General features: G+C 52.2%; 2 protein-coding genes and 3 long non-coding RNA genes across 7 annotated transcripts; 3 read left to right on the top strand and 2 right to left on the bottom strand.

The window, feature by feature from the left end:
- Nucleotides 1–2,343: 2,343 nt before the first annotated feature.
- On the bottom strand, nt 2,344–63,468 carry unc93b1 (unc-93 homolog B1, TLR signaling regulator). Of its 2 annotated transcripts, none has more exons than XM_073038908.1 (8): nt 63,303–63,468; nt 62,484–62,615; nt 38,067–38,205; nt 35,626–35,779; nt 21,779–21,940; nt 19,754–19,883; nt 9,615–9,708; nt 2,344–2,651 (listed from the first exon to the last, which is right to left on the bottom strand). In XM_073038908.1, the coding sequence occupies exons 2-8, from the start codon at nt 62,577–62,579 to the stop codon at nt 2,455–2,457; spliced, it is 972 nt and encodes a 323-aa protein (XP_072895009.1). In that variant the 5' UTR covers nt 62,580–62,615; nt 63,303–63,468; the 3' UTR covers nt 2,344–2,454. The 2 variants fall into 2 exon arrangements, with proteins under 2 accessions (XP_072895009.1, XP_072895010.1); XM_073038909.1 differs by having other exon boundaries at nt 2,351–2,651; nt 38,067–38,202; nt 63,303–63,467.
- Nucleotides 10,981–11,518, top strand: LOC140724456 (uncharacterized). The gene is made up of 3 exons (XR_012098139.1): nt 10,981–11,062; nt 11,309–11,390; nt 11,473–11,518. It is a non-coding gene; the product is annotated as an uncharacterized lncRNA (long non-coding RNA).
- On the top strand, nt 12,211–12,748 carry LOC140724457 (uncharacterized). The gene is made up of 3 exons (XR_012098140.1): nt 12,211–12,292; nt 12,539–12,620; nt 12,703–12,748. It is a non-coding gene; the product is annotated as an uncharacterized lncRNA (long non-coding RNA).
- Nucleotides 13,051–14,254, top strand: LOC140724455 (uncharacterized). Of its 2 annotated transcripts, XR_012098138.1 has the most exons (6): nt 13,051–13,112; nt 13,195–13,276; nt 13,441–13,522; nt 13,687–13,768; nt 13,933–14,014; nt 14,179–14,254. It is a non-coding gene; the product is annotated as an uncharacterized lncRNA (long non-coding RNA). The 2 variants fall into 2 exon arrangements; XR_012098137.1 differs by lacking the exon at nt 13,051–13,112 and having other exon boundaries at nt 13,142–13,276.
- A 24,419-nt stretch (nt 63,469–87,887) lies between the features above and the next one.
- LOC140724459 (uncharacterized) lies at nt 87,888–104,859 on the bottom strand. Its single transcript, XM_073038907.1, has 2 exons — nt 104,343–104,859; nt 87,888–88,742 (listed from the first exon to the last, which is right to left on the bottom strand). Exon 2 carries the CDS (start codon nt 88,729–88,731, stop codon nt 88,054–88,056), a length of 678 nt encoding a protein of 225 aa, XP_072895008.1. The 5' UTR covers nt 88,732–88,742; nt 104,343–104,859; the 3' UTR covers nt 87,888–88,053.
- Nucleotides 104,860–144,179: the final 39,320 nt, after the last annotated feature.

The raw sequence follows: 144,179 nt of genomic DNA on the forward strand, positions 1-144,179 counted from the left end.
GGATGTTGGTGGGGCTTATTTGGACTATTGTGTGCAGTTCAGGTCAGGGTTAGGGTTAGGGGACAGGTATGTCTGGGGTCTGGAAGTCCTGAGTTATCAGGAAAGATTGAACAGGTTAGGACTTCATTCCTTGGAAAGTAGAAGATTGCGAGGAGATCTGGTGGAGGAATTACCAGAACTATGCAGGGTATAGACGGGGTAATTAAGACACGACAGAATTACTGCAAGTTCAAGAGCCTCGATCGGCAGGCCCTGAAGGATAAGCTGTGGTACAAGTCATCCCAAGTCCTCCAAGCTCACAGGTTCGTAATCTCGGGGAGTGTGGCGGGTGGAAGTTACGTTCTCCAAGGTTACCCTCGGATCTCGATCCGCTGACGAAATGGGCCAAGGACCACTAGATGAAATGTGACGACTTCTTCTTCCCAGGGTCGGAGAGACAAGAACAAGAGGGCACAGGTTCAGGTGAGAGGGGGAAAGAGATTTAATAGGGGGACCTGAGGGGCAACCTTTCCACAGCCAATGGAACAGACTGTCCCTTCAGCTTACAACTTTGTGCCTGACCAATTGTCAGTCTGCAAACTTCAGCGACACAATGTGCATATCCTTCCATTCCCGCACGTTCATCTACCCCTCTAAACATCTCGAAGAAGGTCACTAATGTTCCTGCCTCCGTTACCACCCCAGGCAGCACACTCCAGGCAACCAACACTCCCTGTGTTAAAAGAGAACTCATCCCTCACATCTCCACTGAAATTACCTCAAACCCCACTCTGGTATTCGGCATTTCAACCCTGGGAAACAGATACTCTCTGTCCACTCTATCTATGCCTCTCATAATCCTGTAAACCTCTCTCAGATCTCCCCTCACTCCGGAGAAAACAACCCAAGAGTGTCCAGCCTCTCGTGAGAGCACATGCCCCCTAAACCGGGCAACACCCACTGCAGAAGTTCGCTGATGACACGGCCATAGTGGGGGTGTGTCAGGAATGGGACAGGAGAGGAGGAGTATAGGAAACTGATACAGGACTTTGTGATATGGTGCAACTCAAACTACCTGCGTCTCAATATCACCGAAGACCAAGGAGATGGTGGTGGACTTTAGGAGATCTAGGCCTCATATGGAGCCAGTGATCATTAATGGAGATGTGTGGAGCAGTTTAAGACCTACAAGTATCTGGGAGTACAGTTAGACGAGAAGCTTGACTGGACTGCCAACACAGATGCCTTGTGCAGGAAGGCACAGAGTCGAATGTACTTCCTAAGAAGGTTGGCATCATTCAATGTCTGTAGTGAGATGCTGAAGATGTTCTATAGGTCAGTTGTGGAGAGCGCCCCTCTTCTTTGTGGTGGCGTGTTGGGGAGGAAGCATTAAGAAGAGGGACGCCTCACGTCTTAATAAGCTGGTAAGGAAGGCGGGCTCTGTCGTGGGCAAAGTACTGGAGAGTTTAACATCGGTAGCTGAGCGAAGGGCGCTGAGTAGGCTACGGTCAATTATGGATAACTCTGAACATCCTCTACATAGCACCATCCAGAGACAGAGAAGCAGTTTCAGTGACAGGTTACTATCGATGCAATGCTCCTCAGACAGGATGAAGAGGTCAATACTCCCCAATGCCATTAGGCTTTACAATTCTACCGCCAGGACTTAAGAACTTTTTAAAGCTATTATTAATGCTTTTTGAGATAGTGATTAGATGCATATCATATTTTTACTGAGTTAAGTATTGTATGTAATTAGTTTTGCTACAACAAGTGTATGGGACATTGGAAAAAAAGTTGAATTTCCCCATGGGGATGAATAAAGTATCTATCTATCTATCTATCTATCTTCTGCCCCCTCTCCAAACCCTCAAACTCCTTCCCGCAGTGGGACGACCAGAACTGTGTGCGGTACTCCAGATGTGACCTGACCAGGTTTATAAAGTTATAACACAGCTTTCTGACTTTTCAACTTGATGTCTTGTTGATTAAAAGCAACCAAACACAGTCAGAGGATGGTCCGTCTGTGGAATGAGCTGCCGGAGGAAGTGGTCGAGGGCAGGTACATTAACGACACTCGGACAGGGACACGTATAGGAAAGTTTAGAGGGATACGGGTGGTCCGTCTGTGGAAGGAGCTGCCGGAGGAAGTGGGTCGAGGCAGGTACGTTAATGACACTCGGACAGGGACACGGATAGGAAAGGTTAGAGGGATACGGGTGGTCCGTCTGTGGAAGGAGCTGCCGGAGGAAGTGGTCGAGGCAGGTACGTTAATGACACTCGGACAGGGACACGGATAGGAAAGGTTTAGAGGGATACGGGTGGTCCGTTCTGTGGAAGGAGCTGCCGGAGGAAGTGGTCGAGGCAGGTACATTAATGACACTCGGACAGGGACACGGATAGGAAAGGTTGAGAGGGAAACGGGTGGTCAGTCTGTGGAAGGAGCTGCCGGAGGAAGTGGTCGAGGCAGGTACATCAACGACATTTAAACGACACTTGTACAGAGAGAGGGACAGGAATGGACAGAGAGAGAGAGGCGAGCTTTACCATTAGCATGGAGAGGAAGGCCACCCCCATTAACACACTCTCCATCTTGATCAGATTGATGCTCTGAGGAAGCTTTCGGAGGACGGTTCGATTCAGGCCCTCGATTGTACCCTTGGCGTCTGTGCCTGGGGGGGGGGGGGGGGGGGGGGGAGAAACATGAGGATCGTGAGTGGGTACTGTGTGTCACACTGATCTCTCCACGTCACAGAGCCATTCAGCCCATCTGAACCATTATTCCCCCCTAGCCCAATCGACCTGCACTGGACCACACACGTTCCATGGACCTATCTAGATGTGAAAATCAAACCTTCCCCTCCACCCTGTGTCTGAATGAGAGCAAAGCCTCACTTGGAGTGTACCAGCAGATCTGGGCCCCCAATCTAAGAAAGGATCTGCTACCATTGGAGAGAGTTCAAAGGAGGTTCACGGGAATGATTCCAGGATTGAAAGACTTGTCATGTGAGGAGCGTTCGATGGCTCTGGGGACTCTACTCACTGGAATTCAGAATAATGGGGGGGGGGGGGTCCCTCATTGAAACCTGTCGAATGGTAAAAGGCCTCGATAGAGTGGGATGTGGAGAGGATGTTTCCTACAGTGAGGGAGTCTAGGACCAGAGGACACAGATAGAGTGGATGTGGAGAGGATGTTTCCTATAGTGGGGGGAGTCTAGGACCAGAGGGACACAGATAGAGTGGAGTGTGAGGATGTTTCCTATAGTGGGGGAGTCTAGGACTAGAGGACACAGATAGAGTGGATGTGGAGAGGATGTTTCCTGTAGTGGGGGAGTCTAGGACCAGAGGACACAGATAGAGTGGATTGTGGAGAGAAAGTTTCCTATAGTGGGGGAGTCTAGGACCAGAGGACACAGATAGAGTGGATGTGGAGAGGATGTTTCCTATAGTGGGGGGTGTCTAGGACCAGAGGACACAGATAGAGTGGATGTGGAGAGGATGTTTCCTATAGTGGGGGAGTCTAGGACCAGAGGTCACAGTTAGAGTGGATGTGGAGAGGGTGTTTGCTATAGTGGGGGAGTCTAGGACCAGAGGACACAGATTGAGTGGATGTGGAGAGGATGTTTCCTGTAGTGGGGGAGTCTAGGACCAGAGGACACAGATAGAGTGGATGTGAGAGGATGTTTCCCTATAGTGGGGGAGTCTAGGACCAGAGGACACAGATAGAGTGGATGTGGAGAGGATGTTTCCTATAGTGGGGGAGTCTAGGACCAGAGGACACAGATAGAGTGGAAGTGGAGAGAATGTTTCCTATAGTGGGGGAGTCTAGGACCAGAGGACACAGATAGAGTGGATGTGGAGAGGATGTTTCCTATAGTGGGGGTGTCTAGGACCAGAGGACACAGATAGAGTGGATGTGGAGAGGATGTTTCCTATAGTGGGGGAGTCTAGGACCAGAGGTCACAGTTAGAGTGGATGTGGAGAGGGTGTTTGCTATAGTGGGGGAGTCTAGGACCAGAGGTCACAGATTGAGTGGATGTGGAGAGGATGTTTCCTGTAGTGGGGGAGTCCTAGGACCAGAGGACACAGATAGAGTGGATGTGGAGAGGATGTTTCCTATAGTGGGGGAGTCTCGGACAAGAGGACACAGATAGAGTGGATGTGGAGAGGATGTTTCCTGTAGTGGGGAGTCTAGGACCAGAGGACACAGATAGAGTGGATGTGGAGAGGATGTTTCCTACAGTGGGGGAGTCTAGGACCAGAGGACACAGATAGAGTGGATGTGGAGAGGATGTTTCCTGTAGTGGGGGAGTCTAGGACCAGAGGACACAGATAGAGTGGATGTGGAGAGGATGTTTCCTATAGTGGGGGAGCTCTAGGACCAGAGGACACAGATAGAGTGGATGTGGAGAGGATGTTTCCTATAGTGGGGGAGTCTAGGACCAGAGACACAGATAGAGTGGATGTGGAGAGAATTGTTTCCTATAGTGGGGGGAGTCTAGGACCAGAGGACACAGATAGAGTGGATGTGGAGAGGATGTTTCCTATAGTGGGGGTGTCTAGGACCAGAGGACACAGATAGAGTGGATGTGGAGAGGATGTTTCCTATAGTGGGGAGTCTAGGACCAGAGGTCACAGTTAGAGTGGATGTGGAGAGGGTGTTTGCTATAGTGGGGGAGTCTAGGACCAGAGGACAGCATTGAGTGGATGTGGAGAGGATGTTTCCTGTAGTGGGGGAGTCTAGGACCAGAGGACACAGATAGAGTGGATGTGGAGAGGAGTTTTCCTATAGTGGGGGAGTCTCGGACAAGAGGACACAGATAGAGTGGATGTGGAGAGGATGTTTCCTGTAGTGGGGAGTCTAGGACCAGAGGACACAGATAGAGTGGATGTGGAGAGGATGTTTCCTACAGTGGGGGAGTCTAGGACCAGAGGACACAGATAGAGTGGATGTGGAGAGGATGTTTCCTGTAGTGGGGGGAGTCTAGGACCAGAGGGACACAGATAGAGTGGATGTGGAGAGGATGTTTCCTATAGTGGGCGAGTCTAGGAACAGAGGACACAGATAGAGTTGATGTGGAGAGGATGTTTCCTATAGTGGGGGAGTCCTAGGACCAGAGGACCCAGATAGAGTGGTGTGGAGAGGATGTTTCCTATAGTGGGGGAGTCTAGGACCAAGGACACAGATAGAGTGGATGTGGAGAGGATATTTCCTATAGTGGGGGAGTCTAGGACCAGAGGACACAGATAGAGTGGATGTGGAGAGGATGTTTCCTACAGTGGGGGAGTCTAGGACCAGAGACACAGATAGAGTGGATGTGGAGAGGATGTTTCCTGTAGTGGGGAGTCTAGGACCAGAGGACACAGATAGAGTGGATGTGGAGAGGATGTTTCCTATAGTGGGCGAGTCTAGGACCAGAGGACACAGATAGAGTTGAGTGGAGAGGATGTTTCCTATAGTGGGGGAGTCTAGGACCAGAGGACACAGATAGAGTGGATGTGGAGAGGATGTTTCCTGTAGTGGGGAGTCTAGGACCAGAGGACACAGATAGAGTGGATGTGGAGAGGATATTTCCTATAGTGGGGGAGTCTAGGACCAGAGGACACAGATAGAGTGGATGTGGAGAGGATGTTTCCTACAGTGGGGGAGTCTAGGACAGAGGACACAGATAGAGTGGCAGTGGAGAGGATGTTTCCTGTAGTGGGGGAGTCTAGGACCAGAGGACACAGATAGAGTGGATGTGGAGAGGATGTTTCCTATAGTGGGCGAGTCTAGACCAGAGGACACAGATAGAGTTGATGTGGAGAGGATGTTTCCTATAGTGGGGGAGTCTAGGACCAGAGGACACAGATAGAGTGGATGTGGAGAGGATGTTTCCTATAGTGGGGGAGTCTAGGACCAGAGGACACAGATAGAGTGGGTGTGGAGAGGATGTTTCCTGTAGTGGGGGAGTCTCGGACCAGAGGATACAGATAGAGTGGATGTGGAGAGGATGTTTCCTGTAGTGGGGGAGTCTAGGACTTGAGGACACAGATAGAGTGCTCAGTCCTCCAGCGATGGCGGGATCTCCCTGTGGCCACACACTTCAATTCCACAGACCACTCCCACTCCAACATGTCTGTCCATGTCCTCCTCTACCGTCAAGATGAGGCCACACGCAGGTCGATGGAGCAATACCTTATCTCCTGCCTAGGTAGCCTCCTACCTGCCGCATGAACATCCAACTCACAGACCTCCGTTGATACCCCTGCCCCCCCCCTTACCCCATCCCTATCTATAATTTTAGTCTGTTTCTCTTTCTCTCTCTTTTCCCCCCTCACTATAATCTCCCCCCAGCCCTACCGTTCTTTCTCTTTTATTTTCCATAATTCTCCACCTTCCCCCTAGCCCATTTCCCTCCAGCCTATCACTTCCCAGCTCTCAACTTCATCCCTCCCCCCACTTCTTACCCCACCCCCCCCCCCCCCCCGACCATCCCATGTTACTTCACTCCTGATGAAGGGTTTCAGCCCGAAACGTCGTCACTACCTCCTCCCATAGATGCTGTCTGGCCTGCTGAGTTCTGCCAGCATTTTGCACTTTTATCTCATCAGACTGTCTGGGCTGCCTCATTTAACTGGTTTGGGCCGGTCAGGTTGTACAGACACAAATACACAAGGCTGGGGTGAAGTAATGTTGGCTGTAGCCCTCTACAATGACCAGGTGACTTGAGCCAGTGGGGTGGAGATCCAATGGTGCATTTGATGAGGAACCGTGTATACGACTCAGGGGCGATAACTCCAGCAGCCAGAGACCAGCCATCGCGGATAAGGAGCAACGTGGAGATCGGGAGCACGAGGAATGCCAGGCCAGCGTAGACTCCTTCCCTGGGTAATACCTTTCCTCTCCATGGAGGGTCAGGTTCGAGTGTGAACCCACGTTAACGGTCAGTAAACACAGATTCTCTGTGCCTCACCGGTCAATATTACAAGGGCTGATTGGTCAAGGCGTGCAGCGAGCCGGGGAGACTGTTGGCATGAAATGGCGGAGCAGACTCAATGGGCCAAATGGCCTCATTCTGCTCCTATAACTGATGGAATTATGGTTGAACGACTTCCCCCCCGCCCACCCCCAGTCCCGTTAGCAAGAACTAGAGGGTTTAAAACTAATTTGCAAGGGGGATGGGACCCGGAGCGATAGAGCAGTGAAAGAAGTGCATGGAGTAAAGCCAGATCTGACACATAGAGAGGCTTTGAGGAAAGAGAAGCCGAATAAAGGGTATAAAGGTAGTAAGGTAGAAGGGCTAAAGTGTGTGTACTTCAATGCATGAAGCATCAGGAACAAAGGTGATGAACTGAGAGCTTGGATACATACATGGAATTATGATGTAGTGGCCATTACGGAGACTTGGCTGGCACCAGGGCAGGAATGGATTCTCAATATTCCTGGATTTCAGTGCTTTAAAAGGGATAGGGGGGGTGGAAGGGGAGGATGGGTGACATTACTGGTCAGGGATACTATTACAGCTGCAGAAAGGGTGGATAATGTAACAGGATCCTCTTTTGAGTCAGTATGGGTGGAAGTCAGGAACAGGAAGGGAGCAGTTACTCTACTGGGGGTATTCTATAGGCCCCCTGGTAACAGCAGGGATACCCAGGAGCAGATTGGGAGGCAGATTTTGGAAAGGTGCAAAAATAACAGGGTTGTTATCATGGGTGACTTTAACTTCCCTAATATTGATTGGCACCTGATTAGTTCCAAGGGTTTAGATGGGGCAGAGTTTGTTAAGTGTGTCCAGGATGGATTCCTGTCACAGTATGTTGACAGGCTGACTAGGGGGAATGCCATACTAGATCTAGTATTAGGTAACGAACCGGGTCAGGTCACAGATCTCTCAGTGGGTGAGCATCTGGGGGACAGTGATCACTGCTCCCTGGCCTTTAGCATTATCATGGAAAAGGATAGAATCAGAGAGGACAGGAAAATTTTTAATTGGGGAAGGGCAAATTATGAGGCTATAAGGCTAGAACTTGCGGGTGTGAATTGGGATGATGTTTTTGCAGGGAAATGTACTATGAACATGTGGTCGATGTTTAAGGATCTTTTGCAGGATGCTAGGGATAAATTTGTCCCGGTGAGGAAGATAAAGAATGGTAGGGTGAAGGAACTATGGATGACAAGTGAAGTGGAAAATCTAGTCAGGTGGAAGAAGGCAGCATACATGAGGTTTAGGAAGCAAGGATCAGATGGGTCTATTGAGGAATATAGGGAAGCAAGAAAGCAGCTTAAGAAGGGGCTGAGAAGAGCAAGAAGGGAAAATGAGAAGCCCTTGGTGAGTAGGGTAAAGGAAAACCCCAAGGCATTCTTCAGTTATGTGAAGAACAAAAGGATGACAGGATTGAAGGTAGGACCGATTAGAAATAAAGGTGGGAACATATGCCTGGAGGCTGTGGAAGTGAGCGAGGTTCTCAATGAATACTTCTCTTCGGTATTCACCACTGAGAGGGAACTTGATGACAGTGAGGACAATATGAGTGAGGTTGATGTTCTGGAGCATGTTGATATTAAGGGAGAGGAGGTGTTGGAGTTGTTAAAATACATTAGGACTGATAAGTCCCCGGGGCCTGATGGAATATTCCCCAGGCTGCTCCACGAGGCAAGGGAAGAGATTGCTGAACCTCTGGCTAGGATCTTTATGTCCTCGTTGTCCATGGGAATGGTACCGGAGTATTGGAGGGAGGTGAATGTTGTCCCCTTGTTCAAAAAAGGTAGTAGGGATAGTCCGGGTGATTATAGACCAGTGAGCCTTACGTCAGTGGTGGGAAAGCTGTTGGAAAAGATTCTTAGAGACAGGATCTATGGGCATTTAACCATATAACAATTACAGCACGGAAACAGGCCATCTCGGCCCTTCTAGTCCGTGCCGAACGCTTACTCTCACCTAGAGAATCATGGTCTGATCAGGGACAGTCAGCATGGCTTTGTGAAGGGCAGATCGTGTCTAACAAGCCTGATAGAGTTCTTTGAGGAGGTGACCAGGCATAGAGATGAGGGTAGTGCAGTGGATGTGATCTACATGGATTTTAGTAAGGCATCTGACAAGGTTCCACACGGTAGGCTTATTCAGAAAGTCAGAAGGCATGGGATCCAGGGAAGTTTGGCCAGGTGGATTCAGAATAAACTTGCCTGCAGAAGGCAGAGGGTCATGGTGGAGGGAGTACATTCAGATTGGAGGGTTGTGACTAGTGGTGTCCCACAAGGATCTGTTCTGGGACCTCTACTTTTTGTGATATTTATTAACGACCTGGCTGCGGGGGTAGAAGGGTGGGTTGGCAAGTTTGCAGACGACACAAAGGTTGGTGGTGTTGTAGATAGTGTAGAGGATTGTCGAAGATTGCAGAGAGACATTGATAGGATGCAGAAGTGGGCTGAGAAGTGGCAGATGTTCAACCCGGAGAAGAGTGAAGTGGTACACTTCGGAAGGACAAACTCCAAGGCAGAGTACAAAGTAAACGGCAGGATACTTGTTAGTGTGGAGGAGCAGAGGGATCTGGGGGTACATGTCCACAGATCCCAGAAAGTTGCCTGACAGGTAGATAGGGTAGTTAAGAAAGTTTATGGGATGCCAGCTTTCTATGTTCGATGTTTAACTCACCACAGTGTTTCACGTTGAAGAGGGTGTGATCAGCTACGCAGAGGTAGTTATCCAGGAAGGCCGCCGTTGGCACCTCCGCAAAGATGAAGCTCATCTGAAACAAAGAACGGAGTGTGAGAGAGGCGTGCAGGGGCCAGAGGCAAGGGAACGAGGAGCAGTGACAGTATGAGGAAGAGTTGGAATACGAGGAGATGTGAGAGAACAACTTAAGATACAGGGACACAGTCCTCTGAAACAGGAGTCACAGGTAGATGGGGACCCTGAGGAGTGTTGTAGATCAGAGTGTTAGGGTTAATGTTAGGGTTAATTCAAGACTGCCATTACAGGTCAGGAGTGGCTCACGTAATATTAGGAGACCGGAATGCAAGGGAGGGGGGAAGCGAAACTGGGGACCCCGCTACACCGAAACTACCAGTGTCACGCGATTCAGTAAACAAAAGAAACAGGTAACTCGTGAGTGAATGGCATCGGGCCAATAAGATGGACACAAGTGCCCGATATTACCTAAAATGTACAACAAAGTTCGGCCTTACCAAATATGTGTAGCGGGGGGTTGTGCTGGGGGGAAAAGGGATATAAATAAGAGCAGATTGTAAGGGGAAGTCGGAACGCGCCTTCTCCAGCGACTCCGTCGATTCGCTGTGCCAGTTACGGATTCTGCAATAAACCCAAGTTTTGTAATATTCCGGTGTTGGTTGTCTCTCTTCCTAAACGAACACAGGGCAGAATTTCAAGCCCAACAAGAGGGACCTCGGGGTAGAGGGACACAGTTCTCTGAAAGTGGAGTCACAGGTAGACGGGGACCATGGGCAGTGTTGTCGATCAGAGGGACATCGGTGTACAGGGACACAGTTCTCTGAAAGTGGAGTCACAGGTAGACGGGGACCCTGGGGAGTGTTGTTGATCAGAGGGACCTCGGGGTACAGGGACACAGTTCTCTGAAAGTGGAGTCACAGGTAGACGGGGACCCTGGGGAGTGTTGTTGATCAGAGGGACCTCGGGGTAGAGGGACACAGTTCTCTGAAACTGGAGTCACAGGTAGACGGGGACCCTGGGGAGTGTTGTAGATCAGAGGGACCTCGGGGTACGGGGACACAGTTCTCTGAAACTGGAGTCACAGGTAGACGGGGACCCTGGGGAGTGTTGTAGATCAGAGGGACCTCGGGGTACAGGGACACAGTTCTCTGAAAGTGGAGTCACAGGTAGACGGGGATCCTGGGGAGTGTTGTAGATCAGAGGGATCTCGGGGTACAGGGACACAGTTCTCTGAAAGTGGAGTCTCAGGTAGACGGGGACCCTGGGGAGTGTTGTAGATCAGAGGGACCTCGGGGTACAGGGACACAGTTCTCTGAAACTGGAGTCACAGGTAGACGGGGACCCTGGGGAGTGTTGTAGATCAGAGGGACCTCGGGGTACAGGGACACAGTTCTCTGAAAGTGGAGTCACAGGTAGACGGGAACCATGGGGGGTGTTGTAGATCAGAGGGACCTCGGGGTAGAGGGACACAGTTCTCTGAAAGTGGAGTCACAGGTAGACGGGAACCATGGGGGGTGTTGTAGATCAGAGGGACCTCGGGGTAGAGGGACACAGTTCTCTGAAAGTGGAGTCACAGGTAGACGGGAACCATGGGGGGTGTTGTAGATCAGAGGGACCTCGGGGTAGAGGGACACAGTTCTCTGAAACTGGAGTCACAGGTAGACGGGGACCCTGGGGAGTGTTGTAGATCAGAGGGACCTCGGGGTACAGGGACACAGTTCTCTGAAAGTGGAGTCACAGGTAGACGGGGATCCTGGGGAGTGTTGTAGATCAGAGGGATCTCGGGGTACAGGGACACAGTTCTCTGAAAGTGGAGTCTCAGGTAGACGGGGACCCTGGGGAGTGTTGTAGATCAGAGGGACCTCGGGGTACAGGGACACAGTTCTCTGAAACTGGAGTCACAGGTAGACGGGGACCCTGGGGAGTGTTGTAGATCAGAGGGACCTCGGGGTACAGGGACACAGTTCTCTGAAAGTGGAGTCACAGGTAGACGGGAACCATGGGGGGTGTTGTAGATCAGAGGGACCTCGGGGTACAGGGACACAGTTCTCTGAAAGTGGAGTCACAGGTAGACGGGGACCCTGGGGAGTGTTGTTGATCAGAGGGACCTCGGGGTACAGGGACACAGTTCTCTGAAAGTGGAGTCACAGGTAGACGGGGACCCTGGGGAGTGTTGTTGATCAGAGGGACCTCGGGGTAGAGGGACACAGTTCTCTGAAACTGGAGTCACAGGTAGACGGGGACCCTGGGGAGTGTTGTAGATCAGAGGGACCTCGGGGTACGGGGACACAGTTCTCTGAAACTGGAGTCACAGGTAGACGGGGACCCTGGGGAGTGTTGTAGATCAGAGGGACCTCGGGGTACAGGGACACAGTTCTCTGAAAGTGGAGTCACAGGTAGACGGGGATCCTGGGGAGTGTTGTAGATCAGAGGGATCTCGGGGTACAGGGACACAGTTCTCTGAAAGTGGAGTCTCAGGTAGACGGGGACCCTGGGGAGTGTTGTAGATCAGAGGGACCTCGGGGTACAGGGACACAGTTCTCTGAAACTGGAGTCACAGGTAGACGGGGACCCTGGGGAGTGTTGTAGATCAGAGGGACCTCGGGGTACAGGGACACAGTTCTCTGAAAGTGGAGTCACAGGTAGACGGGAACCATGGGGGGTGTTGTAGATCAGAGGGACCTCGGGGTAGAGGGACACAGTTCTCTGAAAGTGGAGTCACAGGTAGACGGGAACCATGGGGGGTGTTGTAGATCAGAGGGACCTCGGGGTAGAGGGACACAGTTCTCTGAAAGTGGAGTCACAGGTAGACGGGAACCATGGGGGGTGTTGTAGATCAGAGGGACCTCGGGGTAGAGGGACACAGTTCTCTGAAACTGGAGTCACAGGTAGACGGGGACCCTGGGGAGTGTTGTAGATCAGAGGGACCTCGGGGTACAGGGACACAGTTCTCTGAAAGTGGAGTCACAGGTAGACGGGGATCCTGGGGAGTGTTGTAGATCAGAGGGATCTCGGGGTACAGGGACACAGTTCTCTGAAAGTGGAGTCTCAGGTAGACGGGGACCCTGGGGAGTGTTGTAGATCAGAGGGACCTCGGGGTACAGGGACACAGTTCTCTGAAACTGGAGTCACAGGTAGACGGGGACCCTGGGGAGTGTTGTAGATCAGAGGGACCTCGGGGTACAGGGACACAGTTCTCTGAAAGTGGAGTCACAGGTAGACGGGAACCATGGGGGGTGTTGTAGATCAGAGGGACCTCGGGGTAGAGGGACACAGTTCTCTGAAAGTGGAGTCACAGGTAGACGGGAACCATGGGGGGTGTTGTAGATCAGAGGGACCTCGGGGTAGAGGGACACAGTTCTCTGAAAGTGGAGTCACAGGTAGACGGGAACCATGGGGGGTGTTGTAGATCAGAGGGACCTCGGGGTAGAGGGACACAGTTCTCTGAAAGTGGAGTCACAGGTAGACGGGAACCATGGGGGGTGTTGTAGATCAGAGGGACCTCGGGGTACAGGGACACAGTTCTCTGAAAGTGGAGTCACAGGTAGACGGGGACCCTGGGGAGTGTTGTAGATCAGAGGGACCTCGGGGTAGAGGGACACAGTTCTCTGAAAGTGGAGTCACAGGTAGACGGGAACCATGGGGGGTGTTGTAGATCAGAGGGACCTCGGGGTACAGGGACACAGTTCTCTGAAAGTGGAGTCACAGGTAGACGGGAACCATGGGGGGTGTTGTAGATCAGAGGGACCTCAGGGTACAGGGACACAGTTCTCTGAAAGTGGAGTCACAGGTAGACGGGGACCCTGGGGAGTGTTGTAGATCAGAGGGACCTCGGGGTAGAGGGACACAGTTCTCTGAAAGTGGAGTCACAGGTAGACGGGAACCATGGGGGGTGTTGTAGATCAGAGGGACCTCGGGGTACAGGGACACAGTTCTCTGAAAGTGGAGTCACAGGTAGACGGGAACCATGGGGGGTGTTGTAGATCAGAGGGACCTCAGGGTACAGGGACACAGTTCTCTGAAAGTGGAGTCACAGGTAGACGGGGACCCTGGGGAGTGTTGTAGATCAGAGGGACCTCGGGGTAGAGGGACACAGTTCTCTGAAAGTGGAGTCACAGGTAGACGGGAACCATGGGGGGTGTTGTAGATCAGAGGGACCTCGGGGTACAGGGACACAGTTCTCTGAAAGTGGAGTCACAGGTAGACGGGAACCATGGGGGGTGTTGTAGATCAGAGGGACCTCAGGGTACAGGGACACAGTTCTCTGAAAGTGGAGTCACAGGTAGACGGGGACCCTGGGGAGTGTTGTAGATCAGAGGGACCTCGGGGTAGAGGGACACAGTTCTCTGAAAGTGGAGTCACAGGTAGACGGGAACCATGGGGGGTGTTGTAGATCAGAGGGACCTCGGGGTACAGGGACACAGTTCTCTGAAAGTGGAGTCACAGGTAGACGGGAACCATGGGGGGTGTTGTAGATCAGAGGGACCTCAGGGTACAGGGACACAGTTCTCTGAAAGTGGAGTCACAGGTAGACGGGGACCCTGGGGAGTGTTGTAGATCAGAGGGACCTCGGGGTAGAGGGACACAGTTCTCTGAAACTGGAGTCACAGGTAGACGGGAACCATGGGGGGTGTTGTAGATCAGAGGGACCTCGGGGTACAGGGACACAGTTCTCTGAAACTGGAGTCACAGGTAGACGGGAACCATGGGGGGTGTTGTAGATCAGAGGGACCTCGGGGTACAGGGACACAGTTCTCTGAAACTGGAGTCACAGGTAGACGGGGACCCTGGGGAGTGTTGTAGATCAGAGGGACCTCGGGGTACAGGGACACAGTTCTCTGAAAGTGGAGTCACAGGTAGACGGGGACCCTGGGGAGTGTTGTAGATCAGAGGGACCTCGGGGTACAGGGACACAGTTCTCTGAAAGTGGAGTCACAGGTAGACGGGGACCCTGGGGAGTGTTGTAGATCAGAGGGACCTCGGGGTAGAGGGACACAGTTCTCTGAAAGTGGAGTCACAGGTAGACGGGGACCCTGGGGAGTGTTGTAGGACAGAGGGACCTCGGGGTAGAGGGACACAGTTCTCTGAAAGTGGAGTCACAGGTAGACGGGGACCCTGGGGAGTGTTGTAGGACAGAGGGACCTCGGGGTAGAGGGACACAGTTCTCTGAAACTAGAGTCACAGGTAGACGGGGACCCTGGGGAGTGTTGTAGGACAGAGGGACCTCGGGGTAGAGGGACACAGTTCTCTGAAAGTGGAGTCACAGGTAGACGGGGACCCTGGGGAGTGTTGTAGATCAGAGGGACCTCGGGGTAGAGGGACACAGTTCTCTGAAAGTGGAGTCACAGGTAGACGGGGACCCTGGGGAGTGTTGTAGATCAGAGGGACCTCGGGGTACAGGGACACAGTTCTCTGAAAGTGGAGTCACAGGTAGACGGGGACCCTGGGGAGTGTTGTAGGACAGAGGGACCTTGGGGTAGAGGGACACAGTTCTCTGAAATGGGAGTCACAGGTAGATAGGACAGTGAGGAAGGTGTTTGTCACGCTGGCCTTCATCAGCCAGGGCATCGAGTACAGGAGTCGGGAGATCGCGTCACAGTTGTACGAGACGTCGGTGAGGCTGCACTTGTAGTACTGTGTTCGGTTTTGTTCGCCCTGCTGTGGGAAAGATGCCATCGAGCTGGAAAGAGTGCGGAGAGAGATTTACGAGGATGTCGTCGGGACTCGAGGGACTGAGTTACAGAGAGAGATCGGGCAGGTTGGGACTTTATTCCCTGGAGCGTAGGGGTGACCTGACAGAGGTGTGTAAAACCACGAGGGGCACAGATAGGGTGAATGTGCACACACTTTTCCCCTGGGTCAGGGAACCAAGAACCAGAGGGCACAAGAGAGGGGGAAAGAGATTTCATAGGGGACCCGCAGGGAAACTTCTTCACCCAGAGGGTGGTCCGTCTGTGGAAGGAGCTGCCGGAGGAAGTGGTCGAGGCAGGTACATTAACGACACTCGGACAGGGACACGGATAGGAAAGGTTTAGAGGGATACGGGTGGTCCGTCTGTGGAAGGAGCTGCCGGAGAAAGTGGTCGACAGGTACATTAACGACACTCGGACAGGGACACGGATAGGAAGGGTTTAGAGGGATACGGGTGGTCCGTCTGTGGAAGGAGCTGCCGGAGGAAGTGGTCGAGGCAGGTACATTAACAACACTCGGACAGGGACACGGATAGGAAAGGTTTAGAGGGATACGGGTGGTCCGTCTGTGGAAGGAGCTGCCGGAGGAAGTGGTCGAGGCAGGTACATTAATGACACTTGGACAGGGACACGGATAGGAAAGGTTTAGAGGGATACGGGTGGTCCGTCTGTGGAAGGAGCTGCTGGAGGAAGTGGTCGAGGCAGGTACATTAACGACACTTGGACAGGGACACGGATAGGAAAGGTTTAGAGGGATACGGGTGGTCCGTCTGTGGAAGGAGCTGCCGGAGAAAGTGGTCGACAGGTACATTAACGACACTCGGACAGGGACACGGATAGGAAGGGTTTAGAGGGATACGGGTGGTCCGTCTGTGGAAGGAGCTGCCGGAGGAAGTGGTCGAGGCAGGTACATTAACGACACTCGGACAGGGACACGGATAGGAAAGGTTTAGAGGAATACGGGTGGTCTGTCTGTGGAAGGAGCTGCCGGAGGAAGTGGTCAAGACAGGTACATTAGAACCATAGAACATTCCAGCACAGAAACAGGCCTTTTGGCCCTTCTTGGCTGTGCCGAACCATTTTTCTGCCTAGTCCCACTGACCTGCACCTGGCCCATATCCCTCCAAACCCCTCTCATCCATGTACCTGTCCAAATTTTTCTTAAATGTCAAAAGTGAGCCCACATTCACCACTTCATCTGGCAGCTCATTCCACACTCCCACCACTCTCTGTGTGAAGAAGCCCCCCCCCCAATGTTCCCTTTAAACTTTTCCCCCTTCACCCTTAACCCATGACCTCTGGTTTTTTTCCTCCCCTGGCCTCAGTGGAAAAGGCCTGCTTGCGTTCACTCTATCTATACCCATCATAATTTTATACACCTCTATCAAATGACCCCTCATTCTCCTACGCTCCGGGGAATAAAGTCCTAACCTATTCAACCTTTCTCTGTAACTCAGCTTCTCAAGTCCCGGCAACATCCTTGTAAACCTTCTCTGCACTCTTTCAACCTTATTAATATCCTTCTTGTAATTCGGTGACCAAAACTGCACAAAATACTCCAAATTCGGTCTCACCAATGTCTTATACAACCTCACCATTACATTCCAACTCTTATACTCAATACTTTGATTTATAAAGGCCAATGTACCAAAAGCTTTCTTTACAACCCTATCTACCTGTGATGCCACTTTTAAGGAATTATGTATCTGTACTCCCAGATCCCTCTGTTCTACTGCACTCCTCAGTGCCCTACCATTTACCTTGTAGGTTCTACCTTGGTTTGACCTTCCAAAGTGCAATACCTCACACTTGTCCGCATTAAACTCCATCTGCCATTTTTCAGCCCATTCCTCCAACTGGTCCAAACCCTCTGCAAGCTTTGAAAACCTTCCTCACTATCCACTACACCTCCAATCTTTGTATCATCAGCAAATTTGCTGATCCAATTTACCACATTATCATCCAGATCATTGATATGGATGACAAATAACAATGGACCCAGCACTGATCCCTGTGGCACACCACTAGTCACAGGCCTCCACTCAGAGAAGCAATCCTCCACTACCACTCTCTGGCTTCTCCCATTGAGCCAATGTCTAATCTAATTTACTACCTCTCCATGTATACCTAGCGACTGAATCTTCCTAACTAACCTCCCATGCGGGACCTTGTCAAAGGCCTTACTGAAGTCCATATAGACAACATCCACTGCCTTCCCTTCATCCACTTTCCTGGTAACTTCCTCGAAAAACTCTAATAGATTGGTTAAACATGACCTACCACGCACAAAGCCATGCTGACTGTTTCTAATAAGTCCCTGTCTATCCAAATACTTGTAGATCCTATCTCTTCGTATTCCTTCCAACAATGTCAAAATTACTGGCCTATAATTTCACGGCTTACTTTTTGAGCCTTTTTTAAACAACGGAACTACATGAGCTATCCTCCAATCCTCCAGCCCCTGACCCGTGGATATCGACATTTTAAATATTTTTGCCAGGGCCCCTGCAATTTCAACACTAGTCTCCCTCAAGGTCTGAGGGAATACCCTGTCAGGTCCTGGGGATTTATCTACTCTGATTTGCCTCAAGACAGCAATCACCTCCTCCTCTTTAATCTGTATAAGTTCCATGAGCTCCCTACTAGTTTGCCTTGTTTCCATAGACTCCATTCCAGTTTCTCTAGTAAATACAGATGCAAAATACCCATTTAATATCTCCCCCATTTCTTTTGGTTCCATACATAGCCGACCACTCTGATCTTCAAGGGGACCAATTTTATCCCTTACTATCCTTTTGCTCTTAACATACCTGTAGAAGCTCTTACGATTATCCTTCACACTGACTGCCAAAGCAACCTCATGTCTTCTTTTAGCCCTCCTGATTTCTTTCTTATTTTCTTAAATCTTTTTATACTCCTCAAGTATCTTATTTCCTCCCTGTTGCCTGTTATACATCTCTCTTCTTCTTTATCAGAGTTCCAATATCCCTCGAGAACCAAGGTTCATTATTCTTATTCGTTTTGCCTTTAACCCCGACAGGAACATACAAACTCTGCACTCTCAAAATTTCTCCTTTGAAGGCCTCCCACTTACCAATCACATCCTTGCCAGCGAACAACCTGTCCCAATCTACGCCTTTTAGATCCTTTCTCATTTCTTCTAATTTGGCCTTTTCCAGTTTAGAACTTTAACCCGAGGACCAGATCTATCTTTATCCATGATCAAGTTGAAACTAATGACATTATGATCACTGGAACCAAAGTATTCCCCAACATATACTTCCATCACCTGCACTAACTCATTTCCTAATAGGAGATCTAATATTGCATCCTCCCTAGTTGGTACATCTATATATTTAGAAAACTTTCCTGAACACATTTCACAAACTCTAACCCATCTAGACCTTTAACATTTTTGGAGTCCCAATCGATATGTGGAAAATTAAAATCCCCTACAATCACAACTGTCATTAATGACACTCAGACAGGGACACGGATAGGAAAGGTTTAGAGGGATACGGGTGGTCCGTCTGTGGAAGGAGCTGCCGGAGGAAGTGGTCGGGGCAGGTACATTAACGACACTCGGACAGGGACACGGATAGGAAAGGTTTAGAGGGATACGGGTGGTCCATCTGTGGAAGGAGCTGCCGGAGGAAGTGGTCGAGGCAGGTACATTAACGACACTCGGACAGGGACACGGATAGGAAAGGTTTAGAGGGATACGGGTGGTCCATCTGTGGAAGGAGCTGCCGGAGGAAGTGGTCGGGGCGGGTACATTAACGACACTCGGACAGGGACACAGATAGGAAAGGTTTAGAGGGATACGGGTGGTCCGTCTGTGGAACGAGCCCCCTGTCCCTCTCCAACACAGGGTGACTCGGAAGTGATGGGGAGCTGATTTCCTCTCCCTCTCTCTAACTCAAGATGGTTAACCTCAAAGGAGGTTCACGGAAATGATTCCAGGATTGAACGGTCTGTCACACAAAGAGTGTTCGATGGCTCTGGGCCTGTACTCACTGGAATTCAGAATAATGAGGGGGAGTGGGGGGGACCTCATTGAAACCTGTTGTTGAAAGAGTGGATATGGAGAGTCTAAGACCAGAGGACACAGCCTCAGAATAGAGGGGCGTCCTTTTAGATCGGAAATGAGGAGAAATTTCTTTAGCCAGAGGGTGGTGAATCTGTGGAATTTGTTGCCAAAGAAGGCTATGGAGGCAAAGTCTTCTTTGTATATTGAAGGCAGAGGTTGATAGATTCCCGATGGGTCAGGGCATGAAGGGATACGGGGAGAAGGCTGAGACTGGGGCTGAGAGGGAAACTGGATCATCACTCCCTCTCTCTCTCTCGACAGAGATGGAGAGAAGGTAACATCTCTCCCTCCCTCTCTCTCGCAGAACTTCGAACAAAACTTACGTTAAAGAAGAAATAGAAGATACACTGGAAAGTGATGATGTGCTTGTGACAAACTCCTTTGGGTGGTTTCTTCTGCTCCTGAACGTGTTCCTCCTTGTAGTTCAGATACTCGTAGTATTTCTGAGCCATTCTGCAGATATGAGCAAAAAATGTCCTGTCACACACTCCCGGGGTCACACCTCACCATCCCATCACACACACACACACACACACACACACACACACACACACACACACACACACACACACACACACACACACACACACACACACACACACACACACACACACACACACACACACACACACTCCCGGGGTCACACCTCAGCGTCCCATCAATCCCATCACACACACTCCCGGGGTCACACCTCACCATCCCATCACACACACACACACACACACTCCCGGGGTCACACCTCACCATCCCAACACACACACACACACACTCCCGGGGTCACACCTCACCATCCCAACACACACACACACACACTCCCGGGGTCACACCTCACCATCCCATCACACACACACACACACACACACTCCCGGGGTCACACCTCACCATCCCAACACACACACACACACACACTCCCGGGGTCACACCTCACCATCCCAACACACACACACACACACACACACTCCCGGGGTCACACCTCACCATCCCAACACACACACACACACACACACACACACACACTCCCGGGGTCACACCTCACCGTCCCAACACACACACACACACACACAAACTCCCGGGGTCACACCTCACCATCCCAACACACACACACACACACACACTCCCGGGGTCACACCTCACCGTCCAGACACACACACACACACAGACACACACACACACACACACTCACTCACTCACTCTCCCAAGGTCAGACACAGAGTGAATCTCCCTTCGCACCGTCCCATCACACACTCCCGGGGTCAGACACAGAGTGAATCTCCCTCCACACCGTCCCCTCACACACTCCCGGGGTCAGACACAGAGTGAATCTCCCTCCGCACCATCCCATCACACACTCCCGGGGTCAGACACAGAGTGAATCTCCCTCCGCACCGTCCCATCACACACTCCCGGGGTCAGACACAGAGTGAATCTCCCTCCGCACCGTCCCATCACACACTCCCGGGGTCAGACACAGAGTGAATCTCCCTCCGCACCGTCCCATCACACATTCCCGGGGTCAGACACAGAGTGAATCTCCCTCCGCACCGTCCCATCACACACTCCCGGGGTCAGACACAGAGTGAATCTCCCTCCTCACCGTCCCATCACACACTCCCGGGGTCAGACACAGAGTGAATCTCCCTCCACACCGTCCCATCACACTCTCCCGGGGTCAGACACAGAGTGAATCTCCCTCCACACCGTCCCATCACACACTCCCGGGGTCAGACACAGAGTGAATCTCCCTCCACACCGTCCCATCACACACTCTCGGGGTCAGACACAGAGTGAATCTCCCTCCTCACCGTCCCATCACACACTCCCGGGGTCAGACACAGAGTGAATCTCCCTCCACACCGTCCCGTCACACACTCCCGGGGTCAGACACAGAGTGAATCTCCCATCACACACTCCCGGGGTCAGACACAGAGTGAATCTCCCTCCTCACCGTCCCATCACTCACTCCCGGGGTCAGACACAGAGTGAATCTCCCTCCACAACGTCCCATCACACACTCCCGGGGTCAGACACAGAGTGAATCTCCCTCCACACCGTCCCGTCACACACTCCCGGGGTCAGACACAGAGTGAATCTCCCTCCACACCGTCCCGTCACACACTCCCGGGGTCAGACACAGAGTGAATCTCCCTCCACACTGTCCCGTCACACACTCCCAGGGTCAGACACAGGGTGAATCTCCCTCCACACCGTCCCATCACACACTCCCGGGGTCAGACACAGAGTGAATCTCCCTCCACATCGTCCCATCACACACTCCCAGGGTCAGACACAGAGTGAATCTCCCTCCACACCATCCCATCACACACTCCCGGGAATCAGTGAAGATGGACCTGGTGATGTAATTCCCCATGGCTGCCCAGAGTGGGACAATCGCAGCTCCGATGGCAATGGCGGACGGGACCAGGGTGTAGTAACGCTCCCAGTAGTTGGTGGATACGAAGAGAGAGTAGATCCCCATGGCCAGGAATATCATCCACTTTGTGCCCAGGAATCTGGGGAGGGGAGTGGCAGATGGGTGAGTGCGAGGGTGGGGGTGCGGGAGAGGATAACATTCCAATTCTCCCACTTATCTTCCAATCTACTCCCAGCCAGCCCAACCCACCCTGGTCCAAATATCATTCCAATACAAACCACCCTCAGCACAACACTATCCATCCCAACTTTACCCCATTCAATGACTCCTTCTCCACCCCAATTTAACACTGACCAACCCAACATCTCCACCACATCCTCTCCCACAGAAACATGTCCCAACCCAACACTGTCCATCCCAACTTTACCCCATTCAATGACTCCCCCTCCACCCCAATTCAACACTGACCAACCCAACATCTCCACCACATCCTCTCCCACAGAAACATGTCCCAACCCAACACTGTCCATCCCAACTTTACCCCATTCAATGACTCCCCCTCCACCCCAATTCAACACTGACCAACCCAACATCTCCACCACATCCTCTCCCACAGAAACATGTCCCAACCCAACACTGTCCATCCCAACTTTACCCCATTCAATGACTCCTCCTCCACCCCAATTCAACACTGACCAACCCAACATCTCCACCACATCCTCTCCCCTCTCCCACAGAAACATGTCCCAACCCAACATTGTCCATCCCAACTTTACCCCATTCAATGACTCCCCCTCCACCCCAATTCAACACTGACCAACCCAACATCTCCACCACATCCTCTCCCCTCTCCCACAGAAACATGTCCCAACCCAACACTGTCCATCCCAACTTTACCCCATTCAATGACTCCCCCTCCACCCCAATTCAAAACTGACCAACCCAACATCTCCACCACATCCTCTCCCCTCTTCCAAAGAAACATGTCCCAACCCAACATTGTCCATCCCAACTTTACCCCATTCAATGACTCCCCCTCCACCCCAATTCAACACTGACCAACCCAACATCTCCACCACATCCTCTCCCCTCTCCCACAGAAACATGTCCCAACCCAACATTGTCCATCCCAACTTTACCCCATTCAATGACTCCCCCTCCACCCCAATTCAACACTGACCAACCCAACATCTCCACCACATCCTCTCCCACAGAAACATGTCCCAACCCAACATTGTCCATCCCAACTTTACCCCATTCAATGACTCCCCCTCCACCCCAATTCAACACTGACCAACCCAACATCTCCACCACATCCTCTCCCCTCTCCCACAGAAACATGTCCCAACCCAACATTGTCCATCCCAACTTTACCCCATTCAATGACTCCTCCTCCACCCCAATTCAACACTGACCAACCCAACATCTCCACCACATCCTCTCCCACAGAAACATGTCCCAACCCAACACTGTCCATCCCAACTTTACCCCATTCAATGACTCCTCCTCCACCCCAATTCAACACTGACCAACCCAACATCTCCACCACATCCTCTCCCCTCTTCCACAGAAACATGTCCCAACCCAACACTGTCCATCCCAACTTTACCCCATTCAATGACTCCCCCTCCACCCCAATTCAAAACTGACCAACCCAACATCTCCACCACATCCTCTCCCCTCTTCCACAGAAACATGTCCCAACCCAACACTGTCCATCCCATAATGGGGGACAGGCAAACGGCCGATTAACTCAATAGTGTTTTGTATCATCTGTAGACACAAGCAGTGTGGTGGAAGTTCGAAAGTGCTGGGGGGGCAGAAGGTGCTGGGGTATTTGCAATTACTGAAGAAGGCACTGGGGTATTTGCTATTACTGGAGAAAGCACTGGGGTATTTGCTATTACTGAGGAGAAGGCGCTGGGGTATTTGCTATTACTGGGGAAAGCACTGGGGTATTTGCTATTACTGGAGAAGGCGCTGGGGTATTTGCTATTACTGGAGAAGGTGCTGGGGTATTTGCTATTACTGGAGAAAGCACTGGGGTATTTGCTATTACTGAGGAGAGGTGCTGGGGTATTTGCTATTACTGAGGAGAAGGTGCTGGGGTATTTGCTATTACTGAGGAGAAGGTGCTGGGGTATTTGCTATTACTGAGGAGAAGGTGCTGGGGTATTTGCTATTACTGAGGAGAAGGTGCTGGGGTATTTGCTATTACTGGAGAAGGCACTGGGGTATTTGCTATTACTGGAGAAGGTGCTGGGGTATTTGCTATTACTGGAGAAAGCACTGGGGTATTTGCTATTACTGAGGAGAAGGTGCTGGGGTATTTGCTATTACTGAGGAGAAGGCGCTGGGGTATTTGCTGTGACTGAGGAGGAGGTGCTGGGGTATTTGCTGTTACTGAGGAGAAGGTGCTGGGGTATTTGCTATTACTGAGGAGAAGGTGCTGGGGTATTTGCTGTTACTGAGGAGAAAGCGCTGGGGTATTTGCTATTACTGAGGAGAAGGTGCTGGGGTATTTGCTATTACTGAGGAGAAGGTGCTGGGGTATTTGCTGTGACTGAGGAGAAAGCGCTGGGGTATTTGCTATTACTGAGGAGAAGGCACTGGGGTATTTGCTGTTACTGAGGAGAAGGTTCTGGGGTATTTGCTATTACTGAGGAGAAGGTGCTGGGGTATTTGCTGTGACTGAGGAGGAGGTGCTGGGGTATTTGCTATTACTGAGGAGGTGCTGGGGTATTTGCTGTGACTGAGGAGAAGGTGCTGGGGTATTTGCTGTTACTGAGGAGAAGGTGCTGGGGTATTTGCTATTACTGAGGAGAAGGTGCTGGGGTATTTGCTATTACTGAGGAGAAGGTGCTGGGGTATTTGCTGTTACTGAGGAGGAGGTGCTGGGGTATTTGCTGTTACTGAGGAGGAGGTGCTGGGGTATTTGCTGTTACTGAGGAGGAGGTGCTGGGGTATTTGCTGTTACTGAGGAGGAGGTGCTGGGGTATTTGCTATTACTGAGGAGAAGGTGCTGGGGTATTTGCTATTACTGAGGAGAAGGCACTGGGGTATTTGCTGTGACTGAGGAGAAAGCGCTGGGGAATTTGCTGTGACTGAGGAGAAAGCGCTGGGGTATTTGCTATTACTGAGGAGAAGGCACTGGGGTATTTGCTGTTACTGAGGAGGTTCTGGGGTATTTGCTGTGACTGAGGAGAAAGCACTGGGGTATTTGCTATTACTGAGGTGAAGGCACTGGGGTATTTGCTGTGACTGAGGAGAAGGTGCTGGGGTATTTGCTGTGACTGAGGAGGAGGTGCTGGGGTATTTGCTATAACTGAGGAGGTGCTGGGGTATTTGCTGTTACTGAGGAGAAGGTGCTGGGGTATTTGCTGTGACTGAGGAGAAGGTGCTGGGGTATTTGCTGTGACTGAGGAGAAGGTGCTGGGGTATTTGCTGTGACTGAGGAGAAGGTTCTGGGGTATTTGCTATTACTGAGGAGAAGGTGCTGGGGTATTTGCTGTTACTGAGGAGGAGGTGCTGGGGTATTTGCTGTTACTGAGGAGAAGGTGCTGGGGTATTTGCTATTACTGAGGAGAAGGCGCTGGGGTATTTGCTGTGACTGAGGAGAAAGCGCTGGGGTATTTGCTATTACTGAGGAGAAGGCACTGGGGTATTTGCTGTTACTGATGAGAAGGTTCTGGGGTATTTGCTATTACTGAGGAGAAGGTGCTGGGGTATTTGCTGTGACTGAGGAGAAAGCGCTGGGGTATTTGCTATTACTGAGGAGAAGGCACTGGGGTATTTGCTGTTACTGATGAGAAGGTTCTGGGGTATTTGCTATTACTGAGGAGAAGGTGCTGGGGTATTTGCTGTGACTGAGGAGGAGGTGCTGGGGTATTTGCTATTACTGAGGAGGTGCTGGGGTATTTGCTGTGACTGAGGAGAAGGTGCTGGGGTATTTGCTGTGACTGAGGAGAAGGTGCTGGGGTATTTGCTGTTACTGAGGAGGTGCTGGGGTATTTGCTGTTACTGAGGAGGAGGTGCTGGGGTATTTGCTGTTACTGAGGAGAAGGTGCTGGGGTATTTGCTATTACTGAGGAGAAGGTGCTGGGGTATTTGCTGTGACTGAGGAGAAGGTGCTGGGGTATTTGCTGTTACTGAGGAGGAGGTGCTGGGGTATTTGCTGTTACTGAGGAGGAGGTGCTGGGGTATTTGCTGTTACTGAGGAGAAGGTGCTGGGGTATTTGCTGTTACTGAGGAGGAGGTGCTGGGGTATTTGCTGTTACTGAGGAGGAGGTGCTGGGGTATTTGCTATTACTGAGGAGAAGGTGCTGGGGTATTTGCTATTACTGAGGAGAAGGTGCTGGGGTATTTGCTATTACTGAGGAGAAGGCACTGGGGTATTTGCTGTGACTGAGGAGAAAGCGCTGGGGTATTTGCTGTGACTGAGGAGAAAGCGCTGGGGTATTTGCTATTACTGAGGAGAAGGCACTGGGGTATTTGCTGTTACTGAGGAGAAGGTTCTGGGGTATTTGCTGTGACTGAGGAAGAAGCGCTGGGGTATTTGCTATTACTGAGGTGAAGGCACTGGGGTATTTGCTGTGACTGAGGAGAAGGTGCTGGGGTATTTGCTGTGACTGAGGAGGAGGTGCTGGGGTATTTGCTATTACTGAGGAGGTGCTGGGGTATTTGCTGTTACTGAGGAGAAGGTGCTGGGGTATTTGCTGTGACTGAGGAGAAGGTGCTGGGGTATTTGCTGTGACTGAGGAGAAGGTTCTGGGGTATTTGCTATTACTGAGGAGAAGGTGCTGGGGTATTTGCTGTTACTGAGGAGGAGGTGCTGGGGTATTTGCTGTTACTGAGGAGGTGCTGGGGTATTTGCTGTTACTGAGGAGAAGGTTCTGGGGTATTTGCTATTACTGAGGAGAAGGTGCTGGGGTATTTGCTGTGACTGAGGAGAAGGTGCTGGGGTATTTGCTGTGACTGAGGAGAAGGTTCTGGGGTATTTGCTATTACTGAGGAGAAGGTGCTGGGGTATTTGCTGTTACTGAGGAGGAGGTGCTGGGGTATTTGCTGTTACTGAGGAGGTGCTGGGGTATTTGCTGTTACTGAGGAGAAGGTTCTGGGGTATTTGCTATTACTGAGGAGAAGGTGCTTGGGTATTTGCTGTGACTGAGGAGGAGGTGCTGGGGTATTTGCTATTACTGAGGAGGTGCTGGGGTATTTGCTGTGACTGAGGAGAAGGTGCTGGGGTATTTGCTGTTACTGAGGAGAAGGTGCTGGGGTATTTGCTGTTACTGAGGAGGTGCTGGGGTATTTGCTGTTACTGAGGAGGTGCTGGGGTATTTGCTGTTACTGAGGAGAAGGTGCTGGGGTATTTGCTATTACTGAGGAGAAGGTGCTGGGGTATTTGCTGTGACTGAGGAGGAGGTGCTGGGGTATTTGCTGTTACTGAGGAGGTGCTGGGGTATTTGCTGTTACTGAGGAGAAGGTGCTGGGGTATTTGCTGTTACTGAGGAGGAGGTGCTGGGGTATTTGCTGTGACTGAGGAGAAGGCACTGGGGTATTTGCTGTGACTGAGGAGAAGGAGCTGGGGTATTTGCTGTGACTGAGGAGGAGGTGCTGGGGTATTTGCTGTTACTGAGGAGGAGGTGCTGGGGTATTTGCTGTGACTGAGGAGAAGGCACTGGGGTATTTGCTGTGACTGAGGAGAAGGTGCTGGGGTATTTGCTGTGACTGAGGAGGAGGTGCTGGGGTATTTGCTATTACTGAGGAGGTGCTGGGGTATTTGCTGTTACTGAGGAGAAGGTGCTGGGGTATTTGCTGTGACTGAGGAGAAGGTGCTGGGGTATTTGCTGTGACTGAGGAGAAGGTTCTGGGGTATTTGCTATTACTGAGGAGAAGGTTCTGGGGTATTTGCTGTTACTGAGGAGGAGGTGCTGGGGTATTTGCTGTTACTGAGGAGGTGCTGGGGTATTTGCTGTTACTGAGGAGAAGGTTCTGGGGTATTTGCTATTACTGAGGAGAAGGTGCTGGGGTATTTGCTGTGACTGAGGAGAAGGTGCTGGGGTATTTGCTGTGACTGAGGAGAAGGTTCTGGGGTATTTGCTATTACTGAGGAGAAGGTGCTGGGGTATTTGCTGTTACTGAGGAGGAGGTGCTGGGGTATTTGCTGTTACTGAGGAGGTGCTGGGGTATTTGCTGTTACTGAGGAGAAGGTTCTGGGGTATTTGCTATTACTGAGGAGAAGGTGCTTGGGTATTTGCTGTGACTGAGGAGGAGGTGCTGGGGTATTTGCTATTACTGAGGAGGTGCTGGGGTATTTGCTGTGACTGAGGAGAAGGTGCTGGGGTATTTGCTGTTACTGAGGAGAAGGTGCTGGGGTATTTGCTGTTACTGAGGAGGTGCTGGGGTATTTGCTGTTACTGAGGAGGTGCTGGGGTATTTGCTGTTACTGAGGAGAAGGTGCTGGGGTATTTGCTATTACTGAGGAGAAGGTGCTGGGGTATTTGCTGTGACTGAGGAGGAGGTGCTGGGGTATTTGCTGTTACTGAGGAGGAGGTGCTGGGGTATTTGCTGTTACTGAGGAGGAGGTGCTGGGGTATTTGCTGTGACTGAGGAGAAGGTGCTGGGGTATTTGCTGTTACTGAGGAGAAGGTGCTGGGGTATTTGCTATTACTGAGGAGAAGGTGCTGGGGTATTTGCTGTTACTGAGGAGGAGGTGCTGGGGTATTTGCTGTTACTGAGGAGGAGGTGCTGGGGTATTTGCTGTTACTGAGGAGAAGGTGCTGGGGTATTTGCTGTTACTGAGGAGGAGGTGCTGGGGTATTTGCTGTTACTGAGGAGGAGGTGCTGGGGTATTTGCTGTGACTGAGGAGAAGGTGCTGGGGTATTTGCTGTTACTGAGGAGGTGGTGCTGGGGTATTTGCTGTGACTGAGGAGAAGGTGCTGGGGTATTTGCTGTTACTGAGGAGAAGGTGCTGGGGTATTTGCTATTACTGAGGAGAAGGTGCTGGGGTATTTGCTGTTACTGAGGAGGAGGTGCTGGGGTATTTGCTGTTACTGAGGTGGAGGTGCTGGGGTATTTGCTGTTACTGAGGAGAAGGTGCTGGGGTATTTGCTATTACTGAGGAGAAGGCACTGGGGTATTTGCTGTGACTGAGGAGAAAGCGCTGGGGTATTTGCTGTGACTGAGGAGGAGGTGCTGGGGTATTTGCTGTTACTGAGGAGGAGGTGCTGGGGTATTTGCTGTTACTGAGGAGGAGGTGCTGGGGTATTTGCTGTGACTGAGGAGAAGGCACTGGGGTATTTGCTGTGACTGAGGAGAAGGTGCTGGGGTATTTGCTGTGACTGAGGAGGAGGTGCTGGGGTATTTTCTGTTACTGAGGAGGAGGTGCTGGGGTATTTGCTGTGACTGAGGAGAAGGCACTGGGGTATTTGCTGTGACTGAGGAGAAGGTGCTGGGGTATTTGCTGTGACTGAGGAGGAGGTGCTGGGGTATTTGCTATTACTGAGGAGGTGCTGGGGTATTTGCTGTTACTGAGGAGAAGGTGCTGGGGTATTTGCTGTGACTGAGGAGAAGGTGCTGGGGTATTTGCTGTGACTGAGGAGAAGGTTCTGGGGTATTTGCTATTACTGAGGAGAAGGTGCTGGGGTATTTGCTGTTACTGAGGAGGAGGTGCTGGGGTATTTGCTGTTACTGAGGAGGTGCTGGGGTATTTGCTGTTACTGAGGAGAAGGTTCTGGGGTATTTGCTATTACTGAGGAGAAGGTGCTGGGGTATTTGCTGTGACTGAGGAGAAGGTGCTGGGGTATTTGCTGTGACTGAGGAGAAGGTTCTGGGGTATTTGCTATTACTGAGGAGAAGGTGCTGGGGTATTTGCTGTTACTGAGGAGGAGGTGCTGGGGTATTTGCTGTTACTGAGGAGGTGCTGGGGTATTTGCTGTTACTGAGGAGAAGGTTCTGGGGTATTTGCTATTACTGAGGAGAAGGTGCTGGGGTATTTGCTGTTACTGAGGAGGAGGTGCTGGGGTATTTGCTATTACTGAGGAGGTGCTGGGGTATTTGCTGTGACTGAGGAGAAGGTGCTGGGGTATTTGCTGTTACTGAGGAGAAGGTGCTGGGGTATTTGCTGTTACTGAGGAGGTGCTGGGGTATTTGCTGTTACTGAGGAGGTGCTGGGGTATTTGCTGTTACTGAGGAGAAGGTGCTGGGGTATTTGCTATTACTGAGGAGAAGGTGCTGGGGTATTTGCTGTGACTGAGGAGGAGGTGCTGGGGTATTTGCTGTTACTGAGGAGGAGGTGCTGGGGTATTTGCTGTTACTGAGGAGGAGGTGCTGGGGTATTTGCTGTTACTGAGGAGAAGGTGCTGGGGTATTTGCTGTTACTGAGGAGGAGGTGCTGGGGTATTTGCTGTTACTGAGGAGGAGGTGCTGGGGTATTTGCTGTTACTGAGGAGAAGGTGCTGGGGTATTTGCTGTTACTGAGGAGGAGGTGCTGGGGTATTTGCTGTTACTGAGGAGGAGGTGCTGGGGTATTTGCTGTTACTGAGGAGGAGGTGCTGGGGTATTTGCTGTTACTGAGGAGAAGGTGCTGGGGTATTTGCTGTTACTGAGGAGGAGGTGCTGGGGTATTTGCTGTTACTGAGGAGGAGGTGCTGGGGTATTTGCTGTGACTGAGGAGAAGGTGCTGGGGTATTTGCTGTGACTGAGGAGAAGGTGCTGGGGTATTTGCTGAAAAGTCTGAAGTTAGATATGTCACCCGGACCAGATGGACCACAGCCCCAGTGATCTGAAAGAGGCGGCCAAAGTGTTTGAGGAGTTTGGTGATGAATTTCCTGGAATCGCTGGGTTCTGGCATGGAAATTTCAAATGTCCCTCCCCTCTCCAATACGAGACGGGGGCAGTAGACGGGAACTTGTAGGCCTGTCAGTCTGACCTCGGTGGTTGGGAAGGTGTGGGTTGGGGTATGAGACGGGGGCAGTAGACGGGAACTTGTAGGCCTGTCAGTCTGACCTTGGTGGTTGGGAAGGTGTGGGTTAGGGTTAGGGTATGAGACGGGGGCAGTAGACGGGAAGTTGTAGGCCTGTCAGTCTGACCTCGGTGGTTGGGAAGGTGTGGGTTAGGGTTAGGGTATGAGACGGGGGCAGTAGACGGGAAGTTGTAGGCCTGTCAGTCTGACCTCGGTGGTTGGGAAGGTGTGGGTTAGGGTTAGGGTATGAGACGGGGGCAGTAGACGGGAACTTGTAGGCCTGTCAGTCTGACCTCGGTGGTTGGGAAGGTGTGGGTTAGGGTTAGGGTATGAGACGGGGGCAGTAGACGGGAAGTTGTAGGCCTGTCAGTCTGACCTCGGTGGTTGGGAAGGTGTGGGTTAGGGTTTGGGTATGAGACGGGGGCAGTAGACGGGAACTTGTAGGCCTGTCAGTCTGACCTCGGTGGTTGGGAAGGTGTGGGTTAGGGTTAGGGTATGAGACGGGGGCAGTAGACGGGAACTTGCAGGCCTGTCAGTCTGACCTCGGTGGTTGGGAAGGTGTGGGTTAGGGTTAGGGTATGAGACGGGGGCAGTAGACGGGAAGTTGTAGGCCTGTCAGTCTGACCTCGGTGGTTGGGAAGGTGTGGGTTAGGGTTAGGGTATGAGACGGGGGCAGTAGACTGGAAGTTGTAGGCCTGTCAGTCTGACCTCGGTGGTTGGGAAGGTGTGGGTTAGGGTTAGGGTATGAGACGGGGGCAGTAGACGGGAAGTTGTAGGCCTGTCAGTCTGACCTCGGTGGTTGGGAAGGTGTGGGTTAGGGTTAGGGTATGAGACGGGGGCAGTAGACGGGAAGTTGTAGGCCTGTCAGTCTGACCTCGGTGGTTGGGAAGGTGTGGGTTAGGGTTAGGGTATGAGACGGGGGCAGTAGACGGGAAGTTGTAGGCCTGTCAGTCTGACCTCGGTGGTTGGGAAGGTGTTTGTTAGGGTTAGGGTATGAGACGGGGGCAGTAGACGGGAACTTGTAGGCCTGTCAGTCTGACCTCGGTGGTTGGGAAGGTGTGCGAGTCGATTGTTAAGGATGAGGTTCCGGTGCACTCGGATCCACGTGATAAAATAGGCCGAAGTCAGCACGGTTTCCTCAAGGGAAAATCTTCCCTGACAAACCGGTTGGGATTCTCTGAGGAAATAACGGGCAGGACAGGCGAAGGAGAATCGGTGGGTGTTGTGTACTTGGATTTTCAGAAGTCCTTCGACAAGTGGCCACTCGTCAGGCTGCTGAACAAGCTCGGAGCCCACGGCATTACAGGAAAGATCCCAGCGTGGATAAACCAGTGGCTGATCGGCAGGAGGCAAAGAGTGGGAATAAAGGAAGACTTGGCTGCCGGTGACTAGTGGAGTTCCACTGGGGTCCGTGTTGGGGCCGATTCTTCTTATGTTATATGTCAATGACCTGGGTGATGGAATTGCTGGTTTTGTGGCCAGGATAGGAGGAGGGTCAGGTAGTGTTGAGGAAGGACTTAGTTCAGGAGAGTGGAAGATGGGATACAGTGTCAGGGTCATCAGTTTGGTCGAAGGAATGACGATGTAGACAATTTGCTATTTGGCCTCATTTGAGTATTGTGAGCAGTTTCATGCTCCTTATCGAAGAAAGGGTTAGGGTTAGGGTTAGGATGTTTCCTGTAGTGGGGGAGTCTAGGACCAGAGGACACAGATAGAGTGGATGTGGAGAGGATGTTTCCTATAGTGGGGGAGTCTAGGACCAGAGGACACAGATAGAGTGGATGTGGAGAGGATGTTTCCTATAGTGGGGGAGTCTAGGAGCAGAGGACACAGATAGAGTGGATGTGGAGAGGATGTTTCCTATAGTGGGGGAGTCTAGGACCAGAGGACACAGATAGAGTGGATGTGGAGAGGGTGTTTCCTATAGTGGGGGAGTCTAGGACCAGAGGACACAGATAGAGTGGATGTGGAGAGGATGTTTCCTATAGTGGGGGAGTCTAGGACCAGAGGACACAGATAGAGTGGATGTGGAGAGGATGTTTCCTATAGTGGGGGAGTCTAGGACCGGAGGACACAGAGAGAGTGGATGTGGAGAGGATGTTTCCTGTAGTGGGGGAGTCCAGGACCAGAGGACACAGATAGAGTGGATGTGGAGAGGATGTTTCCTATAGTGGGGGAATCTAGGACCAGAGGACACAGAGAGAGTGGATGTGGAGAGGATGTTTCCTATAGTGGGGGAGTCTAGGACCAGAGGACACAGAGAGAGTGGATGTGGAGAGGATGTTTCCTGTAGTGGGGGAGTCTAGGACCAGAGGACACTGATAGAGTGGATGTGGAGAGGATGTTTCCTATAGTGGGGGAGTCTAGGACCAGAGGACACAGATAGAGTGGATGTGGAGAGGATGTTTCCTATAGTGGGGGAGTCTAGGACCAGAGGTGTAATACCCTGGGAAAGGTTTCACTGTGAACGTAATGGTGTTTCTGTGGAAACGGTGTTTGGGTTCTGGTTCGAGATAATGTTTGTTTTTGAATGTGAGCCGTCCAACCAGGGGAGTGTGTTTCCTTGTTGTGTGCCTGACACCAGGGTGATCCGGGTCTCTCGTTCGGTGGGAGATGGAGAGAGACGACGCTGGAGCAGGGCAAAGGCCCGACGGAGGGCGGAGGGATGGAAGGAGGATCGGTGCGGGAGGAACCGTGAGTTCCAACTTGTGCACGTTAGTCTGGTTCTTTAAAATGGGCCCTTTTCGTCCTGTTTTTCTTCCCTAATGAAGAATTATGAAGCTAAATTGTTTAATTGTACCCAGTGTACTGTCTGTTATTCCATGGTACTGATCTGTAACAGGGCGACACATCAGGCAGCCTGTTTCCGTGCTGTAATTGTTATATGGAACTCAGGGGGAAAGATTATTGAAGGGTTTTCTCTCGAGCGGCGGAAGGTGAGGGAAGAGGTATTATGAGATTACGTGAGGTAGAGCAGACAGTCATTACTTCTCCGGGGTGGAAATGTCTAATACCAGAGGGCATGTAATTAAGGTGAGAGGGGAAAGTTCAGGAGAGGTGAGTGGCAGTTTTGTTTTACACAGAGACCAGTGGGTGTCTGCATGTGCTGACAGGGGTCGATGGTGAAGGCAGATACGATGGAGGCTGGGTAAGACGAGGGAACACATACCGATCCTCACTGAGCGATCAGAAGTGGAGGGAGTGAGCAGCCTGTTTCTGTGCTGCAATTGTTATATGGGCGACACATCAGGCACCATCCACTCAAACAGGGGGTTTCAGGATGTGGACTCACATCTCAATCTCTCCCGTTTGGCAGGGCCAGAGATCGTCTTCCCTAGACCTACGTCGCAGGCAGAACCCGAGGGTTACAGAGGGCACAGCCTCAGAATAGGATGCAGATGAAGAGGAATTTCTTTCCCCCAGAGGTGGTCCTGTGTATTATTTATTGTAATGCCTGCACTGTTTTGGACACTTTATGCACTCCTGGGTAGGTCTGTGGTCCAGAGTAGTTGTTGTGTGTTTTTGTTTCTCTGTGTTGTTTTTAGTTCAGTCTAGTTTTTGTACTGTGTCGTGGTCCTGAAAAACGTTGTCTCGTTTTTACTGTGTACCGTACCAGCAGTTATGGTCAAAATGACAATAGAAGTGACTTGAGTTGATTTCTCCAGCCAGAGGGAGGTGAATTTCTACAATTCATTGCACACAGTTGGCTGTAGAAGCCAGGTCATTGGGCGTGTTTACGGCAGAGGTAGACAAATTCTTGGTTAGTCCGGGAGTGCAATTTTACAGGGAGAAGGCAGGAAACGGGGTTGAGAGGGAAATGGATCAGCCATGATGAAATGGCTGAACAGAGTCGATGAGCTGAATGGCTTAATTCTCTTCCTATCTCTTATGGTCCCAGCCTTACCCCATCCAAAAACCCCTTACCCATTCTCCCCACCCGTAGAAAAGCATTATATCCCAACTGAACCCCACCTGACCCAACACCCCACCCAATATGCTCTTCTCCATCACACCCAACCCAACCCTCCACACCCCAATGCAAAATAAACCAACCCAACACTATCCATCCTAACTTAACCCTACCCAAAGACCAATTCCCCACCCCTCCACATCCAATCCCCACCCCAACCCACCCCGAACCCAACCCAACACTATCCATCCTAACTTAACCCTACCCAAAAACCGATTCCCCACCCCTCCACATCCCATCCCCACCCCAACCCACCCCGAACCCAACCCCACCCATACATATATATTCCAGTGGAACTCCGCCCTTACACCAGCCAACTCCACCCTCCGCATCCCAACCCAACATCCCATCCCCACCCCAACCCACCCCAAACCCAACCCCACCCATACAAATATATTCCAGTGGAACTCCGCCCTTACACCAGCCAACTCCACCCTCTACATCCCAACCCAACATCCCATCCTCACCCCAACCCACCCCAAACCCAACCCCACCCATACAAATATATTCCAGTGGATCTCCACCCTTAACCCAGCCAACTCCACCCTCTACATCCCAACCCAACATCCCATCCTCACCCCAACCCACCCCAAACCCAACCCCACCCATACAAATATATTCCAGTGGATCTCCGCCCCACCCACCCCCATCCCAATCCAACATGGCCCAAACCAACATCTCTACCAAATCGCCAGCCAAGCCAAAATCCAACCATAGAAACATATCCCAAATGAACGCCAACCCAGTGCTGCCCGATCCCAGCCCGACCCCACCCCGTGAACCTTTCCCCAACACTGCCCATCCCAAAGCTAAGCCTGCACCACCCAACCATCCCCATCCGCCTGCACACCCTTGCCCAGCTGTCACTGGGAGGGTACCCAGCCCACCTACCTGATGAGGACGGGGGTGTAGAGCAGCGCCACGATGGGGGTGACATTGATCCCCATCAGCATCTTCCTGTCGATGTCCTGCAGACCCAGGTTGCCGTACTTGACCTCCCGGTACGTCTCGTCATAGTGCAGGATCAGCTGTATCTGCAGGAGCCCTGGGCGGGAGGACACACAACATGCGGTATGGGACACGGGGCGTACAGGGAGAGTTTACCTCCAGACTGTGTTTAGAGTGACCCCAGGGCCCAGACAGAGGACCTGCCCACGCTGGCACACACCCCGGCCCAGGGCACCTACCCAGGTAGATGGCGTAGATCAGCATGGTGCCCACACTGGCACACACCCCGGCCCAGGGTACCTACCCAGGTAGACGGCGTAGATCAGCATGGTAACCACACTGGCACACACCCCGACCCAGGGTACCTACCCAGGTAGACGGCGTAGATCAGCGTGGTACCCCCGCTGGCACACACCCCGGCCCAGGGTACCTACCCAGGTAGACGGCGTAGATCAGCATGGTACCCACACTGGCACACACCCCGGCCCAGGGCACCTACCCAGGTAGACGGCGTAGATCAGCGTGGTACCCCCGCTGGCACACACCCCGGCCCAGGGTACCTACCCAGGTAGACGGCGTAGATCAGCATGGTACCCACACTGGCACACACCCCGGCCCAGGGTACCTACCCAGGTAGAGGGCGTAGATCAGCGTGGTACCCACACTGGCACACACCCCGGCCCAGGGCACCTACCCAGGTAGACGGCGTAGATCAGCGTGGTACCCACACTGGCACACACCCCGGTCCAGGGCACCTACCCAGGTAGACGGCGTAGATCAGCATGGTACCCACACTGGCACACACCCCGACCCAGGGTACCTACCCAGGTAGACGGCGTAGATCAGCGTGGTACCCCCGCTGGCACACACCCCGGCCCAGGGTACCTACCCAGGTAGACGGCGTAGATCAGCATGGTACCCACACTGGCACACACCCCGGCCCAGGGCACCTACCCAGGTAGACGGCGTAGATCAGCGTGGTACCCCCGCTGGCACACACCCCGGCCCAGGGTACCTACCCAGGTAGACGGCGTAGATCAGCATGGTACCCACACTGGCACACACCCCGGCCCAGGGTACCTACCCAGGTAGAGGGCGTAGATCAGCGTGGTACCCACACTGGCACACACCCCGGCCCAGGGTACCTACCCAGGTAGATGGCGTAGATCAGCGTGGTACCCACACTGGCACACACCCTGGCCCAGGGCACCTACCCAGGTAGACGGCGTAGATCAGCGTGGTACCCACGCTGGCACACACCCCGGTCCAGGGCACCTACCCAGGTAGACGGCGTAGATCAGCGTGGTACCCACACTGGCACACACCCCGACCCAGGGCACCTACCCAGGTAGACGGCGTAGATCAGCATGGTACCCACGCTGGCACACACCCCAGCCCAGGGCACCTACCCAGGTAGACGGCGTAGATCAGCGTGGTACCCACACTGGCACACACCCCGACCCAGGGCACCTACCCAGGTAGACGGCCTAGATCAGCATGGTACCCACGCTGGCACACACCCCGACCCAGGGCACCTACCCAGGTAGACGGCATAGATCAGCATGGTACCCCCGCTGGCACACACCCCGGCCCAGGGTACCTACCCAGGTAGACGGCGTAGATCAGCGTGGTACGCACACAGGCACACACCCCAGCCCAGGGCACCTACCCAGGTAGACGGCCTAGATCAGCGTGGTACGCACACAGGCACACACCCCGGCCCAGGGCACCTACCCAGGTAGACGGCGTAGATCAGCATGGTACGCACACAGGCACACACCCCGACCCAGGGCACCTACCCAGGTAGACGGCGTAGATCAGCGTGGTACGCACACAGGCACACACCCCGACCCAGGGCACCTACCCAGGTAGACGGCGTAGATCAGCGTGGTACCCACACTGGCACACACCCCGGCCCAGGGCACCTACCCAGGTAGACGGCGTAGATCAGCATGGTACCCACACTGGCACACACCCCGGTCCAGGGCACCTACCCAGGTAGACGGCGTAGATCAGCGTGGTACGCACACAGGCACACACCCCGACCCAGGGCACCTACCCAGGTAGACGGCGTAGATCAGCGTGGTACCCACGCTGGCACACACCCCGGTCCAGGGCATCTACCCAGGTAGACGGCGTAGATCAGCGTGGTACCCACACTGGCACACACCCCGACCCAGGGCACCTACCCAGGTAGACGGCGTAGATCAGCATGGTACGCACGCTGGCACACACCCCGACCCAGGGCACCTACCCAGGTAGACGGCGTAGATCAGCATGGTACCCACGCTGGCACACACCCCGGTCCAGGGCACCTACCCAGGTAGACGGCGTAGATCAGCATGGTACCCACGCTGGCACACACCCCGACCCAGGGCACCTACCCAGGTAGACGGCGTAGATCAGCATGGTACCCACGCTGGCACACACCAGGTTCTTGATGACGAACAAACGCTTTCGGCGGAAGTACTTGCGCTCCTCCTCCTCCTCGTTGTAATCCTGACCCATGAAGTCATCGATCTGCTGGGACGGGGAACAGAGGGTCAGAGACAAGGACCTCAGCAGGTCAGCCCAGCGTCGGTGGAGGGAGAACGTTCCAGGCCGAGATCCTTCACCAGGACGGGAACGGAAGGGCAAGGGGAGAGTGTGCAAGCTGGCAGGTGACAGGTGAGACCAGGTGAGGGGGGAAGGAAGATGAATAGAGAAGGTGGAAGGTAAAAGTTTTGCTGAAACTGGAGAGGGTTCAAAGGAGCTTCACGGAAATGATTCCGGGATTGAAAGTCCTGACATTTGAAGAACGTTTGATGGTTTTGGACCTGTGTACTCTCCGGAATTTCAGAACAGTGAGGGGCAACGGCATTAAAACCTATCTAAAGGTGAAAGAGCTCGATAGAGTGGATGTGAAGAGGATGTTTCCTGTAGTGGGGGAGTCTAGGACCAGAGGACACAGATAGAGTGGATGTGGAGAGGATATTTCCTATAGTGGGGGAGTCTAGGACCAGAGGACACAGATAGAGTGGATGTGGAGAGGATGTTTTCTGTAGTGGGGGAGTCTAGGACCAGAGGACACAGATAGAGTGGATATGGAGAGGATGTTTCCTATAGTGGGGGAGTCTAGGACCAGAGGACACAGATAGAGTGGATGTGGAGAGGATGTTTCCTATAGTGGGGGAGTCTAGGACCAGAGGACACAGATAGAGTGGATGTGGGGAGGATGTTTCCTATAGTGGGGGAGTCTAGGACCAGAGGACACAGATAGAGTGGATGTGGAGAGGATGTTTCCTGTAGTGGGGGAGTCTAGGACCAGAGGACACAGATAGATTGGATGTGGAGAGGATGTTTCCTATAGTGGGGGAGTCTAGGACCAGAGGACACAGCCTCAGAATTGAGGGAGGTCCATTTAGAACAGAGATTAGGAGGAATTTCTTTAGCCAGAGAGAGGAGAATCTGTGGAATTCTTTGCCACAGGTAACTGTGGAGGTCAAGTCTTTATGTATATTGAAGCAGAGGTCGACAGATCCTTGACTGGCCAGGACATGGAGGGATACGGGGAGAAGGCAGGAGATTGGGGCTGAGAGGGAAATGGGTCAGCTGTGATGAAATGGTGGCGAAGACTTGATGGGCCAAATGGCCTAATTCTGCTCCGGTATCTCAAACAAGAGAAAATCCGCAGATGCTGGAAATCCAAGCAACGCACACAAAATGCTGGAGGAACTCGGCAGGCCAGGCAGCATCTGTGGGAAAAAGATGTTTCAGCCTGAAACATCGACTGTACTCTTTTACTAGGAGCTGAGTTCACCCAGCATTTTGTGCGTGCTGCTCAGTGACATTAAAACAGATTCTGATTCTGAACAAAAATACTTACTCAACATAGGAGATAGAAGAGCACAGCACAGGCCATTCAGCCCACAATGTTGTGCTGGACCGGCTAAAAATCAGATCGGAAAACACCCCAACACTAATCCCTCCTCCCCACACCAAGTCCATATCCAATCACCTTCCTCACATCCATGTGCCTCTCCAAACGTCTCCTAAAACCCCTGATGTGTTTGTCTCTACCACCACCACCACCACCAGGGAGTGTTTTCCAGGCATCCACCACTCCCAGAGTGAAAAAACTTACCCCTTCACATCCCCCTCTCACCTTCAGTGCCTGCCCTCTGGGATTAGACATTTCAACCCCGGGAAACAGATACTCCCCGTCCACTCTATCTATGCCTCTCATAATCCTGTAAACCTCTCTCAGATCTCCCCCCACTCCGGAGAAAACAACCCAAGAGTGTCCAGCCTCTCGTGAGAGCACATGCCCCCTAAACCGGGCAGCACCCACTCTTCTGCCCCCTCTCCAAACCCTCAAACTCCTTCCCGTAGAGGGGCGACCGGAACTGTCCACAATACTGCAGATGCGGCCTAAACAGATAAAATTACAACGAAACCTCCTGGCTTTTGAACTCACAGCCTCGACTAACAAAAGCGAGCATCCAGTAAGCCTCCTTATCGACCTGCCCAGCCACTTTCAAAGAGCTATGGACCCCAAGATCCCTCTGCTCAGCAGCTCTATTCAGGATCTTGCCCCTAACAGGGCACTGTCTCCTTGCATTTGCCCTGCTAGGGGGCAACACCTCACAGTTAAACTCCATCTGCCATTTCTCTGCCCACACCTGCAGCTGATCTACATCCTGACCCAATCTTTGCCACTCTTCTGCACTGTCCTCCCATCTTGGTGTCATTGGGCAAATTCACTGACCCGGCCATCTATCTGATCACTGAACACCAGAGGTCCCAACGCAGATCATCAAAGACGCGGCATTCACAAGGAAAAACGTCATTTAATCCTGAATGCTATTAAAATAAAACACAATTCAATTCTCGAAGCACAAAGTGGTCACGGTGCTGCTGTACTGAGGTTGTGCCGGTGGGTTCAGGAGCTGTAGAAGATGGCTACCGGGGGCGGGGGGGTGGGGGACATAGGACACGAGCCACGGAACATTCCAGCACAGAAACAGGCCTTTTGGCCCTTCTTGGCTGTGCCGAGCCATTTTTCTGCCGGGTCCCACTGACCTGCACCTGGCCCATATCCCTCCAAACCCCTCTCATCTATGTACCTGTCCAAATTTTTCTTAAATGTCAAAAGTGAGCCCACATTCACCACTTCATCTGGCAGCTCATTCCACACTCCCACCACTCTCTGTGTGAAGAAGCCCCCCCCCTAATGTTCCCTTTAAACTTTTCCCCCTTCACCCTTAACCCATGACCTCTGGTTTTTTCTCCCCTGGCCTCAGTGGAAAAAGCCTGCTTGCGTTCACTCTATCTGTGGACTCACTTTCAGGGACTCTTCAAGAACATTCCAGCACAGAAACAGGCCTTTCGGCCCTTCTTGGCTGTGCCGAGCCATTTTTCTGCCGGGTCCCACTGACCTGCACCTGGCCCATATCCCTCCAAACCCCTCTCATCCGTGTACCTGTCCAAATTTTTCTTAAATGTCAAAAGTGAGCCTGTCTGCCACATCGCCCACAAAACTGTTTCTTTCACTTCTTTGATGTCCTCGTTTTTACACAGAACATAGAAATCTACAGCACATTACAGGCCCTTCGGCCCACAATGTCGTGCTGGCCCTGTAACCTGCTCTAGAAACTGCCTAGAATTTCCCTGGCGTATAGTCCTCTATTTCTCTGAGCTCCACGCACCTATCTAAGAGGCTCTTAAAAGCCCCTGTCGTATCCCGTCTCCACCACCGCCGCTGGCAGTGTGTTCCATGCTCCCACTACTCTCTGGTGAAAAGCTTACTCCTGACGTCCCCTCAGTTCCTGTTTCCAAGCACCTTAAAACTAAATGGTGAAACCTCGTGTTCACCATTTCATCCCTGGGAAAAAGCCTCTGGCTATCCACACGATCAATGCCTCTCATCACCTTGTACACCTCTATCTTCATCACTCCAAAGGAGAAAAGGCCAAGTTCACTCGACCTATTCTCATAAGGTACACCCTCCAATCCCGGCAACATCCTTGTAAATCTCCTCTGCACTCTCTCTATAGTATCGACAACCTTCCTGGAGTGAGGTGACCAGAACTGAACACAAGTGGGGTCTAAGCAAGCTGTTATATACGAGGGGTTCGTGGCCTAAGGTAGAAAGAGTCAATTTTAGAAAACCCAGCACATTTATTTTTCAACATCGTCCCCTCCTGCATTTACACACTTAGTCCAGCGGTCGTGGAGCATACGGATCTTGGACCTTCAGAAAGTGTCCACACAGCTACGAGGGGTGATTGATAAGTTTGTGGCCTAAGGTAGAAGGAGATGTTGTACAGCTCTCGTTGCACATGCACGTATAGTTCCACTCTTTTGAGTGTTTATGCAGAAAGTTTGAAGTTAATACCTTAGGCCACGGACTTATCAATCACCCCTTGTAGCTGTAACATTACCTCATGGCTCTTGAACTCAATCCCATGGTTGATGAAGGCCAACACACCGGACGCCTTCTTAACAACTCTGTCAACCTGCGCAGCAGCTTTGAGTGTCCAGGATCCCTCTGATCCTCCACACTGCCGACAGTCTTACCATTTATACTATATTCTGCCATCATATTTGACCTACCAAAATGAACCACCTCACACTAATCTGGGTTGAACTCCATCTGCCACTTCTCAGCCCAGTTCTGCATCCTATCAATGTCCCGCTGTAACCTCTGACAACCCTCCACACTATCCACAACATCCCCACCTTGTGTCACCAACAAACTTACTAACCCACCCTTCTACTTCCTAATCCAGGTCATTTATAAAAATCACAAAGAGGAGGGGTCCCAGAACAGATCCCTGAGGCACTCCACTGGTCACCGACCTCCATGCAGAGTACGAACCATGTGATCTGTTGCTGTTCAACGCCTGTAATCTACAGTCCTACGGGGTGTTCTCGGGCCTTGCTGTCTCCAAGAGGGTTCGACATAGGAACAGTAAAGGAACAGTAGTTATAATGGGTGATTTCAATCTGCATATAGATTGGGTGAACCAAATTGGTAAGGGTGCTGAGAAAGAGGATTTCTTGGACTGTATGAGGGATGGTTTTCTGAACAAATTGGAGAGCAGGCCATTCTAGATTGTGTATTGAGCAATGAGGAAGGGTTAGTTAGCAATCTTGTCGTGTGAGGCCCCTTGGGTAAGAGTGACCATAATATGGTGGAATTCTTCATTAAGATGGAGAGTGACATAGTTAATTCAGAAACAAAAGTTCTGAACTTAAAGAAGGGTAACTTTGAAGGTATGAGACATGAATTAGCTAAGATAGACTGGCAAATGATACTTAAAGGATTGACGGTGGATATGCAATGGCAAGCATTTAAAGATCGCATGGATGAACTACATCAAGAATAAACCAGGGAAGGTAGTGCACCCGTGGCTGACAAGGGAAATTAGGGATAGTATCAAGTCCAAAGAAGAAACATACAAATTAGCCAGAAAAAGCGGCAAACCTGAGGACTGCGAGAAATTCAGAGACCAGCAGAGGAGGACAAAGAGCTTAATTAGGAAAGAGAAAAAAGATTATGAGAGAAAGCTGGCAGGGAACATAAAAACTGACTGTAAAAGCTTTTAGAGATATGTGAAAAGAAAAAGATTGGTCAAGACAAATGTAGGTCCCTTACAGTCAGAAACAGGTGAATTGATCATGGGGAACAAAGACATGGCAGACCAATTGAATAAATACTTTGGTTCTGTCTTCACTAAGGAGGACATAAATAATCTTCCGGAAATAGTAAGGGACCGAGGGTCTAGTAAGATGGAGGAACTGAGGGAAATACATGTTAGTAGGGAAGTGGTGTTAGGTAAATTGAAGGGATTAAAGGCAGATAAATCCCCAGGGCCAGATGGTCTGCATCCCAGAGTGCTTAAGGAAGTAGCACAAGAAATAGTGGTTGCATTAGTGATAATTTTTCAAAACTCCTCAGATTCTGGATTAGTTTCTGAGGATTGGAGGGTGGCTAATGTAACCCCACTTTTTAATAAAGGAGGGAGAGAGAAACCAGGGAATTATAGACCGGTTAGTCTGACATTGGTGGTGGGGAAAATGCTGGAGTTGGTTATCAAAGATGTGATAACAGCACATTTGGAAAATGGTGAAATCATCGGACAAAGTCAGCATGGATTTGTGAAAGGAAAATCATGTCTGATGAATCTTATAGAATTTTTTGAAGATGTAACTAGTAGAGTGGATAGGAGAGAGCCAGTGGATGTGGTATATTTGGATTTTCAAAAGGCTTTTGACAAGGTCCCACACAGGAGATTAGTGTGCAAACTTAAAGCACACGGTATTGGGGGTATGGTATTGATGTGGATAGAGAATTGGTTGGCAGACAGGAAGCAAAGAGTGGGAGTAAACGGGACCTTTTCAGAATGGCAGGCAGTGACTAGTGGGGTACCGCAAGGCTCAGTGCTGGGACCCCAGTTGTTTACAATATATATTAATGATTTAGACAAGGGAATTAAATGCAGCATCTCCAAGTTTGCGGATGACACGAAGCTGGGCGGCGGTGTTAGCTGTGAGGAGAATGCTAAGAGGATGCAGGGTGACTTGGATAGGTTAGGTGAGTGGGCAAGTTCATGGCAGATGCAATTTAATGTGGATAAATGTGAGGTTATCCACTTTGGTTGCAAGAACAGGAAAACAGATTATTATCTGAACGGCAGCCGATTAGGAAAAGGGGAGGTGCAACGAGACCTGGGTGTCATTGTACACCAGTCATTGAAGGTGGGCATGCAGGTACAGCAGGCGGTGAAAAAGGCAAATGGTATGTTGGCATTCATAGCAAAAGGATTTGAGTACTGGAGCAGGGAGGTTCTACTGCAGTTGTACAAGGCCTTGGTGAGACCGTACCTAGAGTATTGTGTGCAGTTTTGGTCCCCTAATCTGAGGAAATACATTCTTGCCATAGAGGGAGTACAAAGAAGGTTCACCAGATTGATTTCTGGGATGGCAGGACTTTCATATGAAGAAAGACTGGATCGACTAGGCTTATACTGACTGGAATTTAGAAGATTGAGGGGGGATCTTATTGAAACGTATAAAATTCTAAAGGGATTGGACAGGCTAGATGCAGGAAGATTGCTTCCGATGTTGGGGAAGTCCAGAACGAGGGGTCACAGTTTAAGGATAAAGGGGAAGCCTTTTAGGACCGAGATGAGGAAAAACTTCTTCACACAGAGAGTGGTGAATCTGTGGAATTCTCTGCCACAGGAAACAGTTGAAGCCGGTTCATTGGCTATACTTAAGAGGGCGTTAGATATGGCCCTTGTGGGTAAAGGGATTAGGGGGTATGGAGAGAAAGCAGGTCCAGGGTTCTGAGTTGGATGATCAGCCATGATCATACTGAATGGCGGTACAGGCTCGAAGGGCCGAATGGCCTACTCCTGCACCTATTTTCTATGTTTCTATGACATGTGGCGGGGAGGCCAGAAAAGCCAGGAGCCCATGTTTGACTCCATTTCTCACCGATCTTACCCATTAGATAGATAGCTATATGCTTCACTGATCCCAAAGGAAATGACAGTGTCACAGCAGCATTGCAAGTGCACAGACGCACAAATATTGGAAGAGAAGTCAGAAAGAATAAAAAATAAATGACCACAAACAGTCTAATGGGGGGGGGGTGGTCATCACTTCCCCGGCTACAGGTTGACTCATTATAGACCCTAATGGCCGAGGGTAGGAATGACCTCATGTCGCGGGTGTTTGTCTCAGTCTGTTACTGAAAGTGTTCCTCTGTTCAGCCAAGGTGTGGCATGCAGAGGGCGAGAAACATTGTCCAGAGTCGCCAGGGTTTTCCGGAGGGTCCAGTTTGACTCCTATAACGGAGCCGGCCTTTCCGATCGGTTCACTGAGCCCGTGTTGACCCACCGCACCGGAGACCGTACCGGCCACAACAGACCGGTAGGACGTGCGAAGGAGAGGCCTGCACACTCCGAGGGGGCTCAGTCTCCTCGGGAAGCAGAGGCGACTCTGGCCCTTCTTGTACACAGCCTGTGTGTTGGCGCTCCACTCCAGGCATACCCCAGGTACACGTAGGCCCTACAACCCTCTCACTGCAAGAGGGTTTCTGCGTATGAGGGTCTCTCTCTCTCGAGGGAAGGTCCTTGTGTCCAGTCTCTGTCTCTCTCCCGTCCCCCCCCCCCCCCCGATGCTCTCGAGGGATGTCCTTGTGATTTCTCTCTCTCTCTCTCTCTCTCTCTCTCTCTCGGGAAGGTCCTTGTGTCCAGTCTCTCTCTCTCTCTCTCTCCCGCCCCCCCCCCCCCGATGCTCTCGAGGGATGTCCTTGTGATTTCTCTCTCTCTCTCTCTCTCTCTCTCTCTCTCTCGAGGGAAGGTCCTTGTGTCCAGTCTCTCTCTCTCTCTCTCTCCCGCCCCCCCCCGATGCTCTCGAGGGATGTCCTTGTGATTTCTCTCTCTCTCTCTCTCCCCCCTCGATGCTGTCGGGGATGGTTCTGAAGCAAGGTTTAATTGATGCGGTTTGTAGATCGGATTCTAATTCACATTATGGTGCGTTCTGGTTTCTGCTCATACCTTTTCTGTTGCTGGTTTGAATCAGGGCAGCCTTGCTGAAATCCATGTACACTACATCCACTGCTCTTCCATCATCAATGTGTTTAGTCACATCCTCAAAAAATTCAATCAGGCTCAGCAGGCACGAGCTGCCCTTGACAAAGCCATGCTGACTACTCCTAATCATATTATACCTCTCCAAATGTTCATAAATCCTGCCTCTCAGGATCCTCTCCATCAATTACCAACCACTGAGCTAAGACTCACTGGTCTGTAATTCCCTGGGCTATCTCTACTCCCTTTCTTGAATGGTGGAACAACATCCACAACCCTCCAATCCTCGGGAACCTCTCCCGTCCCCATTGATGATGCAAAGATCATCGCCAGAGGCTCAGCATTCTCCTCCCTCGCCTCCCACAGTAGCCTGGGGTACATCCCATCCAGTCCTGGTGACTTATCCCACTTGATGCTTTCCAAAAGCTCCAGCACATCCTCTTTCTTAATATCTACATGCTCAAGCTTTTCAGTCTGCTGCAAGTCATCCCTACAATCACCAAGATCCTTTTCCATAGTGAATACTGAAAGATTCATTGTACCTCTGCTGTTTCCTGCTGTCCAATACACACTTTCCTACTGTCACACTTGATAGGTTCTATTCTTTCATGTCTTATCCTCTTGCTCTTCACATACTTGTAGAATTCCTAGGGGTTTTCCTTAATTCTGCCTGCCAAGGCCTTCTCATGGCCCCTTCTGGCTCTCCTAATCTCCTTCTTAAGCTCCTTCCTGTTAGCCTTATGATCTTCTAGATCTCTAACACTACCTCGCACTCTGAACCTTTTGTAAGCTTTTCTTTTTTTCTTGACTAGATTTATTACAGCCTTTGTACACCACGGTTCCTGTACCCTAATATAACTTACCTGTCTCATTGGAACGTAACTATGCAGAACTCCACACAAATATCCCCTGAACATTTGCCACATTTCTTCCATACTTTTCCCTGAGAACATCTGTTTCCAATTTAAGCTTCCAATCTCCTGCCTGATAGCCTCATAATTCCCCTTACTCCAATTAAACGCTTTTCTAACTTGTCTGTTCCTATCTCTCTCCTATGCTATTGTAAAGGAGATTGAATTATGATCAGGATCTCCAAAATGCTCTCCCACTGAGAGATCTGACACCTGACCAGGTTCATTTCCCAATAACAAATCAAGTACAGCATCTCCTCTTGTAGGCTTATCTACATACTGTGTCAAGAAACCTTCCTGAACACACCTAACAAACTCCATCCCATCTAAACCCCTCGCTCTAGGGAGATGCCAATCAATATTTGGGAAATTAAAATCTCCCTCTCCATGACAACAGTGTTATTATTACAGCTTTCCAGGATCTGTTTCCCTATCTGCTCCTCGACATCCCTGTTACCATTAGGCGGCCTATAAAAACACCCAGTAAAGTTATTGACCCCTTCCCCTTCCTAACCTCCACCCACAGAGACTCCGTAGTCAATCCCTCCACGGTGTCCACCTTTTCTTCAGCTGTGACACTATCTCTGATCAACAGTGCCACGTCCCCACCTCTTTTGCCTCCCTCCCTGTACTTTCTGAAACATCTAAAACCCGGCACTTGAAGTAACCAATCCTGTCCCTGAGCCATCCAAGTCTCTGTAATGGCCACCACATCATATCTCCGAGTACTGCTCATCCACTTTGTTCACAACACTCCTTGCGTTAAAATAGACGCTCCTCAGACCTTCGGTCTGAGCGCGACCCTTCTCTATCACCCAAGATACAGTTAGATAGATTTGTACAGAGTAAGGGGATTAAGGGTTCTGGGGAAAAGGCAGGTAGATGGAGCTGAGTTTACAGACAGATCAGCCATGACATTGAGTGGCGGGGCAGGCTCCACGGGCAAGATGGCCGACTCCGGCTCCTATTTCTTATGTTCCACCCTAGCTTTCTGGAAGGCCAAAAAGAAAGAAAATTACTGTGCTGTGGCCACCTCCAGAGCCATGGCTGGGATGGAAACACCAACGCACTTGAACGGAAAATCACACAAAAAGTAGTGGATACGGCCCAGTCCGTCACGGGTAAAGCCCTCCCCACCACTGATCACATCTACACGGAGCGTTGTCGCAGGAAAGCAGCGTCCATCATCAGGGACCCCCACCACCCAGGACATGCTCTCTTCTCACTACTGCCATCAGGAAGGAGGTACAGGAGCCTCAGGACCCACACTACCAGGTTCAGGGACAGTTATTACCCCTCAACCATCAGGAAGGAGGTACAGGAGCCTCAGGACCCACACCACCAGGTTCAGGGACAGTTATCACCCCTCAACCATCAGGAAGGAGGTACAGGAGCCTCAGGACCCACACCACCAGGTTCAGGGACAGTTATTACCCCTCAACCATCAGAAAGGAGGTACAGGAGCCTCAGGACCCACACCACCAGGTTCAGGGACAGTTATTACCCTCAACCATCAGGAAGGAGGTACAGGAGCCTCAGGACCCACACCACCAGGATCAGGGACAGTTATTACCCCTCAACCATCAGGAAGGAGGTACAGGAGCCTCAGGACCCACACCACCAGGTTCAGGAACAGTCATTACCCCTCAACCATCAGGAAAGAGGTACAGGAGCCTCAGGACCCACACCACCAGGATCAGGGACAGTCATTACCCCTCAACCATCAGGAAGGAGGTACAGGAGCCTCAGGACCCACACTACCAGGTTCAGGGACAGTTATTACCCCTCAACCATCAGGAAGGAGGTACAGGAGCCTCAGGACCCACACCACCAGGTTCAGGGACAGTTATCACCCCTCAACCATCAGGAAGGAGGTACAGGAGCCTCAGGACCCACACCACCAGGTTCAGGGACAGTTATTACCCCTCAACCATCAGAAAGGAGGTACAGGAGCCTCAGGACCCACACCACCAGGTTCAGGGACAGTTATTACCCTCAACCATCAGGAAGGAGGTACAGGAGCCTCAGGACCCACACCACCAGGATCAGGGACAGTTATTACCCCTCAACCATCAGAAAGGAGGTACAGGAGCCTCAGGACCCACACCACCAGGTTCAGGGACAGTTATTACCCTCATCCTTCAGGAAGGAGGTACAGGAGCCTCAGGACCCACACCACCAGGATCAGGGACAGTTATTACCCCTCAACCATCAGGAAGGAGGTACAGGAGCCTCAGGACCCACACCACCAGGTTCAGGAACAGTCATTACCCCTCAACCATCAGGAAAGAGGTACAGGAGCCTCAGGACCCACACCACCAGGTTCAGGGACAGTCATTACCCCTCAACCATCAGGAAGGAGGTACAGGAGCCTCAGGACCCACACCAACAGGTTCAGGGACAGTCATTACCCCTCAACCATCAGGAAGGAGGTACAGGAGCCTCAGGACCCACACCACCAGGCTCAGGGACAGTTATTACCCCTCAACCATCAGGAAGAAGGTACAGGAGCCTCAGGACCCACACCACCAGGTTCAGGGACAGTTATTACCCCTCAACCATCAGGCTCCTGAACCAGAGGGGATAACTTCACTCGCCCCATCAGAGAAAAGTTCCCACAACCTGTGGCCTCACATTCAAGGACTCTTCATCTCATGTTCTCAATAAATATTGCTTATTTATTTATTATTATTTTTTTCTTTTTGTATTTGCACAGTTTGTTGTCTTCTGCACTCTGGCTGAATGCCCAAGTTTGTCCGGTCTCTAATATATATTTAAAAAGTGAGGTAGTGTCCAAGGGTTCAATGTCCATTTAGGAATCGGACGGCAGAGGGGAAGGAGCTGTTCCTGAATCGTTGAGTGTGTGTCTTCAGGCTCCTGTACCTCCTCCCTGATGGTAACAGTGAGAAAGGGGCATGCCCTGGGTGCTGGAGGTCCTTAATAATGGACGCTGCCTTTCTGAGACACCGTTCCCTGAAGGTGTCCTGGGTACTTTGTAGGCTGGTACCCAAGATGGAGCTGACTAGATTTACAACCCTCTGCAGCTTCTTTCGGTCCTGTGCAGTAGCCCCTCCATACCAGACAGCGATGCAGCCTGTCAGAACGCTCTCCACGGTACATCTATAGAAGTTTTTGCATGTATTTGTTGGCATACCAAATCTCTTCAAACTCCTTATGAAGTATAGTCGCTGTCTCGCCTTCTTTATAACTGCACTGATACGTTGGGACCAGGTTAGATCCTCAAAGATCTTGACACCCAGGAACTTGAAAGTTCTCACTCTCTCCACTTCTGATCCCTCAGTGAGGATCGGTGTGTGTTCCCTCGTCTTACCCTTCCTGAAGTCCGCAGTCAGCTCTTTCATCTCACTGACGCTGAGTGCCAGGTTGTTGCTGTGACACCATTCCACTAGTTGGCATATCTATCTCACTCCTGTACGTCCTCTCGTCACCATCTGAGATTCTGCCAACAATGGTTGTATCGTCGGCAAATTTGTAGATGGTATCTGAGCTATGTCTAGCCACACAGTCGTGTGTATACAGGGAGTAGAGCAGTGGGCTGAGCACACACCCCTGAGATGCGCCAGTGTTGATCGTCAGTGAGGAGGATATGTTATCACCAATCCGCGCAGACTGTGGTCTTCCGGTTAGGGAATCAAGGATCCAACTACAGAGGGAGGTACAGAGGCCCAGGTTCTGCAACTTCTCAATCAGGATTGTGGGAATGATGGTATTAAATGCTGAGCTACAGTCGATGAACAGCATCCTGACGTAGGTGTTTGTGTTGTTCAGTTGGTCTAAGGCCGTGTGCAGAGCCATTGAGATTGTTTCTGCCGTTGATCTGTTGTGGCGATAGACAAATTGCAATGGGTCCAGGTCCTTGCTGAGGCAGGAGTTCAGTCTAGTCATGACCAATCTCTCAAAGCATTTCATCACTGTCGATGTGAGTGCTACTGAACAGAAATCATTAAGGCAACCCACATTATTCTTCTTAGACACTGGTATAATCGTTGCCTTTTTGAAGCAAGTGGGAACTTCTGCCCGTAGCAGTGAGAGGGTGAAAATGTCCTTGAATACTGGCTGGCATAGGTTTTCAGAGCCTCCATCGGGACCTTCTGCCTTGCGAGGGTTCACCTTCTTTAGAGACAGCCTAACATCGGCCTCTGAGACGGAGATCACAGGGTCATCAGGTGCAGCAGAGATCTTCACAGCTGCAGTCGTGTTCTCCCTTTCAAAGCGGGCACAGAAGGTGTCGAGTTTGTCTGGTGGTGAAGCATCGCTCCCATTCACGCTGTTGGGTTTCGCTTTGTGGGAAGTAATGTCCTGCAGACCCCACCAGAGCTGTTGTACATCCGATGTCGCCTCCAGCCTCGTTCAAAATTGTCTCTTCACCCTCTGCAGACCATTTTCTGGTACGGACCTGGTTCGCCAGACATGAATGCCACAGATCTAGCTTTCAGCAGACAACGTACCTCCTGGTTCATCCACAATATCTTTACAATATTACACAAACATTACTGAAATATTAAATACACTACTCTCCTCCCCACACACACACACACACACACAGACACACACACACAGACACACACACACACACACTCACACACACACACACACAGACACACAGAGACACACACACGCACACAGACACACACACACACACACACACACAGACACACACAAAAACACACAGACACAGACACACACTCACAGGACTGTAGTAATTTTATGTATTTGCACTGTACAGCTGCCACAAAAAAACCCAGATTTCATGACTATTGCCATTTCGTTGAAGATGGAGGCGCGCGTGGACGCAGCGGCCCCTCGGGGAGCGATAGGTGTATCTAGTGTCTGTTCTGTCTGTCCTAGACACATAACATACCATCGGAATATGCTCGTTAACATCAGGGCATACTATGTCGGAAAGACTGACCAGTTCTGGTGTGCCGTGGACAGTTTACGCCGCTACGGACCACTATCCGCGACCAAGCCGGCTGCTTCCCGAGGGAGGAGGAAGCAAAAGCGCTGTGAGGGAAGACAGAGGAGGGGTAAGAGGGCCGGCATCCATGCTAGGCTAAAAGCTAACCCCCCCAGGCCAGCGGTACCGTCCCTCCTGCTCTCAAACGTCCGCTCCATCGACAACAAGCTGGATGAGCTGCATCCGCTGAGAGAAACTCGCAAGGAGTTTAAAGACGGCTGTGTGTATGTCTTCACGGAATCCTGGCTCCTCGACAACATACCGGACGCGGCGATACAGCCAGAGGGAATGGCATCGTTTCGTGCGGACAGAGAGGCAGCTAGCTCCGGTAGGAGCCGAGGAGGGGGTCTGTGTATCTACATCAACAAAGACTGGTGTGCGAACACTACAGTAGCTGCTAAACACTGCTCACCGCTGGCTGGATTTCTCATTGTGAAATGCCGGCCGTCCTGTCTGCCGAGGGAATTCACCATCGTGCTGTTTACGTAGCTCCCAGTGCCAACGCTGAGTCTAATGCTAACGAGGCACTGGGAGGCCGACGTGAAGCCATCAGTGAGCTACTGGCTACACATCCTGACAGCTCTGTGGTGATTGCTGGGGACTTTAACCACACCAGCTTAAAGACTGTGTTCCCCAAATTCCTGCAATATGTGGATTTCAAAACCACGGCAGACAACACACTGGACTTGGTTTACACAAACACCCCACAGGCAGACAAAGCAGCCCCCCGCCCCCCCGTCTTGGCCACTCTGACCACATATATTCATTGTTAACGCCAGCATATAAACCACTGCTTAAACGTGTGAGAAGACAGATAAGGGTTTGGCCAAAAGGAGCAGCCTCAGCACTACAAGACTGTTTTTTCCACACAGACTGGGACATATTCAAAACAGCAGCCTCCTATGATGACCATACAGACATTGAGGAGTTTGTGGAGGCAGTAATCAGCTACAGAGCCAAATGTACGGAGGATGCCACTGTGATGAAAACCTGCACCACACGTGGTTATAAAATGGATGACAACAGAGGTGCGTTCACTACTGGAGGCCCGTGACACAGCCTACAGATCGGGGGACAGGAGTGATGAAAACCTTCACCGCATGTGGTTATAAAATGGATGACAACAGAGGTGCGTTCACTACTGAAGGCCCGTGACACAGCCGACAGATCGGGGGACAGGAGTGATGAAAACCTTCACCGCACGTGGTTATAAAATGGATGACAACAGAGGTGCGTTCACTACTGAAGGCCCGTGACACAGCCTACAGATCGGGGGACAGGAGTGATGAAAACCTTCACCGCACGTGGTTATAAAATGGATGACAACAGAGGTGCGTTCACTACTGAAGGCCCGTGACACAGCCTACAGATCGGGGGACAGGAGTGATGAAAACCTTCACCGCACGTGGTTATAAAATGGATGACAACAGAGGTGCGTTACCTACTGAAGGCCCGTGACACAGCCTACAGATCGGGGGACAGGAGTGATGGAAACCTTCACCGCATGTGGTTATAAAATGGATGACAACAGAGGTGCGTTCACTACTGGAGGCCCGTGACACAGCCTACAGATCGGGGGACAGGAGTGATGAAAACCTTCACCGCACGTGGTTATAAAATGGATGACAACAGAGGTGCGTTCACTACTGAAGGCCCGTGACACAGCCTACAGATCGGGGGACAGGAGTGATGAAAACCTTCACCGCACGTGGTTATAAAATGGATGACAACAGAGGTGCGTTCACTACTGAAGGCCCGTGACACAGCCTACAGATCGGGGGACAGGAGTGATGAAAACCTTCACCGCACGTGGTTATAAAATGGATGACAACAGAGGTGCGTTCACTACTGAAGGCCCGTGACACAGCCTACAGATCGGGGGACAGGAGTGATGAAAACCTTCACCGCACGTGGTTATAAAATGGATGACAACAGAGGTGCGTTCACTACTGGAGGCCTGTGACACAGCCTACAGATCGGGGGACAGGAGTGATGAAAACCTTCACCGCATGTGGTTATAAAATGGATGACAACAGAGGTGCGTTCACTACTGAAGGCCCGTGACACAGCCTACAGATCGGGGGACAGGAGTGATGAAAACCTTCACCGCACGTGGTTATAAAATGGATGACAACAGAGGTGCGTTCACTACTGGAGGCCTGTGACACAGCCTACAGATCGGGGGACAGGAGTGATGAAAACCTTCACCGCACGTGGTTATAAAATGGATGACAACAGAGGTGCGTTCACTACTGAAGGCCCGTGACACAGCCTACAGATCGGGGGACAGGAGTGATGAAAACCTTCACCGCACGTGGTTATAAAATGGATGACAACAGAGGTGCGTTCACTACTGGAGGCCTGTGACACAGCCTACAGATCGGGGGACAGGAGTGATGAAAACCTTCACCGCATGTGGTTATAAAATGGATGACAACAGAGGTGCGTTCACTACTGAAGGCCCGTGACACAGCCTACAGATCGGGGGACAGGAGTGATGAAAACCTGCACCGCACGTGGTTATAAAATGGATGACAACAGAGGTGCGTTCACTACTGAAGGCCCGTGACACAGCCTACAGATCGGGGGACAGGAGTGATGAAAACCTGCACCACACGTGGTTATAAAATGGATGACAACAGAGGTGCGTTCACTACTGAAGGCCCGTGACACAGCCTACAGATCGGGGGACAGGACTGATGAAAACCTTCACCGCACGTGGTTATAAAATGGATGACAACAGAGGTGCGTTACCTACTGAAGGCCCGTGACACAGCCTACAGATCGGGGGACAGGAGTGATGAAAACCTTCACCGCACGTGGTTATAAAATGGATGACAACAGAGGTGCGTTCACTACTGAAGGCCCGTGACACAGCCTACAGATCGGGGGACAGGAGTGATGAAAACCTTCACCGCACGTGGTTATAAAATGGATGACAACAGAGGTGCGTTCACTACTGAAGGCCCGTGACACAGCCTACAGATCGGGGGACAGGAGTGATGAAAACCTTCACCGCACGTGGTTATAAAATGGATGACAACAGAGGTGCGTTCACTACTGAAGGCCCGTGACACAGCCTACAGATCGGGGGACAGGAGTGATGAAAACCTTCACCGCACGTGGTTATAAAATGGATGACAACAGAGGTGCGTTACCTACTGAAGGCCCGTGACACAGCCTACAGATCGGGGGACAGGAGTGATGAAAACCTTCACCGCACGTGGTTATAAAATGGATGACAACAGAGGTGCGTTCACTACTGAAGGCCCGTGACACAGCCTACAGATCGGGGGACAGGAGTGATGAAAACCTGCACCGCACGTGGTTATAAAATGGATGACAACAGAGGTGCGTTCACTACTGGAGGCCCGTGACACAGCCTACAGATCGGGGGACAGGACTGATGAAAACCTTCACCGCACGTGGTTATAAAATGGATGACAACAGAGGTGCGTTACCTACTGAAGGCCCGTGACACAGCCTACAGATCGGGGGACAGGAGTGATGAAAACCTTCACCGCACGTGGTTATAAAATGGATGACAACAGAGGTGCGTTCACTACTGAAGGCCCGTGACACAGCCTACAGATCGGGGGACAGGAGTGATGGAAACCTTCACTGCACGTGGTTATAAAATGGATGACAACAGAGGTGCGTTCACTACTGGAGGCCCGTGACACAGCCTACAGATCGGGGGACAGGAGTACGCTTCGCTCAGCCAGGTCTGCACTTTCACTAGGGATCAGGAAAGCGAAAAGGGCCTCCGCGGGCAAAATACACGGACGCTTCTGTGACCCAGGTGACACCAGACGGATGTGGCAGGGAATTAAAGCTCTGACAGACTACAAGATCAGGCAGAAAACTGATGACAGCGACGTCTCTCTTCCTAACAGGCTTAACAATTTCTTTGCATACTTCGAAGCATCAAACACTACAGCAAGGGGGAGAGCCAGTCCCTTCTTACCATCTGACCAGCCGGCTCCGATCATTGATTCAGAGCACAGACGGAGGACCCTTGCCAGGGTCAACCCATGAAAAGCAAGACGTACCAACAACATCCCTCGATGTGTGCTCGAGGAATGTGCTGATATATTAGCAGATGTCCTGACAGACATTTTCAACATCTCCCATAGTCAAGCCATTGTCCCCAGATGCTTCAAAACCTCCACAATCATCCCTGTAGCAAAGAAATCAGTTGTAGCCTGTCTGAATGATTACCGTCCCGTTGCCCTGACCCCCATAGTGATGAAATGTTTTGAACGGCTTGTCAAGCCTCATATCACAGCCAGCCTCCCCTCATCGCTGGATCCTCTACAGTTTGCTTATCGTCCAAATCAGTCTACGGAGAACGCAATATCCACCACACTGCACACAGTCCTCTCTCACTTGGACAACAAAGACACTTATGCCAGAATCCTGTACATTGATTTCAGTTCAGCGTTCAATACCATCATCCCGCAGAGACTAGTGGAGAAACTGTCGCTCCTTGGCCTTAACACTGCCATGTGTCGCTGGATTCTGGATTTCTTGACAGAGAGACCACAGTCAGTCTGTGTTGGCAGAAACATCTCTGACTCCATCACACTGAGCACTGGATCCCCACAAGGCTGTGTGCTTAGCCCATTGCTGTTTACACTGCTAACACACGACTGTGCAGCCAGATTCAAGGAGAGCCTGATCATTAAATTTGCTGATGATACCACAGTGGTGGGGCTCATCAGCAAAAATGATGAAACAATGTACAGGGAGAAGGTCAAACACCTAGAGAGCTGGTGCAGTGACAACAACTTGATGCTTAATGTCACCACAACCAAGGAGATGATCGTCGATTTCACACGGTCTCAGCCTGAGCACACACCCCTCAGCATCAGCGGCTCCACAGTGGAGAGAGTGGAAAACATCAAGTTACTTGGGGTGCAGATCTCGGACAATCTCACCTGGTCCAGGAACACCACTGGGATTGTGAAACGGGCCCAGCAGAGATTGCACTTTCTGAGGAAACTTAAACAAGCATCACTCCCCACTAACATCTTAACCACATTCTACAGAGGAGTGGTTGAGAGTGTGCTGACCTTTTGCATCACAACCTGGTACTCCAGCTGCAGTGCTGCCGATACAGAAGCCTTGCAGGGGGTGGTTAGGGGAGCAGAGGAGGTTATTGGGGTCTCCCTGCCTTCTGTCCAAGACCTCTTTCAGAGTCGATGCCTCCGGAAGACACGGTACATCATTAAAGACCCCTCACACCCTCTCCATAAACTGTTTGTTCTTCTGCCATCAGGTAAACGTTACAGGAGCATCAAAACTAAAACCACAAGGCTACTGAACAGCTTCCTCCCACAGGCAGTCAGACTGCTAAATAGCTGCTCTACCTGACTCTGCTTTGGACACTTTTAACTTGCACTGGACACTTATAACTTGTTTTTAACTGACGTGTGGCTGTTGTGTTTACTATTTATTGCTGTGTTAATTATTTAGTGTTGCGTTTGTTATGTTATGATTGCACTGCTCCTGGGAAACGTTGTCTCATTCTGCCCTGCAGAGCTGATGTACGGTTAAAATGACAATAAAGTCTTTGAATCTTTGAATCTCAGTCAAAATGTAATCGGCAACTGGTTGTATTGAACGGAATTTGTTGGTGTTGCAATAAAAATTAGTGATAAAAAAATTGGCCTCTGCAATTTAGAATTTCTACCCTAGGACCACATCTAGTCCCTCGCGACGATAAACCTGATTCTGATATGGGTCTCTCCTGTGGACTGAGAGTGGGAATGGGGTAGGGAGAGGAGATTCGTGGTTGGGAAAAGGGGGAGTGGGAAGCACCAGAGAGACATTCTGTAATGATCGATAAGCCAATTGTTTGGAATCACAGAGTCACAGCTCAGAAACAGGCCCTTTGGCCCATCTAGCCCATGCCCAGTCAGTTAAGCCCATCGACCAGCACTGCGGCCATGATAGTCAATGCTACAGTCATCCACGTACCCGTCCAAATTTCGATTCACGGCTGAAACCGAGCTCGCGTTCACCACTTGTGCTGGCAGCTCGTCCCACACCCTCACCTCCCTCTGAGTGAAGACTTCTCCCCTCACGTTCCCCTTAAACCTCTCACCTTTCACCCTTAACCCCTGACCTCTGGTTGTTGTCCCACCCAGCCTCAGTGGAAAAAGCCTGCTTGCATTTACCCTACCGATACCCCTCATAATTTTGTATACCCTCTATCAAATCTCCTCTCAATCTTCTCCATTCCTGGGAATAAAGTCCTAACCTGTTCGATCTTTCCTGATAACTCAGACCCTCCAGACCCAGCAACATTTTCCCTGTACTCTTTCAACCTTTTGTTTCCATCTTCCCTGTAGGTCGGTGACCGAAACTGCTCACAATACTCCAGATTAGACCCCACCAACGTCTTCTACACAACCTCCCGTCTCCCGTACTCAACACTTCGATTTGTGAAGGCCAATGTGCCGAAAGCTTTCTTTACGACCCCGTCTACCCTTGACGCCACTTTCGATGGATCATGGACCTGTATTCCCAGATCCCTTCGTCCTGCCACACTCTGTTGGGATTCTCTGAGGAAATGACGGGCAGGACGGGCGAAGGAGAATCGGTGGGTGTTGTGAGCTTGGGTTTTCAGAAGTCCTTCGACAAGCGGCCACTCGTGAGGCTGCTGAACAAGCTCGGAGCCCACGGCATTACAGGAAAGATCCCAGCGTGGATAAACCAGTGGCTGATCGGCAGGAGGCAAAGAGTGGGAAGGAAGGAAGACTTGGCTGCCGGTGACTAGTGGAGTTCCACTGGGGCCCGTGTTGGGAGCGATTCTTTTACATTGTATGTCAATGATTTGGATGTCGGAGATGACGGACGTGAGGCAAAGATTGCAGATGGGTTAGGTGGGTGCGGGGCTGTTCAAGTTGCTTTTATTGTCATTTCGACCATAAACTGCTGGTGCAGTGCACAGTGAAAACGAGACGACGTTCCTTCAGGACCCTGGTGCTACATGAAACAACACAAAACTACACTAGGCTATGTGAGACAGCACAAGGCTACACTAGACTACGTAAAACAACACAAAACTACACTAGACTATGTGAGACAGCACAAGGCTACACTAGACTACGTAAAACAACACAAAACTACACTAGACTATGTGAGACAGCACAAGGCTACACTAGACTACGTAAAACAACATAAAAACTGCACTAGACTACAGACCTACACAGGACTACATAACGTGCACAAAACCGTGCAGGGCAGCACAATAATTAATAAACAAGACACTAGGCACAGTAGAGGACAAATTACAATGTCAGTCTAGACTCTGAGTATTGAGGAATCTGATAGCTTGGGGGAAGAAACTGTTACACAGTCTGGTCGTGAGAGCCCGAATGCTTCGGAGCCTTTTCCCAGATGGCAGGAGGGAGAAGAGATTGTATGAGGGGTGCGTGGGGTCCTTCATAATGCTGTTTGCTTTGCGGATGCAGCGTGTCGTGTAAACGTCCGTGATGGCGGGAGGAGAGACCCCGCTGATCTTCTCAGCTGACCTCACTATCCGCTGCAGGGTCTTGCGATCCGAGACGGTGTAATTTCCGAACCGGGCAGTGATGCAGCTGCTCAGGATGCTCTCAATACAACCCCTGTAGAATGTGATGAGGATGGGGGGTGGGAGATGGACTTTCCTCACCCTTCGCAGAAAGTGGAGAGGCTACAGAAGGAATCAGACAGATTAGGAGAATGGGTAAAGAAGTGGAATAGAGCGTCAGGAAGAGTAGGCAATTTTTTAAATGGTGCAAAGGGACTTGGGAGTCCGCGTGCATGATTCCAAAAGGTTCACTTGCAGGTGGCTAGGAAGGCAAAAGCAACAGTAGCATTTGTTTCGAGAGGCCAGGATGTAACGTCGAGACTTTATAAGGAGCTGGTGAGGCCTCGCTTGGAGTTTTGGGCCCCTTATCTCAGAAAGGATGTGCTGAAACCGGGGAGGGTTCAGAGCAAGTTCACGAAAATGATTCTGGGATTGAAAGGCTTGTTATGTAAAGCGCGTTTGGTAGCTCTGGAATTCAGAAGAATGCGGGGGGACCTCATTTAAAACTGTTGAATGTTGAAAGGCCTCGATAGAGTGGATGTGGAGAGGATGTTTCCTATAGTGGGGGAGTCTAGGACTAGAGGACACAGATAGAGTGGATGTGGAGAGGATGTTTCCTGTAGTGGGGGAGTCTCGGACCAGAGGACACAGATAGAGTGGATGTGGAGAGGATGTTTCCCGTAGTGGGGGAGTCTAGGACCAGAGGACACTGATAGAGTGGATGTGGAGAGTATGTTTCCTATAGTGGGGGAGTCTAGGACCAGAGGACACAGATAGAGTGGATGTGGAGAGAATGTTTCCTATAGTGGGGGAGTCTAGGACCAGAGGACACAGATAGAGTGGATGTGGAGAGGATGTTTCCTATAGTGGGGGAGTCTAGGACCAGAGGACACAGATAGAGTGGATGTGGAGAGGATGTTTCCTGTAGTGGGGGAGTCTAGGACCAGAGGACACAGATAGAGTGGATGTGGAGAGGATGTTTCCTGTAGTGGGGGAGTCTCGGACCAGAGGACATAGATAGAGTGGATGTGGAGAGGATGTTTCCTATAGTGGGGGAGTCTAGGACCAGAGGACACAGATAGAGTGGATGTGGAGAGGATGTTTCCTATAGTGGGGGAGTCTAGGACCAGAGGACACAGATAGAGTGGATGTGGAGAGGGTGTTTCCTATAGTGGGGGAGTCTAGGACCAGAGGACACAGATAGAGTGGATGTGGAGAGGATGTTTCCTGTAGTGGGGGAGTCTAGGACCACACAGATAGAGTGGATGTGGAGAGAATGTTTCCTGTCGTAAGGGAGTCTAGGACCAGAGGACACAGATAGAGTGGATGTGGAGAGGATGTTTCCTATAGTGGGGGAGTCTAGGACCAGAGGACACAGATAGAGTGGATGTGGAGAGGATGTTTCCTGTAGTGGGGGAGTCTAGGACCAGAGGACACAGATAGAGTGGATGTGGAGAGGATGTTTCCTATAGTGGGGGAGTCTAGGACCAGACAGCACAGATAGAGTGGATGTGGAGAGGATGTTTCCTATAGTGGGGGAGTCTAGGACCAGAGGACACAGATAGAGTGGATGTGGAGAGGATGTTTCCTGTAGTGGGGGAGTCTAGGACCAGAGGACACAGATAGAGTGGATGTGGAGAGGATGTTTCCTGTAGTGGGGGAGTCTAGGACCAGAGGACACAGATAGAGTGGATGTGGAGAGGATGTTTCCTGTAGTGGGGGAGTCTAGGACCAGAGGACACAGATAGAGTGGATGTGGAGAGGATGTTTCCTGTAGTGGGGGAGTCTAGGACCAGAGGACACAGATAGAGTGGATGTGGAGAGGATGTATCCTGTAGTGGGGGAGTCTAGGACCAGAGGACACAGATAGAGTGGATGTGGAGAGGATGTTTCCTGTAGTGGGGGAGTCTAGGACCAGAGGACACAGATAGAGTGGATGTGAAGAGGATGTTTCCTGTAGTGGGGGAGTCTAGGACCAGAGGACACAGGTAGAGTGGATGTAGAGAGGATGTTTCCTGTAGTGGGAGAGTCTAGGACCGGAGGACACAGCCTCAGAATTGAGGGAGGTCCATTTAGAACAGAGATTAGGAGGAATTTCTTTAGCCAGAGAGAGGAGAATCTGTGGAATTCTTTGCCACAGGTAACTGAGGCCAAGTCTTTATGTATATTGAAGCAGAGGTCGACAGATCCTTGACTGGCCAGGACATGGAGGGATACGGGGAGAAGGCAGGAGATTGGGGCTGAGAGGGAAAATGGACCAGCCATGATGAAATGGTGGCGAAGGCTTGACGGGCCAAATGGCCTAATTCTGCTCCGGTATCTTACGGTCACTACTGTCTTTTGTAACTCCAGAAACTAACTGAAATGAAACACAGGGAGCCTGATGTGTGCTTTGTTTTTACTTTAGTACCCGTGACGCACCCGTGACGTGGTACAACGTGGGCCGTTCATGTGCTTTTACACAGAACTCACAATGAATCAATAAACAACGAGCTCTTAACCAAACAATATATTTACAACATTACTCAAAGATTACAGAAATAATCAATACAAAACTCTGTCAAGGCCCAGGCTTAATCTACGGCCTACTGCCACCCGGCTGCCAGGTGAGGCCTAGGTTTCGAAGAGGCCTCTGCCAGGGCTCGACCTGTGACTCTTCCCCAGCCTCAGCAACAACCCCCTGACCAACAAAGCCAGGCTCCTGACCCTTGACACTCCGTCACTCCTCCTCCCTTCAATCACATCCATACCTGGGCATCGTCGTCGGGACAGAAGGTCGCTGGTCGCTCCCCAGCTGCCATCCCATTCTGGGGAATGTTATGATAACCATCTGCGTCAACCTCCATCGAAGGGGCAACGGTGGTTGGGGAGGGTCAACGGGACTGATGGGAGGCCAACAAGAAGTTCAAAGGTCAGAGACAAGACCCACAGTACCATGAAAACCAAAACCCTCTACACTCCTCCCTGTCTCTGTCACCCCTCCCTACCTTACTCCCCTCCCCTTCTTTGTCACCTCCTCCCTCCCCTACACCCCTCCCCCCTCTGTCACCCTCCTCCCTCCCCTACACCCCTCCCCCTCTGTCACCCCCATCCCTCCCCTACACCCCTCCCCATCTCCGTCACCCCCTCCCTCCCCTACACCCCTCCCCCCTCTGTCACCTCCTCCCTCCCCTACACCCCTCCCCCCTCTGTCACCCCCTCCCTCCCCTACACCCCTCCCCCCTCTGTCACCTCCTCCCTCCCCTACACCCCTCCCCCCTCTGTCACCCCCCTCCCTCCCCTACACCCCTCCCCATCTCCGTCACCCCCCTCCCTCCCCTACACCCCTCCCCATCTCCGTCACCCCCTCCCTCCCCTACACCCCTCTCCATCTCCGTCACCCCCTCCCTCCCCTACACCCCTCCCCGTCTCTCACCCCCTCTCTCCCCTACCCCCCACTCTCCCCGTCTCTCAACCCCTCTCTCCTACACCCCTCCCCGTCTCTCACCCCCCTCTCTCCTACCCCCACTCTCCCCGTCTCTCACCCCCTCTCTCCCCTACACACACACCCCAGTCCCAGCCCCACGTACCCACAGACAGACGGAGAGTGCGGCTGAGCCTGAGGTTTCGTGTCTGAGTCTCTCGGCTCGGCCTCTCCAGCCTGAAACTGCCCAGTTCCTCTTTCCCGAACTAAACTTCAGCACTTCCGCCTTGAAACTCTGCTCCCGTCCCTCCCTCTCTGTCTCTCCCTCCCTCCCTCTCTCTCTCTCGTCCCTCTCTCTCCCGTCCCTCCCTCTCTGTCACTCCCTCCCTCTCCCTCTCCCTCTCTGTCTCTCCCTCTCCCTCTCTCTCCCGTCCCTCCCTCTCTCCCTCCCCTGTCTGTCCCCTCTCTCTCCCGTCCCTCCCTCTCTGTCTCTCTCTCTCTCCCTCTCCCTCCCCTGTCTGTCCCTCTCTCTCCCGTCCCTCCCTCTCTGTCTCTCCCTCCCTCCCTCTCCCTCTCTGTCTCTCCCTCTCTCTCCCGTCCCTCCCTCTCTCTCTCTCGTCCCTCTCTCTCCCGTCCCTCCCTCTCTCTCCCCTGTCTGTCCCTCTCTGTCTCTCCTTCTCTCTCACCCCGTCCCTCTCTCTCTCTCTCCCTCTCTGTCTCTCCCTCCCCTGTCTGTCCCTCCCTCCCTCTCTGTCTTTCTCCTGTCCCTCCCTCTCTCTCTCCCCCCCCCTCTTTCCCGTCCCTCTCTCTCTCTCTCTCCCTCTCCCCCTCCCTCTCTCTCTTTAAAGGGACGGGAAGCCATCTACCCCCCCCCCCCCAGATGTCCCAGACAGACCGACCGACCGACCCGGGACATTCAATCAGCATTCCCGGTTTTACCCGAGCCTCCCCGCCTGTTCCCAGCCCCACACCGAAACAGGGGGCGGGCGGGGCAGACCAGGACCGGCCCCTCTGCCGGGGTCATAGGGGAGGCGCCGGGGTCGGGACCTTTGACCCCCCCCTCCCCGGCAGGGCGGTATTGGTTTCTCGTGGGTCAGTGCGGAAGGTGAGTGGGTTGAGGTAGGGAGTCGATCAGGGAGGTGGAGAGGGATTGAAAGAGAGGGGGAGGGTTAGGGTAGAAGGAAATCTGTTCAATCTTTGATTTCCTTCCCTCCTGCCTCCCCCTCTCCACCTCCCCCTCACTCTCCCGCCCTCTCTACCTCTCTCCTACATCTCCCACCCACTCTCTCTCCCTTTCTCCGCCACTCATCCCCCTCACTCCCCCTTCCCTCCCCTCTTTTTCCTCTCTCTCTCCCCTCCCCCTACTCTTCCACCCTCTCTCCCTCACCTCTCTCCATCTCCCTCTTCCTCTTCTCTCTCCCCATCTCACACCCTTCTTCCCTCTCGTTTTCTCTCCCCTCCCTCTCTCCTCTCTCACCCTCCCTCTCTCTACCATTCTCCCTGCCATTCTCAATCACTCCCTCCCTTTCTCTCTGATTTCCTTTCTTCATTCATCACTTTCCCTCCCCTCTGTCACCCTCCTCCACTCTCCCTCGCCCTACCCCGCAGTTGCCCCTCCTCGTGTATCACCCTCTCGGCCAGCTTCATATGTTCTATCGCCACACTACGCCCCGGATACGATGGGATACTTGCCCCGGTGAAGGGCAGGAGGCAAACAGGGCACATGACGAAGGGAAGACCAAACTCCGGGAAGCCCTCACTCCCGTTACAGGAGGGGTTTGGGGGGAATGGAGAGGGTACAGACGGGATTCACCAGGAACAAACTCCGGGAAGCCCTCACTCCCGTTACAGGAGGGGTTTGGGGGGGAATGGAGAGGGTACAGACGGGATTCACCAGGAACAAACTCCGGGAAGCCCTCACTCCCGTTACAGGAGGGTTTAGGGGGGAATGGAGAGGGTACAGACGGGATTCACCAGGAACAAACTCCGGGAAGCCCTCACTCCCGTTACAGGAGGGGTTTGGGGGGGAATGGAGAAGGTGCAGACGGGATTCACCAGGAACAAACTCCGGGAAGCCCTCACTCCCGTTACAGGAGGGTTTGGGGGGGAATGGAGAGGGTACAGACGGGATTCACCAGGACCAAACTCCGGGAAGCCCTCACTCCCGTTACAGGAGGGTTTGTGGGGGGGGGAATGGAGAGGGTGCAGACACGATTCACCAGGAACAAACTCCGGGAAGCCCTCACTCCCGTTACAGGAGGGGTTTGGGGGGAATGGAGAGGGTACAGACGGGATTCACCAGGAACAAACTCCGGGAAGCCCTCACTCCCGTTACAGGAGGGTTTGGGGGGATGGAGAGGGTACAGACGGGATTCACCAGGAACAAACTCCGGGAAGCCCTCACTCCCGTTACAGGAGGGTTTGGGGGGGGGGGAATGGAGAGGGTACAGACGGGATTCACCAGGAACAAACTCCGGGAAGCCCTCAGTCCCGTTACAGGAGGGTTTGGGGGGGGGAATGGAGAGGGTACAGACGGGATTCACCAGGAACAAACTCCGGGAAGCCCTCAGTCCCGTTACAGGAGGGTTTGGGGGGGAATGGAGAGGGTACAGACGGGATTCACCAGGAACAAACTCCGGGAAGCCCTCAGTCCCGTTACAGGAGGGTTTGGGGGGGGGAATGGAGAGGGTACAGACGGGATTCACCAGGAACAAACTCCGGGAAGCCCTCAGTCCCGTTACAGGAGGGTTTGGGGGGAATGGAGAGGGTACAGACGGGATTCACCAGGAACAAACTCTGGGAAGCCCTCACTCCCGTTACAGGAGGGTTTGGGGGGAATGGAGAGCGTGCAGACGGGATTCACCAGGAACAAACTCCGGGAAGCCCTCACTCCCGTTACAGGAGGGGTTTGGGGGGGATGGAGAGGGTGCAGACGGGATTCACCAGGAACAAACTCTGGGAAGCCCTCACTCCCGTTACAGGAGGGGTTTGGGGGGGAATGGAGAGGGTGCAGACGGGATTCACCAGGAACAAACTCCGGGAAGCCCTCACTCCCGTTACAGGAGGGGTTTGGGGGGAATGGAGAGGGTACAGACGGGATTCACCAGGAACAAACTCTGGGAAGCCCTCACTCCCGTTACAGGAGGGTTTGGGGGGGTTGGAGAGGGTGCAGACGGGATTCACCAGGAACAAACTCCGGGAAGCCCTCACTCCCGTTACAGGAGGGTTTGGGGGGGTTGGAGAGGGTGCAGACGGGATTCGAGAGTGCGAAGAGCTCGGACAAACTTGGGCTGTTTTCCCCGGAGAGTTGGAGGCTGAGGGGAGAGCTCATGGAGGTTTGGAACATCACAGGAGGTGTGGAGGGAGCAGACAGGGACGGGTTAGGACCTTATTCCCCAGAGCAAAGGAGAATGGGGGGGGGCGCGATTTGCTAGAGATATACAAAATACTGAGGGATAAAGAGAGGGTGGGTGGCAGGAGACTATTTCCTATGCAGATGGCTGAGTCTGCAATGAGAGGTCATGGATTAAGGGTGAAAGGTGAAATCTAACTCCGTCTCTAATGGGACAGGAACAGGGTGATGGGCCGATGGGTCTGTGTCTGTGTTGTTGTGTCTGTGACTGACTCTAATGGGCCAGAAACAGGGTGATGGGCCAATGGGTCGGTGTCTGTTATTGTGTCTGTGACTGACTCTAATGGGACAGAAACAGGGTGATGGGCCGATGGGTCTGCTCGTGTGCTAGACTGTCTGTGACCGACTCTAATGGGACAGGAACAGGGTGATGGGCTTATGGGTCTGTGTCTGTGACTGACTAATGGGACAGGAACAGGGTGATGGGCCGATGGGTCTGTGTTGTTGTGTCTGTGACTGACTCTAATGGGACAGAAACAGGGTGATGGGCCGATGGGCCGGTGTCTGTGGTTGTGTCTGTGACTGATTCTAATGGGACAGGAACAGGGTGATGGGCCGATGGGTCTGTGTCTGTGACTGACTGATGGGACAGGAACCTGTATTTGTAGTAAGCACAGGGTTGTGGTTGTGGGAGATTTTAATTTTCCACACATAGACTGGGAAGCCCATACTGTAAAAGGGATGGATGGTTTGGAGTTTGTAAAATGTGTGCAGGATAGTTTTTTGCAGCAATACATAGAGGTACCGACTAGAGATGTGGCAGTGTTGGATCTGCTGTTAGGGAATGAAATAGGTCAGGTGACGGAGGTATGTGTTGGGGAGCACTTCGGGTCCAGTGATCACAATGCCATTAGTTTCAATATAATTATGGAGAAGGATAGGACTGGACCCAGGGTTGAGATTTTTGATTGGAGAAAGGCTAACTTTGAGGAGATGCGAAAGTACTTAGAAGGAGTGGATTGGGACAATTTGTTTTATGGGAAGGATGTAATAGAGAAATGGAGGTCATTTAAAGGTGAAAATATAGGGTACAGAATCTTTATGTTCCTGTTAGGTTGAAAGGAAAGGTTAAAAGTTTGAGAGAGCCATGGTTTTCAAGGGATGTCGGAAACTTGGTTAGGAAAAAGAGAGATATCTACAGTAATATATAGGCAGCATGGAGTAAATGAGGTGCTCGAGGAATATAAAGAATCTAAGAAGACTCTTAAGAAAGAAATTAGAAAAGCTAAAAGAAGATACGAGGAAATCTGCAGATGCTGGAAATTCAAACAACAGGCACAAAATGCTGGTGGAACACGGCAAGCCAGGCAGCGTCTATAAGGAGAAGCACTGTCGACGTTTTGAGCCGAGACCCTTCGTCAGGACTGAAGACAAGAAGATACGAGGTTGCTTTGGCAAGTAAGGTGAAAGTAAATCCAAAGTGTTTCTACAGTTATATTAATAGCAAAAGGATAGTGAGGGATAAAATTGGTCCCTTAGAGAATCAGAGTGGACAGCTATGTGTGGAGCCGAAAGAGATGGGGGAGATTTTGAACAATTTATTTTCTTCGAAATTCACTAAGGAGAAGGATAATGAATTGTGTAAGGTAAGGGAAACAAGTAGGGAAGTTATGGAAACTATGACGATTAAAGAGGAGGAAGTACTGGCGCTTTCAAGGAATATAAAAGTGGATAAATCTCGGCATCCTGACAGGATATTCCCTAGGACCTTGAGGGAAGTTAGTGTAGAAATAGCAGGAGCTCTGACAGAAATATTTCAGATGTCATTAGAAACGGGGATGGTGCCGGAGGATTGGCGTATTGCTCATGTGGTTCCATTGTTTAAAAAGGGGTTCTAAGAGTAAACCTAGCAATTATAGGCCTGTCAGTTTGACGTCAGTGGTGGGTAAATTAATGGAAAGTATTCTTAGAGATGGTATATATAATTATCTGGATAGAGAGGGTCTGATTAGGAATAGTCAGCATGGATTTGTGCGTGGAAGGTCATGTTTGACAAATCTTATTGAATTTTTTGAAGCGGTTATGAGGAAAGTCGACGAGGGCAAAGCAGTGGATGTTGTCTATATGGACTTCAGTAAGGCCTTTGACAAGGTTCCGCACGGAAGGTTAGTTAGGAAGGTTCAATCGTTAGGTATTAATATTGAAGTAGTAAAATGGATTCAACAGTGGCTAGATGGGAGATGCCAGAGAGTAGTGGTGGATAACTGTTTGTCAGGTTGGAGGCCGGTGACTAGTGGTATGCCTCAGGGATCTGTACTGGGTCCAATGTTGTTTGTCATATACATTAATGATCTGGATGATGGGGTGGTAAACTGGATTAGTAAGTATGTAGATGATACTAAGGTAGGTGGCGTTGTGGATAACAAAGTTGGTTTTCAAAGCTTGCAGAGAGATTTAGGCCAGTTAGAAGAGTGGGCTGAAAGATGGCAGATGGAGTTTAATGCTGATAAGTGTGAGGTGCTACATTTTGGTAGGAATAATCCAAATAGGACATACATGGTAAATGGTCGGGCATTGAAGAATGTAGTAGAGCAGAGTGATCTAGGAATAATGGTGCATAGTTCCCTGAAGGGGGAATCTCATGTGGATAGGGTGGTGAAGAAAGCATTTGCTGGCCTTTATAAATCAGAGCATTGAGTATAGGAGTTGGGATGTAATGTTAAAATTGTACAAGGCATTGGTGAGGCCAAATTTGGAGTATTGTGTACAGTTCTGGTCACTGAATTATAGGAAAGATGTCAACAAAATAGAGAGAGTACAGAGGAGATTTACTAGAATGTTACCTGGGTTTCAGCACCTAAGTTACAGGGAAAGGTTGAACAAGTTAGGTCTTTATTCTTTGGAGCGTAGAAGGTTGAGGGGAGATTTGATAGAGGTATTTAAAATGATGAGGGGGATAGATAGAGTTGACGTGGATAGGCTTTTTCCATTGAGAGTAGGGGCGATTCAAACAAGAGGACATGAGTTGAGAGTTGGGGGGGAAAGTTTAAGGGTAACACGAGGGGGAATTTCTTTACTCAGAGAGTGGTAGCTGTGTGGAACGAGCTTCCAGTAGAAGTGGTAGAGGCAGGTTCGGTATTGTCATTTAAAGTAAAATTGGATAGGTATATGGACAGGAAAGGAATGGGCTGAGTGCGGGCCGGTGGGACTAGGTGAGAGTAAGCATTCGGCACAGACTAGAAGGACTGAGATGGCCTGTTTCCGTGCTGTAATTGTTATCTGGTTATATGTGGTTATAGGAACAGGGTGATGGGCCGATGGGTCTGTTTGTGTTGTGTCTGTGACTGACTCTCGTGGGACAGGAAGAGGGTGATGGGCCGATGGGTCTGTTTGTTAGAGTGTCTGTGACTCTAATGGGATAGGAACAGGGTGATGGGCCAATGGGTCGGTGTCTGTTTTGTTGTGTCTGTGACTGACTCTAATGGGATAGGAACAGGGTGATGGGCCGATGGGTCTGTTTGTGTTGTGTCTGTGACTGACTCTCATGGGACAGGAACAGGGTGATGGGCCGATGGGTCTGTTTGTGTTGTGTCTGTGACTGACTCTAATGGGACAGAAACAGGGTGATGGGCCGATGGGCCGGTGTCTGTGGTTGTGTCTGTGACTGATTCTAATGGGACAGGAACAGGGTGATGGGCCGATGGGTCTGTGTCTGTGACTGACTGATGGGACAGGAACCTGTATTTGTAGTAAGCACAGGGTTGTGGTTGTGGGAGATTTTAATTTTCCACACATAGACTGGGAAGCCCATACTGTAAAAGGGATGGATGGTTTGGAGTTTGTAAAATGTGTGCAGGATAGTTTTTTGCAGCAATACATAGAGGTACCGACTAGAGATGTGGCAGTGTTGGATCTGCTGTTAGGGAATGAAATAGGTCAGGTGACGGAGGTATGTGTTGGGGAGCACTTCGGGTCCAGTGATCACAATGCCATTAGTTTCAATATAATTATGGAGAAGGATAGGACTGGACCCAGGGTTGAGATTTTTGATTGGAGAAAGGCTAACTTTGAGGAGATGCGAAAGTACTTAGAAGGAGTGGATTGGGACAATTTGTTTTATGGGAAGGATGTAATAGAGAAATGGAGGTCATTTAAAGGTGAAAATATAGGGTACAGAATCTTTATGTTCCTGTTAGGTTGAAAGGAAAGGTTAAAAGTTTGAGAGAGCCATGGTTTTCAAGGGATGTCGGAAACTTGGTTAGGAAAAAGAGAGATATCTACAGTAATATATAGGCAGCATGGAGTAAATGAGGTGCTCGAGGAATATAAAGAATCTAAGAAGACTCTTAAGAAAGAAATTAGAAAAGCTAAAAGAAGATACGAGGAAATCTGCAGATGCTGGAAATTCAAACAACAGGCACAAAATGCTGGTGGAACACGGCAAGCCAGGCAGCGTCTATAAGGAGAAGCACTGTCGACGTTTTGGGCCGAGACCCTTCGTCAGGACTGAAGACAAGAAGATACGAGGTTGCTTTGGCAAGTAAGGTGAAAGTAAATCCAAAGTGTTTCTACAGTTATATTAATAGCAAAAGGATAGTGAGGGATAAAATTGGTCCCTTAGAGAATCAGAGTGGACAGCTATGTGTGGAGCCGAAAGAGATGGGGGAGATTTTGAACAATTTATTTTCTTCGAAATTCACTAAGGAGAAGGATAATGAATTGTGTAAGGTAAGGGAAACAAGTAGGGAAGTTATGGAAACTATGACGATTAAAGAGGAGGAAGTACTGGCGCTTTCAAGGAATATAAAAGTGGATAAATCTCGGCATCCTGACAGGATATTCCCTAGGACCTTGAGGGAAGTTAGTGTAGAAATAGCAGGAGCTCTGACAGAAATATTTCAGATGTCATTAGAAACGGGGATGGTGCCGGAGGATTGGCGTATTGCTCATGTGGTTCCATTGTTTAAAAAGGGTTCTAAGAGTAAACCTAGCAATTATAGGCCTGTCAGTTTGACGTCAGTGGTGGGTAAATTAATGGAAAGTATTCTTAGAGATGGTATATATAATTATCTGGATAGAGAGGGTCTGATTAGGAATAGTCAGCATGGATTTGTGCGTGGAAGGTCATGTTTGACAAATCTTATTGAATTTTTTGAAGCGGTTATGAGGAAAGTCGACGAGGGCAAAGCAGTGGATGTTGTCTATATGGACTTCAGTAAGGCCTTTGACAAGGTTCCGCACGGAAGGTTAGTTAGGAAGGTTCAATCGTTAGGTATTAATATTGAAGTAGTAAAATGGATTCAACAGTGGCTAGATGGGAGATGCCAGAGAGTAGTGGTGGATAACTGTTTGTCAGGTTGGAGGCCGGTGACTAGTGGTATGCCTCAGGGATCTGTACTGGGTCCAATGTTGTTTGTCATATACATTAATGATCTGGATGATGGGGTGGTAAACTGGATTAGTAAGTATGTAGATGATACTAAGGTAGGTGGCGTTGTGGATAACAAAGTTGGTTTTCAAAGCTTGCAGAGAGATTTAGGCCAGTTAGAAGAGTGGGCTGAAAGATGGCAGATGGAGTTTAATGCTGATAAGTGTGAGGTGCTACATTTTGGTAGGAATAATCCAAATAGGACATACATGGTAAATGGTCGGGCATTGAAGAATGTAGTAGAGCAGAGTGATCTAGGAATAATGGTGCATAGTTCCCTGAAGGGGGAATCTCATGTGGATAGGGTGGTGAAGAAAGCATTTGCTGGCCTTTATAAATCAGAGCATTGAGTATAGGAGTTGGGATGTAATGTTAAAATTGTACAAGGCATTGGTGAGGCCAAATTTGGAGTATTGTGTACAGTTCTGGTCACTGAATTATAGGAAAGATGTCAACAAAATAGAGAGAGTACAGAGGAGATTTACTAGAATGTTACCTGGGTTTCAGCACCTAAGTTACAGGGAAAGGTTGAACAAGTTAGGTCTTTATTCTTTGGAGCGTAGAAGGTTGAGGGGAGATTTGATAGAGGTATTTAAAATGATGAGGGGGATAGATAGAGTTGACGTGGATAGGCTTTTTCCATTGAGAGTAGGGGCGATTCAAACAAGAGGACATGAGTTGAGAGTTGGGGGGGAAAGTTTAAGGGTAACACGAGGGGGAATTTCTTTACTCAGAGAGTGGTAGCTGTGTGGAACGAGCTTCCAGTAGAAGTGGTAGAGGCAGGTTCGGTATTGTCATTTAAAGTAAAATTGGATAGGTATATGGACAGGAAAGGAATGGGCTGAGTGCGGGCCGGTGGGACTAGGTGAGAGTAAGCATTCGGCACAGACTAGAAGGACTGAGATGGCCTGTTTCCGTGCTGTAATTGTTATCTGGTTATATGTGGTTATAGGAACAGGGTGATGGGCCGATGGGTCTGTTTGTGTTGTGTCTGTGACTGACTCTCGTGGGACAGGAAGAGGGTGATGGGCCGATGGGTCTGTTTGTTAGAGTGTCTGTGACTCTAATGGGATAGGAACAGGGTGATGGGCCAATGGGTCGGTGTCTGTTTTGTTGTGTCTGTGACTGACTCTAATGGGATAGGAACAGGGTGATGGGCCGATGGGTCTGTTTGTGTTGTGTCTGTGACTGACTCTCATGGGACAGGAACAGGGTGATGGGCCGATGGGTCTGTTTGTGTTGTGTCTGTGACTGACTCTCATGGGACAGGAACAGGGTGATGGGCTGATGGGTCTGTTTGTTAGCGTGTCTGTGACTAATGGGACAGGAACAGGGTGATGGGCCGATGAGTCTGATTCTGTGACCGACTCTAATGGGACAGGAACAGGGTGATGGGCCGATGGGTCCGTGTCGTGTCTATGACTGACTATCAGGACAGGAACGTTGGGAAGAGGATGTGAAAGATGAGTTTATTTCTGGTGCATGAGAGCATCTGTTCTTGCTTGCAGACATCTGGGTTTTCAGTCGAGTTTAGAAAGGAAGTCAGAAGAATCTGCAGTTTGGGAGGGTGTGGGGTAGCTTCCTCTGTTTGCCCCTCTTACAGTCGAGTGTCGTCCTCATCTGGGGATCCAGGCTCCCTGAATGTGGCCCCAGGCCGATGGTGTGAGTGCCCAGCTCTGAAGGCAGGACGTCTCGCCAAGTCTGCACGAAGATCGAGCTGGAGGGCCTCTGGGAAATTCCGGAGACTTCACGGGGCTTTATCAGTTTTTCTGCGGCCTACCTCAGGGAGATCAAATCTTTTTCCCAGAGTCAGAGTTTTCGGAGTCATAGAGTCGATGAAAAGTACAGCACAGAAACAGGCCCATCAGCCCGTCTAGTCCGTGCTGACCCATTGAGACTGCCGACTCCCATCGACCTGCACCGGGACCACTGCCCTCCGCACCCCCCACCGTCCGTGTACCGATCCAAACTTGTCTCCAACGTTGGAATGGGGCTCGCGTTCCCCACTTGTACTGGCAGCTCCTCCCACACCCTCACCTCCCTCTGAGTGAAGACGTCTCCCCTCACGTTCCCCTTAAACCTCTCACCTTTCACCCTTAACCCCTGACCTCTGGTTGTTGTCCCACCCAACCTCTGGGTAAATGCAAGCAGGCTTTTTCCACGATCTATGCCCCTGTCTATAGGCAAGGAGAGCGTGTGCATGAAACCCTGGTTTTTGAGAGGTATTAATGGATAAAAGGAGGCGTTTGGCAGGCAGGAGCATATGAGATCCTTGTGGGGTGTAAGAAATGCAATTGAATGCTTGGAGGTAAATCAGGAGGTCTAAAAGAAGGTATGAGCCCCTGGCAGACAAAATGACGGTGAATCCTGAGAGATTCTACAGATATATTAAGAGCAGGAAGATCGACAGGGACAAAATTGGTCCTCTGGACGATCAGGATGGTAATCCACGCGTGGAGCAAAAAGGGATGGGGGAGATTTTCATCTCCCGCGCCATTGGCCTTTGGAACCGCCTGCTTTAGGAAGCTGGAGAACAAAGCCAGAGGGAAAGACTTTTAACAAGGTCGAAGGGCTCGCTCTAGGAAAGAACTGGAATTCGAGTGGAAGCAAGGTGAGAGAGCAGAAACCTGATTGGTCAGTCCTCGTCCAATCGGTAGGGACGGACGTCGGATGCCGTCGGACTGGACGTGCCCAGGCATCATCCCTGACGAAGATTGGCAGAGCTCCAATCTGCCAATCAAATTAGACAATAGACAATAGGTGCAGAAGTAGACCATTCGGCCCTTCGAGCCTGCACCGCCATTCTGAGATCATGGCTGATCATCTACTATCAATACCCGGTTCCTGCCTTGTCCCCGTATCCCTTGATTCCCCTATCCATAAGATACCTGTCTAGCTCCTTCTTGAAAGCATCCAGAGAATTGACCTCCACTACCTTACGAGGCAGTGCATTCCAGACCCCCACAACTCTCTGGGAGAAGAAGTTTTTCCTTAACTCTGTCCTAAATGACCTACCCCTTATTCTCAAACCATGCCCTCTGGTACTGGACTCTCCCAGCATCTGGAGCATATTTCCTGCCTCTATCTCATATATGTCAAACTCAAGGCCCGCGGGCCAAATGTGGCCCGCGGTGGAATTATCTTTGACCCACGAGATAATATCTAATTACTATTAAAGCTGGCCCCAGTAATCGAAGCGCCTATGGCGTATGATATGGCTAATGCTGAGTTTATTCAGGTACCAGGTTTTCAGGGTTTTTAGTGTTTATTCGGCAGTCTTCTTCATAAGAAACGGAATTTGTAAAGTGAAACACTTTGTAGTTATAGCAGAGACTGAGACACATGAGAGCAGGCTGAAAAAACGGAGGCAACGAAAGCTGCGTTCGCACGCGTCCGACTGATCCGGTGATCCGGCCCTCATGAAGCTGCATTTTGCTCAATCCGGCCCGTGACCTAAAATGAGTTTGACACCCCTGCTCTATCTTGTCCAATCCCTTAATAACCTTATATGATGCAATCAGATCCCCTCTCAATCTCCTTAATTCCAGCACGTACAAGCCCAGTCTCTCGAACCTCTCTGCGTAAGACAGTCCGGACATCCCAGGAATTAACCTCGTGAATCTATGCTGCACTTCCTCTACAGCCAGGATGTCCTTCCTTAACCCTGGAGACCAAAACTGTACACAATACTCCAGGTGTACAGATGACACGGCTTTGATCGGCCTTTTCTCTAGTGGCGATGAGACGGCCTGCAGAGGAGAGGGTGACACCCTGACACAGTGATGCCAGGAGAACAAATGTCCAAAAATCAAAAGAGCGGATTGTGGATTGGAGACAGGCTCGGCCCGGTGGGTCTGCGGTTGAGAGGGGTGAGTAGTTTCAAGTTCCTCGGTATACACATCACCGAAGACCTCACCTGGACTGTACACATCGGCTTTATGGCAAAAAAAAAGCACAACAGCATCTCTTCCACCCCAGGCGACTGAAGAAGTTCGGCGTGAGCCCCCAAGTCCTCGGGACCTTCTACCGGGGCGCCACTGCGAGCATCCTGACTGGGACGGGAACTCCACCGACCGTGATCGCTGGGCACTGCAGCGAGTGGTACGGACAGTCCCCTGCACATCTGTGGGCGTGAACCTCCCTCCATGGGGGACATCTACAGCAGCGGGTGCAGAAAGAAGATCATCGGGGTCACCGGTCACCCCCACCATAAACTGTTTCAGCTGATCCTGCCCGGCATACGGCACCGCAGTGTGAAAGCCAGGGCCGGCAGGCCACGGGACAGCTTCCTTCTACAAGCCATTATACTTATAAATTCACCTGTCTGTGATTGCAACCGCCCGAAGATCCTTACTCCCTCACGCTGTGGGATGGATGTAAGATTTAAATAAATACGTTCCGGCCCTTCTCAAAATGAATGCTGACATCGTCTTCCTCACCACCGAATCGATCTGCAGGTTAACCTTCAGGGAGTCCTGCGCACAGTCTCCCGAGCCCCTTTGCACCTCTGGTTTTGGAATACTCTCCACATTTAGAAAATAGGCCACGCCTTCACTCTTTCCACTTGACCTCCCGACACTGTACTCCATCGGCCATTCTCCTAATCTGTCAAAGTCCTTCTGCGGCCTCTCAACTTCCTCAAAACTGTCTTCCCGTCCTTCTGCCTTCGTATCGGCTGCAGACTTGGCCGGTTGCCATGGTCCCTATACAGAGGAGGAGGAGGTGTCTGTGGGCTTGAGGCAAATTAGAGTGAAAACATGCCAGGGCCTGACCCTATTCAGAAAATGCAGGAGCCTGGCGACCAGAGGATAGCCAGTGCTGTTCCGTTGTTTAAAAATAAATCTTTAACCATAAACCAGGATATTATAGGCTGGTGAGCCTGACGTCAGCACTGGCTGAGTTATTAGGAAGGTGCTCTAAGCATTTGGATAGGCAGCATGGCCTCGTGCATGGTAGGTCGTGTCTAACCAACCTTATAGAGTTTTTCCAGGAAGGTTGATGAAAGGCAAGGCAGTGGATGTTGTCTACATGGACTTTCTCTAGGTCCTGCGTGGAGGGTTGGTCAGGAGTGTTCAGTCGCTTGGCGTCCAGGATGATGTAGTCCAATAGACATTTGCTTCACAGGAGAAGCCAGTAGGTGGCTGACTCTTTGAGTGGAGGCCTGTGACTAGGCCTCTGACTATTAGTGAGTCACAGGGATCGGTGCTGGGTCCATTTTTATTTCTCATCTGGATGATGATGTGGTCAACTGGATCAGGAAATCTGCAGATGATACCAGGGTTCAGGACATAGTGGGCAGTGAGAAAGACTATCAAACCCCACACTGGATCTCGGCCAGCTGAGAAACTGGGCTGAAAAATATCAGGTGGAATTTAATACAGACGAGTGTGAGGTGTTGGACTTCAACAGGACCAGCCAGGGTGGGTCTCACACAGCAAACGGGAGGCACTGAGGAGTGTGGCAGGACAAAGGGATCTGGGAATACAGGTCCATGATCCATCGAAAGTGGCGTCACAGGTAGACGGGGTCGTAAAGAAAGCTTTCGGCACATTGGCCTTCACAAATCAAAGTGTTGAGTACGGGAGACGGGAGGTTATGTTGAAGATGTTGGTGGGGTCTAATCTGGAGTATTGTGAGCAGTTTTGGTCACCGACCTACAGGGAAGATGGAAACAAGGTTGAAAGAGGACAGAGAAAATTTACAAGGACGTTGCTGGGTCTGGAGGGCCTGAGTTATCAGGAAAGATCGAACAGGTTAGGACTTTATTCCCGGGAATGGAGAAGATTGAGAGGAGATTTGTTAAAGGAGATTGTGAGGGGTGCAGATCAGGTAAATGCAAGCAGGCTCTTTCCACTGAGACCACAACAAAAGGTGAAAGGTGAAATTGTACTGTACTGCTGACAAGTTTCATGACATATCAGCGATGGTAAACCTGATTATGATTCTGACAGTTATATTACACAATACTGGTGTAAACAAGGTTTGTAGATTAACAGGTGCAGTTGGGTGGTTGTACAGAGGGTGTTTCTATGCAAACGTACGTTTATAAAGGCCGTCATCCAATCTGGAGCAGGTCGGACAGCGTCATGGAAATGAATAAAGACCATATGAGCAGGTGACGAGATATAGGAGCAGACCGTGTGGCCCGTGGAGTCTCTTCCGCCATTTCGTCATCTAATGCATTCTCCCTCTCCACCCCAGTCTCCTGCCTTCTCCCCATATCCCTTCATACCCTGACCAAACAAGAATCTATCAAACTCTGCCTTCAAGATACCCAATGACTTTGCCTCCATAGCCTCCTGTGGCAACAAATTTCACCACTCTCTGGCGAAAGAAATTTCTCTATATCTCCATTGTAAAAGGACGTCCTTCTATTGTGAGTCTGTGTCCTCTGGTCCTAGACTCCCCCACTACAGGAAACATCCTCTCCACATCCACTCTATCTGTGTCCTCTGGTCCTAGACTCCCCCACTACAGGAAACATCCTCTCCACATCCACTCTATCTGTGTCCTCTGGTCCGAAACTCCCCCACTACAGGAAACACCCTCTCCACATCCACTCTATCTGTGTCCTCTGGTCCTAGACTCCTCCACTACAGGAAACATCCTCTCCACATCCACTCTATCTGTGTCCTCTGGTCCAAAACTCCCCCACTACAGGAAACACCCTCTCCACATCCACTCTATCTGTGTCCTCTGGTCCTAGACTCCCCCACTATAGGAAACATCCTCTCCACATCCACTCTATCTGTGTCCTCTGGTCCTAGACTCCTCCACTACAGGAAACATCCTCTCCACATCCACTCTATCTGTGTCCTCTGGTCCAAAACTCCCCCACTACAGGAAACACCCTCTCCACATCCACTCTATCTGTGTCCTCTGGTCCTAGACTCCCCCCACTATAGGAAACATCCTCTCCACATCCACTCTATCTGTGTCCTCTGGTCCTAGACTCCCCCACTATAGGAAACATCCTCTCCACATCCACTCTATCTGTGTCCTCTGGTCCTAGACTCCCTCACTACAGGAAACATCCTCTCCACATCCACTCTATCTGTGTCCTCTGGTCCTAGACTCCCTCACTACAGGAAACATCCTCTCCACATCCACTCTATCTGTGTCCTCTGGTCCTAGACTCCCTCACTATAGGAAACATCCTCTCCACATCCACTCTATCTGTGTCCTCTGGTCCTAGACTCCCCCACTATAGGAAACATCCTCTCCACATCCACTCTATCTGTGTCCTCTGGTCCTAGACTCCCCCACTATAGGAAACATCCTCTCCACATCCACTCTATCTGTGTCCTCTGGTCCTAGACTCCCCCACTATAGGAAACATCCTCTCCACATCCACTCTATCTGTGTCCTCTGGTCCTAGACTCCCCCACTACAGGAAACATCCTCTCCACATCCACTCTATCTGTGTCCTCTGGTCCTAGACTCCCCCACTATAGGAAACATCCTCTCCACATCCACTCTATCTGTGTCCTCTGGTCCTAGACTCCCCCACTATAGGAAACATCCTCTCCACATCCACTCTATCTGTGTCCTCTGGTCCTAGACTCCCCCACTATAGGAAACATCCTCTCCACATCCACTCTATCTGTGTCCTCTGGTCCTAGACTCCCCCACTATAGGAAACATCCTCTCCACATCCACTCTATCTGTGTCCTCTGGTCCTAGACTCCCCCACTATAGGAAGCATCCACTCTATCTGTGTCCTCTGGTCCTAGACTCCCCCACTATAGGAAACATCCTCTCCACATCCACTCTATCTGTGTCCTCTGGTCCTAGACTCCCCCACTATAGGAAACATCCTCTCCACATCCACTCTATCTGTGTCCTCTGGTCCTAGACTCCCCCACTATAGGAAGCATCCACTCTATCTGTGTCCTCTGGTCCTAGACTCCCCCACTATAGGAAACATCCTCTCCACATCCACTCTATCTGTGTCTCTGGTCCTAGACTCCCCCACTATAGGAAACATCCTCTCCACATCCACTCTATCTGTGGTCCCCCTGGTCCTAGACTCCCCCACTACAGGAAACATCCTCTCCACATCCACTCTATCTGTGTCCTCTGGTCCTAGACTCCCCCCACTACAGGAAACATCCTCTCCACGTCCACTCTATCTGTGTCCTCTGGTCCTAGACTCCCTCACTACAGGAAACATCCTCTCCACGTCCACTCTATCTGTGTCCTCTGGTCCTAGACTCCCTCACTACAGGAAACATCCTCTCCACGTCCACTCTATCGAGGCCTTCACCATTCAAAATGAGGTTCCCCCCACATTCTTCTGAATTCCAGTGAGTATGGGCCCAGAGCCATCGAACACTTTTCATATGATGGGACGTTCAATCCCTGAATCATTTTTGTGAACCTCCTCTGAACCCTCTCCAGTTTCAGCACATCCTTTCTCAGACGAGGGGCCCAAAGCTGCCGACGATGCTCCAGGCGAGACCTCACCAATGCTTTACAAAGCCTCGACATTGCATTAGTTTCCAGTCCTCTTGCTAACATCACATTTGCCTTCCTCACCAACGACTCAGCCTGAAGCTGAAAGAGCTGACGTTTCAGGCTGAGACCCTTCGTGGGGACTGAAGAAGGTGGGAGAGGGTGCCAGAACGCTGACAAATGAATCCTGGAGCTGAATAAGACTCGTCTGTTGGTTCGGAGTGGTCTGATGATGATGATGATGATGATAGATAGATAGATGGATGGATAGATACTTTATTCATCCCCATGGGGAAATTCAACTTTTTTTCCAATGTCCCATACACTTGTTGTAGCAAAACTAATAACATACAATACTTAACTCAGTAAAAAAATATGATATGCATCTAAATCACTATCTCAAAAAGCATTAATAATAGCTTTTAAAAAGTTCTTAAGTCCTGGCAGTTGAATTGTAAAGCCTAATGGCATTGGGGAGTATTGACCTCTTCATCCTGTCTGAGGATCAGTCTGATGGCCTGGTGGAAGAAGCTGTCCCGGAGCCTGTTGGTCCTGGCTTTTATGCTGCGGTACCGTTTCCCGGGTGGTAGCAGCTGGAACAGTTTGTGGTTGGGGTGACTCAGGTTCCCAATGATCCTTCGGGCCCTTTTTACACACCTGTCTCTGTAAATGTCCCGAATCGTGGGAAGTTCACACTACAGATGGGCTGGGCTGTCCGCACCACTCTCTGCAGAGTCCCGCGATTGAGGGAGGTACGGTTCCCGTACCAGGCAGTGATGCAGCCAGTCAGGATGCTCTCAATTGTGCCCCGGTAGAAAGTTCTCAGGATTTGGGGCCCGCACCAAACTTCTTCAACCGTCTGAGGTGAAAGAGGAACTGTTGTGTACAGCCAGTGTGTACAGACCACGTGATGTTTATGCCGAGCTGTTTCACCCTCTCAACCCCAGATCCATTGATGTCAGTAGGGGTTAGCCCGTCCCCATTCCTCCTGTGGATGTGTGGGGCAATACTTTTTCCTCAGAGAGAGGAGGGCGTCTGGAATGTGCTGCTGTGTGGAGGGATGGTGGTAGTGGAGAGGTTTAAGAGGCTTTTAGACAGACACGATTTAAACACCAGCAGACGGATTGAAAAAGTGTCAAGGCAAGAGGCAAAGGTTGGGCAAAGTTCACTGGGCTCTGCGCTGAACTGAGGCCGAGGCTGTGGCCTGCTCCGGAGTTTGTACGTGTCTGACATCTCTGTGATGATCACTGGGCTCTGCTCTGAACTGAGGCCGAGGCTGTGGCCTGCTCCGGAGTTTGTACGTGTCTGAGATCTCTGTGATGATCACTGGGCTCTGCGCTGAACTGAGGCCGAGGCTGTGGCCTGCTCCGGAGTTTGTATGTGTGTGACATCTCTGTGATGATCACTGGGCTCTGCTCTGAACTGAGGCCGAGGCTGTGGCCTGCTCCGGAGTTTGTACGTGTCTGACATCTCTGTGATGATCACTGGGCTCTGCGCTGAACTGAGGCCGAGGCTGTGGCCTGCTCCGGAGTTTGAACATGGCCATAGACTCACTTTTGTCTGAATGCTATTTGCTTACTTTCATTGTGTACATGTACTTGTCATCTCTCTTCCTCTGCACGTTGGGTCTTCGGAAATCTGTTTTTTAATGGGTTCTCCTGTGTTAGTTGTATAATGTATACAGATCAAGCAACCTTCCTTTGGAGCGTAGAAGGTTGAGGGGGGACTTGATAGAGGTATTTAAAATTATGAGGGGGATAGATAGAGTTGACGTGGATAGGCTTTTTCCATTGAGAGTATGGGAGATTCAAACAAGAGGGCATGAGTTGAGAGTTAGGGGGCAAAAGTTTAAGGGTAACACGAGGGGGAATTTCTTTACTCAGAGAGTGGTAGCTGTGTGGAACGAGCTTCCAGTAGAAGTGGTAGAGGCAGGTTCGGTATTGTCATTTAAAGTAAAATTGGATAGGTATATGGACAGGAAAGGAATGGAGGGTTATGGGCTGAGTGCGGGCCAGTGGGACTAGGCGAGAGTAAGCGTTCGGCACGACTAGAAGGGCTGAGATGGCCTGTTTCCGTGCTGTAATTGTTATCTGGTTATATATAATTCCAACACAGATTCCATCCAGGACAGTCCCTTTTGCCCACATCTGGCTCATATCCCTCTAAACCTTTCCTATCCGTGTCCCTGTCCGAGTGTCATTCATGTACCTGCCTCGACCACTCCCTTTGGCAGCTCCTTCCACAGACGGACCACCCGTATCCCTCTAAACCTTTCCTATCCCTGTCCCTGTCCGAGTGTCGTTAATGTACCTGCCTCGACCACTTCCTCCAGCAGCTCCTTCCACAGACGGACCACCCGTATCCCTCTAAACCTTTCCTATCCGTGTCCCTGTCCGAGTGTTGTTAATGTACCTGCCCCGACCACTTCCTCCGGCAGCTCCTTCCACAGACGGACCACCCGTATCCCTCTAAACCTTTCCTATCCGTGTCCCTGTCCGAGTGTCGTTAATGTACCTGCCCCGACCACTTCCTCCGGCAGCTCCTTCCACAGACGGCCCACCCGTATCCCTCTAAACCTTTCCTATCCGTGTCCCTGTCCGAGTGTTGTTAATGTACCTGCCTCGACCACTCCTCCGGCAGCTCCTTCCACAGACGGACCACCTGTACCCCTCTAAACCTTTCCTATCCGTGTCCCTGTCCGAGTGTTGTTAATGTACCTGCCCCGACCACTTCCTCCAGCAGCTCCTTCCACAGACGGAACACCTGTACCCCTCTAAACCTTTCCTATCCGTGTCCCTGTCCGAGTGTTGTTAATGTACCTGCCTCGACCACTTCCTCCGGCAGCTCCTTCCACAGACGGACCACCCGTATCCCTCTAAACCTTTCCTATCCGTGTCCCTGTCCGAGTGTTGTTAATGTACCTGCCTCGACCACTTCCTCCGGCAGCTCCTTCCACAGACGGACCACCTGTACCCCTCTAAACCTTTCCTATCCGTGTCCCTGTCCGAGTGTTGTTAATGTACCTGCCCCGACCACTTCCTCCAGCAGCTCCTTCCACAGACGGACCACCTGTACCCCTCTAAACCTTTCCTATCCGTGTCCCTGTCCGAGTGTTGTTAATGTACCTGCCTCGACCACTTCCTCCGGCAGCTCCTTCCACAGACGGACCACCCGTATCCCTCTAAACCTTTCCTATCCGTGTCCCTGTCCGAGTGTTGTTAATGTACCTGCCTCGACCACTTCCTCCGGCAGCTCCTTCCACAGACGGACCACCTGTACCCCTCTAAACCTTTCTTATCCGTGTCCCTGTCTGAGTGTTGTTAATGTACCTGCCCCGACCACTTCCTCCAGCAGCTCCTTCCACAGACGGACCACCCTCTGGGTGAAAAAGTTTCCCCTTGTGGTCCCCTTTTAAATCTCCTCCCCCTCTCACCTGTGCCCTCTGGGTCTTGATTCCCTGACCCTGGGGGGAAAAGAGTGTTCATTCACCCTGTCTGTGCCCCTCGTGGTTTTATACACCTCTGTATTCCAGGGAATAAAGTCCCAACCTGCCCAACGTATCTCTGTAACTCAGTCCCTCGAGTCCTGACGACATCCTCGTAAATCTCCCTCCACACTCTTTCCAGCTCGATGGCATCTTCCCACAGCAGGGCGACCAAAACCGAACACAGTACTACAAGTGCAGCCTCACCGACGTCTCGTACAACTGTGACGCGATCTCCCGACTCCTGTACTCGATGTCCTCAGTTAATTTTAGCAATTGAAAAGACACAATGTGTGGGGGAGTCCAGGGTAGGGTAGCAGAGATGGGGAGGGGTGTAGCGGAGGGAGGGGGGGTGGATGGAGATGAGGAGGTGTGTAGGGGAGGTAGGGGGTGACGGAGACGGGAAGGGGTGTACGGGAAAGAGGGGGTGATGGAGACGGGGAGGGGGTGTAGGGGAAGGAGGGGGTGACGGAGACGGGAAGGGGTGTAGGGGAGGGAGGGGGGTGACGGGGAGGGGTGTAGGGGATGACGGAGATGGGAAGGGGTGTAGGGGAGGGGGGTGATGGAGACGGGGAGGGGTGTAGGGGAAGGAGGGGTGATGGAGACGGGGAGGGGTGTAGGGGAAGGAGGGGGTGATGGAGACGGGGAGGGTTGTAGGGGAAAGAGGGGTGATGGAGACGGGGAGGGGGTGTAGGGGAAGGAGGGGGGTGATGGAGACGGGGAGGGGTGTAGGGGAAGGAAGGGGTGACGGAGACGGGGAGGGGTGTAGGGGAAGGAGGGGGTGATGGAGATGGGGAGGGGTGTAGGGGAAGGAGGGGGTGATGGAGACGGGGAGGGGTGTAGGGGAAGGAAGGGGGTAACGGAGACGGGGAGGGGTGTAGGGGAGGGAGGGGTGTGACAGAGATGGGGAGGGAGGGGGTGATGGAGACGGGGAGGGGGTGTAGGGGAAGGAGGGGTGATGGAGACGGGGAGGGGTGTAGGGGAGGGAGGGGGTGATGGAGACGGGGAGCGGTGTAGGGGAAGGAGGGGGTGATGGAGACGGGGAGGGGGTGTAGGGGAAGGAAGGGGTGACGGAGACGGGGAGGGGTGTAGGGGAAGGAGGGGGTGATGGAGACGGGGAGGGGGTGTAGGGGAAGGAGGGGGTGATGGAGATGGGGAGGGGTGTAGGGGAAGGAGGGGGTGATGGAGACGGGGAGGGGTGTAGGGGAAGGAAGGGGGTGACGGAGACGGGGAGGGGTGTAGGGGAGAGAGGGGGTGACGGAGATGGGGAGGGGTGTAGGGGATGGAGGGGGGTGATGGAGATGGGGAGGGGGTGTAGGGGAAGGAAGGGGTGACAGATACGGGGTGTAGGGGAGGGGGTGGGGTGTAGGGGAAGGAGGGGGTGATGGAGATGGGGAGGGGTGAAGGGAAAGGAAGGGGTAACGGAGACGGGGAGGGGTGTAGGGGAGGGAGGGTGTGACAGAGATGGGGAGGGGTGTAGGGGAGGGAGGGGGTGATGGAGATGAGGAGGGGTGTAGGGGAGGTAGGGGGTGACGGAGACGGGAAGGGGTGTAGGGGAGGGAGGGGGTGATGGAGATGGGGAGGGGTGTAGGGGAGGGAGGGGGTGATGGAGACGGGGAGGGGTGTAGGGGAAGGAAGGGGTGATGGAGATGGGAAGGTGTGTAGGGGAGGGAGGGGGTGACGGGAAGGGGTGTAGGGGATGGAGGGGATGACGGAGACGGGGAGGGGTGTAGAGTGAGGGGGGTGACGGAGATGGGAAGGGGTGCAGGGGAGGGAGGGGTGATGGAGATGAGGAGGTTTGTAGGGGAGGGAGGGGATGACGGAGACAGGGAGGGGTGTAGGGCAGGGAAGGGTGACGGAGATGGGGAGGGGTGTGGGGAGGGAGGGGATGATGGAAATGGGATGTAGGGGAGGGAGGGGGGTGACGGAGATGGAGAGGGGTGTAGGGTAGGGAGGGGGGTGACGGAGATGGGGAGGGGGGGTAGGGGAGGGAGGGGATGATGGAGACGGGGAGGGGGTGTAGGGGAGGGAGGGGGGTGACGGAGACGGAGAGGGGTGTAGGGGAGGGAGGGGGTGACGGAGACGGAGAGGGGTGTAGGGGAGGGAGGGGGTGACGGAGATGGGGAGGGAGAGGTGTAGGGGATGGAGGGGGTGACGGAGATGGGAAGGTTTGTAGGGGAGGGAGGGGGTGACGGAGATGGGGAGGGGGGGTAGGGGAGGGAGGGGATGATGGAGACGGGGAGGGGTGTAGGGGAGGGAGGGGGGTGACGGAGACGGAGAGGGGTGTAGGGGAGGGAGGGGGGTGACGGAGATGGGGAGGGAGAGGTGTAGGGGAGGAGGGGGGGTGACGGAGATGGGAAGGTTTGTAGGGGAGGGAGGGGATGACGGAGACGGGGAGGGGTGTAGGGGAGTGAGGGGGTGATGGAGATGGGAATGGGTGCAGGGGAGGGAGGGGTGATGGAGATGAGGAGGTTTGTAGGGGAGGGAGGGGTGTAGGGGAGGGAGGGGGGTGACGGAGATGGGGAGGGGTGTGGGGGAGGGAGGGGATGATGGAGACGGGGAGGGGTGTAGGGGAGGGAGGGGGTGACGGAGATGGAGAGGGGTGTAGGGGAGGGAGGGGATGATGGAGACGGGGAGGGGTGTAGGGGAGGGAGGGGGGTGACGGAGACGGGGAGGGGTGTAGGGGAGGGAGGGTGTGACGGAGACGGGGAGGGAGGGGTGATGGAGATGAGGAGGTTTGTAGGGGAGGGAGGGGGTGACAGAGACGGGAAGGAGTGTAGGGGAGGGAAGGGGTGCCGGAGACGGGGAGGGGTGTAGGGGAGGGAGGGGGGTGACGGAGACGGGGAGGAGTGTAGGGGAGGGAGGGGGTGACGGAGACGGGGAGGGAGGGGGTGACGGAGACGGGGAGGGGTGTAGGGGAGGGAGGGGATGATGGAGACGGGGAGGGGTGTAGGGGAGGGAGGGGGTGACGGAGATGGGGAGGGGTGTAGGGGAGGGAGGGGATGATGGAGACGGGGAGGGGTGTAGGGGAGGGAGGGGGTGACGGAGACGGGGAGGGGTGTAGGGGAGGGAGGGTGTGACGGAGACGGGGAGGGAGGGGTGATGGAGATGAGGAGGTTTGTAGGGGAGGGAGGGGGTGACAGAGACGGGAAGGAGTGTAGGGGAGGGAAGGGGTGCCGGAGACGGGGAGGGGTGTAGGGGAGGGAGGGGGTGACGGAGACAGGGAGGAGTGTAGGGGAGGGAGGGGGTGACGGAGACGGGGAGGGGTGTAGGGGAGGGAGGGGGGTGACGGTGATGGGGAGGAGTGTAGGGGAGGGAGGGGGTGACGGAGACGGGGAGGAGTGTAGGGGAGGGAGGGGGTGACGGAGACGGGGAGGGGTGTAGGGGAGGGAGGGGGGTGACGGAGACGGGGAGGGGTGTAGGGGAGGGAGGGGGTGACGGAGACGGGGAGGAGTGTAGGGGAGGGAGGGGGGTGACGGAGACGGGGAGGGGTGTAGGGGAGGGGGGGGGTGACATAGACGGGGAGGGGTGTAGGGGAGGGAGGGGGTGACGGAGACGGGGAGGGGTGTAGGGGAGGGAGGGGGTGACGGAGATGGAGAGGGGTGTAGGGTAGGGAGGGGGTGACGGAGACGGGGAGGGGTGTAGGGGAGGGAGGGGGTGACGGAGACGGGGAAGGGTGTAGGGGAGGGAGGGGGGTGATGGAGATGGGGAGTGGTGTAGGGGAGGGAGGGGGGTGACGGAGACGGGGAGGGTTGTAGGGGAGGGAGGGGGTGATGGAGACGGGGAGGGAGGGGGTGACGGAGACGGGGAGGGGATGACAGAGATGGGGAGGTTTGTAGGGGAGGGAGGGGGTGACGGAGACGGGGAGGGAGGGGTGATGGAGATGGGGAGGTTTGTAGGGGAGGGAGGGGGTGACGGAGACGGGGAGGGAGGGGTGATGGAGATGAGGAGGTTTGTAGGGGAGGGGGATGACGGTTCACAACCACATTCTCCCACGTTCTCTAAAGCAACAGCGAGTTTTATTTATTTACAGCTGAAACCCCCCCCCCCCAACACAGGGGTCACCTCCCCTCTCCCAGCATCCTCTGGGTCACAGCAATCACCTGCACAGCAAGATCCCAGCAAAACATTTCCTACAGGACTATGAAGATACAAATAGGTTTGCTCCCTCCCTCTCACTCTCCTCGCCCCCCCCCCCCTCACAGAGCCGTCACGTCCTGGCCCGCCTCTCCCCAGGGTGCCGATCCGGCGAGGGAATGGAGCCCACCCAGGACCTGGCTCCCTCGAGGAGATGACGAGGGAGGGGGAAGCGATCCATCGTCCCCTTCGGCTGCAGCCCCCGCTCTCTCCCTCAGGTCGATACCCCCGAGGCTCGAATAGTCACTGAGGGAGTCCCCATCCCCCCTCAACTTGCTTCCTCCCACCTCCTCCTCCTCATCATCACTCCTGGGCTCCTCCTCCTCACTGCCGGGCGCCTCCTCGTCCTCCTCATCTCCCCCCTCGTCCTCCTCATCCACGAACTTCAGATCCTCCCCCTCCAGGTCTCCCCGCTGGGAGGAAGCCCTCCCGGGCAGGATGGACCTCAGGATGCGGGCCCACCGACGGGTGCCACGGGCGCCGGACTCCAACTGCCAAGGATAGTAGGCCCCGGTGCCCCCGTACTCCCTCAGCTTGCACCAGGCTCCGGTCAGGGTCACCAGCAGAGCAAGAAGGATCAGCAGGAGGGCCACGATCAGGCCCGTCTGGTTGGGCGGACCGACCACTTTTACAGTCGTCCCCCCCGACTTGTCGGTCGCAGATTCAGCCGTCGCCAGGGTCACACTCAGGCACGTCAGGAGACCGAGGACAAGGCCGTGGCGGGCCCTCCAGGGAGGCATCGTCCCTCAGTCTGTGGAGAGAGAGGAGAGAAGGGGTGGGCGTAGGACGGAGAGCAGTCAGAGGGATGACCCAGGGAAGGAGGGAGGGGAGGGGGAGGGCAGGAGGGAGAAGAGTCAGACGTCAGTGAATGAAAACTCACAGAAAACCCTGGATCAACCTCCCTCCGCCCTCCCTCCTCGATGCTCTTCCTCTTGGCCTGGACAAGCCTAAAACGCACTGGGCAACAAGTTTCTTTCAGAAGTGTTCTTCCCTCAGGACAGTTTTTGTAGCCCGGAGAAAATTACCCACGTTAGGGCAAGAAATGCTCCTTCGGGCCTTCGACGTTTACCTGCTTTGAATGCAGAAAGAGGGCATCAAGACAAGACTAACTTTAGAAAAGAAACGCGGTTCCTGCTGTTACTATTTCAGTTTAATTTCACACCACGCCCTTGTAGCAAATGCGGTATGAAAGTAACTGAAACAAACTGTACAAAACCAACACAATAGTGGCAAGACAGCGACCCTGTGCCTGATCCACAACCTCACATCAAAAACGCACGTCTGTCAGCGCGGGTTCTGGCTTTGGGTTTCTGTTTCACGATGCATTCCCTGAAAGCTGTCAACACGCTACTGGTGCCTGGGGGTAGTTTCAAAGACAGCCTTTCCTATACTTTGTAAATATGAATTGTCCTTCACGTTAAGCACATTAAATAGCAAATAAATGTATTGTGGATTCAGTTTGCAACAGTGGGACGGATCTAATCAAAAGAAAGTGTGGTCTATACTTGTAAATATGAATTGTCCTTTGTGTTTAGCAGATAAATATCGCGCCCCATCACAGGTCCGGTAGTCCTTTCCACCGAAAGCGTCTCCGTCCGTGAACCTTGTGTTGTCAAATAAAGAAGTTGTGTTGTATCTCCCTCTCTCTCGCTCTCCCCGGTGATTTCATTCACGCCACAGCACCCACCTTAACTAAGAGTCACCCTCCCTTTGGGACACGTCCAAATGCATACCGGACAGACCCTGAAACGAGATTTCTCCTCCCTCACGCTCCCAGGCCCCTAAGGAACGGCCCACAACCACACGGATGACTCACTCGCGAAAAACTTTTCCTCACCAAACGATGGACTCGTGGCGTCATTCTGCAACCCTCCGCAAGTGGCTAATGACGTCACCGTTCCCTCTTGAAGGCACAGGTAGCTAGTTTACCGTTACCAGGCCAGTGCCAATGCTAATTCCAACTCCCCCCAAGTGGCTAATGACATCACCGTTAGCGTTACCGGGCCAGTGCCAATGCTAATTCCAACTCCCCCCAAGTGGCTAATGACATCACCGTTAGCGTTACCGGGCCAGTGCCAATGCTAATTCCAACTCCCCCCAAGTGGCTAATGACGTCACCGTTAGCATTACCGGGCCAGTGCCAATGCTAATTCCAACTCCCCCCAAGTGGCTAATGACGTCACCGTTAGCGTTACCGGGCCAGTGCCAATGCAAATTCCAACTCCCCCCAAGTGGCTAATGACGTCACCGTATTCCAACTCCCCCCAAGTGGCTAATGACGTCACCGTTAGCGTTACCAGGCCAGTGCCAATGCAAATTCCAACTCCCCCCAAGTGGCTAATGACGTCACCGTTAACGTTACCAGGCCAGTGCCAATGCTAATTCCAACTCCCCCCAAGTGGCTAATGACGTCACCGTTAGCGTTACCAGGCCAGTGCCAATGCAAATTCCAACTCCCCCCAAGTGGCTAATGACGTCACCGTTAACGTTACCGGGCCAGTGCCAATGCCAATTCCAACTCCCCCCAAGTGGCTAATGACGTCACCGTTAGCATTACCGGGCCAGTGCCAATGCCAATTCCAACTCCCCCCAAGTGGCTAATGACGTCACCGTTAACGTTACCGGGCCAGTGCCAATGCCAATTCCAACTCCCCCCAAGTGGCTAATGACGTCACCGTTAACGTTACCGGGCCAGTGCCAATGCCAATTCCAACTCCCCCCAAGTGGCTAATGACGTCACCGTTAGCGTTACCGGGCCAGTGCCAATGCTAATTCCAACTCCCCCCAAGTGGCTAATGACGTCACCGTTAGCGTTACCAGGCCAGTGCCAATGCTAATTCCAACTCCCCCCAAGTGGCTAATGACGTCACCGTTACCGTTACCAGGCCAGTGCCAATGCAAATTCCAACTCCCCCCAAGTGGCTAATGACGTCACCGTTAACGTTACCGGGCCAGTGCCAATGCTAATTCCAACTCCCCCCAAGTGGCTAATGACGTCACCGTTAGCGTTACCGGGCCAGTGCCAATGCTAATTCCAACTCCCCCCAAGTGGCTAATGACGTCACCGTTAGCGTTACCAGGGTGTACAGGCTAGGAATTTAGGAATTGAATTTAGGAGCTGAGAGGTAATGTTGCAGCTATATAGGACCCTGGTCAGACCCCACTTGGAGTACTGTGCTCAGTTCTGGTCGTCTCACTACAGGAAGGATGTGGAAACCATAGAAAGGGTGCAGAGGAGATTTACAAGGATGTTGCCTGGATTGGGGAGCATGCCTTATGAGAATAGGTCGAGTGAACTCGGCCTTTTCTCCTTGGAGCGACGGAGGATGAGAGGTGACCTGATAGAGGTGTATAAGATGATGAGAGGCATTGATCGTGTGGATAGTCAGAGGCTTTTTCCCAGGGCTGAAGTGGTTGCCACAAGAGGAGGCAGGTTTAAGGTGCTGGGGAGTAGGTACAGAGGAGATGTCAGGGGTAAGGTTTTCACACAGAGAGTGGTGAGTGCGTGGAATGGGCTGCCGGCAACGGTGGTGGAGGCGGATACGATAGGGGCTTTTAAGAGACTCCCAGACAGGTACACGGAGCTCAGAAAAATGGAGGGCTATGGGTAACCCCAGGTAAGAACATTTCTAAAGCAAAAGCAGGTTTGGCACAGCATTGTGGGCCGAAGGGCCTGTATTGTGTTTCCTGTGAATATAATGTGTTGGTTGTTGTTCGTCCTTCGGAGTCGAAGACGACCACGACTTCAGTCAGGCGGAGGGTTTGTGACTGTGGGTCCGGGGGTGACTGGTGAGGCCAATCTGGGCCCTGAGAGTTCGCCCACATGAGGGGCACATGAGGGTAGGTGCTGCGGTGGAGGTGGAGGTAGCTCGAGCGTTTCCTCTGATTTCTGCGGCATACGCTCCTTCAGTGGTCCTGCTCCACCAGGTTGGGCGGTCCTGAGCAAGCGATTCCCAGCGACCGGGATTGACGGTGAGGCAGTCTTTGAAACGTCTCCTCTGCCCTGGCTCAGCTGTTCTGGTGGTCGACTGTCAGACATCCTGACGACGCGGCCAGCCCATCCGGCTCGGGCTTTCTGTAGACGCTGTGGGTGCCAGCCCGCTCCGGGACCTCCGTGTCTGGGACTTTGTCCCGCCATCGTACGTGGAGGAGTCCCCGGAGGTAGCTCGAGTGGAAGTGGTTGAGCTGTTCAGCGTGTCTGCTGTAGACAGTCCAGGTCTCGCTGGCATAGGGGAGGGTGGTGAGAACCACTGCTTGGTAGACCTTCAGCTTGATGGTAAGGCTGAGTCCTCTCCGCTCCCACACGTTCTCACGGAGTCTCCCAAAGGCGGCCCTGGCTTTGGCAATTCTGTTGCTGATCTCTGCATCTACGTTCACCACTCGTGATGGAGTACGGCCCAGAGAAGTGAAGCTGCCCACAGCCAGTGTCTTATCCGGGCGGTACTCCATCATGAGCGGTGAACGTAATGTGTTTAACTGCCTAACAGTGCTCGCGTTTTGCAACACGTCGTGAGCTAAAAATCTCTCGTGGATGATTCTCATTTGTGTTAACCAAAGTGTCCGACCATAATCAGCCAGCATCGACGGATTCCATAAGACATCGGAGCAGAATCGGGCCATTCAACCCATCGAGTCTGCTGCCCCGTTCCATCACAGCTGACCACTCCACTCCGCACACCTGCCTTCTCGCCATACCCTTTGATGCCCCAGCCAATCAGGAAACCTATCAACTTCTGCCCTGACCATCCCCACGGACCCCAATCTGTGGCAGAGTGTTCCACAGATTCACCACTCTTTGGCTGAAAAAAATTCCTCCTTACCCCTTTTCTAAAAGGTCACCCCTTAACTTTGAGCTGTGCCCGCGAGTTCAGCATACGCCCACCACAGGAAACGTCCTCTCCACATCCACCCTATCTCGTCCTTTCAACACTCGGTAGGTCTCAGTGAGATCTCCAGGGGTTTTTCTAGATTCCCGTGAGTCCAGGCCCAAAGCTGCCAAACGCTCCTCGTACGTTAACCCCTTCGTTCCCGGAATCATCCTCACGAACCTCCTCCTCTGGACCCTCCCCGATGACGACACACCCTTCCTGAGATACGGGGCCCAGAACCGTTGACCATACTCCAACAGCTGGCCTGACAAGTCCCAGTGTTATCTCCTTGCTTTTATATTCTTTTCCCCTAGAAATAAATGCCAACATTGCACTTGCCTTCGTTACCACAGACTCAGTCTGTGAATTAACCTCCTGGGAGTCTCGCATGAGGACTCCCAAGCCCTTCTGCACCTCTCATGTTTGAACCTTCTTCCCGTTCAGATAATAGTCCGCACGACTGTTCCTATTACCAAACTGCGTTATCGTACATTTCCTAACACTGGATTCCATCCGCCACGTTTCGCTCGTTCTTCCAATTCGTCTAAGTCCTGCTGCAATCGCATCGCTTCCTCAGCACGACCTACCCCTCCGCCTATCTTCTTCGCATCATCCGCAAACTTTGCCACAAAGCCGTCAATTCCACTATCTAAATCACTGACGAACAATGTGAAAAGTAGCCGTCCCGATACCGACCCCTGGGGAACACCACTGGTCACCGGCAGCCGACCAGAAAAGGCTCCTTTCATTCCCGCTCGCTGCCTCCTGCCTGTCAGCCATTCCTCTGTCCATGCCAGTATCTTCCCTGTAACGGCATAGGATTTTATCCTGTTAAACAGCCTCATGTGTGGCACCTTATCAAATGTTGTTTGAGAATCCAATGACATCCATTGCCTCTCCTTCGTCCACCCTGCTTGTTACTTCCTCAGAGAACTCTAACAGATTTGTCGGGCAAGATTTCCCCTCACAGAAACCATGCTGACTTTGACTTATTTTACCGTTAGACTCCAAGTACCTCGAAACCTCATCCGTAATAACGGACTCCAACACTTTCCCACCAACTGAGGTTAGGCTATCTGGCCTATCATCTCCTTTCGTTTGCCTTCCTCCCTTCTTAAAGAGTGGAGAGACATTTGATTTCTTCCAGTCCTCCGGGACCATGCCAGAGTCCAATGATTCTTGAAAGATCATGGCCAGTGCATCCATTATCTCTTCAGCAACCTCTCTCAGGACTCTGGGATGTTGTCCATCTGGTCCTGGTGACTTATCCACCTGAAGAACATCCAGTTTGACTGGCACTTTTTCCTTTGTAGTAGCAGTGGCATTCACTCCAGTTGCCCCGGTACCATGCCCCCACGGCCGCGATCTCACTCCAGTTGCCCCGATACCGTGTCCCCACGACCGCGATCTCACTCCAGTTGCCTCGAGACCGTGCCCCCACGACCGCGATCTCACTCCAGTTGCCTCGAGACCGTGCCCCCACGACCGCGATCTCACTCCAGTTGCCTCGAGACCGTGCCCCCACGACCGCGATCTCACTCCAGTTGCCCCGATACCGTGCCCCCACGACCGCGATCTCACTCCAGTTGCCCCGATACCGTGCCCCCACGACCGCGATCTCACTCCAGTTGCCCCGATACCGTGCCCCCACGGCCGCGATCTCACTCCAGTTGCCCCGATACCGTGCCCCCACGACCGCGATCTCACTCCAGTTGCCCCGATACCGTGTCCCCACGACCGCGATCTCACTCCAGTTGCCCCGATACCGTGCCCCCACGACCGCGATCTCACTCCAGTTGCCCCGATACCGTGCCCCCACGACCGCGATCTCACTCCAGTTGCCCCGAGACCGTGCCCCCACGACCACGATCTCACTCCAGTTGCCCCGAGACCGTGCCCCCACGACCGCGATCTCACTCCAGTTGCCCCGATACCGTGCCCCCACGACCGCGATCTCACTCCAGTTGCCCCGATACCGTGTCTCCACGACCGCGATCTCACTCCAGTTGCCCCGATACCGTGCCCCCACGACCGCGATCTCACTCCAGTTGCCCCGATACCGTGTCTCCACGACCGCGATCTCACTCCAGCTGCCCCGATACCGTGTCTCCCACGACCGCGATCTCACTCCAGTTGCCCCAATACCGTGCCTCCACGACCGCGATCTCACTCCAGTTGCCCCGATACCGTGTCTCCCACGACCGCGATCTCACTCCAGTTGCCCCAATACCGTGCCCCCACGACCGCAATCTCACTCCAGTTGCCCCGATACCGTGCCCCCACGACCGCGATCTCACTCCAGTTGCCTCGAGACCGTGCCCCCACGACCGCGATCTCCTGATGAAACCTTTCCCCATGCTCGTCACTGACACTGACAAGGTTTGCAGGGAAGGAGTGGAAATGGGAACGCAGAATGCGATGAATCTTCATGACGTGTTGCACTTCCTGCTTGAAGCACGTTGTCAACCAGTTTGGTGCTCCGCAGTTGCCAAGAAAATTTTCAGCAGCATCTTGAATGCCTTCAATGTGATTTTCTCCGGTCCCTCCGGAAGTTCTTTGAATTGGACTAACAAAAAAAAGCCTTCCTTAATCTTTCTTATTCTGACTTGAATTATGAATTGGAATGACAAATATGGGCGATTTCAAAAAATGGTGCACGATAGGGAAATCTCACGGTGATTTTCATGATCAGCAGCCCAAAATCCAGAAGTATTCCGGAAGGAAAACCCCTGTTGTCCAGTGTAAAGGGAGGGTCTACAAGCTCGGGTCGTTTTCTCTGGACTGGCGGCCGATCTGCCGGAGGTCTGTCGGATTATCTGCGACCGAGACTGGGAACTCGGGCTCCTCGGGGTGGAATTGTCTAATACCGGAGGGCACGTGTTCAAGGTGAGACGGGGAAAGGTCAAAGGGGATTGTGGGGCTGGGTGGTTTTCCCCGCAGAGAGCAGTGGGTGCCTGGGCTGGGGTGGTGGAGGCAGATACGGAACAGGTTCGACAGACACAGGGACGGCGAGGAGGTGGACATTGGGTGGGGCAGGAGGAGTCTAATCTGGCGGGAGGAGTGTGCGCAAGGAGGCTAAGGGGGTTTGGGTTGTCACTGAACTCTAACTAACAGCAAGTATCCTGATTGGCAACCTCCTTCCTATAATGAGGCAACCAGAACTGAACACAACACTCCAAGTCTGGGTCGAACCAGGGTTTTCTGGAGCTGCAACGTTACCTCACAGCTCTTGAACTCAATCCCCTGACTAGTGAAGGCCAGCACACCATACGTCTTCTTAACCACCCTCTCAACCTGCGCAGGAACTTTCAGGGACCTGTGGAGCCCGAGACCTCTCTGTTCCTCCACACTGCCGGGAATCCTGCCATTAACTCTGTCCTCTGCCGTCAAATCCGACCTTCCAAAGTCAATCGCTTCCCACTTTTCCGGGCTGAACTGCACCTGCCGCTCCTCAGCCCGGCTCGGCACCCCGTCAACGTCCCGCGGTCCCCCTCGACAACCCTCCACACCCTCCGCAACTCCGGCGACCCTCCTGTCGGCTGCAAACTTGCTAACCTACCCTCCGGCTCCCTCATCCAAGTCGCTGCCCTGGGTCGCAAGACTCCTGACCTACCGAACGACCCTGCCACGGGGAACCGTATCAAATGCCAGGGGCACCACATCCACTCGGCCTCGTCACGACCTGAAAGAATTCAGTCAGGCTCGAGGGGCGAGGGCTGCCCCTCAAACAGCCATGCTAACTTTCCCAAGTCAGCCCGTGATGAGGAGGTGAAGGAGAAGCAAGCAGAGGCTGGAGTGAGGGAACTCCTGACTTCAGCCCTTTCTCCTTGGAGGGACGGAGGACGAGAGGCGACCCGCTGGAGGTGTGTAAGATGATGAGGGGCATTGATCGTGTGGATAGTCAGAGGCTTTTCCCCCGGGGCTGAAATGGCTGGCACGAGAGGGCACAGCTTTAAGGGGCTTTGAAATTGTTACAAGGGGGGTGTCAGGGGTAAGTTTTTCACGCAGAGAGCAGTGGGTGCGTGGAGGACACTACTGGTGACGGTGGTGGAGGAGGATACGACAGGGGCTTTTAAGAGCCTCTTAGATAGGTACATGGAGCTTAGAGAGATAGAGGGCAATACGCCAGGGAAATTCCAGGCAGTGTTACAGGGCCAGCACGATGTTGTGGGCCGAAGGGCCTGTAATGTGCTGTAGATTTCTATGACTTCATGATATGGTGACGTGTAGAGTCATCGAAAAGTACAGCATAAAAAAAACAGACCCTTCAGCCCGTCTAATCCATGCTGAACAGTCCTCCTCCCATCGACCTGCACCGGCACCACAGCCTCCCGTCCGTGTACCTGCACAGTCTTCTAGTAATTTGTACATTGCTCTGTACTACTGCAAGAAAAAACAAGTTTCCTGACAAATGCGGGCGATGATAAAGCTGATTCAGATATGGATCTGTATTGTGGGAAAGGGACAGGGAGGGGGAATCAAGGTTGGGAAAAGAGGAATGGAGAGGGGAGGGAGCGGGAAGCACCAGAAAGACATTCTGTAATGATCAATAAACCGATTGTTTAGAATCATAGAAGCCATATAACCATTACAGCACGGAAACGGGCCATCTCGGCCCTTATAGTCCGTGCCGAACGCTTACTCTCACCTAGTCCCACCGACCCGCACTCAGCCCATAACCCTCCATTCCTTTCCTGTCCATATACCTGTCCAATTTTACTCTAAATGACAATACCGAACCTGCCTCTACCACTTCTACTGGAAGCTCGTTCCACACAGCTACCACTCTCTGGGTTAAGAAATTCCCCCTCGTGTTACCCTTAAACTTTCCCCCCCAACTCTCAACTCACGTCCTCTTGTTTGAATCGCCCCTACTCTCAATGGAAAAAGCCTATCCACGTCAACTCTATCTATCCCCCTCATAATTTCAAATACCTCTATCAAGTCCCCCCTCAACCCTCTATGGTCCAAAGAATAAAGACCTAACTTGTTCAACCTTTCCCTGTAACTTAGGTGCTGAAACCCAGGTAACATTCTAGTAAATCTTCACTGTACTCTCTCTATTTTGTTGACATCTTTCCTATAATCAAATAGAAACATAGAGAACCTACAGCACAATACAGGCCCTTCGGCCCACAAAGCTGTGCCGAACATGTCCTTACCTTAGAAATTACCTGGACTTTACCCGTAGCCCTCTATTTTTCTAAGCCCCATGTACCCATCCGGGAGTCTCTTAATAGACCCTATCGTATCCGCCTCCACCACCGTCGCTGGCAGCCCATTCCACGCACTCACCACTCTCTGAGTGAAAAACTTACCCCTGACATCCCCTCTGTACCTACTCCCCAGCACCTTAAACCTGTGTCCTCTTGTGGCAACCATTTCAGCCCTGGGGAAAAGCCTCTGACTATCCACACGATCAATGTCTCTCATTATCTTGCACACCTCTATCAGGTCACCTCTCATCCTCTGTCACTCCGAGGAGAAAAGGCCGAGTTCACTCAACCTATTCTCATAAGGCATGCTCCCCAATCCAGGCAACATCCTTGTAAATCTCCTCTGCACCCTTTCTATGGCTTCCACATCCTTCCTGTAGTGAGGCGACCAGAATTGAGCACAGTACTCCGAGTGGGGTCTGACCAGGGTCCTATATAGCTGCAACATTACCTCTCGGCTCCTAAATTCAGTTCCACAATAGATGAAGGCCAATGGACCGTACACTTTCTTAACCACAGAGTCAACCTGCGCAGCTGCTTTGAGCGTCCTATGGACTCGGACCCCAAGTTCCCTCTGATCCTCCACAATGTCAAGAGTCTTACCATTAATACTATATTCTGCCACCATATTTGACCTACCAAAATGAACCACTTCACACTTATCTGGGTTGAACTCCATCTGCCACTTCTCAGCCCACTTTTGCATCCTATCGATGTCCCGCTGTAACCTCTGACAGCCCTCCACACTATCCACAACACCCCCAACCTTTGTGTCATCAGCAAATTTACTAACCCATCCCTCCACTTCCTCATCCAGGTCATTGATAAAAATCATGAAGAGTAGGGGTCCCAGAACAGATCTCCGAGGCACTCCACTGGTCACCGACCTCCATGCAGAATATGACCCGTCTACAACCACTCTTTGCCTTCTGTGGGCAAGCCAGTTCTGGATCCACAAAGCAATGTCCCCTTGGATCCCATGCCTCCTTACTTTCTCAATAAGCCTTGCATGGGGTATCTTGTCAAATAACCTTGCCTGCTGTCTCAGGGATGGGTACGTCTGCCCACTGTCCCTGGCACGCCTTCTCTGCCCCCTGTCCCACACCCCTCCCGTGGCACTCCACCCTCACTATTCCCAACATCATTGGTTCCCACCAGGTTTATAAACCCAATCTCTGGTTACAAATACACTACTGTGCCAAGTCTTCAGCCCTCTAGCTAGAAGTCTGGGACAATGCCGTAGGGGTCCCACATCCGTGGTGGAAACGGAAGGGAAGACTCAGAACTTCCCCACATCCCCGGCAACGGAAGGAGGTTCCACCCGGTGCTGGGGAAGTCGAGGTCTCCCACGGTCACGTCTTTCCACGGGGTGTTCCTTCATCTCCCACCTGGAGCCCCGCAGCTGAGTGAAAGCACGGTGTTTATTCCACGGAACTGACCGCGCTGCCTGCCGCTGTGACATTTCAACGTTCCAGGTACACCCCTCGTCAAGGAATCAGGCAAAATGCTGGTGGAACGCAGCATCTCTCCCTACCGACGCTGCCCGGCCTGCTGCGTGCCACCAGCATTTTGTGCGTGTTGCCTGAATTTCCGGCATCTGCAGATTTCCTCGTGTTTACGAAGAATCAGAATCAGGTTTATTATCTCCGGCGTGTGACGTGAAATTTGTTAACTTAGCCACAGCAGTTCAATGCAATACATAATCTAGCATAGAGAGAAAAAATAATAATAAATAAAATAAAACATAATGATAAATAAACAAGTAAATCAATTATGTATATTGAATAGTTTTTAAAAATGTGCAAAAACAGAAATAGTGTATATTAAAAAAAGTGAGGTAGTGTCCAAGGGTTCAGTGTCCATTTCGGAATCGGACGGCAGAGGGGAGGAAGCTGTTCCTGAATCGCTGAGTGTGTGTCTTCAGGCTCCTGTACCCCCTCCCTGATGGTAACAGTGAGAAAGGGGCATGCCCTGGGTGCTGGAGGTCCTTAATAATGGACGCTGCCTTTCTGAGACACCGCTCCCTGAAGATGTCCTGGGTACTTTGTAGGCTAGTACCCAAGATGGAGCTGACTAGATTTACAACCCTCTGCAGCTTCTTTCGGTCCTGTACGGTAGCCCCTCCGTACCAGACAGCGATGCAGCCTGTCAGAATGCTCTCCACGGTACATCTATAGAAGCTTTTGCATGTATTTGTTGACATGCCAAATCTCTTCAAACTCCTAATAAAGTATAGCCGCTATCTTGCCTTCTTTATAACGACATTGATAAGACCCTGAGACGCAGGGGCAGAACTGGGCCGTCTGGCCCACCGAGTCTGCTCTGCCGTTCGATCATGGCCGATCCTTTTACTCTCCCCTCCACAACCCCACTCCCCGGCCTTCTCCCCGTCACCGTCGATGCCAAGTCCAATCAAGAACCCATCAATCTCCGCCTTAAATGCACCCAATGACCCGGAACGTGGCAACAAATTCCACAGATTCACCACCCTCTGGGTAAATAAGGCAACCTTCAGACTTGTCTGCTTAACGGCAACAAGAAACCCAATTTTCCCAAAGCGCAGAGAGAGGAAAATAATAAATCGTGCAAAGAGTAAAGGCCAGGCATCGATGCGTTTGTTGGATAACCCCGCCCGAGGCCGGGAGCAGTCGGAGCCAGGCATGGGCACCGCCTCAGCCTTAGCGGAGTAGAACGTCGCGGGCCAGAACCGGCTCGGCCCGAGTCTCTGGTCCCGACACCTTTTGCCTTTTCAGCCCGTCTGGCCAGGCGTTTGAATTCTCCAAAGCACCAGTGACGCGCTCCGGGCCTCTTCCGGCACCGAACTCGACCAGCCCAGCATCGAGCTGGACGAACCTGGCTTTTCCCACCTAAAGGAGGACGGGCCCCGAACCAGCTTCACTCGCTGTTCTCCACACTCCTGAAGCACGCCGTGACCTCGCTGGGGCCCCGTCTCACACCGATACTAACCTCGACCACCGGATATGCCCTCATCGGGGCAGCAAACCCTCCGCCCCCCTCGCCCACCGCATCTGAACGACCAAGTCTTGGGACATCAGAAACCCTGTACTTTCCCTCTCTCAGGTGAGTCTCTGCAAATGTCACCAGATCACAGTAACACGCCAAACACGTAGATGTCTGACCGTGTCCGCTGTTCCAAGACTCCCCCACTATAGGAAACATCCTCTCCACATCCACTCTATCTGTGCCCTCTGGTCCTAGACTCCCCCACTATAGGAAACATCCTCTCCACATCCACTCTATCTGTGCCCTCTGGTCCTAGACTCCCCCACTACAGGAAACATCCTCTCCACATCCACTCTATCTGTGCCCTCTAGTCCTAGACTCCCCCACTACAGGAAACATCCTCTCCACATCCACTCTATCTGTGCCCTCTGGTCCTAGACTCCCCCACTATAGGAAATATCCTCTCCACATCCACTCTATCTGTGTCCTCTGGCCCTAGACTCCCCCACTATAGGAAACATCCTCTCCACATCCACTCTATCTGTGCCCTCTAGTCCTAGACTCCCCCACTACAGGAAACATCCTCTCCACATCCATTCTATCTGTGTCCTCTGGTCCTAGACTCCCCCACTACAGGAAACATCCTCTCCACATCCACTCTATCTGTGTCCTCTGGTCCTAGACTCCCCCACTACAGGAAACATCCTCTCCACATCCACTCTATCTGTGTCCTCTGGTCCTAGACTCTCCCACTATAGGAAACATCCTCTCCACATCCACTCTATCTGTGTCCTCTGGTCCGAGACTCCCCCACTACAGGTAACATCCTCTCCACATCCACTCTATCTGTGTCCTCTGGTCCTAGACTCTCCCACTATAGGAAACATCCTCTCCACATCCACTCTATCTGTGTCCTCTGGTCCTAGACTCCCCCACTACAGGAAACATCCTCTCCACATCCACTCTATCTGTGTCCTCTGGTCCTAGACTCCCCCACTACAGGAAACATCCTCTCCACATCCACTCTATCTGTGCCCTCTGGTCCTAGACTCCCCCACTACAGGAAACATCCTCTCCACATCCACTCTATCTGTGTCCTCTGGTCCTAGACTCCCCGACTACAGGAAACATCCTCTCCACATCCACTCTATCTGTGTCCTCTGGTCCGAGACTCCCCCACTACAGGAAACATCCTCTCCACATCCACTCTATCTGTGTCCTCTGGTCCTAGACTCTCCCACTATAGGAAACATCCTCTCCACATCCACTCTATCTGTGTCCTCTGGTCCTAGACTCCCCCACTACAGGAAACATCCTCTCCACATCCACTCTATCTGTGTCCTCTGGTCCTAGACTCCCCCACTACAGGAAACATCCTCTCCACATCCACTCTATCTGTGTCCTCTGGTCCTAGACTCTCCCACTATAGGAAACATCCTCTCCACATCCACTCTATCTGTGTCCTCTGGTCCTAGACTCCCCCACTACAGGAAACATCCTCTCCACATCCACTCTATCTGTGTCCTCTGGTCCTAGACTCCCCCACTACAGGAAATATCCTCTCCACATCCACTCTATCTGTGTCCTCTAGTCCTAGACTCCCCCACTACAGGAAACATCCTCTTCACATCCACTCTATCTGTGTCCTCTGGTCCGAGACTCCCCCACTATAGAAAACATCCTCTCCACATCCACTCTATCTGTGCCCTCTGGTCCTAGACTCTCCCACTATAGGAAACCTACAGCACAATACAGGCCCTTCGGCCCACAAAGTTGAGCCAAACATGTCCCTACCTTAGAAATTACTAGGATTACCCATAGCCCTCTATTTTTTCTAAGCTCCATGTACCTGTCCGGGAGTCTCTTAAAAGACCCTATCGTATCCACCTCCACCACCGTCGCCGGCAGCCCATTCCACGCACTCACCACTCTCTGAGTGAAAAACTTACCCCTGACATCTCCTCCGAATCCCAACACCCACTCCCTCTCTAACCCAGGGGTCACTGGACAGGAACCCCTGCCCACCGGAATCTCCATCACCCCCTCCCTCTCTCCCAGGGTCACTGGGCAGGAAACCCACCCCAAAATCTCCATCACCCCTCCCTCTCTAACCCAGGGGTGACTGGGCAGGCAACCCCCCCCCAAATCTCCATCACCCCTCCCTCTCTAACCCAGGTGTGACTGGGCAGGAAACCCCCCCCCAAATCTCCATCACCCCTCCCTCTCTAACCCAGGGGTGACTGGGCAGGAAACCCACCCCCAAATCTCCATCACCCCTCCCTCTCTCCCAGGGTCACTGGGCAGGAACCCCCCCCCCCAAATCTCCATCACCCCTCCCTCTCTAACCCAGGGGTGACTGGGCAGGAAACCCACCCCCAAAATCTCCATCACCCCCTCCCTCTCTAACCCAGGATCACTGGGCAGGAAACCCCCCCCCAAATCTCCATCACCCCTCCCTCTCTAACCCAGGGGTGACTGGGCAGGAAACCCCCCCCAAATCTCCATCACCCCTCCCTCTCTAACCCAGGGGTGACTGGGCAGGAAACCCCCCCCCCAAATCTCCATCACCCCTCCCTCTCTAACCCAGGATCACTGGGCAGGAAACCCACCCCCAAATCTCCATCACCCCCTCCCTCTCTAACCCAGGGTCACTGGGCTATAACGGGGTGCATGAATCCCAGCCATATCGCCACCCCCCACCCCGTTCACTCTCTCTGTCTCGCTCGCTCTCCATTTCTCTTGCTCTCAAACCCCCCCTCTCTTTTTTCCCCTCCCTCTCTCTCTCTCTCTCTCTCACACACACTCTTTCAATCATTTTCACTCTCTCTCCCTCTCTCTCACACACACTCTTTCAATCATTTTCGCTCTCTCTCACTGGGGCGGGAACCCGAGGGAGAGGGGCAGATGGAGGAGAGCAGAGAGACCCGGTGTTGTTGGGAGGGAGGCTAGTGCTGAGGGAAGGAAGGAGGGAGGGGAGGGAGCAGGCTGGAGGGACAGAGCACAGAAGGGAGGAATGGAGGGAAAGTTAGTGGAAGGAGGAGAGGAAGGGAGGGTCGAATAGGAAGGAGGGAGAGGAACAGAAAGAGTGAGTCGGGGAGGTAGCTTGAGTGGGAGGGTGAGAAAAGGAGAGGCTGGAAGGAGACGGGGGAGAGGAAGGTGGGATAGGGAGGGAGAGGGGATGTGGGGCCAGGGGAGAGGGTGGCAGAGGGAGGGCCACTGACTCACTCACACCTCCGGGCCTCTGCCCCGAAGCCCTCCCGCACCCCCCCCGCCACGATCGGGAGACGGTAGGCTGGGACTCACCAGACGCAGACCCTCCCGGGCTCGGTGCGATGTCGGGGCTGCAGGCGAGCGCACGACCGGGTCCGTGCTTTTGCTTCAACTGCGAGCGTTGGGGGAGGCGTTTGTGCGACACCTCCCAGCTTCCTGTGTGCACCACGGTCCCCTGGAGCCGCTGAGATCACAGGCAACTGCCTGTGGTTATTAATACGAGCCGAGCAGTCAGCGTGCAGTCTGCACCCAGGCTCAAGGTCTGCGTGCAAGTGGCCCCTGTGGCTTTCCACGGTCGGAAAGCACGGCGCAGAAACAGGCCCTTCGGCCCATCTAGTCTGTGCTAGGCTCCCACCGTCCATGTACCGATCCAAGATTCCCCTGAAACATCGAGCTGGAGATGGCGTGCACCGCTCATCCCGCACTCTGAGGGGGAGAAGATACCCCCCCCCTCCAGACGTCTCACCTTGCACCCTTGCCCCATGACCACGGTAGTGAGGATGTGGTCAACAATTTGCACAGGAGGCTGGAGAGGCAGGCCAAAGGGGCAGATGTCAGGTCAGTGCTGGATTCCGGGAAGGGGGTTTTCAGAGTGCCTACCAGGCAGATTTTCAGAGCACTCAGGCATCAGCTGTCCTGGACTGGGTGTTGTGCAATGAACCGGAAACGATGAGAGAGCACAATCAGAATACGATCGGATTCGCCCTGGAACGTGAGGGTGAGAAGCTAAAGGGAGATGTACCAGTTGATGCACCATCAATAACTCACTCTGAGACGTAGGCAACGAGATATCGGCTTTTATTGACTGGAAGAATGAACAACACTACATCCTGGAGAATGAGGCCGGGCTCAGATAGATAGATAGATAGATAGATACTTTATTCATCCCCATGGGGAAATTCAACTTTTTTTCCAATGTCCCATACACTTGTTGTAGCAAAACTAATTACATACAATACTTAACTCAGGTAAAAAAATATGATATGCATCTAAATCAACTATCTCAAAAAGCATTAATAATAGCTTTTAAAAAGTTCTTAAGTCCTGGCGGTTGAATTGTAAAGCCGAATGGCATTGGGGAGTATTGACCTCTTCATCCTGTCTGAGGAGCATTGCATCGATAGTAACCTGTCGCTGAAACTGCTTCTCTGTCTCTGGATGGTGCTATGTAGAGGATGTTCAGAGTTTTCCATAATTGACCGTAGCCTACTCAGCGCCCTTCGCTCAGCTACCGATGTTAAACTCTCCAGTACTTTGCCCACGACAGAGCCCGCCTTCCTTACCAGCTTATTAAGACGTGAGGCGTCCCTCTTCTTAATGCTTCCTCCCCAACACGCCACCACAAATAAGAGGGCGCTCTCCACAACTGACCTATAGCGAAGAGGGCGCTCTCCACAACTGCCTTTATACAGGGGTCTGTGGGAGGAGCAGTCCAGACCAGGGATATGTAGTTCACCACACCTGGGTCATTCCCTCTGACTGCTCTCCGTCCTAACGCCCACCCCTTCTCAGCGGGGGTCTGTGGGAGGAGCAGTCCAGACAGGGATATGTAGTTCACCACGCCAGTACTACAGCGCAGTGAGTGAGGGGGGGTGGTGACAGAGGCATGGGAGAGGAGCTGGCCGGAATTGTTCGGAAATTAACGCTGGCAGGGTTGACGGCAGAACGGCACCGGCTGGAATCTCTGGGAGGCAGAGGGTTTGTGCATCCCAAAGAGGGAAAACAGTATTCTAAAGGAATGACGACACAGCCATGGCTAACAAGGGAAGTCCAAGCCAGCGAGAGGGCGTCTCATGGAGGGAAAATCCGTGGGAAGTTCGAGGATTTCAAGAACCGAGTAAAGAAACTCATTAAGAGTGTAAATAGGGAACACGAAAAAGTCAGCTCGCCAAAAGTATTAAAGAGGATAGCAGAAGATTTTTCAGGTACGTGAAGTGAAAAGTAGAGGCGAGAGTGGACATCGGAGCACCAGAGAGGTAGTAATAGGGGACATGGCCGACGGACTGAATAAGTACTTTGCATTGGTCTTCCCTGTGGACAACACCAGCAGTGTGACGGAATTTCCTGGTGTCAGGAAGTGTGTGAAGTTACCATTACCGGAGAGAAGGTTCTCGGGAAACTGAAAGGCTTGAAAGCAGATAAGTCACCTGGACCAGACGGTTAAACTCCTCAGGGCTCTGGAGGAGGTGGCTGAAAAGATGGTGGAGGCATTAGGAATGATCATTCAAGAATCACTAGATCCTGGAACAGTTCCGGGAGACTGGAAAATTGCAGATGTCCCTCCACTCTTCAATACGAGACGGGGGCAGTAGACGGGAACTTGTAGGCCTGTCAGTCTGACCTTGGTGATTGGGAAGGTGTGGGTTAGGGTTAGGGTATGAGACGGGGGCACTAGACGGGAACTTGTAGGCCTGTCAGTCTGACCTCGGTGGTTGGGAAGGTGTGGGTTAGGGTATGAGATGGGGGCAGTAGACGGGAACTTGTAGGCCTGTCAGTCTGACCTCGGTGGTTGGGAAGGTGTGGGTTAGGGTTAGGGTATGAGACGGGGACAGTAGACGGGAACTTGTAGGCCTGTCAGTCTGACCTCGGTGATTGGGAAGGTGTGGGTTAGGGTTAGGGTATGAGACGGGGGCACTAGACGGGAACTTGTAGGCCTGTCAGTCTGACCTCGGTGGTTGGGAAGGTGTGGGTTAGGGTATGAGACGGGGGCAGTAGACGGGAACTTGTAGGCCTGTCAGTCTGACCTCGGTGGTTGGGAAGGTGTGGGTTAGGGTTAGGGTATGAGACGGGGACAGTAGACGGGAACTTGTAGGCCTGTCAGTCTGACCTCGGTGGTTGGGAAGGTGTGGGTTAGGGTTAGGGTATGAGACGGGGGGCAGTAGACGGGAAGTTGTAGGCCTGTCAGTCTGACCTCGGTGGTTGGGAAGGTGTGGGTTAGGGTTAGGGTATGAGACGGGGGGCAGTAGACGGGAAGTTGTAGGCCTGTCAGTCTGACCTCGGTGGTTGGGAAGGTGTGCGTTAGGGTTAGGGTATGAGACGGGGACAGTAGACGGGAACCTGTAGGCTTGTCAGTCTGACCTCGGTGGTTGGGAAGGTGTGGGTTAGGGTGAGGGTATGAGACGGGGGCAGTAGACGGGAACCTGTAGGCCTGTCAGTCTGACCTCGGTGGTTGGAAAGGTGTGGGTTAGGGTGAGGGTATGAGATGGGGGTAGTAGACGGGAAGTTGTAGGCCTGTCAGTCTGACCTCGGTGGTTGGGAAGGTGTGCGAGTCGATTGTTAAGGATGAGGTTCCAGTGCACTCGGATCCACGTGATAAAATAGGCCGAAGTCAGCACGGTTTCCTCAAGGGAAAATCTTCCCTGACGAACCTGTTGGGATTCTCTGAGGAAATAACGGGCAGGACGGACGAAGGAGAATCGGTGGGTGCTGTGAGCTTGGGTTTTCAGAAGTCCTTCGACAAGCGGCCTCTCGTGAGGCTGCTGAACAAGCTAGGAGCCCACGGCATTACAGGAAAGATCCCAGCGTGGATAAACCAGTGGCTGATCGGCAGGAGGCAAAGAGTGGGAATAAAGGAAGACTTGGCTGCCGGTGACTAGTGGAGTTCCACTGGGGTCCGTGTTGGGGCCGACTCTTCTTATGTTATTGATGGCTTTGTTGCAGATGGTACGAAGGCAGGTGGTTCTGAGGAAGCGGAGGGGCTACAGATGGTCTTGGGCAGACGAGGAGAACGGGGGAATAAGGTGGCAGGTGGAATACAGTGTCGGGAAGCGTACGGTCGTGCGCTTTGGTAGAGGAAACGACAGGGTTCACTATTTTCTCGATAGAGAGGAGATACGAAACACTGAGGCACAAAGAGATTTGGCAGTCCCTGTGCAGGATTCCCTGAAGGTTAATTTGCAGGTTAGGCCTGTGGTGAGGAAGGCAAATGCAATGTTAGCATTCATTTCAAGCAGACTAGAATATAAGAGCAAGGATGTAACGTCGAGACTTTATAAAGCACCGGTGATGCCTCGCTTGGAGTATCGTGAGCAGTTCTGGGCCCCGAACTTAGAAAGGATGTGCTGAAACTGGAGAGGGTACAAGGGAGGTTCATGAAAATGATTCCAGGATTGAACGGTCTGTCAGATGAAGAGTGTTTGACGGCTCCGGGCCTGTATTCACTGGAATTCAGACGAACGAGGGGTGACCTTGTTGAAACCTATCAAATGGTTAAAAGACTTGAGAGAGTGCACGTGGAGAGGATGTTTCCTACAGTGGGGGAGTCTAGGACCAGAGGACACAGATAGAGTGGATGTGGAGAGGATGTTTCCTATAGTGGGGGAGTCTAGGACCAGAGGACACAGATAGAGTGGATGTGGAGAGGATGTTTCCTGTAGTGGGGGAGTCTAGGACCAGAGGACACAGATAGAGTGGATGTGGAGAGGATGTTTCCTGTAGTGGGGGAGTCTAGGGCCAGAGGACACAGATAGAGTGGATGTGGAGAGGATGTTTCCTATAGTGGGGGAGTCTAGGACCAGAGGACACAGATAGAGTGGATGTGGAGAGGATGTTTCCTACAGTGGGGGGGTCTAGGACCAGAGGACACAGATAGAGTGGATGTGGAGAGGATGTTTCCTGTAGTGGGGGAGTCTAGGACCAGAGGACACAGATAGAGTGGACGTGGAGATGATGTTTCCTATAGTGGGGGAGTCTAGGACCAGAGGGCACAGCCTCAGAATAAAGGGGCATCCATTTAGAACGGAGGTGAGGAGCAATTTCTTGAGCCAGAGGGTGGTGAATCTGTGGAATTCGTTGCCACAGGCTGCCGTGGAGGACCAATCTTTATGTATATTTCAGGCGGAGGTTGATAGATTGTAGATTGCTCAGGGCGTGAAGGGATATGGAGGGAATGCAGGAGGTTGGGGCTGAGAGGAAAATTGGATTAGCCACGATGAAATGGTGGAGCAGATTCTGCGTCTAGTTATGCTCCTGAGTCTATGGTTGCAGTCCCACCCAACCTCAGTGGAAAAAGCCACATTTACTGTAATTCACCCTGTTCTAATATTGTGATTTGCATCGTACAGCCACTGCAAAGACTATAAAGTTCGTGACGTTATGCTGAAGTTATAAAGCACTCATTTTGAGTATTGTGAGCAGTTTCAATATCACCAAGACCAAGGAGATGGTGGTGGACTTTAGGAGATCTAGGCCTCATATGGAGCCAGTGATCATTAATGGAGAATGTGTGGAGCAGGTTAAGACCTACAAGTATCTGGGAGTACAGTTAGACGAGAAGCTAGACTGGACTGCCAACACAGATGCCTTGTGCAGGAAGGCACAGAGTCGACTGTACTTCCTTAGAAGGTTGGCGTCATTCAATGTCTGTAGTGAGATGCTGAAGATGTTCTATAGGTCAGTTGTGGAGAGCGCCCTCTTCTTTGTGGTGGCGTGTTGGGGAGGAAGCATTAAGAAGAGGGACGCCTCACGTCTTAATAAGCTGGTAAGGAAGGTGGGCTCTGTCGTGGGCAAAGTACTGGAGAGTTTAACATCGGTAGCTGAGCGAAGGGCGCTGAGTAGACTACGGTCAATTATGGAAAACTCTGAACATCCTCTACATAGCACCATCCAGAGACAGAGAAGCAGTTTCAGCGACAGGTTACTATCGATGCAATGCTCCTCAGACAGGATGAAGAGGTCAATACTCCCCAATGCCATTAGGCTTTACAATTCAACCGCCAGGACTTAAGAACTTTTTAAAAGCTATTATTAATGCTTTTTGAGATAGTGATTTAGATGCATATCATATTTTTTACTGAGTTAAGTATTGTATGTAATTAGTTTTGCTACAACAAGTGTATGGGACATTGGAAAAAAAAGTTGAATTTCCCCATGGGGATGAATAAAGTATCTATCTATCTATCTATCTATCTAGTTTAGGGCCCCTCGTCTGAGAAAGGGTATGCTGGTATCGGAGAGGGTCCAGAGGAGATTCACAAAAACGATTCCAGGATTGAATGGTTTGTCATAGGAGGTGAGTTTGATGGCTCTGGGCCTGTATTCACTGGAATTCAGACGAGTGATGGGTGACCTATCGAACGGTGAGTGTGTGTGTGCGTTGAGTGGAATGAGAGAGAGATCCTGTGTGTGTGTGTGTGTGTGTGAGACTGTGGTGTGAAGCTATGAGATTGTGTATGTGTATGTGTGTGTGTGTGTATGTGTGTGTGTGTGTGTGTGTGTGTGTGTGTGTGTGAGTGAGTGAGTGTGTGTGTGAGACTGTGGTGTGAAGCTATGAGATTGTGAGTGTGTGTGAGTGTGTGTGTGTGTGTGTGTGTGAGTGAGTGAGTGAGTGAGTGTGTGTGTGAGACTGTGGTGTGAAGCTATGAGATTGTGAGTGTGTGTGTGTGTGTGTGTGTTTGTGTGTGTGTGTGAGTGTGTGTGTGAGTGAGTGTGTGTGTGTGTGTGTGTGTCTGTGTGTGTGTGTGTGTGTGTGTGTGTAATTGTGTGTTGGGGCATATTCTGGAGTTACACAGCAAATACTCATTTCAAAGCCAGCCATCCTTCAGAGCTAAGCGTGGATTGTAGATGGAAATGAAAACACGGCTCGAGCTGCAGGTTGGAGTTGATCCGACAAACACTTAGGCCGCAGGTATCTGCGGATGCGGCAGAGATTAACCTTCATTTAAGTGTGGGTGCGAAGGAGGAGTTGTGTGAAAACTATAAGTCATTTAAAGGAAGTATTGTAGATCTCTGAGGAGGGGACCAGGCATAGAGATGAGGGTAGTGCAGTGGATGTGATCTACAAGGATTTTAGTAAGGCATTTGACAAGGTTCCACACGGTAGGCTTATTCAGAAAGTCAGAAGGCATGGGATCCAGGGAAGTTTGGCCAGGTGGATTCAGAATTGGCTTGCCTGCAGAAGGCAGAGGGTCATGGTGGAGGGAGTACATTCAGATTGGAGGGTTGTGACTAGTGGTGTCCCACAAGGATCTGTTCTGGGACCTCTGCTTTTTGTGATTTTTATTAACGACCTGGATGTGGGGGGGTCGAAGGGTGGGTTGGCAAGTTTGCAGACGACTCAAAGGTTGGTGGTGTTGTGGATAGTGTAGAGGATTGTCGAAGATTGCAGAGAGACATTGATAGGATGCAGAAGTGGGCTGAGAAGTGGCAGATGGAGTTCAACCCGGAGAGGTCATTTCATCTGGGTCAGCACGATGTTGTGGGCTGAATGGCCTGTTCCTGGGCTGTACTCTTCTTTGTTCTATGTTGTCAGCATCACCTCCCTGAACAAGGAGGCACGGCAGACTTCCTGAGGCGAATGAGGCAATCAAGGCTCACCCCACCCCCCGTCCACCCCCCTTTTACCCCGGTTTACAGGCGCACCATCGAGAGCGTCCCGACCAGTCGCATCGGCCCTGAAATCCCTACAAAGGACAGTGAGAACAACTGGGAGGACCAGGGGGCTCTCCCTCCCGTCCATCGGGAGCGTCATTAAAGATCCCCACCCTCCCCCCAACCCAATCCGGCGTCCTCTTTGGCTTTCTTCGGAGATTACGGAGCAGGAGAAGCACGGCGGACAGGGTGAGAAACAACGTCTTCCCCCAGGCCATCGGGTTGCCGAACTCCTGTTTTGCTTCCGGGTGCATCTGGGGAACTTTGGGCTGCCGATCCGGAGAATGAGGTTTTCCCGATCACGTGCCATTTTTTTCCGAGATCGCCTACATTTGTCATGCCGATTTGTAATTCAAGTCAGACTACCTGACGCCAAGATGGAGGAAGGTGTTTCTGGTGGTCCGCAGGTCATCAATATCAGGCAATTCAAAGAACTTCCAGTGGGACCAGAAAATAATCACATGCAGGGCATTCAGTGATTGTCTCGACAACTGCAGGGCATCAGACTTCATGTACACCAACTATTGTGTAGAGTCCTGGTCCCGAATTATAGGAAAGATGTCAACAAAATAGAGAGAGTACAGAGGAGATTTACTAGAATGTTACCTGGGTTTCAGCACCTAAGTTACAGGGAAAGGTTGAACAAGTTAGGTCTTTATTCTTTGGAGCGTAGAAGGTTGAGGGGGGACTTGATAGAGGTATTTAAAATTATGAGGGGGATAGATAGAGTTGATGTGGATAGGCTTTTTCCATTGAGAGTAGGGGAGATTCAAACAAGAGGACATGAGTTGAGAGTTAGGGGGCAAAAGTTTACGGGCAACATGAGGGGGAACTTCTTTACTCAGAGAGTGGTAGCTGTGTGGAAGGAGCTTCCAGTAGAAGTGGTAGAGGCAGGTTCGATATTGTCATTTAAAGTAAAATTGGATAGGTATATGGACAGGAAAGGAATGGAGGGTTATGGGCTGAGTGCGGGCCGGTGGGACTAGGTGAGAGTAAGCGTTCGGCACGGACTAGAAGGACTGAGATGGCCTGTTTCCGTGCTGTAATTGTTATATGGTTCTATGGTGGGGGTTGTATCGGGGGGTAAAGGGGGACAGGTCAGTGAGTGGAGGGGAGAGATGGTTATGGTTACGGTTATATGCTGCTGGTTGACAACATGCTCCAAGCAGGAAGTGCAACACGTCACGAAGATTCATTTTCTGCGTTCATTCCCATTTCCACTCCTTCCCTGCAAACCTTGTCAGTGTCAGTGACGAGCACGGGGAAAGGTTTCATCAGGAGATCGCGGTCGTGGGGGCACGGTATCGGGGCAACTGGAGTGAGATCGCGGTCGTGGGGACACGGTATCGGGGCAACTGGAGTGAGATCGCGGTCGTGGGGGCATGGTATCGGGGCAACTGGAGTGAGATCACGGTCGTGGGGGCACGGTATCGGGGCAACTGGAGTGAGATCGCGGTCGTGGGGACATGGTATCGGGGCAACTGGAGTGAGATCGCGGTCGTGGGGACATGGTATCGGGGCAACTGGAGTGAGATCGCGGTCGTGGGGGCATGGTATCGGGGCAACTGGAGTGAGATTGCGGTCGTGGGGACATGGTATCGGGGCAACTGGAGTGAGATCGCGGTCGTGGGGACATGGTATCGGGGCAACTGGAGTGAGATCGCGGTCGTGGGGGCATGGTATCGGGGCAACTGGAGTGAGATTGCGGTCGTGGGGGCATGGTATCGGGGCAACTGGAGTGAGATCGCGGTCGTGGGGGCACGGTATCGGGGCAACTGGAGTGAGATTGCGGTCGTGGAGGCACGGTATCGGGGCAACTGGAGTGAGATCGCGGCCGTGGGGGCACGGTATCGGGGCAACTGGAGTGAGATTGCGTTGTGGGGGCATGGTATCGGGGCAACTGGAGTGAGATCGCGGTCGTGGGGGCAGGGTATCGGGGCAACTGGAGTGAGATCGCGGTCGTGGGGGCATGGTATCAGGGCAACTGGAGTGAGATTGCGGTCGTGGGGGCATGGTATCGGGGCAACTGGAGTGAGATTGCGTCGTGGGGGCATGGTATCGGGGCAACTGGAGTGAGATCGCGGTCGTGGGGGCATGGTATCGGGGCAACTGGAGTGAGATCGCGGTCGTGGGGACATGGTATTGGGGCAACTGGAGTGAGATTGCGTCGTGGGGGCATGGTATCGGGGCAACTGGAGTGAGATTGCGTTGTGGGGGCACGGTATCGGGGCGACTGGAGTGAGATTGCGTCGTGGGGGCATGGTATCGGGGCAACTGGAGTGAGATCGCGGTCGTGGGGGCATGGTATCGGGGCAACTGGAGTGAGATCGCGGTCGTGGGGGCACGGTACCGGGGCAACTGGAGTGAGATCGCGGTCGTGGGGGCATGGTATCGGGGCAACTGGAGTGAGATCGCGGTCGTGGGGGCACGGTATCGGGGCAACTGGAGTGAGATCGCGGTCGTGGGGGCATGGTATCGGGGCAACTGGAGAGATCGCGGTCGTGGGGGCACGGTATCGGGGCAACTGGAGTGAGATCGCGGTCGTGGGGGCACGGTATCGGGGCAACTGGAGTGAGATCGCGGTCGTGGGGGCATGGTATCGGGGCAACTGGAGTGAGATCGCGGTCGTGGGGGCACGGTATCGGGGCAACTGGAGTGAGATTGCAGTCGTGGGGACACGGTATCGGGGCAACTGGAGTGAGATCGCGGTCGTGGGGGCACGGTATCGGGGCAACTGGAGTGAGATCGCGGTCGTGGGGGCACGGTATCGGGGCAACAGGAGTGAGATCGCGGTCGTGGGGACATGGTATCGGGGCAACTGGAGTGAGATCGCGGTCGTGGGGACATGGTATCGGGGCAACTGGAGTGAGATCGCGGTCGTGGAGGCATGGTATCGGGGCAACTGGAGTGAGATCGCGGTCGTGGGGGCACGGTATCGGGGCAACAGGAGTGAGATCGCGGTCGTGGGGACATGGTATCGGGGCAACTGGAGTGAGATCGCGGTCGTGGGGGCATGGTATCGGGGCAACTGGAGAGATCGCGGTCGTGGGGACATGGTATCGGGGCAACTGGAGTGAGATCGCGGTCGTGGAGGCATGGTATCGGGGCAACTGGAGTGAGATCGCGGTCGTGGGGACATGGTATCGGGGCAACTGGAGTGAGATTGCGGTCGTGGGGGCATGGTATTGGGGCAACTGGAGTGAGATTGCGGTCGTGGGGGCATGGTATTGGGGCAACTGGAGTGAGATTGCGTCGTGGGGGCATGGTATCGGGGCAACTGGAGTGAGATTGCGGTCGTGGGGGCATGGTATCGGGGCAGCTGGAGTGAGATCGCGGTCGTGGAGGCATGGTCTCGGGGCAACTGGAATCCATCGATCCCGCTCATCGTGCTTGGACACTTCCGTGAGGAGACTCAGACACCGAGTACAGATGGAAATCGTCAGGAGAAGGTTTTGCAGCTCAGTCGATCTTTTGCAAACTGTCAGCAGCAAATAAACGCGCTTTATTCAACAAAATTTAATTTCCTGTGGCGAAGGGTTCACTTCTAATGTAATGGTTTCTCTGTGTTGGGTTAATGACTAGAGATAACGGGGGCTTTGCAACGTGTGGGCCCAGCAGAAGGTTTCCCAGTCTTTCGCTGGGCGGAAGATGGAGAGAGAAGATGCCAGTTTGGAGAGTTCGTGGACTGCAGGACGAAGTAGACTTGGAACGGGGCCGGGAGTCGACGAAACATATAAGATTATTAAGGGATTGGACAAGATGGAGGCAGGAAATATGTTCCAGATGCTGGGAGAGTCCAGTACCAGAGGGCATGGTTTGAGAATAAGGGGTAGGTCATTTAGGACAGAGTTAAGGAGAAACTTCTTCTCCTAGAGAGTTGTGGGGGTCTGGAATGCACTGCCTCGGAAGGTAGTGGAGGCCAATTCTCTGGATGCTTTCAAGAAGGAGCTAGATAGGTATCTTATGGATAGGGGAATCAAGGGATATGGGGACAAGGCAGGAACCGGGTATTGATAGTAGATGATCAGCCATGATCTCAAAATGGCGGTGCAGGCTCGAGGGGCCGAATGGTCTACTTCTGCACCTTTTGTCTATTGACACCCGGAGGAAATTGACGGAGCACAAACGGACGAGGGGAAACTATGTGCTCCAATGTGCGCATGAGACTGTTTCATTAAAATGGGCCCTGCTTCTCTTTGTTTTCTTTACTAACCCTCTGGTCAAATTGAAAATTATAGAGCTCAATCATTTAATTGCATATCGTGCACTGTTTGTTATGTCGCGGTAATGACTTGTAACGGGAACACATCACGCAGCATCCACCCAAACGAGATTTCTCAGGTTTGGCCGGGCCGGAGGGTGTCTCCCCCTAGATTAACGTTGCTGGTCGAACCTGCGGGTTACACCTGTTTGTTCAAATCCCTTCGTGATACAAGTAGACAGACAGACAGACAGACATACTTTATTGATCCCGAGGGAAATTGGGTTTCGTTACAGCCGCACCAACCAAGAATAGTGAAGAAATATTGCCATATAAAACCATAAATAATTAAATGATAAGTTAATCATGCCCAGTGGAAATAAGTCCAGGACCAGCCTATTTGCTCAGGGAGTCTGACACTCGGAGGGAGGAGTTGTAAAGTTTGATGGCCACAGGCAGGAATGACTTCCTATGACGCTCAGTGTTACATCTCGGTGGAATGAGTCTCTGGCTGAATGTACTCCTGTGTCTAACCAGTACATTATGGAGTGGATGGGAGACATTGTCCAAGATGGCATGCAACTTGGACAGCATCCTCTTTTCCGACACCACCGTCAGAGAGTCCAGTTCCACCCCCACAACATCACTGGCCTTACGAATGAGTTTGTTGATTCTGTTGGTGTCTGCTACCCTCAGCCTGCTGCCCCAGCACACAACAGCAAACATGATAGCACTGGCCACCACAGACTCGTAGGACATCCTCAGCATCGTCCGGCAGATGTTAAAGAACCTCAGTCTCCTCGGGAAGTAGAGACGGCTCTGACAGATAGAGACTGAAGTTACGTTCATGTTCAGCCTCAGGCGGTCTGTGGGAGCAACACTTTCGAAAGGGTTTGCGGCCTGGTGTAATCTGTGCTGTACCCTGCAATATTTAATCGCTGCTCTGTGTCTATCTGTGTGTAATCTCAAAGGTTTCAAAGCGACATGTAAGGTCAGGGAAATGCATCCCGAAAGGCAGACGCCCTCGAAAACACAGGGTTGCCCCAAAGAGGGAACGACAGTTAAATGTTTGAACCCGACAGTCCCCCCCCACCCCCACCCCAGCTCCCCTCCCTCCTGCAGCTGCGAGCAACCGCCCCTCTCCCCACCGGCCAAAAGAAGCATCAACACTCGAGCAGAGTGACAGACTTGCAGTTACCCCGAAGACTGCTCGTTCACCCGGCGTTCATCAGTGGATTGAATTCTCAATTTCCTAAGTTACTGTGTGTTATGTGTACGACTCATCGGGGAGCATGCCTTATGAGGATAGGTCGAGTGAACTCGGCCTTTTCTCCTTGGAGCGGCGGAGGATGAGAGGGGACCTGATAGAGGTGTACAAGATGATGAGAGGCATCGATCATGTGGATAGTCAGAGGCTTTTTCCCCAGGGATGAAATGGCTGCCACAAGAGGACACAGGTTTAAGGTGCTGGGGAGTAGGTACAGAGGAGATGTCAGGGGTAAGTTTTTCACTCAGAGAGTGGTGAGTGCGTGGAATAGGCTGCCGGCGACGTTGGTGGAGGTGGATACGATCGGGTCTTTTAAGAGACTCCCGGACAGGTACATGGAGCTTAGAAAAATAGAGGGCCACGGGTAAGCCTAGGTAATTTCTTCCTTTTTAACATTTCAGAGCTTATTAGCTATGTAACCAAATTAAATAAGATCATACATCTTTAATAGTGTGCTAACGCTGTGCAAATGAGAAAATTTAAAGTTTAAATTTTAAACTTGTGGTAGTAGTGAGTTTCCATACCAATATGGCTGTTGACTTCTGCACAAAGGACGTGTCCAGCACAGCTTTGTGGGCCGAAGGGCCTGTATTGTGCTGCAGGTTTCCTGTGTTTCTATGACTCTGCTTTACACCCTGGTCCAGGGAGCCGTCGTCTCTCTCGGTGGTATACGTGACGGTAGTTAAATAAACTTGACTTGACCTGACGTGACTTGAAATGCTCAGCATCGGTGGAAAAGCGTACAGTCGACGTTTTGGGCCGAGACCCTTCATCGGGGCTGGAAAGGAAGGGGGGCGGTGGGGAGAAACCCCAGAATAGAACGGTGGGGGGAGGGGAGAGGGGTGAGTTGGAAGGTCATAGGTGAAGCCAGGTGGGTGGGAAAGGTCAAGGGCTGGAGAGGAAGGAATCTGGTAGGAGAGGAGAGTGGAGAGAGGGAAGGAGGAGGGGACCGAGGAGGGGGTGATGAGAAGTACTGGGTCCGAGTGGAAATAAGAGGAAGGGGGGGGGGTGGAACTTTGTCCACCAGAAGGAGAAATCGATATTTACACCACGAGGTTGGAGGGCGCCCAGAGGGAACAGAAGCCGTTGCCTCTCCAGCTGGACGGTCAGCTCACTTGGCATAAGTGGAGGCCGTGGGTTCGTGGCTCCAGAGGGGACCAGGGACATTTTGGGGCCAAGGCCCTTCATCAGGACCGGAAAGGAAAGGGGCAGGGGCAAGAATACGAAGGTGGGGGGAAGGGGAGAGGGGTGAGAAGGAGGACAGGCCGGAAGGTGAGACCTGGCGAGGGGGCAGGTGGGTGAGAAACTGGGAGGGGAGAGGCGGACGAGGTAACAGGCCGAGGTAGGAGAGGAGAGTGGACGATGGGGTGGGAGGGCGACCCAGGGGAAGTGATGGGCAGGTGAGGAAAAAGAAGGAGGTGAGAGGGGAGCAAGGATGGAGAATGGAAAACATAGGGGGTGGGGGTGATGGGAGAAATTTCCAGAAGTTGCAGAAATTGACGTTCATGCCACCACGCATTAGGGTAACCCAGGGGTTGATTCTCCAACCCACATTTATAAAATCAAACCCATCTGTCCAAGTTTCTCCCGTATCCCTCTAAACCTTTCCTATCCGTGTCCCTGTCCGAGTGTCGTTAATGTACCTGCCTCGACCACTCCCTCTGGCAGCTCCTTCCACAGATGGACCACCCGTATCCCTCTAAACCTTTCCTATCCCTGTCCCTGTCCGAGTGTCGTTAATGTACCTGCCTCGACCACTCCCTCCGGCAGCTCCTTCCACAGACGGACCACCCGTATCCCTCTAAACCTTTCCTATCCGTGTCCCTGTCCGAGTGTCGTTAATGTACCTGCCTCGACCACTTCCTCCGGCAGCTCCTTCCACAGACGGACCACCCGTATCCCTCTAAACCTTTCCTATCCGTGTCCCTGTCCGAGTGTCGTTAATGTACCTGCCTCGACCACTCCCTCTGGCAGCTCCTTCCACAGACGGACCACCCGTATCCCTCTAAACCTTTCCTATCCGTGTCCCTGTCCGAGTGTCGTTAATGTACCTGCCTCGACCACTCCCTCCGGCAGCTCCTTCCACAGACGGACCACCCGTATCCCTCTGAACCTTTCCTATCCGTCTCCCTGTCCCAGTGTCGTTAATGTACCTGCCTCGACCACTTCCTCCGACAGCTCCTTCCACAGACGGACCACCCGTATCCCTCTAAACCTTTCCTATCCGTGTCCCTGTCCGAGTGTCGTTAATGTACCTGCCTCGACCACTTCCTCTGGCAGCTCCTTCCACAGACGGACCACCCGTATCCCTCTAAACCTTTCCTATCCGTGTCCCTGTCCGAGTGTCGTTAATGTACCCGCCTCGACCACTTCCTCTGGCAGCTCCTTCCACAGACGGACCACCCGTATCCCTCTAAACCTTTCCTATCCGTGTCCCTGTCCGAGTGTCGTTAATGTACCCGCCTCGACCACTTCCTCTGGCAGCTCCTTCCACAGATGGACCACCCGTATCCCTCTAAACCTTTCCTATCCGTGTCCCTGTCCGAGTGTCGTTAATGTACCTGCCTCAACCACTTCCTCCGGCAGCTCCTTCCACAGACGGACCACCCGTATCCCTCTAAACCTTTCCTATCCGTGTCCCTGTCCGAGTGTCGTTAATGTACCTGCCTCGGCCACTTCCTCTGGCAGTGTGGAGGGAGATTCTGTGTCTGACCCCGGGAGTGTGTGATGTGAAGGTGTGGAGGGAGATTCACTCTGTGTCTGACCCCGGGAGTGTGTGATGGGACGGTGTGGAGGGAGATTCACTCTGTGTCTGTCCCTGGGAGTGTGTGATGGGACGGTGTGGAGGGAGATTCACTCTGTGTCTGACCACGGGAGTGTATGATGGGACGGTGTGGAGGGAGATTCACTCTGTGTCTGACCCCGGGAGTGTGTGATAGGAGATTCACTCTGTGTCTGACCCCGGGAGTGTGTGATGGGACGGTGTGGAGGGAGATTCACTCTGTGTCTGACCCCGGGAGTGTGTGATGGGACGGTGCGGAGGGAGATTCACTCTGTGTCTGACCCCGGGAGTGTGTGACGGGACGGTGCGGAGGGAGATTCACTCTGTGTCTGACCCCGGGAGTGTGTGACGGGACGGTGCGGAGGGAGATTCACTCTATGTCTGACCCCGGGAGTGTGTGACGGGACGATGGGGAGGGAGATTCACTCTGTGTCTGACCCCCGGGAGTGTGTGATGGGACGGTGTGGAGGGAGATTCACTCTGTGTCTGACCCCCGGGAGTGTGTGATGGGACGGTGTGGAGGGAGTTTCACTCTGTTTGAGACCGGAAGGCTCACAACACACTGTGGTTTCGCTCTGCTCCCTCACTGTGTCCGGCTACGGTTCTGTGTGAGGGGATTGCTATTTCTGAGCTGCCGTCGGCCCAGGATGTGGTCACTACCTGCCTCGTCTCATGGGCTGCTCGAGGAAGTGACTGTGAGAGCCAGCTTCTCTCTGCAGAACGTTCTCTCAATCAAGCTGCTCTGCTCACGTCCGCTGGGTGACTGACTCACTGCCTGAGGACAATCAGCCCATCTCTCCCCTGCTATCTGCTGTTTGACTGCCCGCTTCCTGCTTATTATCAATCTCAACACGACAACAACAGTCCCTTCAGCCCACGATGACCGTACTGTACATGGTTCTGAATTAAAATAAACGCCCTCTGCCTCGTCAACCCCACTCCTACAAACTCCACTCGCAGGAAACAATGCAGGCGTGCCAACACAGCAGGATTTACAAACAGAAGCTATTTCTTTGATGAAAGATGAGCGTGGGCAAAGAGTGAGGAGTGGTCTGGTAATGCCAGCTGCAGAAGAGGACAGAGAGAGAGAGAGAGAGAGCGAGAGAGAGAGCGAGAGAGGGAGAGAGAGAGAGAGAGGGGGAGAGAGAGAGAGAAGGAGAGGGGGGGGAGAGAGAGAGAGAGAGAGGGAGGGGTGAGGGAGAGAGAGGGAGAGAGAGAGAGAGAGGTGGGGGGAGAGAGAGGGAGAGAAGGAGAGAGAGAGGGGGGGAGAGAGAGAGGGAGAGGGAGAGCGGGAGAGAGAGGGGTGAGGGAGAGAGAGGGAGAGGGAGAGGGGGAGAGAGAGAGGGAGAGAGAGCGAGGGGTGAGGGAGAGAGGGAGACGGAGAGAGAGAGTGGTGAGAGAGAGAGAGGGAGAGAAGGAGAGAGAGGGGGGGAGAGAGGGGGGGGAGAGAGAGAGGGAGAGGGAGAGCGGGAGAGAGAGGGGTGAGGGAGACAGAGAGAGGGAGAGGGAGAGAGAGGGGGGGGAGAGAGAGAGACTGGAGGGAGAGAGAGACTGGGGGAGAGTGATTTGGGGAGAGAGACTGGGGGAGAGAGAGAGAGAGAGACTGGGGGAGAGAGAGAGAGACTGGAGGGAGAGAACAACATTTTGCAGACAGAGGAACAGGGTGAGAGAGAGACTGGGGAAGAGTGATTTGGGGAGAGAGACTGGGGGAGAGAGATTTGGGGAGAGAGACTAGGGGAGAGAGAGAGAGACTGGGGGGAGAGAGAGAGAGACTGGAGGGAGAGAACAACATTTTGCAGAGAGAGGAACAGAGTGAGAGAGAGACTGGGGAAGAGTGATTTGGGGAGAGAGACGGGGGAGAGAGAGAGACTGGGGAGAGAGAGAGACTGGAGGGAGAGAGAGACTGGGGAAGAGTGATTTGGGGAGAGAGACTGGGGGAGAGAGAGAGAGAGACACTGGGGAGAGAGAGAGAGACTGGGGGAGAGAGAGACTAGGGGAGAGAGAGAGAGACTGGGGGAGAGAGAGAGAGACTAGGGGAGAGAGAGACTGGGGGAGAGAGAGAGAGACTGGGGGAGAGAGAGACTAGGGGAGAGAGAGACTGGGGGAGAGAGAGAGAGACTGGAGGGAGAGAACAACATTTTGGGGAGAGAGGAACAGGGTGAGAGAGAGACTGGGGAAGAGTGATTTGGGGAGAGAGACTGGGGGAGAGAGAGAGAGAGAGAGAGAGACTGGGGAGAGAGAGAGAGACTGGAGGGAGAGAGAGACTGGGGAAGAGTGATTTGGGGAGAGAGACGGGGGAGAGAGAGAGAGAGAGACTGGAGGGAGAGAGACTGGGGGAGAGAGAGACTGGGGAAGAGTGATTTGGGGAGAGAGACTGGGGGAGAGAGAATGAGGCGATAGGATACAGACTGGGGAAGAGCGTGACTGGGTGGAGAGCGCAAGATGGGGAAGGGTGAAGAGAGAGAGAGCGGAGGGAGCAAGAGAGAGGTGGGAGGGGAGAGGTAGGAGGGAGGGGTGTCTCCTGTCCATTTCCATATCTCATCCCTCCCTCCCCCTCAGATTGCTCTCCTCCCCTACATCCTGCATACCTCCCCTCGCCCTCCGTCCCTCTCCCTCACTGGCCATGCCTCTTACCTGTATCGACCACCACCACTCACCCTCTGCTCACCCCTCTACCTCCCCTCTCAACCTATCCATAAGACACAGGAACAGGAAGAGGCCATACAGCCCATCAACACTGAAGCGATTCCATCCCGGCCGATCCATCTCCTTCTCAACACCATCCTTCTGTCTTCTCCCCAGAATACTTCACAGCCTGAGAAACCAAGAACCTGTCAACCTCTCCTTTAAACATATCCAATGAAATGTCTCCCACGCGGTCTGTACCAACAAATTCCACAAATTCACTACCCTCCTGTGACAGAAATTTCTCATCCCTGTTCTAAATGGGCGACCATATTCTGAGGCTCTGGTCCCAGACTCCCCGACTACAGGAAACATCCTCTCCACATCCACTCTATCTGTGTCCTCTGGTCCTAGACTCCCCCACTACAGGAAACATCCTCTCCACATCCACTCTATCTGTGTCCTCTGGTCCTAGACTCCCCCACTACAGGAAACATCCTCTCCGCATCCACTCTATCTGTGTCCTCTGGTCCTAGACTCCCCCACTATAGGAAACATCCTCTCCACATCCACTCTATCTGTGTCCTCTGGTCCTAGACTCCCCCACTATAGGAAACATCCTCTCCACATCCACTCTATCTGTGTCCTCTGGTCCTAGACTCCCCCACTACAGGAAACATCCTCTCCACATCCACTCTATCTGTGTCCTCTGGTCCGAGACTCCCCCACTACAGGAAACATCCTCTCCACATCCACTCTATCTGTGTCCTCTGGTCCTAGACTCCCCCACTACAGGAAACATCCTCTCCACATCAACTCTGTGTCCTCTGTTCCAGACTCCCCCACTATAGGAAACATCCTCTCCACATCCACTCTATCTGTGTCCTCTGGTCCCAGACTCCCCCACTATAGGATACATCCTCTCCACATCCACTCTATCTGTGTCCTCTGGTCTTAGACTCCCCCACTACAGGAAACATCCTCTCCACATCCACTCTATCTGTGTCCTCTGGTCCCAGACTCCCCCACTATAGGAAACATCCTCTCCACATCCACTCTATCTGTGTCCTCTGGTCCCAGACTCCCCCACTATAGGATACATCCTCTCCACATCCACTCTATCTGTGTCCTCTGGTCTTAGACTCCCCCACTACAGGAAACATACCCTCCACATCCACTCTATCTGTGTCCTCTGGTCCGAGACTCCCCCACTATGGGAAACATCCTCTCCACATCCACTCTATCTGTGTCCTCTGGTCCTAGACTCCCCCACTATAGGAATCATCGTCTCCACATCCACTCTATCTGTGTCCTCTGGTCCTAGACTCCCCCACTACAGGAAACATCCTCTCCACATCCACTCTATCTGTGTCCTCTGGTCCTAGACTCCCCCACTACAGGAAACATCCTCTCCACATCCACTCTATCTGTGTCCTCTGGTCCCAGACTCCCCCACTACAGGAAACATCCTCTCCACATCCACTCTATCTGTGTCCTCTGGTCCGAGACTCCCCCACTACAGGAAACATCCTCTCCACATCCACTCTATCTGTGTCCTCTGGTCCGAGACTCCCCCACTATAGGAAACATCCTCTCCACATCCACTCTATCTGTGTCCTCTGGTCTTAGACTCCCCAACTATAGGAAACATCCTCTCCACATCCACTCTATCTGTGTCCTCTGGTCTTAGACTCCCCCACTATAGGAAGCATCCTCTCCACATCCACTCTATCTGTGTCCTCTGGTCCTAGACTCCCTCACTATAGAAAACATCCTCTCCACATCCACTCTATCTGTGTACTCTGGTCCCAGACTCCCCCACTATAGGATACATCCTCTCCACATCCACTCTATCTGTGTCCTCTGGTCTTAGACTCCCCCACTACAGGAAACATCCTCTCCACATCCACTCTATCTGTGTCCTCTAGTCCTAGACTCCCCCACTACAGGAAACATCCTCCCCACATCCACTCTATCTGTGTCCTCTGGTCCTAGACTCCCCCACTGTAGGAAACATCCTCTTCACATCCACTCTATCTGTGTCCTCTGGTCCTAGACTCCCCCACTACAGGAAACATCCTCTCCACATCCACTCTATCTGTGTCCTCTGGTCCCAGACTCCCCCACTATAGGAAACATCCTCTCCACATCCACTCTATCTGTGTCCTCTGGTCCTAGACTCCCCCACTACAGGAAACATCCTCTTCACATCCACTCTATCTGTGTCCTCTGGTCCTAGACTTCCCCACTATAGGAATCATCGTCTCCACATCCACTATATCTGTGTCCTCTGGTCCTAGACTCCCCCACTGTAGGAAACATCCTCTCCACATCCACTCTATCTGTGTCCTCTGGTCCTAGACTCCCCCACTACAGGAAACATCCTCTCCACATCCACTCTATCTGTGTCCTCTGGTCCTAGACTCCCCCACTACAGGAAACATCCTCTCCGCATCCACTCTATCTGTGTCCTCTGGTCCTAGACTCCCCCACTATAGGAAACATCCTCTCCACATCCACTCTATCTGTGTCCTCTGGTCCTAGACTCCCCCACTATAGGAAACATCCTCTCCACATCCACTCTATCTGTGTCCTCTGGTCCTAGACTCCCCCACTACAGGAAACATCCTCTCCACATCCACTCTATCTGTGTCCTCTGGTCCGAGACTCCCCCACTGCAGGAAACATCCTCTTCACATCCACTCTATCTGTGTCCTCTGGTCCTAGACTCCCCCACTACAGGAAACATCCTCTCCACATCCACTCTGTGTCCTCTGGTCCTAGACTCCCCCACTACAGGAAACATCCTCTCCACATCCACTCTAACTGTGTCCTCTGGTCCTAGACTCCCCCACTACAGGAAACATCCTCTCCACATCCACTCTATCTGTGTCCTCTGGTCCTAGACTCCCCCACTATAGGAAACATCCTCTCCACATCCACTCTATCTGTGTCCTCTGGTCCCAGACTCCCCCACTATAGGAAACATCCTCTCCACATCCACTCTATCTGTGTCCTCTGGTCCCAGACTCCCCCACTATAGGATACATCCTCTCCACATCCACTCTATCTGTGTCCTCTGGTCTTAGACTCCCCCACTACAGGAAACATCCTCTCCACATCCACTCTATCTGTGTCCTCTGGTCCCAGACTCCCCCACTATAGGAAACATCCTCTCCACATCCACTCTATCTGTGTCCTCTGGTCCCAGACTCCCCCACTATAGGAAACATCCTCTCCACATCCACTCTATCTGTGTCCTCTGGTCCCAGACTCCCCCACTATAGGATACATCCTCTCCACATCCACTCTATCTGTGTCCTCTGGTCTTAGACTCCCCCACTACAGGAAACATACTCTCCACATCCACTCTATCTGTGTCCTCTGGTCCGAGACTCCCCCACTATGGGAAACATCCTCTCCACATCCACTCTATCTGTGTCCTCTGGTCCTAGACTCCCCCACTATAGGAATCATCGTCTCCACATCCACTCTATCTGTGTCCTCTGGTCCTAGACTCCCCCACTGTAGGAAACATCCTCTCCACATCCACTCTATCTGTGTCCTCTGGTCCTAGACTCCCCCACTACAGGAAACATCCTCTCCACATCCACTCTATCTGTGTCCTCTGGTCCCAGACTCCCCCACTACAGGAAACATCCTCTCCACATCCACTCTATCTGTGTCCTCTGGTCCGAGACTCCCCCACTATAGGAAACATCCTCTCCACATCCACTCTATCTGTGTCCTCTGGTCTTAGACTCCCCAACTATAGGAAACATCCTCTCCACATCCACTCTATCTGTGTCCTCTGGTCTTAGACTCCCCCACTATAGGAAGCATCCTCTCCACATCCACTCTATCTGTGTCCTCTGGTCCTAGACTCCCCCACTACAGGAAACATCCTCTCCACATCAACTCTGTGTCCTCTGTTCCAGACTCCCCCACTATAGGAAACATCCTCTCCACATCCACTCTATCTGTGTCCTCTGGTCCCAGACTCCCCCACTATAGGATACATCCTCTCCACATCCACTCTATCTGTGTCCTCTGGTCTTAGACTCCCCCACTACAGGAAACATCCTCTCCACATCCACTCTATCTGTGTCCTCTGGTCCCAGACTCCCCCACTATAGGAAACATCCTCTCCACATCCACTCTATCTGTGTCCTCTGGTCCCAGACTCCCCCACTATAGGATACATCCTCTCCACATCCACTCTATCTGTGTCCTCTGGTCTTAGACTCCCCCACTACAGGAAACATACCCTCCACATCCACTCTATCTGTGTCCTCTGGTCCGAGACTCCCCCACTATGGGAAACATCCTCTCCACATCCACTCTATCTGTGTCCTCTGGTCCTAGACTCCCCCACTATAGGAATCATCGTCTCCACATCCACTCTATCTGTGTCCTCTGGTCCTAGACTCCCCCACTACAGGAAACATCCTCTCCACATCCACTCTATCTGTGTCCTCTGGTCCTAGACTCCCCCACTACAGGAAACATCCTCTCCACATCCACTCTATCTGTGTCCTCTGGTCCCAGACTCCCCCACTACAGGAAACATCCTCTCCACATCCACTCTATCTGTGTCCTCTGGTCCGAGACTCCCCCACTACAGGAAACATCCTCTCCACATCCACTCTATCTGTGTCCTCTGGTCCGAGACTCCCCCACTATAGGAAACATCCTCTCCACATCCACTCTATCTGTGTCCTCTGGTCTTAGACTCCCCAACTATAGGAAACATCCTCTCCACATCCACTCTATCTGTGTCCTCTGGTCTTAGACTCCCCCACTATAGGAAGCATCCTCTCCACATCCACTCTATCTGTGTCCTCTGGTCCTAGACTCCCTCACTATAGAAAACATCCTCTCCACATCCACTCTATCTGTGTACTCTGGTCCCAGACTCCCCCACTATAGGATACATCCTCTCCACATCCACTCTATCTGTGTCCTCTGGTCTTAGACTCCCCCACTACAGGAAACATCCTCTCCACATCCACTCTATCTGTGTCCTCTAGTCCTAGACTCCCCCACTACAGGAAACATCCTCCCCACATCCACTCTATCTGTGTCCTCTGGTCCTAGACTCCCCCACTGTAGGAAACATCCTCTTCACATCCACTCTATCTGTGTCCTCTGGTCCTAGACTCCCCCACTACAGGAAACATCCTCTCCACATCCACTCTATCTGTGTCCTCTGGTCCCAGACTCCCCCACTATAGGAAACATCCTCTCCACATCCACTCTATCTGTGTCCTCTGGTCCTAGACTCCCCCACTACAGGAAACATCCTCTTCACATCCACTCTATCTGTGTCCTCTGGTCCTAGACTTCCCCACTATAGGAATCATCGTCTCCACATCCACTATATCTGTGTCCTCTGGTCCTAGACTCCCCCACTGTAGGAAACATCCTCTCCACATCCACTCTATCTGTGTCCTCTGGTCCTAGACTCCCCCACTACAGGAAACATCCTCTCCACATCCACTCTATCTGTGTCCTCTGGTCCTAGACTCCCCCACTACAGGAAACATCCTCTCCGCATCCACTCTATCTGTGTCCTCTGGTCCTAGACTCCCCCACTATAGGAAACATCCTCTCCACATCCACTCTATCTGTGTCCTCTGGTCCTAGACTCCCCCACTATAGGAAACATCCTCTCCACATCCACTCTATCTGTGTCCTCTGGTCCTAGACTCCCCCACTACAGGAAACATCCTCTCCACATCCACTCTATCTGTGTCCTCTGGTCCGAGACTCCCCCACTGCAGGAAACATCCTCTTCACATCCACTCTATCTGTGTCCTCTGGTCCTAGACTCCCCCACTACAGGAAACATCCTCTCCACATCCACTCTGTGTCCTCTGGTCCTAGACTCCCCCACTACAGGAAACATCCTCTCCACATCCACTCTAACTGTGTCCTCTGGTCCTAGACTCCCCCACTACAGGAAACATCCTCTCCACATCCACTCTATCTGTGTCCTCTGGTCCTAGACTCCCCCACTATAGGAAACATCCTCTCCACATCCACTCTATCTGTGTCCTCTGGTCCCAGACTCCCCCACTATAGGAAACATCCTCTCCACATCCACTCTATCTGTGTCCTCTGGTCCCAGACTCCCCCACTATAGGATACATCCTCTCCACATCCACTCTATCTGTGTCCTCTGGTCTTAGACTCCCCCACTACAGGAAACATCCTCTCCACATCCACTCTATCTGTGTCCTCTGGTCCCAGACTCCCCCACTATAGGAAACATCCTCTCCACATCCACTCTATCTGTGTCCTCTGGTCCCAGACTCCCCCACTATAGGAAACATCCTCTCCACATCCACTCTATCTGTGTCCTCTGGTCCCAGACTCCCCCACTATAGGATACATCCTCTCCACATCCACTCTATCTGTGTCCTCTGGTCTTAGACTCCCCCACTACAGGAAACATACTCTCCACATCCACTCTATCTGTGTCCTCTGGTCCGAGACTCCCCCACTATGGGAAACATCCTCTCCACATCCACTCTATCTGTGTCCTCTGGTCCTAGACTCCCCCACTATAGGAATCATCGTCTCCACATCCACTCTATCTGTGTCCTCTGGTCCTAGACTCCCCCACTGTAGGAAACATCCTCTCCACATCCACTCTATCTGTGTCCTCTGGTCCTAGACTCCCCCACTACAGGAAACATCCTCTCCACATCCACTCTATCTGTGTCCTCTGGTCCCAGACTCCCCCACTACAGGAAACATCCTCTCCACATCCACTCTATCTGTGTCCTCTGGTCCGAGACTCCCCCACTATAGGAAACATCCTCTCCACATCCACTCTATCTGTGTCCTCTGGTCTTAGACTCCCCAACTATAGGAAACATCCTCTCCACATCCACTCTATCTGTGTCCTCTGGTCTTAGACTCCCCCACTATAGGAAGCATCCTCTCCACATCCACTCTATCTGTGTCCTCTGGTCCTAGACTCCCTCACTATAGGAAACATCCTCTCCACATCCACTCTATCTGTGTACTCTGGTCCCAGACTCCCCCACTATAGGATACATCCTCTCCACATCCACTCTATCTGTGTCCTCTGGTCTTAGACTCCCCCACTACAGGAAACATCCTCTCCACATCCACTCTATCTGTGTCCTCTAGTCCTAGACTCCCCCACTACAGGAAACATCCTCCCCACATCCACTCTATCTGTGTCCTCTGGTCCTAGACTCCCCCACTGTAGGAAACATCCTCTCCACATCCACTCTATCTGTGTCCTCTGGTCCCAGACTCCCCCACTACAGGAAACATCCTCTCCACATCCACTCTATCTGTGTCCTCTGGTCCGAGACTCCCCCACTATAGGAAACATCCTCTCCACATCCACTCTATCTGTGTCCTCTGGTCTTAGACTCCCCAACTATAGGAAACATCCTCTCCACATCCACTCTATCTGTGTCCTCTGGTCTTAGACTCCCCCACTATAGGAAGCATCCACTCCACATCCACTCTATCTGTGTCCTCTGGTCCTAGACTCCCTCACTATAGGAAACATCCTCTCCACATCCACTCTATCTGTGTACTCTGGTCCCAGACTCCCCCACTATAGGATACATCCTCTCCACATCCACTCTATCTGTGTCCTCTGGTCTTAGACTCCCCCACTACAGGAAACATCCTCTCCACATCCACTCTATCTGTGTCCTCTAGTCCTAGACTCCCCCACTACAGGAAACATCCTCCCCACATCCACTCTATCTGTGTCCTCTGGTCCTAGACTCCCCCACTGTAGGAAACATCCTCTCCACATCCACTCTATCTGTGTCCTCTGGTCCCAGACTCCCCCACTATAGGAAACATCCTCTCCACATCCACTCTATCTGTGTCCTCTGGTCCCAGACTCCCCCACTATAGGAAACATCCTCTCCACATCCACTCTATCTGTGTCCTCTGGTCCTAGACTCCCCCACTACAGGAAACATCCTCTCCGCATCCACTCTATCTGTGTCCTCTGGTCCTAGACTCCCCCACTATAGGAAACATCCTCTCCACATCCACTCTATCTGTGTCCTCTGGTCCTAGACTCCCCCACTATAGGAAACATCCTCTCCACATCCACTCTATCTGTGTCCTCTGGTCCTAGACTCCCCCACTACAGGAAACATCCTCTCCACATCCACTCTATCTGTGTCCTCTGGTCCGAGACTCCCCCACTACAGGAAACATACTCTCCACATCCACTCTATCTGTGTCCTCTGGTCCTAGACTCCCCCACTACAGGAAACATCCTCTCCACATCCACTCTGTGTCCTCTGGTCCTAGACTCCCCCACTACAGGAAACATCCTCTCCACATCCACTCTAACTGTGTCCTCTGGTCCTAGACTCCCCCACTATAGGAAACATCCTCTCCACATCCACTCTATCTGTGTCCTCTGGTCCTAGACTCCCCCACTATAGGAATCATCGTCTCCACATCCACTCTATCTGTGTCCTCTGGTCCTAGACTCCCCCACTACAGGAAACATCCTCTCCACATCCACTCTATCTGTGTCCTCTGGTCCTAGACTCCCCCACTACAGGAAACATCCTCTCCACATCCACTCTATCTGTGTCCTCTGGTCCCAGACTCCCCCACTACAGGAAACATCCTCTCCACATCCACTGTATCTGTGTCCTCTGGTCCGAGACTCCCCCACTACAGGAAACATCCTCTCCACATCCACTCTATCTGTGTCCTCTGGTCCGAGACTCCCCCACTATAGGAAACATCCTCTCCACATCCACTCTATCTGTGTCCTCTGGTCTTAGACTCCCCAACTATAGGAAACATCCTCTCCACATCCACTCTATCTGTGTCCTCTGGTCTTAGACTCCCCCACTATAGGAAGCATCCTCTCCACATCCACTCTATCTGTGTCCTCTGGTCCTAGACTCCCTCACTATAGGAAACATCCTCTCCACATCCACTCTATCTGTGTACTCTGGTCCCAGACTCCCCCACTATAGGATACATCCTCTCCACATCCACTCTATCTGTGTCCTCTGGTCTTAGACTCCCCCACTACAGGAAACATCCTCTCCACATCCACTCTATCTGTGTCCTCTAGTCCTAGACTCCCCCACTACAGGAAACATCCTCCCCACATCCACTCTATCTGTGTCCTCTGGTCCTAGACTCCCCCACTGTAGGAAACATCCTCTTCACATCCACTCTATCTGTGTCCTCTGGTCCTAGACTCCCCCACTACAGGAAACATCCTCTCCACATCCACTCTATCTGTGTCCTCTGGTCCCAGACTCCCCCACTAAAGGAAACATCCTCTCCACATCCACTCTATCTGTGTCCTCTGGTCCTAGACTCCCCCACTACAGGAAACATCCTCTTCACATCCACTCTATCTGTGTCCTCTGGTCCTAGACTCCCCCACTATAGGAATCATCGTCTCCACATCCACTATATCTGTGTCCTCTGGTCCTAGACTCCCCCACTGTAGGAAACATCCTCTCCACATCCACTCTATCTGTGTCCTCTGGTCCTAGACTCCCCCACTACAGGAAACATCCTCTCCACATCCACTCTATCTGTGTCCTCTGGTCCTAGAGTCCCCCACTACAGGAAACATCCTCTCCGCATCCACTCTATCTGTGTCCTCTGGTCCTAGACTACCCCACTATAGGAAACATCCTCTCCACATCCACTCTATCTGTGTCCTCTGGTCCTAGACTCCCCCACTATAGGAAACATCCTCTCCACATCCACTCTATCTGTGTCCTCTGGTCCTAGACTCCCCCACTACAGGAAACATCCTCTCCACATCCACTCTATCTGTGTCCTCTGGTCCTAGACTCCCCCACTACAGGAAACATCCTCTTCACATCCACTCTATCTGTGTCCTCTGGTCCTAGACTCCCCCACTATAGGAATCATCGTCTCCACATCCACTATATCTGTGTCCTCTGGTCCTAGACTCCCCCACTGTAGGAAACATCCTCTCCACATCCACTCTATCTGTGTCCTCTGGTCCTAGACTCCCCCACTACAGGAAACATCCTCTCCACATCCACTCTATCTGTGTCCTCTGGTCCTAGACTCCCCCACTACAGGAAACATCCTCTCCGCATCCACTCTATCTGTGTCCTCTGGTCCTAGACTCCCCCACTATAGGAAACATCCTCTCCACATCCACTCTATCTGTGTCCTCTGGTCCTAGACTCCCCCACTATAGGAAACATCCTCTCCACATCCACTCTATCTGTGTCCTCTGGTCCTAGACTCCCCCACTACAGGAAACATCCTCTCCACATCCACTCTATCTGTGTCCTCTGGTCCGAGACTCCCCCACTACAGGAAACATCCTCTCCACATCCACTCTATCTGTGTCCTCTGGTCCTAGACTCCCCCACTACAGGAAACATCCTCTCCACATCCACTCTGTGTCCTCTGGTCCTAGACTCCCCCACTACAGGAAACATCCTCTCCACATCCACTCTAACTGTGTCCTCTGGTCCTAGACTCCCCCACTATAGGAAACATCCTCTCCACATCCACTCTATCTGTGTCCTCTGGTCTTAGACTCCCCCACTACAGGAAACATCCTCTCCACATCCACTCTATCTGTGTCCTCTGGTCCCAGACTCCCCCACTATAGGAAACATCCTCTCCACATCCACTCTATCTGTGTCCTCTGGTCCCAGACTCCCCCACTATAGGAAACATCCTCTCCACATCCACTCTATCTGTGTCCTCTGGTCCCAGACTCCCCCACTATAGGATACATCCTCTCCACATCCACTCTATCTGTGTCCTCTGGTCTTAGACTCCCCCACTACAGGAAACATACTCTCCACATCCACTCTATCTGTGTCCTCTGGTCCGAGACTCCCCCACTATGGGAAACATCCTCTCCACATCCACTCTATCTGTGTCCTCTGGTCCTAGACTCCCCCACTATAGGAATCATCGTCTCCACATCCACTCTATCTGTGTCCTCTGGTCCTAGACTCCCCCACTGTAGGAAACATCCTCTCCACATCCACTCTATCTGTGTCCTCTGGTCCTAGACTCCCCCACTACAGGAAACATCCTCTCCACATCCACTCTATCTGTGTCCTCTGGTCCCAGACTCCCCCACTACAGGAAACATCCTCTCCACATCCACTCTATCTGTGTCCTCTGGTCCGAGACTCCCCCACTACAGGAAACATCCTCTCCACATCCACTCTATCTGTGTCCTCTGGTCCGAGACTCCCCCACTATAGGAAACATCCTCTCCACATCCACTCTATCTGTGTCCTCTGGTCTTAGACTCCCCAACTATAGGAAACATCCTCTCCACATCCACTCTATCTGTGTCCTCTGGTCTTAGACTCCCCCACTATAGGAAGCATCCTCTCCACATCCACTCTATCTGTGTCCTCTGGTCCTAGACTCCCTCACTATAGGAAACATCCTCTCCACATCCACTCTATCTGTGTACTCTGGTCCCAGACTCCCCCACTATAGGATACATCCTCTCCACATCCACTCTATCTGTGTCCTCTGGTCTTAGACTCCCCCACTACAGGAAACATCCTCTCCACATCCACTCTATCTGTGTCCTCTAGTCCTAGACTCCCCCACTACAGGAAACATCCTCCCCACATCCACTCTATCTGTGTCCTCTGGTCCTAGACTCCCCCACTGTAGGAAACATCCTCTCCACATCCACTCTATCTGTGTCCTCTGGTCCCAGACTCCCCCACTACAGGAAACATCCTCTCCACATCCACTCTATCTGTGTCCTCTAGTCCGAGACTCCCCCACTACAGGAAACATCCTCTCCACATCCACTCTATCTGTCTCCTCTGGTCCGAGACTCCCCCACTATAGGAAACATCCTCTCCACATCCACTCTATCTGTGTCCTCTGGTCTTAGACTCCCCAACTATAGGAAACATCCTCTCCACATCCACTCTATCTGTGTCCTCTGGTCTTAGACTCCCCCACTATAGGAAGCATCCTCTCCACATCCACTCTATCTGTGTCCTCTGGTCCTAGACTCCCTCACTATAGGAAACATCCTCTCCACATCCACTCTATCTGTGTCCTCTGGTCCTAGACTCCCCCACTACAGGAAACATCCTCTCCACATCCACTCTATCTGTGTCCTCTGGTCCTAGACTCCCCCACTACAGGAAACATCCTCTCCACATCCACTCTATCTGTGTCCTCTGGTCCTAGACTCCCCCACTACAGGAAACATCCTCTCCACATCCACTCTATCTGTGTCCTCTGGTCCCAGACTCCCCCACTACAGGAAACATCCTCTCCACATCCACTGTATCTGTGTCCTCTGGTCCGAGACTCCCCCACTACAGGAAACATCCTCTCCACATCCACTCTATCTGTGTCCTCTGGTCCGAGACTCCCCCACTATAGGAAACATCCTCTCCACATCCACTCTATCTGTGTCCTCTGGTCTTAGACTCCCCAACTATAGGAAACATCCTCTCCACATCCACTCTATCTGTGTCCTCTGGTCTTAGACTCCCCCACTATAGGAAGCATCCTCTCCACATCCACTCTATCTGTGTCCTCTGGTCCTAGACTCCCTCACTATAGGAAACATCCTCTCCACATCCACTCTATCTGTGTACTCTGGTCCCAGACTCCCCCACTATAGGATACATCCTCTCCACATCCACTCTATCTGTGTCCTCTGGTCTTAGACTCCCCCACTACAGGAAACATCCTCTCCACATCCACTCTATCTGTGTCCTCTAGTCCTAGACTCCCCCACTACAGGAAACATCCTCCCCACATCCACTCTATCTGTGTCCTCTGGTCCTAGACTCCCCCACTGTAGGAAACATCCTCTTCACATCCACTCTATCTGTGTCCTCTGGTCCTAGACTCCCCCACTACAGGAAACATCCTCTCCACATCCACTCTATCTGTGTCCTCTGGTCCCAGACTCCCCCACTAAAGGAAACATCCTCTCCACTTCCACTCTATCTGTGTCCTCTGGTCCTAGACTCCCCCACTACAGGAAACATCCTCTTCACATCCACTCTATCTGTGTCCTCTGGTCCTAGACTCCCCCACTGTAGGAAACATCCTCTCCACATCCACTCTATCTGTGTCCTCTGGTCCTAGACTCCCCCACTACAGGAAACATCCTCTCCACATCCACTCTATCTGTGTCCTCTGGTCCTAGAGTCCCCCACTACAGGAAACATCCTCTCCGCATCCACTCTATCTGTGTCCTCTGGTCCTAGACTCCCCCACTATAGGAAACATCCTCTCCACATCCACTCTATCTGTGTCCTCTGGTCCTAGACTCCCCCACTATAGGAAACATCCTCTCCACATCCACTCTATCTGTGTCCTCTGGTCCTAGACTACCCCACTACAGGAAACATCCTCTCCACATCCACTCTATCTGTGTCCTCTGGTCCTAGACTCCCCCACTACAGGAAACATCCTCTTCACATCCACTCTATCTGTGTCCTCTGGTCCTAGACTCCCCCACTATAGGAATCATCGTCTCCACATCCACTATATCTGTGTCCTCTGGTCCTAGACTCCCCCACTGTAGGAAACATCCTCTCCACATCCACTCTATCTGTGTCCTCTGGTCCTAGACTCCCCCACTACAGGAAACATCCTCTCCACATCCACTCTATCTGTGTCCTCTGGTCCTAGACTCCCCCACTACAGGAAACATCCTCTCCGCATCCACTCTATCTGTGTCCTCTGGTCCTAGACTCCCCCACTATAGGAAACATCCTCTCCACATCCACTCTATCTGTGTCCTCTGGTCCTAGACTCCCCCACTATAGGAAACATCCTCTCCACATCCACTCTATCTGTGTCCTCTGGTCCTAGACTCCCCCACTACAGGAAACATCCTCTCCACATCCACTCTATCTGTGTCCTCTGGTCCGAGACTCCCCCACTACAGGAAACATCCTCTCCACATCCACTCTATCTGTGTCCTCTGGTCCTAGACTCCCCCACTACAGGAAACATCCTCTCCACATCCACTCTGTGTCCTCTGGTCCTAGACTCCCCCACTACAGGAAACATCCTCTCCACATCCACTCTAACTGTGTCCTCTGGTCCTAGACTCCCCCACTATAGGAAACATCCTCTCCACATCCACTCTATCTGTGTCCTCTGGTCTTAGACTCCCCCACTACAGGAAACATCCTCTCCACATCCACTCTATCTGTGTCCTCTGGTCCCAGACTCCCCCACTATAGGAAACATCCTCTCCACATCCACTCTATCTGTGTCCTCTGGTCCCAGACTCCCCCACTATAGGAAACATCCTCTCCACATCCACTCTATCTGTGTCCTCTGGTCCCAGACTCCCCCACTATAGGATACATCCTCTCCACATCCACTCTATCTGTGTCCTCTGGTCTTAGACTCCCCCACTACAGGAAACATACTCTCCACATCCACTCTATCTGTGTCCTCTGGTCCGAGACTCCCCCACTATGGGAAACATCCTCTCCACATCCACTCTATCTGTGTCCTCTGGTCCTAGACTCCCCCACTATAGGAATCATCGTCTCCACATCCACTCTATCTGTGTCCTCTGGTCCTAGACTCCCCCACTGTAGGAAACATCCTCTCCACATCCACTCTATCTGTGTCCTCTGGTCCTAGACTCCCCCACTACAGGAAACATCCTCTCCACATCCACTCTATCTGTGTCCTCTGGTCCCAGACTCCCCCACTACAGGAAACATCCTCTCCACATCCACTCTATCTGTGTCCTCTGGTCCGAGACTCCCCCACTACAGGAAACATCCTCTCCACATCCACTCTATCTGTGTCCTCTGGTCCGAGACTCCCCCACTATAGGAAACATCCTCTCCACATCCACTCTATCTGTGTCCTCTGGTCTTAGACTCCCCAACTATAGGAAACATCCTCTCCACATCCACTCTATCTGTGTCCTCTGGTCTTAGACTCCCCCACTATAGGAAGCATCCTCTCCACATCCACTCTATCTGTGTCCTCTGGTCCTAGACTCCCTCACTATAGGAAACATCCTCTCCACATCCACTCTATCTGTGTACTCTGGTCCCAGACTCCCCCACTATAGGATACATCCTCTCCACATCCACTCTATCTGTGTCCTCTGGTCTTAGACTCCCCCACTACAGGAAACATCCTCTCCACATCCACTCTATCTGTGTCCTCTAGTCCTAGACTCCCCCACTACAGGAAACATCCTGCCCACATCCACTCTATCTGTGTCCTCTGGTCCTAGACTCCCCCACTGTAGGAAACATCCTCTCCACATCCACTCTATCTGTGTCCTCTGGTCCCAGACTCCCCCACTACAGGAAACATCCTCTCCACATCCACTCTATCTGTGTCCTCTGGTCCGAGACTCCCCCACTACAGGAAACATCCTCTCCACATCCACTCTATCTGTCTCCTCTGGTCCGAGACTCCCCCACTATAGGAAGCATCCTCTCCACATCCACTCTATCTGTGTCCTCTGGTCCTAGACTCCCTCACTATAGGAAACATCCTCTCCACATCCACTCTATCTGTGTCCTCTGGTCCTAGACTCCCCCACTACAGGAAACATCCTCTCCACATCCACTCTATCTGTGTCCTCTAGTCCTAGACTCCCCCACTACAGGAAACATCCTCCCCACATCCACTCTATCTGTGTCCTCTGGTCCTAGACTCGCCCACTGTAGGAAACATCCTCTTCACATCCACTCTATCTGTGTCCTCTGGTCCTAGACTCCCCCACTACAGGAAACATCCTCTCCACATCCACTCTATCTGTGTCCTCTGGTCCCAGACTCCCCCACTATAGGAAACATCCTCTCCACATCCACTCTATCTGTGTCCTCTGGTCCTAGACTCCCCCACTACAGGAAACATCCTCTTCACATCCACTCTATCTGTGTCCTCTGGTCCTAGACTCCCCCACTATAGGAATCATCGTCTCCACATCCACTATATCTGTGTCCTCTGGTCCGAGACTCCCCCACTGTAGGAAACATCCTCTCCACATCCACTCTATCTGTGTCCTCTGGTCCTAGACTCCCCCACTACAGGAAACATCCTCTCCACATCGACTCTATCTGTGTCCTCTGGTCCTAGACTCCCCCACTACAGGAAACATCCTCTCCGCATCCACTCTATCTGTGTCCTCTGGTCCTAGACTCCCCCACTATAGGAAACATCCTCTCCACATCCACTCTATCTGTGTCCTCTGGTCCTAGACTCCCCCACTATAGGAAACATCCTCTCCACATCCACTCTATCTGTGTCCTCTGGTCTTAGACTCCCCCACTATAGGAAGCATCCTCTCCACATCCACTCTATCTGTGTCCTCTGGTCCTAGACTCCCTCACTATAGGAAACATCCTCTCCACATCCACTCTATCTGTGTACTCTGGTCCCAGACTCCCCCACTATAGGATACATCCTCTCCACATCCACTCTATCTGTGTCCTCTGGTCTTAGACTCCCCCACTACAGGAAACATCCTCTCCACATCCACTCTATCTGTGTCCTCTAGTCCTAGACTCCCCCACTACAGGAAACATCCTCCCCACATCCACTCTATCTGTGTCCTCTGGTCCTAGACTCCCCCACTGTAGGAAACATCCTCTTCACATCCACTCTATCTGTGTCCTCTGGTCCTAGACTCCCCCACTACAGGAAACATCCTCTCCACATCCACTCTATCTGTGTCCTCTGGTCCCAGACTCCCCCACTAAAGGAAACATCCTCTCCACATCCACTCTATCTGTGTCCTCTGGTCCTAGACTCCCCCACTACAGGAAACATCCTCTTCACATCCACTCTATCTGTGTCCTCTGGTCCTAGACTCCCCCACTATAGGAATCATCGTCTCCACATCCACTATATCTGTGTCCTCTGGTCCTAGACTCCCCCACTGTAGGAAACATCCTCTCCACATCCACTCTATCTGTGTCCTCTGGTCCTAGACTCCCCCACTACAGGAAACATCCTCTCCACATCCACTCTATCTGTGTCCTCTGGTCCTAGAGTCCCCCACTACAGGAAACATCCTCTCCGCATCCACTCTATCTGTGTCCTCTGGTCCTAGACTCCCCCACTATAGGAAACATCCTCTCCACATCCACTCTATCTGTGTCCTCTGGTCCTAGACTACCCCACTACAGGAAACATCCTCTCCACATCCACTCTATCTGTGTCCTCTGGTCCTAGACTCCCCCACTACAGGAAACATCCTCTTCACATCCACTCTATCTGTGTCCTCTGCTCCTAGACTCCCCCACTATAGGAATCATCGTCTCCACATCCACTATATCTGTGTCCTCTGGTCCTAGACTCCCCCACTGTAGGAAACATCCTCTCCACATCCACTCTATCTGTGTCCTCTGGTCCTAGACTCCCCCACTACAGGAAACATCCTCTCCACATCCACTCTATCTGTGTCCTCTGGTCCTAGACTCCCCCACTACAGGAAACATCCTCTCCGCATCCACTCTATCTGTGTCCTCTGGTCCTAGACTCCCCCACTATAGGAAACATCCTCTCCACATCCACTCTATCTGTGTCCTCTGGTCCTAGACTCCCCCACTATAGGAAACATCCTCTCCACATCCACTCTATCTGTGTCCTCTGGTCCTAGACTCCCCCACTACAGGAAACATCCTCTCCACATCCACTCTATCTGTGTCCTCTGGTCCGAGACTCCCCCACTACAGGAAACATCCTCTCCACATCCACTCTATCTGTGTCCTCTGGTCCTAGACTCCCCCACTACAGGAAACATCCTCTCCACATCCACTCTGTGTCCTCTGGTCCTAGACTCCCCCACTACAGGAAACATCCTCTCCACATCCACTCTAACTGTGTCCTCTGGTCCTAGACTCCCCCACTATAGGAAACATCCTCTCCACATCCACTCTATCTGTGTCCTCTGGTCTTAGACTCCCCCACTACAGGAAACATCCTCTCCACATCCACTCTATCTGTGTCCTCTGGTCCCAGACTCCCCCACTATAGGAAACATCCTCTCCACATCCACTCTATCTGTGTCCTCTGGTCCCAGACTCCCCCACTATAGGAAACATCCTCTCCACATCCACTCTATCTGTGTCCTCTGGTCCCAGACTCCCCCACTATAGGATACATCCTCTCCACATCCACTCTATCTGTGTCCTCTGGTCTTAGACTCCCCCACTACAGGAAACATACTCTCCACATCCACTCTATCTGTGTCCTCTGGTCCGAGACTCCCCCACTATGGGAAACATCCTCTCCACATCCACTCTATCTGTGTCCTCTGGTCCTAGACTCCCCCACTATAGGAATCATCGTCTCCACATCCACTCTATCTGTGTCCTCTGGTCCTAGACTCCCCCACTGTAGGAAACATCCTCTCCACATCCACTCTATCTGTGTCCTCTGGTCCTAGACTCCCCCACTACAGGAAACATCCTCTCCACATCCACTCTATCTGTGTCCTCTGGTCCCAGACTCCCCCACTACAGGAAACATCCTCTCCACATCCACTCTATCTGTGTCCTCTGGTCCGAGACTCCCCCACTACAGGAAACATCCTCTCCACATCCACTCTATCTGTGTCCTCTGGTCCGAGACTCCCCCACTATAGGAAACATCCTCTCCACATCCACTCTATCTGTGTCCTCTGGTCTTAGACTCCCCAACTATAGGAAACATCCTCTCCACATCCACTCTATCTGTGTCCTCTGGTCTTAGACTCCCCCACTATAGGAAGCATCCTCTCCACATCCACTCTATCTGTGTCCTCTGGTCCTAGACTCCCTCACTATAGGAAACATCCTCTCCACATCCACTCTATCTGTGTACTCTGGTCCCAGACTCCCCCACTATAGGATACATCCTCTCCACATCCACTCTATCTGTGTCCTCTGGTCTTAGACTCCCCCACTACAGGAAACATCCTCTCCACATCCACTCTATCTGTGTCCTCTAGTCCTAGACTCCCCCACTACAGGAAACATCCTGCCCACATCCACTCTATCTGTGTCCTCTGGTCCTAGACTCCCCCACTGTAGGAAACATCCTCTCCACATCCACTCTATCTGTGTCCTCTGGTCCCAGACTCCCCCACTACAGGAAACATCCTCTCCACATCCACTCTATCTGTGTCCTCTGGTCCGAGACTCCCCCACTACAGGAAACATCCTCTCCACATCCACTCTATCTGTCTCCTCTGGTCCGAGACTCCCCCACTATAGGAAGCATCCTCTCCACATCCACTCTATCTGTGTCCTCTGGTCCTAGACTCCCTCACTATAGGAAACATCCTCTCCACATCCACTCTATCTGTGTCCTCTGGTCCTAGACTCCCCCACTACAGGAAACATCCTCTCCACATCCACTCTATCTGTGTCCTCTAGTCCTAGACTCCCCCACTACAGGAAACATCCTCCCCACATCCACTCTATCTGTGTCCTCTGGTCCTAGACTCGCCCACTGTAGGAAACATCCTCTTCACATCCACTCTATCTGTGTCCTCTGGTCCTAGACTCCCCCACTACAGGAAACATCCTCTCCACATCCACTCTATCTGTGTCCTCTGGTCCCAGACTCCCCCACTATAGGAAACATCCTCTCCACATCCACTCTATCTGTGTCCTCTGGTCCTAGACTCCCCCACTACAGGAAACATCCTCTTCACATCCACTCTATCTGTGTCCTCTGGTCCTAGACTCCCCCACTATAGGAATCATCGTCTCCACATCCACTATATCTGTGTCCTCTGGTCCTAGACTCCCCCACTGTAGGAAACATCCTCTCCACATCCACTCTATCTGTGTCCTCTGGTCCTAGACTCCCCCACTACAGGAAACATCCTCTCCACATCGACTCTATCTGTGTCCTCTGGTCCTAGACTCCCCCACTACAGGAAACATCCTCTCCGCATCCACTCTATCTGTGTCCTCTGGTCCTAGACTCCCCCACTATAGGAAACATCCTCTCCACATCCACTCTATCTGTGTCCTCTGGTCCTAGACTCCCCCACTATAGGAAACATCCTCTCCACATCCACTCTATCTGTGTCCTCTGGTCCTAGACTCCCCCACTACAGGAAACATCCTCTCCACATCCACTCTATCTGTGTCCTCTGGTCCTAGACTCCCCCACTACAGGAAACATCCTCTTCACATCCACTCTATCTGTGTCCTCTGGTCCTAGACTCCCCCACTATAGGAATCATCGTCTCCACATCCACTATATCTGTGTCCTCTGGTCCTAGACTCCCCCACTGTAGGAAACATCCTCTCCACATCCACTCTATCTGTGTCCTCTGGTCCTAGACTCCCCCACTACAGGAAACATCCTCTCCACATCCACTCTATCTGTGTCCTCTGGTCCTAGACTCCCCCACTACAGGAAACATCCTCTCCGCATCCACTCTATCTGTGTCCTCTGGTCCTAGACTCCCCCACTATAGGAAACATCCTCTCCACATCCACTCTATCTGTGTCCTCTGGTCCTAGACTCCCCCACTATAGGAAACATCCTCTCCACATCCACTCTATCTGTGTCCTCTGGTCCTAGACTCCCCCACTACAGGAAACATCCTCTCCACATCCACTCTATCTGTGTCCTCTGGTCCGAGACTCCCCCACTGCAGGAAACATCCTCTTCACATCCACTCTATCTGTGTCCTCTGGTCCTAGACTCCCCCACTACAGGAAACATCCTCTCCACATCCACTCTGTGTCCTCTGGTCCTAGACTCCCCCACTACAGGAAACATCCTCTCCACATCCACTCTAACTGTGTCCTCTGGTCCTAGACTCCCCCACTACAGGAAACATCCTCTCCACATCCACTCTATCTGTGTCCTCTGGTCCTAGACTCCCCCACTATAGGAAACATCCTCTCCACATCCACTCTATCTGTGTCCTCTGGTCCCAGACTCCCCCACTATAGGAAACATCCTCTCCACATCCACTCTATCTGTGTCCTCTGGTCCCAGACTCCCCCACTATAGGATACATCCTCTCCACATCCACTCTATCTGTGTCCTCTGGTCTTAGACTCCCCCACTACAGGAAACATCCTCTCCACATCCACTCTATCTGTGTCCTCTGGTCCCAGACTCCCCCACTATAGGAAACATCCTCTCCACATCCACTCTATCTGTGTCCTCTGGTCCCAGACTCCCCCACTATAGGAAACATCCTCTCCACATCCACTCTATCTGTGTCCTCTGGTCCCAGACTCCCCCACTATAGGATACATCCTCTCCACATCCACTCTATCTGTGTCCTCTGGTCTTAGACTCCCCCACTACAGGAAACATACTCTCCACATCCACTCTATCTGTGTCCTCTGGTCCGAGACTCCCCCACTATGGGAAACATCCTCTCCACATCCACTCTATCTGTGTCCTCTGGTCCTAGACTCCCCCACTATAGGAATCATCGTCTCCACATCCACTCTATCTGTGTCCTCTGGTCCTAGACTCCCCCACTGTAGGAAACATCCTCTCCACATCCACTCTATCTGTGTCCTCTGGTCCTAGACTCCCCCACTACAGGAAACATCCTCTCCACATCCACTCTATCTGTGTCCTCTGGTCCCAGACTCCCCCACTACAGGAAACATC

This window comes from Hemitrygon akajei, unplaced genomic scaffold (assembly GCF_048418815.1).
Source record: "Hemitrygon akajei unplaced genomic scaffold, sHemAka1.3 Scf000228, whole genome shotgun sequence".
In the NCBI taxonomy this organism is placed as follows: Eukaryota; Metazoa; Chordata; class Chondrichthyes; order Myliobatiformes; family Dasyatidae; genus Hemitrygon; species Hemitrygon akajei.

Excerpts from the sequence above, each read along its gene's own strand:
- unc93b1 (XM_073038908.1), bottom strand. The coding sequence starts at position 62,579 with ATGGAGGTTGACGCAGATGGTTATCATAACATTCCCCAGAATGGGATG. Across the intron at positions 35,780-38,066 it reads GATCTACGCCGTCTACCTGG|GGCTCCTGCAGATACAGCTG; the intron begins GTAGGTGCCCTG and ends CCTCCCGCCCAG. Across the intron at positions 9,709-19,753 it reads TCTTCTATTTCTTCTTTAAC|ATGAGCTTCATCTTTGCGGA; the intron begins GTAAGTTTTGTT and ends TCTTTGTTTCAG.
- LOC140724459 (XM_073038907.1), bottom strand. The coding sequence starts at position 88,731 with ATGCCTCCCTGGAGGGCCCGCCACGGCCTTGTCCTCGGTCTCCTGACG.